Here is a 122,704-nt window from a genome sequence, read left to right on the forward strand (position 1 = left end):
CACCGGCGTTGTCCGTGAGCGGGAATTCAACTCGCTTCGTCGGGGTTTGCAGCGCAGCGCAGCGCAGCTAACAGCTCCACATCTACCGGATTGAAAGACGCATCCATAACCGCTGCTTCATATTCTTAGGTTTTTTCGGTAAAGTCACGTAGGTAAAACATCAAAATTAATGAAACTAAAATAAAATAAAAACAAAAATCACGACGTTTCGGAGGCAACCGGCTGTGACGGTCCCACCTGATGACGGAGACTTGTGTTGCCTCCGAAACGTCGTGATTTTTGTTTTTATTTTATTTTATTTTCATTAATTTTGATGTTTTACCTACGTGACTTTACCGAAAAAACCTAAGAATATGATTCCTTGCAGTCACGAAAGCTTCAAATCTAGAATCGCTGCTTCATACTTAATGAGGGACGGGAAAGTGCGTCTTGCAGTCCGGAAAACGAGGTGATTAGCAATTTAAAGCTTTCGTGACTGCAGGGATTCATCTTCTTGGTTCTTTCGGTAAAGTCATCACGTAGAAGGGAAATAATAAAATAATAAAAATAAAACATAATAAAATAATTCTCACGACGTTTCGGCCACAACGCAAGCAGCCGTCCTCAGGTGAAGAGCAGGTCCTCAGGTGAAGAACAGGTCTATCGGAAAGACAGCGTCTGAATGTCTTTCCGACAGACCTGGTCTTCACCTGAGGACGGCTGCTTGCGTTGTGGCCGAAACGTCGTGAGAATTATTTTATTATGTTTTATTTTTATTATTTTATTATTTCCCTTCTACGTGACTTTCCGAAAGAACCAAGAAGATGAATCCCTGCAGTCACGAAAGCTTTCAATCGAAAGTTACATTATAACTTATTGCGGCGGCCGCGGCAGCCTGAAACTACTGCACAAATCTACACCTCAACCTAAAAGTTTATATATCCCGCCACACACAGCCTACATGTCATGTAATTACATTTTGGTACGTGATTCAACGGGGGGGGGGGGGGGCACCAATTTTATAGTTCGTCCCTGGGCGCAAAATATCCGAACTACGCCTTTGCCCCCCCCCCCCCCCCAGTTGTCAGAGCATTTCTCCCTGGACAGAAGCTCCCTCCTTCGACTTCTTCACTCTGATGTCCCGATAATGGAAACTGCCTCCACCCGATGAACACACCGTCAGCGAAATCACCGATTCTGATTCTTCAGGACTTCAAATGCCGAGCTGCGCGAGTACACACGCGCACACACACGGGGCATCTCGTAACATCTCCCAATGATTGTGCCGAATTAGGTGTTGCTACTCATTCTAGATTTGAAGGTTTCGTGACTGCAAGGATTCATACTCTTAGTTCTTTCGGTAAAGTCACCACGTAGGTAAAAAAATGAAATTAAAATTAATAAAAAATAAAATAAAAATCACGACGTTTCGGAGGCAACACAAGTCTCTGTCATCAGGTGGGACCGTCACAGCCAGATTTGCAGCATGTCTGACACGGCCGTTGTCTGCAATTGCATCCGATAATATTAATAAAAAAACATTGTAGTTGAAGTATAATAACCGAACACAATACAGGATATCCCGACAAATTTAACGTGAAAAATCTAAAAACCTGTCCCCCCCAAAACACGAACTCAAGCACAATATATTTATTTACTTTTTGAAACCGCTCCGTCAAATCATTTCAGGTCACTGCTTCGTTGTACTTCTGTATTTCGGGGGGGAAAAGTGCTCCAACGTCAACAAAAGACTTCAACAAATCCCGAGGGACTCGATTCAATCATCAGAACATCAAGGCAAGCTTTGAATCCGGCCACGTATTTCCCAACGGTTGCGCGTGGGGGGGGGGGACTCTGCCGTCCGGGTCTTCTGCTGCGTGCGGTACCCGGTGCGTGCCTGTGCATGCATGCATCTGGCTCTCGCCGGCCGTGTGCTGCAGATTGCCGATTGTCTTTCCAAGTTCTCTTGCATCCTTGCAGCGCGGCGCAGCGAAGTGAGACGACGGCTCCAGACGCGAAACGACGTTAAAGATGCGGGCGTCTGCGCGGTTGGTTTTTTGGTTTGAGAACGAAACGCGTGGCGCAACGACGACAACCGTTGAAACGAAAAAATTATGATAAAAAAAAAATTCACGATGAACCACGAAACAAAAAACACAAGACGTGGCATAACCCCCCCCCCCCGACCCCCCCCCCGCCAAACAAACATTCCCTAAACATTCCTGAAAGAGCAGACACGTTCCAACCCGGCGGCGCCAAAAATTCGTTGACCGTCTTACGGCGAACATCGACAAAGAATGTCCGAACCGGTCGCGGGCCTCCCCCCCACTCAGCCCCCCCCAGGTCCTATCCTTCCCCCCGCACCTCCGATTATCAATGGTTGTCTATGTCTGGTGCGCAAGAAGTTCAATGTACATTGTTGATCCGTAACAGAGGTTTTTTTTTTGGGGGGGGGGGGGTTAGCCATCGAACACCTCGATTATGGATAATATTGGTCACGAAATCCCACGTGATAAACTGTACATTATGGGAACCTCATTTGCCAGTAAAAATATGATAATTGGGTTTTTACCCTTCTATCTGGCAACAAAACTGACACCTTTTTACAAGGAGTCATGTTTGCATGGACCACAATACCTGCAGTCATAATACAAACAAAAGACATAACTCTGATAATGTGCACTGTCCTTGAAGTTGATTGGGTTGGACCAGATGACGCCTTTTGGCGTCATCTGGTCCAACCCATGTGAGACTAGGCTCTAAGGAAAGCTGTCTCGGGTGTGGACCAATCAACTTCAAGGACAGTGCATATTATCAGAGTTATGTCTTTTGTTTGTATTATGACTGCAGGTATTGTGGTCTATGTAAACATGACTCCTTGTAAAAAGGTGTCAGTTTTGTTGCCAGAGAGAAGGGTAAAAAACCAATTATCAAACTGTACATTGTTCTCCGTTCCCCCTGCACCTCTCCGATTAGCGGCGGTTGGCTACTTACGTACGTACAGGTCGACTCAAACGAGTACCTGGTGCAGTGTTTTGTAGAAACAACTGCCCCGGCAGGCTATACGGGGAAAGAGGACCTTTGACACTTGGTCTTTCGCGTGGATTTTTTCTCGCCGGGTCGTCCGGTTTTTATTTTGTTCCCCCCGCATTTAGAATTGATGACGCATTTTAAGTACTTGGCTGCAACTCGAAATTCCCCGCGCGATGATAAGCAACTTCGTTGAGCTGCCAGGTCGCTTCTGAATAAAAAGAGCTACACAAAACATTTTTGTTAGGAAAAAATAGTTTAAAATAACTTTTGTAATAGTTTCTTTGGCGGACTACGACACGAACGTGCGGATGACGAGCTGGATGGGTCCCCGGCACACGGGGCACGGCCTGCGCTGCCCGTGGAGCCTCTGGGCGCAGGCGAAACACGACACCAAGTGGCCCGTTCCCCCGTGCACGATCGTCGCGTCCCGTCGGCGCACGCGGCAGATCACGCACGTCTCCGTCAGCCCGGCCACCGCTCGCTCCTCGGTGGCGGCAGTTACCGCCGACGCAGCCTCCTGCTGCTGCTGCTTTCCGCGGCGCTTTGCAGCAGCGGCGGCGGCCATTTTAGCTACCCTGGCAGCCATTTTGACCCCACCGCCGCCATGTCCAACGGCCGTCGCGTCTTCTCCGTTCCCTTCTCCGTCCCCTTCTTCGTCCTCCTCTTCATCCACCACCTCCACGTCCTCCTCCTGCGCTCCCACCTCGGCGTCGGCCAGAGACACCGCCGCCACCTCCTCCTCGTCCTCCTCGTCCGAGTCACTGCCCGGGTAGATGCCCGAGTCTCTCTGCGAGTCTCTCCGCGGGGACCAGCAGTAGAGGCAGTAGCGGTGGGACAGCAGGTTCACGATGAGGCACTCGCTGCAACGCCAGCTGCCCTGTGTGCCGAAAACCACCAAAAGATACACGTTTAGAATATTCCCTCGTTATTCGTGAGGGATACGTTCCAGAGATGTTTCGGCCTACGAATATCACGCGCTGCGTTTGCCCACTACCACCGTTCCTGTTCCCTCTTCACATTGCCATGATACGGCTACCACTCATCAACCCCCATTCATTGAATCCATTCATCATTATTTACTGTCAGAATAATTATTCTCATTAAGTGGCTATCACTCATTAAGCCCATTAATTCGATTCATTCATAATTTACTGCTATAATAATTATTATTCTCATATGGCTATCACTCATTGACCCCATTCATTCAATCCACCCATCCATCATTTACTGTCATAATAATTATTCTAATGACATGTCTATCACTCATTAACCCCATTCGTTCAATGCATTCATCCATCATTTCACCTAATTAACGCATCATCACAGATTTGCCTCCTCTCATCTATTGTATTCACCTCATCCCCACCATTACACTCACACATTGTACCGTTCTTGATTCTCTGTAAAGCGCCTTCATTAAGGCGCTTCATCAATTCTGATAAGATAAGATCTCATCACTTTATATCTCATTCCTTTATCTCTCATCGCTTTCTCTCTCGTCACTTTATCTCTCGTCACTTTATCTCTCATCGCTTTATCTCTCACATCACTTTCTCTCTCTCATCACTTTCTCTCTCTCGATGCAGCAGTCGTGTAGAGTTTCATATGCGAGATTCGCGGATAGCCAAACATCGCGGATGGCCAAGTTCGTGAATAACGAGGGAATATTTATCTTCTTGGTTCTTTCGGTAAAGTCACGTAGAAGGGAAGTAATAAAATGATAAAAATAAAACATAATAAAATAATTCTCACGACGTTTCGGCCACAACGCAAGCAGCGGTCCTTGCGTTGTGGCCGAAACGTCGTGAGAATTATTTTATTTTGTTTTATTTTTATTATTTTGTTACTTCCCTTCTACGTGACTTTACCGAAAGAACCAAGAAGATGAATCCCTGCAGTCACGAAAGCTTTAAATCGAAATTTGAGGGAATATTTGTTTTATTCCGTGGCTCTCATAGCTCTTATCCAATCCCTCATGGCCTTCCACCTTGTCTCTCCTCTCTCCTGACACCACGGATGAGGTGGGACGTTGCTCGGTTTGCTCGCTTGTGCCATGAACCAGAGCACCGCAGTGGCTAGATGTTAACTACCTCGCCTGGCATGCCGGAAGTGGTGGGTTTCATCCCGACCCTGACGCCTGCTGCTGTATATTTGGAGTTTGCGTCTCTCATCATCATCATAGTGGCTATGATATGTTAACTACCTCGCCTGGTATGCCGGAAGTGGTGGGTTTCATCCCGACCCTGACGCCTGCTGCTGTATATTTGGAGTTTGCGTCTCTCATCATCATCATAGTGGCTATGATATGTTAACTACCTCGCCTGGTATACAGGAAGTCGTGGGTTCGATCCCGACCCTGTCGCCTGCTGTATATGAGGAGTTTGTGGTCGCGTGGATTTTTCTCCGGGTCCTCCGTTGAATCCCTCCACATTGAGAATCAACGTCACGTGTTTAGAGTGTTTAGCTGCTATACATTTGCACGTGATGATGACAAGCCACTTTGTTGAGCTCTCATTTGTGGCCTGGTCGCTTCTGAAAAAGAGCTACAGAGCTCAGTGGGACCTTACCTGGTAAAATAAAAAAAAAAATTAAATGAATGTTGCACAGGTGTGTGACACGTGTGTATGTGGACAGGCGTGAGTATTGTACAAGTGTGCATGTTGTACAGATGTGTATGTTGCATAGGTGTAGCGTCGTTGTGTGTGTGTGTGTGCATAGTGTGTGTAGAATGTGTGTAGCGTGTGATCTGGACAAAGTCCCATCAGTGAGTTCCTCCGGCAAGCAAAGTATGCTTTGGCTGGGTCATGCCCAGCCTCCACATGCGTACAGCTTTTGCGAACAGCTTTTGTTCGGCCGGATCGAGGGGGCTAAACGGGCGTGGCACGGGCTGGAGAAGAGATGGAGTGATGTGGTACAGGAGGACGTGGAGCTGAGTGGACTTGCCGATGACTGGTACCAGCGGTGTCAAGATCGGCCTCTGTGGAGGAGGCCCGTGAAGGACGCTACTGGGCAGTTGGAGGCAGTCACCCTCCATGAACAACGGAGGGCGGAGGAGCGACGCTCACAACAACGAATGAATCGCCAGGCGGGTAAAGCACAGCAAGTTGGCACAATAGGGGGGCACAAGAGGGGGGCACAGGTGGTGCATCGGCCAGTGATCTCAGTCAGTCGACCCGTGGCACCTGCTGGGTCTGCCCCGTGACCTCCTGCCAGCGGGAGTTCGACACTTCACGTGGCCTCAACGTGCACCTAGCCTGGCACAAGCGCCGCGGTGACGTCACCGCCACTGAGTGGCGGTTGTTGTTGTTGTTGTGTGTAGCATGTGCGTGTGTGTGCCCACTTACGCTGGGAAAGGCCGTGTGCGCACGAAGCACGGCAGAGCCGAGGCCTCCTGCATCCGCTCCCACAAACTCCGTCTCGCAGGGGCTCTGCGACAGACCAAAGATAAAGATCACCCACCCACCGTGTAGCCTTTAACAGATTGAGGGGCAAGTGCTGTTAGCGAGCAGCAACCTATGAAGGCCGGCACGGCGCACGAGGGGGGGTGGGTGGCCAGCAACCACGCCCGACCGCCTTTGTCTCCCCAGTGGCGATGTTTACTACACACCGCACCGGGTGCTCATTTGAGGCCGAGTCGACCTAGGGGAGGCCCAGGACCGGTTCGGATAATCGTCACCGGTGTTGGCCGTGAGCTCAGTGTGAAAAATAAGAATAGATTTTACTCTTTATGGTAATACAGCAGGGGATGTGTTAATATGTTCAATACATCAAATAGAAACCTACTGATTGGCCTACACCAGGGACAGAAGCCTTCTTTGTGGCCTAGTCTCACCACCAGTGTCAGACCAGAGACTAACTTCAAAAAGCGAACAGCACAAGCACAATGCACGTACCAGAGCATTAGATCCTGGCAAAAAGGTCCCATAATACACACAGCTCACTCAGCGCACACTCACACCCTCAGGACGGTCCAGACCACGGGCCGTCGTGAGCCTCCCACCACCATGCCACGGCATCACCAGAATCCAGAGGTCGCAAACGGGTTTTGATTCCTTACCCGGATACCCGACCGCACCAGGGTCTACACTATGGGAACCTCATTTGGCAGTAAAAATATAATAATTGTTTTTTTTACCCTTCTATCTGGCAACAAAACTGACACCTTTTTTACAAGGAGTCATGTTTACATAGACCACAATACCTGCAGTCATAATGGCGTCATCTGGTCCAACCCATGTGAGACTAGGCTCTAAGGAAAGCTGTCTCGGGTGTGGACCAATCAACTTCAAGGACAGTGCATACATTATCAGAGTTATGTTTTTTGTTTGCATTATGACTGCAGGTATTGTGGTCTATGTAAACATGACTCCTTGTAAAAAAGGTGTCAGTTTTGTTGCTAGATAGAAGGGTAAAAAACCAATTATCGCACCAGGGTCGCCAACCGGCTCGCTAACTCGCTCGCTCGCCCGCTCACCTCCTCATCGTCGTCGCCGTCGTTCATCCCGTCGTGCAGGTAGTACTCGTCGCTCAGCACGGACGACACCTCGTACTCCTCGTCGAATCCTCGGCCCGCCGCGTCCGACCCGGAGTCGAACCGGGGCTCGCCGGCTCCGGGGTGAGCCGGCGGTTGCGGCGACGGCGGCCGCTGAGGCGGCGGCAGCAGCGACGACGACAATGACGACGTTGCCGCGTGCTGAGAAGCGGCCCAAGCGGCCGTGCGGGCCTGCTTGTTGGTGGGCGCTGCGGCGGCCTCCATCGCTGAGGGCGAAGCGTCGTCGCCGGGTTAAGGTGGGCCATCGTTTGGGAGAGAGCGACGAGGATAACGGGCAGAGAACCGGCGATTGTGAGATGTACGTACGTTGAACTTCTTTCGCGTCACCGTACGAAGCCAACCGTGGCTAATCGGAAGTGCCAGAGAAGGACTACAAACTAAACAATGATGAAAGGTAAAGTCACGTAGAAGGGAAATAATAAAATAATAAAAATAAAACGTAATCAAATAATTCTCACGACGTTTCGGCCACAACGCAAGCAGCCGTCCTCAGGTGAAGAAATGTTTTATTTTTATTATTTTATTACTTCCCTTCTACGTGACTTTACCGAAAGAACCAAGAAGATGAATCCCTGCAGTCACGAAAGCTTTAAATCGAAATTTAATGATAACAGGGGTTTACCCCTTTTTTCTGGCAACAAAACTGAAACCATTTTACAAGGATTTATGTCTGCATTAACCACAATACTTGCAGTCAAAATGCAAACAAAAAACACACTATGGCAATAGATGCATTGTCCTTGAAACTGATTGGTCCACACCAAGGGACGGCTTTCTTTTGAGCCTCAATTTTGTTGCCAGATAAAAGGGTAAAAAACCAATTATCATATTTTTACTGGCAAATGAGGTTCCAATGGTGTAAATGCTTACCCCGAGCTCTCATTCTCTGATGGTGCATTGTCTTTGAGTTGTGCGCCTTTTGGCGTCATCTGGTCCAACCCATGTGAGACTAGGCTCTAAGGAAAGCTGTCTCGGGTGTGAACCAATCAACTTCAAAGACAGTGCATATATTATCAGAGTTATGTTTTTTTGTTTGCATTACGGCTGCAGGTATTGTGGTCTATGCAAACATGACTCCTTGTAAAAAAGGTGTCAGTTTTGTTGTCAGATAAAAGGGTAAAAAAACAATTATTTTGCAATGATTTTGTTTGGATCAAGGGGGAGAGTTGCGGTCCGCGCTGCATGCGGTGGTACCATGTGCACCCGTGCCCCTTACCGGAATCGGATAGTTTCCTCCGAGACGACCGTGCCGGGTTCTCCTCAAGGTCACGGCAATGGTTGGGCATCGCCTGCGAAGGAGGTCAGAGGGCACGGGGGAGGTGGGTAAAAAATACAAAAATTTAAAAAAATATAAAACATCATCATGGGACCTCGTTTGGCAGGACCAAAATATGAGAATAGGTTTTTAACTTTTTTCTGGCAACAAAACGGTTGTGTTACGATGTTAAAACATCAAACTGAAACCTTTTACAAGGATTAATTTGTCTTATTGGGGAGCGGTGGCGCAGTGGTTAGCGCACTGCGCTAGGCACCCAGTGAAACAGAGTTCAATTCCTGCTCACCGCCAATAACAGTGGCAGCGAATGTTTGAACCGGTCCTGGGTCGTTCCCTAGGTCGACTCAGCCTCAAAATGAGTAACTGATGCGGTGTGTATTAAACACCGGTACTGGGGAGACAAAGGCGGCCGGGCGTGGTGTTGGCCATCCACCAGAGGTCGCAAACGGCTTTTGATTCCTTATCCGTACCCGTACCCGGCCGCACCAGGGTCGCAAATGGGTAGCCGTACGGGTACCCGTTCCCTACCCGTACCCGTACCCTACCTAAAATGAGTGACAAACGGTTACTCAGTAGTGACTCACGGCCTACCCGTACCCGTACCCGGCCGCACCAGGGTCGCAAACGGCTACCCGTACCCGTACCCGGCCGGGTGGTGCTCCTATCAGCACTTACCCCCTGCAAACTATGAAACGCTACACAGAATCAGAATAATTATTCATGCCGGAAGAATCCGATGAGCCATCAAGCTCTTTTTCGCAGGCGTCCAGTTCGGTGCACGGGGTAAGGACGTTACAACAAACAAAATAAAAACACGATAGGAGTGCCAAGTACAATAGTGGTAAACAAATCACCAAAAAACAATTAAATAACAGGACCCTGCGGGGTGGGCTGGTAGGAACGAATAACCAAAGAATATAAACATCATGTATTATTACACTTGTTAAGCCAGGAAAGCCCCACTGAGTCAAAATGTTTTTGTAGGGTCCTGCCAAGTGTTTGCAGTAGGGGTCGATGTTGATACACGGACGGACGGACGGACGATATAATCTATTGGTGGTCTGGTCCACTTCGTTCCTACCAGTATAACTAAACCATCCCCACCCATCCTTCCAGACAAGGCACCCCCGAGGTATTTAACTTTTTGTTTTTAAAGCGACCTGGCCACAAATGATAGCTCAACAAAGTGGCTAAATCACTTGGGCATTTATAACGGCAAAATAATCTAAAGAGCCTAAACGCACGTTTATAAACGTGGGAGGGGAAAACCGGATGGCCTGGAGAAAAAAATCCACGCGACCACAGAGCAAGAGAGATGCACATTCTAAATGTCATGCACTTTGAAGATATCACGAAGCGATATTTTACTTGGGTCGCAATAAAAATAATAAATAATACTAATAATGATATCGGCATCATCAACCGGAGGACCCTGAGAAAAAAGAAAATCCACACGACCACGGGGTGAGAGAGAGAGAGACACGCAAACTCCAAATATACAGCAGCAGGCGTCAGGGTCGGGATCCAACCCACGACCTCCTGTGCACCAGGCGAGGTAGTTAACATCTCCTATCCACCGTGATGATGATGAAAAACGCAAACTCCAAATATACAGCAGCAGGCGTCATGGTTGGGATCGAACCCGCAAACTCTTGTGTACCAGGCGAGGTAGTTAACATCTCCTAGCCACGCAAACTCCAAATACACAGCAGGTGTCAGGGTCGGAATCGAACCCACGACACCTGCGTACCAGGCGAGGTAGTCAACATCGCCTAGCCATCGCGGCGTGCCCATTGTCATGCAGTTTTAGGATATCACAAAGCGATATTTTATCAGCGTCGCAATGAAAATGAAACGATAATAATGAGAATAATGATGATGATATCAGCATCATCAACCGGAGGACTCTGAGAAAAAAAAACTCACACGGCCACGGGGTGAGAGAGACAGAGAGACACGCAAACTCCAAATGTACAGGTGGGGGGGGGGGACGTTTTTCTTTGTCGTGCATGATGTCGTGCATGATGTCGTGATGAAGTCACTCGACATTCCTCGCAAGGCGAGAAGCTATTTTTTTAAAGGCGCACCCTAAGACAGTGACACACACGCGCGCACACAGACACCAAGACACACAAAAGACAAAGGTCCCCCGTGTAGCCTTAACGGACTGTAGAGGTAAGTGTTGTTAGCGAAGGCCAGCACGGCACACGAAGGGGTGGGTACCCAACACCACGCCCGGCCGCCTTTGTCTCCCCAGTGGCGATGTTTTTACGCACCGCCACCCAATTACTCATTTGAGGCTGAGTCGACCTAGGGGAGGCCCACTCAGGACCGGTCCAGACAATCGTCACCGTGGTATTGGCAGTGAGCGGGAATCGAACCCGGGTCCGCCAGGTTCGTAGCGCAGTGCGCTAACCGCTGCACCACCGCTCCCCACTCCAACACACGCACCAACACACACACACACGCATACCGACACACACACGCATACCTATACATAGGCGAGTGCACACTCACACCCCCACGCATACCTATACATAGGCCAGTGCACACCCACGCAACTTACGGAACACAATGCGTGTCTTACACGCACGGATCATCATCGCCGATCGGCCATGATCAATCCACTGCTGGATGAAGCGCCGTTGTCACCCAACATCAGCATCTCAGTCTGTCTGTCTCTCTCGCTCTCTGCTAAAGCCCTCTCGCGTCCTGACCAGTAAGCAGCAGCAGCAACGCTCGGCATTGAGGCGTCGTCTTATAGCCCCTGAACCACACCGTCAATATTCTCGAGTGAGAAAAGCATACGGCCAATGTTAAGTCTATCGGCAATATTAGTGTATGGCACATGTTAAGTCTGTGGGTAATGGTAAGGCTATGGGCAATGTAAGTCTGTGGGCAATGTTAGTCTATGGGCAATGTTAGTCTATTGGCAATGTTAGTCTATGGGCAATGCTAGTCTACGGGTAATGTTAGTCTATGGGCAATGTTAGTCTATGGGCAAGGTAAGTCTATGGACAATGTTAGTCTATGGGCAATGTTAGTATACGAGTCTATGGGCAATGTTAGTCTATGGGCAATGTTAGTCTATGAGTCTATGGGCAATGTTAGTCTATGGGCAATGCTAGTCTATGGGCAATGTTAGTCTATGGGCAATGTTAGTATATGGGCAATGTTAGTCTATGGGCAATGTTGGTCTATGGGCAATGTTAGTCTATGGGCAATGCTAGTCTATGGGCAATGTTAGTCTATGGGCAATGTTAGTATATGGGCAATGTTAGTCTATGGGCAATGTTAGTCTATGGGCAATGTTAGTCTATGAGTCTATGGGTAATGTGAGTCTATGGGCAATGTTAGTCTATGAGTATATGGGCAATGTCAGTCTATGGGCCAAAAAGTGAACCCACTGTGCCGGACGAGGTGGAACAGCGACACGAACTCTCTCTCTCGTCATGGCCACCCACCCCCTCGTGTGCCACAGTTCCGGCAGCCTTCATAGGTGCTCGCTAACAGCACTTGCCCCAACAGTCTGAACCGGCTAACAGAAGCACTCGCCACAACAGTTAAGCGAATCATATTCTTAGGGTTTTTTCGGTAAAGTCCCGTAGGTAAAAAAAAAATTAAAATTAATAAAAGTAAAATAAAAAATAAAATAAAAATCACGACGTTTCGGAGGCAACACAAGCTTCCGTCTTCAGGTGGAACCGTCACAGCACGCTAGCTGTATCAAGTGCTGTCGTGATATTTATTTTATTTTTTATTTTACTTTTATTACTTTTAATTTTTTTTACCTACGTGACTTTACCGAAAAAACCTAAGAATATGAATCCTTGCAGTCACGAAAGCTTCAAATCTAGAGTTAAGGGAATCATCGTCTTTGTCACAATCAGCGGGGGCTATCTCTGTGCCTGTGCGTTGTAAAAGCCTCTGCTATAAATAGGCTCCAGGCAGGGACACGCGCACAGAACGAGGCATTAAATAAATACCGCGTTCGGCTGTGAGCCCGACGCAATCTCCACCCAACCACCGCACTGAACTCTGGCCGAGGAATCACGAAACCGGTTGTGTTTTGCCCGTAAGCCATCGAATTTCCACGTGGCGGCCGCATTCTCTCTCACGCTCGACAACAAAAGTGGGGGGGTGGGTGGGTGGCTAGAGATACTCTATCAATGCCTAACCCACCCACCCACGATTTTTTAAATCCTTTATATTAAGTTCGCTTGCTTGCTTAGGACCGTGCAAATCTTTAGGTCGTTTTTTTAACCCACTTCCCGTGATCCAATCGAGCTGACATTTTGCACACAGACTCGTTGTGCGTGACAATGCATTATCGTGAAAAAATTTTTTCCAAAATTTTACACTGTTTAGGGAATTTTTTTAAAATATTTAATTACCAATTGCTTAATGCTGCCAGACAATCATCTGACCCATAGGTGGCAGCCATCTCAAGCCAGAGGACGAGAGGACTCTAGCCGCCCCGATGCCACGCATATAAAGGATTTATAGTGAAAAACTTTGTTTTTACGGGTTTACTAGTTTCGTATTGTAGCCACGTCACTAGCACACGCACACACACACGCGCAGACACAAAGACCCCCCCAAAATAGCCTGACACATGCAGACTGTTAGCGATTAGCACCTATCAAGTCCGGCACTGTTAGCACACGAGGGTGTGGGCGGGCAGCCGGCCGCCTTAGTCTCTCCCGAGCGGCGACGTTTATGCACCGCGACAGGGTAGTGGTTTTGAGGCCGAGTCGACCTAGGGGAGGTCCAGGGACCGGTTCAGATCATCGTCGCTGGGTTGGTGGCCGTGAGCCGGAATACGAATTCGGGTCCGCCGCGTTTCGTAGCTGAGAAGCGCACTAACCACCACACTACCGCCCCCCCTCTCACACGAGTACAACAACAACAACATTCGCGACTAAGTGGCGGTGACGGCACCACGGCGCTTGTGCCAGGCTAGGTGCACGTTGAGGCCACGTGAAGTGTCGAACGCCCGCTGGCAGGAGGTCACGGGGCAGACCCAGCAGGTGCCACGGGTCGACTGACTGAGATGAGTGGCCGATGCACCACCTGTGCCCCCTACTGTGCCAACTTGCTGTGCTTTATCCACCCGGCGCTCCACTCGTTGTTGTGAGCGTCACTCCTCTGCCCTCCGTTGTTGTTGGAGGGCGACTGCCTCCAACTACCCAGTAGTAGCGTCCTTCACGAGCCTCCCCACACGAGCACAAAAACAAAGATCCCCCGTGTAGCCTGTAACGGCAAGTGCTGTTAGCGAGCACCTATGAAGGCCGGCACGGCACACGAGGGGGTCGGTGGCCAACACCACGCCCGGCCGCCTTTGTCTCCCTAGTGGCGATTTTTACACATCGCACTAGGTACTAATTTGAGGCTGAGTAGACCTAGGGGAGGCCCGGGACCGGTTCAGATAATCGTCACGGGTGTTGGCCGTGAGCGGGAATCGAACCCGGGACGCCAGGTTCATAGCGCAGCGCGCTAACCGCTACACCACCGCTCCCCAGACACATACACACGCACATACAAACACACACACAGACACAAACACATACAGACACACACATACACACACAGACACAAACACATATACACACACACATACAGACACACACACAGACACACAAACATACAGACACACATACATACACACACATACAGACACACATACAGACACACACACACACACATACGCACACATACAGACACACACATACACACACAGACACAAACACATACACACACACACATACAGACACACACACAGACACACAAACATACAGACACACATACAAACATACAGACACACACACATACACACACATACAGACACACATACAGACACACACACACATACACACACATACACATACAGACACAAACACACACATACACACACACATACACACACATACAGACACACACATACACACACACAGACACACACAGACACACACATACACACACATACAGACACACACACACAGACACACACAGACACACACACACATACAGACACACACACATACAGACAGACACACACCTGGGCGTGGTATGAAACCTGCAGTCGGGAATGTGCCCGGACAAGTCCAGGGGGGGGGGGGGGGACACCTAACCACTGTGGGAAAAGCAACATTTTTTTTTATAATATATTTTTTTATTTGTGTTAAAACAAGACCCAAATGCTGCCTTTTAAATGGGTTGCCTGTCGGGACAAGCGTTGTTAGCGAGCACCTGTTAAGTAGACCACGTGCAGCGCACGTCTGGACGTGCTTGACAATCTCATTGAGGTTGAGGGAAGTGGAGGAGGGTGGTGGTGGTGTAGTAGCTACTACATGTGTAGTAGCTGCACGTGTAGTAGCTACACGTGTAGTAGCTACTACACGTGTAGCTACGGGCCTCGCCGTACTTTCAAGGGCCCCGCGCTAAATGCTTTCAAGCAGTCAATTCCGGTTCAGTGATTCTGCACGGACTCGAATAGAGACCCACACACCTATACAGAGACCCATGGAGTGGCACAAAGAACCAGAGGTGGGACAAAGTCATTGTTATGCAAGTCCAAGTCGAGTCGCAAGTCATCAAATTCATGACTCGAGTCTGACTCGAGTCCAAGTCACATGACTCGAGTCCACACCTCTGCAAAGAACCATAGACATCTACTGAGATCTGGACAGAGATATTAACGGGGAGACAGACAGACAGAGAGACACACAGACGGACAGAAACAGCGGTAGAGAGATAGAGAGACACATCTTCTTGGTTCTTTCGGTAAAGTCACGTAGAAGGGAAATAATAAAAGAATAAAAATGAAACATAATAAAATTCTCACGACGTTTCGGTCACAACGCAAGCAGCCATCCTCAGCTTACCTTCCCCTGAGGACGGCTGCTTGCGTTGTGGCCGAAACGTCGTGAGAATTTTATTTTATTATGTTTTATTTTCATTATTTCCCTTCTACGTGACTTTACCGAAAGAACCAAGAAGATGAATCCCTGCAGTCACGAAAGCTTTACATAGAGAGGCACAAATAAAGATATAGACACGCGGAGACAGTGACATGCAGACATCTACAGACACAGATGGCCAGATCGACACACAGAGAGACGTAGACACAGAGACCTACAGAGGCAGAACCACAGTGCGAGGAAGAGCTGTCCGTCAGAGGCCGTAGGACTGCGAGAAGGGCTGCGTGCAGATGCAGCACTTTTTCTTGTTTTACAAATTTTACATAGAAAACAGGGGGGGGCATAGACATAGAGTAGGAAGAGAGGGGGTAGAGAGAGAGGGGGGTAGAGAGAGGGGGGTAGAGAGAGGGGGGTAGAGAGAGAGAGAGGGGTAGAGAGAGGGGGTATAGAGAGAGGAGGGGGGGGGGTAGAGAGAGAGGGGGGGTAGAGAGAGAGAGGGGGGGGTAGAGAGAGAGAGGGTAGAGAGAGGGGGGGGGGGTAGAGAGAGGGGGGTAGAGAGAGAGGGGGGGTAGAGAGAGGGGATAGAGAGAGAGGGGGTTTAGAGAGAGAGAGAGGGTAAGAGAGAGAGGGGGTAGAGAGAGAGAGAGAGGGGGGGGGTAGAGAGAGGGGGTAGAGAGAGGGGGTAGAGAGAGGGGGTAGAGAGAGAGAGAGAGGGGGGTAGAGAGAGAGAGAGAGGGATAGAGAGAGAGGGGATAGAGAGAGAGGGGGGGGGGGTAGAGAGAGAGAGGGTAGAGAGAGAGAGGGGGGGTAGAGAGAGAGGGGGGTAGAGAGAGAGAAAGGGTAAGAACGAGGAGGGCAAAGCGTGAAATCTTTCATTTAATAAGGGTGGGGGGGGGGGCACATAAAGCAAAGCATTGAAAACAAAAAAACGAAATGATGAACGAAGCAAAGTGCCGACTACACCGAGCATCTTCTTGTTTCCACTGATCGTAAAAAAAAGAGAGACACACACACACACACCAGCCCCAGGGCTTGAACCCATCACCCTCAGAGTTGCTGGCTAAGTTGCCTGTCACAGAGGCATCATCGACACGAAGCGACAACTCTGGGGCCTTTTAAATTCCTTCGGCACGACTGCTTCGACTGGACGAGCCGCATGTCTCCTGCATCCTGGGGTGCGGAGATCTCCGCCTAAATATAGCAACAGCATCATCAGCAACATCATCAACAGCATCATCAACAGCATCATCAGCAGCAGAAGCATCATCAGCAGCATCATCAGCAGCAGCATCATCATCAGCAGCATCATCATCATCAGCAGCATCATCATCATCAGCAGCAGCAGCATCATCAGCAGCATCATCAGCAGCAGCAGCATCATCATCAGCAGCAGCAGCAGCATCATCATCAGCAGCAGCAGCAGCATCAGCAGCAGCAGCAGCAGCGCAGAGGGACGATGTCCATCCATGGCACGTCATCATCATTGTCATCTTTGTCGTCATCACTATCGTCTTCATCATCGTCGTCGTCATCATCGTCGTCGTCGTCATCATCATCATCGTCATCATCATCATCGTCATCATCATTATCGTCATCATCATCATTATCGTTATCATCATCATTGTCATCATCGTTATCGTTGTCATAATCGTCGTCATCGTCATCGTCGTCGTCATCTAGCAGTGGAGTGACTCAATTGTGTCGCAGCAGCAATCGACGTGAGGTTATTGGAACCTTTGGACCAACATTTGGCCCAAAGTTCCACGGTTTCATCTTGATTTGAAGCTTTCGTGACTGCAGGAATCCATACTCTTAGGTTATTTTTTAAATATTGTATTTTCTACCCACGTGACTTTATCGAAAGAACCTAAGAGTATGGATTCCTGCAGTCACGAAAGTTCAAATCAAGATTGAAAACAAACTAATTTCGTGGATTCGCGGTCAGCAGTCCATCGGCCCCGGAACTCACCCACCCACTCACCGACTCACCCAGTCACCCACCTACCCACTCACTCACCTACTCACCCACCCACTCACCTACCCACTCACTCACCCACCTACCCACTCACTCACCTACTCACCCACCCACTCACCTACCCACTCACTCACCTACTCACCCACCCACCCACTCACCTACCCACTCACTCACCCACCTACCTACCCACTCACTCACCCACCTACCCACTCACTCACCCACCTACCCACTCACTCACCTACTCACCCACTCACCCACCTACCCACTCACTCACCTACTCACCCACCCACCCACTCACCGACTCACCCACTCACCCACCTACCCACTCACTCACCCACCTACCCACTCACTCACCTACTCACCCACCCACTCACCTACCCACTCACTCACCTACTCACCCACCCACCCACTCACCTACCCACTCACTCACCCACCTACCCACTCACTCACCTACTCACCCATCCACTCACTCACCTACTCACCCACACGCTCACCTACTCAGCGGTCCATTGGCCCCGGAACTCACCTACCCACTCACCTACTCACCCACCCGCTCACCTACTCAGCGGTCTATCGGCCCCAGAACTCGGCTCCCCACTCACCCACCCACTCGCCTAATCTCGCACCTACTCACCCACCCGCTCACCTACTCAGCGGTCCATCGGCCCTGGAACTCGGCTACCCACTCACTCACCTACTCACTCACCTACTCACCAGCCCACTGATCTACTCAGTGGTCCATGGGCCAGGAACTCACCTACCCACTCACTCACCTACTCACCAGCCCACTCACCTACTCAGCAGTCCATGAACTCATCTGCCCACTCGCTCACCTACTCACCCACCCACTCACCTACCCACTCACTCACCTACTCACCCACCCACTCACCTACCCACTCACTCACCTACTCACCCGCCCACTCACCTACTTAGCGGTCCATGGACCATGAACTCACCTACCCACTCACTCACCTACTCACCCACCCACTCACCTACCCACTCACTCACCTACTCACCCACCCACTCACCTACTCACCCGCCCACTCACCTACCCACTCACTCACCTACTCACCCACCCACTCACTCACCTACTCACCCACCTACTCACCCACCCACTCATCTACTCAGCGGTCCATGGGACAGGAACTCACCTACCCACTCGCTCACATACTCACCTACTCACCCGTCTACTCACCTACCCACTCACTCACCTACTCACCCACCCACTCACCTACCCACTCACTCACCTACTCACCAACCCACTCACCTACCCACTCACTCACCTACTCACCTGCCCACTCACCTACTCAGCGGTCCATGGGCCAGGAACTCACCTACCCCACTCACTCACCGGTGGTGTGAAAGTTGTAACCGATTGGCACGTTTTGTTCACGTGATACACTCATTCGCTGTGTTGAGTGGAGGAGGGTGCACGACACATAAAAACTTGTTTTATAGATTTAACTGCAAATGTATACATTTAATTTTTTAATTAAAAATAAAACATATTACGCAACCTAACTCATTGTAAAAAAAAAAAAATCACTGTTAATAAAATTGTTGGGGGCGATGAAGAGTTTAAGTCGAGGGAGGGACGCGCGGCACGGAGACGGAGCGATGGAATCGGCTCCTGCTCAGCAGCGCCGTCACCCCCGATGTTGCATTGCGAGATCGCGAGCAGGAGGGGGGGTGGTGCATGGGGGGCGATGTCCTGCAGAAAGGCCTTTATCCAGGAGTGGATCGATCGCGGCTGATGATACCGATATCATCATTATTGTATTGTCACTGCGACACGGATTAAATATCCCTTGTGATACCTTAAAACGCCACAACGAGGGGTGCCGCGGTGGCTAGGAGATGTTAACTACCTCGCCTGGTGTACAGGAAGTCGTGGGTTCGAGCTCAACCCTGACGCCTGCTGCTGTATATTTGGAGTTTGCGTGTCTCTCTGTCTCTCTGTCTCTCAGCGGTCGCGTGGATTTTTCTCCGTGTCCTCCGGTTTTTTCCCCTCCACATTTAGAATCAAGATCCACGTGAAAAGCCACTCCGTTGGCATATCATTTGTGGCCAGGTCGCTTCTGAAAAAATAGCTTATTTAGCCGAGTGGGGCCTTATCTGGTAAAAATAAATAAAAACTATCCACTTAAATTTTAGTTCAGGATATGTTTGTTTATTTTTTTAATGTCGGTGCTTAATACGAATTAACGACAACATTCAATTAGGCTTTGCAGGAGTCTGAGCAAAGGGAATTATGGTGATGATGGGTCTCGGATTTGCTAATAGCCGGGTAAATGTGGCCCTCTCCCTCGGAGGATATGGATGTCTGCTGCAAGGGGTCGTTTTGGGAAGACGTGCAGAAAGCTTGAGGTGTCACAGTCTGTGAGATGACGACGATGATGATGATGATCTCTAAAAAATGTTTTTTTATTGAGGAATTGGAATCATTTAGATCGTATGATGTGTCTCTGCACTGGCTTCCAGACAGAGGTCGCAACCGGGTACCCGATACCCGTGCCCTACCCGATACCCGGCTACCCGTACCCGGCCGGGTACGGGTACCCGTTTGCGACCCTGGTGCGGCCGGGTACGGGTACGGGTAGACCGTGAGTCACTGGTGAGTCACCGTTTGTCACTCATTTCCCAACGTCTTGCCTCTTCTCACAATTCAAGTTCCTAGAATCAACCCACCCGCGTCTGCAACATGGCTTCATCCCAGAGGTCGCAATCAGGTACCCGATACCCGTACCCTACCCGTACCCGGCCGGATACGGGTAGGGTATGGGTACGGCCGGGTACGGGTACCCGTTTGCGACCCTGGTGCGGCCGGGTACGGGTACGGGTAAGGAATCAAAACCCGTTTGCGACCTCTGCTTCCAAATAAATATCACAGCAATCTGGAGTGTGTGTGTGTGTGTTGTCGATTCCCGCTCATGGCTAACACCAGTGACGATTATCTGAACTAATTATGGGCTTTTCCCTCGGTCGACTCAGCCTCAAATGAGTATCTGGTGCAGTGTGTAAAAACATCGCCACTGGGGAGACAAAGGCGGCCGGGCGTGGTGCTAGTCACCCACACCCTCGTGTGCCGTGCCGGCCTTCATAGGTGTTCGCTAACGGCACTTGCCCCAACATTATGTTAAGGCTATATGGGGGATATTTGTCTTGGTGTGGTCTGGGACTGCAACTCCGATTAGCATGGTTGGCTGAGTATGGTGGAAAAGAAGTTCTATGTAAGGGACTCCTGTACTTACGAACATTTGACTTACGAACTTCCAGAGATACGAACAGACCTGTCCATATGTCATGTAGATACCACATGAAGAACCAGTGGCATCCACATCTGCAGAACGTGAAGAACCAGTGGCATTTACATCTGCATAACATCAAGAGCCAGTGGCATCTACATCTGCAGAACATGAAGAACCAGTGGCATCTACATCTGCAGATCATGAAGAACCAGTGGCATCTACATCTGCAGATCATGAAGAACCAGTGGCATCTACTTTTTCAGAACATCAATAATCAGTGGCATCTACATCTGCAGATCATGAAGAACCAGTGGCATCTACATCTGCAGATCATGAAGAACCTGTGGCATCTACTTTTTCAGAACATCAATAATCAGTGGCATCTACATCTGCAGATCATGAAGAACCAGTGGCATCTACATCTGCAGATCATGAAGAACCAGTGGCATCTACTTTTTCAGAACATCAATAATCAGTGGCATCTCAATCTGCAGAACATGAATAACCAGTAGCATCTACATCTGCAGAACATGAAAAACCAGTGGCATCTACATCCGCAAAACTTGAAGAACCAGTGGCATCTACATCTGCATAACATCAAGAGCCAGTGGCATCTACATCTGCAGAACATGAAAAACCAGTGGCATCTACATCCGCAGAACATGAAGAACCAGTGGCATCTACATCTCCAGAACATGAAGAACCAGTGGCATCTACATCTGCAGAACATGAAGAACCAGTGGCATCTACTTTTTCAGAACATCAATAATCAGTGGCATCTACATCAGCAGAACGTGAAGAATCAGTGGCATCTACATCTGCAGATCATGAAGAACCAGTGGCATCTACATCTGCAGAACATAAAGAATCAATGGCATATACATCTGCAGAACATGAAGAACTAGTGGCATCTACATCTGCAGAACATAAAGAATCAATGGCATATACATCTGCAGAACATGAAGAACCAGTGGCATCTACATCTGCAGATCATGAAGAATCAGTAGCATCTACATCTGCAGAACATGAAGAACCAATGGCATATACATCTGCAGAACATGAAGAATCAGTAGCATCTACATCTGCAGAACATGAAGAACCAATGGCATCTACATCTGCAGATCATGAAGAATCAGTGGCATCTACATCTGCAGAACATAAAGAACCAATGGCATCTACATCTGCAGAACATAAAGAACCAATGGCATCTGCATCTGCAGAACATGAAGAACCAGTGGCATCTACATCTGCAGAAGCTTATACAACTTTTAAAGCCACTCCCCGTGTTTAGTGTCCACACCGTACAACGTGTTTGGAATCGACGAGAGCAAAGCTGGACTTATGAACACATCGACTTACGAACAGACCTCTGGAGCCGAATTCGTGTGTAAGTAGAGGCCTCCCTGTACATACATACATACACATGCAGTCTTGCTATTTTGCTGCCTGTCCTCAGCTTGGGAATCGATATACTTATGCAATGTAAACTTATACTTGATCTATATCACGTATTTATTTTTAGTGATTTGCTTTCGTTTCCTGTACTTTGCATGACCATAGTGTGTTTGTCTTGTTTGTTGTTGTAACTTTCGACTGGACATCTGTGGGGAAAAGAGCTTCATAACTCATCGGATTTCTCCAGGATAAAAACTAAATTCTGATTCTGGTGTGAGCTAGTGTTGATTGTTATGATGGTGTCAATGTGTGGCTGGTCAGATGGGTATTTATGATAATGACGCTGATGCTGATGCTGATGATAAGTATCTTAATAAATATCATCACTGCACACAACACAAACACGACACACAACATAACCAGCATGCTAACCTAACACATCATCGCTACACACACAACACAAAGACAACGATCCCCCGCGTAGCCTTAACAGAATATAGGGGCAAGTGCTGTTAGCGAGCACCTATGAAGGCCGGCACGGCACACGAAGGGGGTGGGTGGCCAGCACCACTCATTTGAGGCTGAGTCGATCTAGGAGAAGGCCCAGAACCGGTTCGGATAATCCTCGCTGGTGTTGGCCGTGAGCGGGAATCGAACTAGAGTCGCCGAGTTCGTAGCGTAGCGCTAACCGCTGCACTACCGCTCCCCACAATGTTACCACACACAGAATATCATTACACAACCATCTCTACCCACAACAACACAAACCCGGCACAATCTCAACATATATTTGTATGTATCTCCAAAACCATATACGCAACAACCAGCGTCACTCACCCTTGTTTACTGTACACCGATAGAGGCCTGCACGCGAAATTACCTGTCCAGATGACACGGGCATCTCCGCTTTACCTGCCTTGCCCATACCTGTTCACAGCACACCTGTGTGGGCCCATACCACTTTCAACATTTACCGGCCCAGATTACAATCTGTCTCAGCTTTACCTGTATAAGTCTTCGCCTGCCTTGCCCATACCTGTTCACAGCACACCTGTATGGGCCCGCATCTACAATCGCATTCACCTATCCGTGCCATTCCTCTACCGGCACTTACATGTCCATGTCATAACTCTGTAAACACCTACCCCGTCCCCTGCCTTACCCCTACCAGCATTTACCTGTGCATATTAGATTTGTTTCGGCCTCAATAGTATTCAAATATCTTCACCTCCATTCGTCATAATCGTTCGCAGTACATCTTGCATGGGCCCGTGTCTCCGTAACAATGATTTACCAAGTAATAGGTTTTTACCCTTTCAACTGGTACAAAAAACTGACACCTTTATACAAGGCATCATGTTTGCAATAACCACAACACAAGCAGTCAAAATGCGAACAAAAAGAAACAACTCCTTGAAGTTGATTGGTCCACACCCGAGACAGCTTTTCTTGGAGCCTAGTCTCCATTGGTGTTGGACCAGATGACGCCAAAAGGCGTACAACTCAAAGACAGTGCACTATCAGAGTATTGAGAGCTCGGGGTAAGCATTTACACTATGAGACATCTCCTTTACCAGTGGCAAAATATAGTAATAGGTTTTTACCCTTTCAACTGGTACAAAAAACTGACACCTTTATACAATGCATCATGTTTGCAATAACCACAACACAGGCAGTCAAAGGACAGTGCATATCATCAGAGTTGTTTTTTTTTGTTTGCATTTTGACTGCTTGTGTTGTGGTTATTGCAAACATGATGCCTTGTATAAAGGTGTCAGTTTTTTGTACCAGTTGAAAGGGTAAAAACCTATTACTATATTTTGCCACTGGTAAAGGAGATGTCTCATAGTAGAATGATTGACCTGGACTTGCCTACGTTCAATGTTCATCTGTACACGTGGCGCATTGATGCAGCACACCTATGAATACCAGGTCAGGCCCGCGGAGTTGTGTAGCCCGACCTGGCCCGCAGATGATATCTTAACAAAGTGGATCATCATCATCATCATCACCACTATTTTGCTGTCTTTTCTTGGATTTTCTGTTCGCGCATAGTCACTTTAAGATGTTTTCTTGTTCGTGTTTTTGTTTTTTGTTTGTTGCGGTTGCACCCGATTCAAGAGCCGAATGGCTCACAGGGCTATACCTAATAAATTAGCTTTGAACGTGGAAATGTACAGCAACCGCATAATCTCAACGCGTGACGCCGATTGTAAATGTGGAGGGAGAAATCGGAGGACCCGGAGAAAAATCCACGCGACCACGGGGAGAGAGAGAGAGAGAGACCGCAAACTCCACTGATATAGCAGCAGGCGTCTGTCCCGTGACCCCCTGCCAGCAGCGAGCCTTCGACACTACGCGCGTAGGCTACAATGTGCACCTAGCCTGGCACAATCTCCATGGTGACGTCACCGCCACTTAGTGGTGAACGGGACAAACGGGAGGAAAATCCACGCCACTACGGAGAGTGACGACGATGATGAGAGACGCAAACTCCAAATACGCAGCAGCAGGCGTCAGGGTCGGGATCGAACCCACGACCTCCTGTACACCAGGCGAGGTAGTTAACATCTCCTAGCCACCGTGATGATGATGATGAGAGACGCCAACTCCAAATATACAGCAGCAGGCGTCAGGGTCGGGATCGAACCCACGACCTCCTGTACACCAGGCGAGGTAGTCAACATCTCCTAGCCACCGTGATGATGATGAGAGACGGAAACTCCAAATATACAGCAGCAGGCGTCACGGGGTCGGGATCGAACCCACGACCTCCTTTATACCAGGCGAGGTAGTTAACATCTGATAGCCACTGTGATGATGATGAGAGAGAGAGAGACACGCAAACTCCAAATATGCAGCAGGCGTCAGAGTCGGGATCGAGCCCACGACCTCCTGCGTACCAGGCGAGGTAGTTAACATCTCCTAGCCACCGTGGCGTTTCGCAATCACCGCCACCACCACCACAACCATCACCACCACCGCCGCCTACCTGTGCAGGTGAGAGCTCCAACCTTCCACTCGGTTCCCGACGCGTTCCCTTCGCCCACCTGCTGAAGACTGAAGAGAGTTGCAGCGGCTACGTCTACCCCATCACCACCCCCATCACCACCCCCCCTTCCCCCCATCACCACCCCCCCATCCCCCATCCTCCCCCGCCCCCTCGTACCCCCCCCCCCCCCGCGGGAGGGGCTCCCGAGGTGGCTGTCCCAACCCGCCCCGCTATGGCTACGAAGGTTCGCGCGCGCGTGATGATGATGATGATGCAGTAGTTGATTTACTCATTAGGGCAGGTGTTTGTATGTATTAGGGCAGGTGTGTGTGTCTGTGTGTTTGTGTTTGTCTGTGTGTGTGTCTGTGTGTGTGTCTGTGTCTGTGTGTGTGCGTGTGTGTTTGTGTGTGTGTCTGTGTGTGTATGTCTGTGTGTGTCTATGTGAGTGTCTATGTGTGTGTCTGTGCGTGTGTCTGTGCGTGTGTCTGTGCGTGTGTCTGTGCGTGTGTCTGTGTGTGTGTCTGTGTTTGTGTGCATTAGGGCAGGTGTGTGTGTGTCGGTGTGTGTCTGTGTGTGTGTGTGTCTGTGTGTGTCTGTGTCTGTGTGTGTGTCTGTGTGTGCCTGTGTGTGTCTGTGTGTGTCTGTGCGTGTGTGTGTTTGTGTGCTTGTGTGTCTGTGCGTGTCTGTGTGTGTCTGTGTGTGTGTCTGTGTGTGTCTGTGTTTGCGTCTGTGTGTGTCTGTGCGTGTGTGTGTTTGTGCGCTTGTTTGTCTGTGCGTGTGTGTTTGTCTGTGTATGTCTGTGCGTGTGTGTGTGCGTGTGTGTGTCTGTGTGTGCCTGTGTGTGTCTGTGTGTGTCTGTGCGTGTGTGTGTTTGTGTGCTTGTGTGTCTGTGCGTGTCTGTGTGTGTCTGTGTGTGTCTGTGTGTGTGTCTGTGTGTGTCTGTGTTTGCGTCTGTGTGTGTCTGTGCGTGTGTGTGTTTGTGCGCTTGTTTGTCTGTGCGTGTGTGTTTGTCTGTGTATGTCTGTGCGTGTGTGTGTGCGTGTGTGTGTCTGTGTGTGTCTGTGCGTGTGTGTGTTTGTGCGCTTGTTTGTCTGTGCGTGTGTGTTTGTCTGTGTATGTCTGTGCGTGTGTGTGTGCGTGTGTGTGTGCGTGTGTGTGTGCGTGTGTGTGTGCGTGTGTGTGTCTGTGTGTGTGTGTGCGTGTGTGTGTCTGCGTGTGTGTGTGCGTGTGTGTGTGCGTGTGTGTGTGCGTGTGTGTGTGCGTGTGTGTGTGCGTGTGTGTGTGCGTGTGTGTGTGCGTGTGTGTGTGCGTGTGTGTGTCTGTGTGTGTGTGGTACGATTGTTATGGGGGTGGTAGTGTAGCTTCGCTACGGCGACTCGGGGTTCGAATCGCGCTCACGGCCAACACCGGGTGACGATTTATCTGAACCGGTTCCTGGGCTTCCCCTAGGTCGACTCAGCCTCAAATGAATACCCGGTGTGTAAACATCGCACACCGGGGAGACAAAGGCGGCCGGGCGTGGTTGCTGGCCACCCACCCCCTCGTGTACCGTGCCGGCCTTCATAGGTGATTCTCGCTAACAGCACTTGCCCCTACAGTCTGTTAAGGCTACACGGGGGACCTTTGTCTTTATATATATATCGTAGGTGCGACAGGTGGTAGGGTCCAATTTCAGCCGAGTTTTATTTTTGTGTTTTCCCGGTCTTCATGGGCGACTCGCAACTCGTCTCCAGCACCAACCACCAGTGCCGGAATAAGGCAGCGTGATACCTGTAGAAAATGTCATAAAGAGGCCCTAAATAAATAAAAACATAAATATTAAAACACGTAATTTTTTTACTTGCACAGTAAAGTAATTGTATTGTTTTTCATTCGCTACACAGCTCGGATAATACGACAAAATCGCTAACCTTAAACACCCGGTCGTTCAGAAAAGTTGAAGGCGGTATAGTACTATAGTAATAGAGCAAGTGCAGAATCACTGAACCGGAATCGATAGCTTGAAAGCATTTAGCGCTTTGAAAGTGCGGGGCCCGTAGCTACAACATATGTAGTAGCTGCATGTGTAGTAGCTGCATGTGTAGTAGCTGCATGTGTAGTAGCTGCATGTGTAATAGCTACATGTGTAGTAGCTGCACGTGTAGCAGCTACATGTGTAGTAGCTACATGTGTAGTAGCTGCATGTGTAGTAGCTGCATGTGTAGTAGCTGCATGTGTAGTAGCTGCATGTGTAGTAGCTGCATGTGTAGTAGCTGCATGTGTAGTAGCTGCATGTGTAGTAGCTGCATGTGTAGTAGCTACACGTGTAGTAGCTGCATGTGTAATAGCTGCATGTGTAGTAGCTGCACGTGTAGCAGCTACACGTGTAGTAGCTACACGTGTAGTAGCTGCACGTGTAGTAGCTACACGTGTAGTAGCTACACGTGTAGTAGCTACACGTGTAGTAGCTACACGTGTAGTAGCTACACGTGTAGTAGCTACACGTGTAGTAGCTACACGTGTAGTAGCTACATGTGTAGTAGCTACACGTGTAGTAGCTACACGTGTAGTAGCTACACGTGTAGTAGCTGCACGTGTAGTAGCTACACGTGTAGTAGCTGCACGTGTAGTAGCTACACGTGTAGTAGCTACACGTGTAGTAGCTACACGTGTAATAGCTGCATGTGTAGTAGCTGCATGTGTAGTAGCTGCACGTGTAGCAGCTACATGTGTAGTAGCTACATATGGGCGTGTTAGACACGTCCCCCTCAGTGAGGCAGATGTGATAGCTGCCTCCCCTGGTGCTTTTTCATTGCAGTTTCATGACGAGACCAGCGAGCCTAAATATCTTTACACACATACGCGAAATAAGTTACCTGGAGTATGGAAGGCGAGGACATTCAAGTTCATGTATTAGGTGTAGCCCTGTGAGCCATTCGGCTCTTGAATCGGGTGCAACCGCAACAAACAAAAAAACAAAAACATGAACAAACATCTTAAAGTGAATATGTGACTGAGTGCAAACAGAAAAATCCAAGAAAAGACAGCAAAATATTGCAGAAAAAGCACCGTACACCAACGCTGTGTGCAAAAATCCCAGTGGGATGCAAGTCAAACAACAACAAAAACCACAAGACAACTTAGATTAAGGCCATCAGTCTAACTCTGTACTACAACAAACAAACATGGCCAAACCAATACACTTCTCGAAATCACCAAAATAAAGCCAGGAAAGCAATGAAACAGTGATCATAGGAACTGTGACGGAATTTTCACAATAAATGACATTAACAACATGTACCACCAAAACCCTGCAGCCATAGCTGGCTGCATGAGTCACTCCACAACAGCGAAATGAAGGGGTCTACAAACATAACATTGGTGACATACTGAGATAGTAACAGGCACTCGCTCCATCCAGTTTCTGAGGGGTTGCGCAATCAGAGGTGAGGCTGAGCTCGTCGCTGCCTCACCTCTCGTCACTTCCTGTATTTACAGCGGAGCTCCGCAAATTTGGCGATTTTGACTATAAAAAATTAACCCGTAAAAACAAAGTTTTTCACTATAAATCCTTTATATCTTTATATGCGTGGCGGCTAGAGTCCTCTCGTCCTCTGGCTTGAGATGGCTGCCCCCTATGGGTCAGATGATTGCCTGCCACCATTAAGCAATTGGTAATTAAATATAACAAAATTCCTAAAAAGTGTAAAATTTTGGAACAAAAAATTTTCACGAAAATAAATTGTCACGCACAACGAGTCTGTGTGCAAAATGTCAGCTCGATTGGATCACGGGAAGTGGGTTAAAAAACGACCGAAAGATTTGCACGGTCGTAAGCGCGCAAGCAAGCAAGCAAGTGAACTTAATATAAAGGAAACGGCGGTGGAAATTCCACGTTAGTATGCCGGGCGCCGGGGCGGTTTTCATCTCGCGTAAACCGACGACATTGCACGGTTTAGTTTGCATGCGGCCGACGGTCCGATGCACGTACCCCCTCTAATAGCAGTGATAATGATCCAAGATTTAATTTCTCATTTCCTGAGCAGTCCCAGACATGTTGTCAACGGTCTCATAATCATACACGTCTCACCGTGCGCGCGCGCGCGCGTGCGTGCGTGTGTGCCTCAAGGCTATCTCGGTCTCTCTAGCAGGGGCTGTGTGGCTACGTTACCGGTGGCTAGGAGATGTTAACTACCTCGCCTGGTGTGCAGGAGGTCGTGGGCTCGATCCCGACCCTGACGCCTGCTGCTGTATATGGAGTTTGCGTCTTTCATCATCACCACGGTGGCTAGGAGATGTTAACGACCTCGCCTGGTAAACAAGAGGTCGTGGGTTCGATCCCGACCCTGACGCCTGCTGCTGTATATGGAGTTTGCGTCTTTCATCATCACCACGGTGGCTAGGAGATGTTAACGACCTCGCCTGGTAAACAAGAGGTCGTGGGTTCGATCCCGACCCTGACGCCTGCTGCTGTATATGGAGTTTGCGTCTTTCATCATAACCACAGTGGCTAGGAAATGTTAATTACCTCGCCTGGTATACAGGAGGTCGTGGGTTCGATCCCGACTCTGACGCCTGCTGTATATTTGGAGTTTGCGTGTCTCTCTCTCCCCATGGTCGCGTGGATTTTTCTCCGGGTCCTCCGGTTTTTCCCCCTCCACATTTAGAATCAACGTCACCCGCTACGCATTGTACCATTTCGTCTAATGTGTAACATCGGCATATCCAAGGAGCGAGAGGCGGGTGATAACACAGAAGCCACAGTCGCAATGCCTACAGCGAATAGATCGGTGATTAGGGAGGCAGGCGAGTGATGTGGTACAGGAAGATGTGGAGCTGAGTTGACTTGCCGATGACCGGTACCAGCGGTGTCAAGATCGACCTCTGTGGAGGAGGAGGCTCGTGAAGGACGCTACTGGGCAGTTGGAGGCAGTCGCCCTCCAACAACAACGGAGGGCAGAGGAGCGACGCTCACAACAACGAGCGGAGTGCCGGGCGGATAAAGCACAGCAAGTTGGCACAGTAGGGGGCACAGGTGGTGCATCGGCCAGTCATCTCGGTCATCTCAGTCAGTCGACCCGTAGCACCTGCTGGGTCTGCCCCGTGACCTCCTGCCAGCGGGCGTTCGACACTTCACGTGGCCTCAAGGTGCACATGGCCTGGCACAAGCGTCGTGGTGACGTCACCGCCACTTAGTGGCGAATGGCGGTTGTTGTTGTTGTGTGTGTGTGTCGGATGATGTGTGTGTGTGTGATGATGTGTGTGTGTGTCGGATGATGTGTGTGTGTGATGATGTGTGTGTGTGATGATGTGTGTGTGTGTGATGTGTGTGTGTGTGATGATGTGTGTGTGTGTCGGATGATGTGTGTGTGTGTGATGATGTGTGTGTGTGATGATGATGTGTTTGTGTGTGATGATGTGTGTGTGTGTGATGATGTGTGTGTGTGATGATGTGTGTGTGTGTGATGATGTGTGTGTGTGTCGGATGATGTGTGTGTGTGATGATGTGTGTGATGATGTGTGTGTGTGTCGGATGATGTGTGTGTGTATGATGATGTGTGTGTGTGATGATGTGTGTGTGTGTGATGATGTGTGTGTCGGATGATGTGTGTGTCGGATGATGTATGTGTGTGATGGTGTGTGTGTGTGATGATGTGTGTGTGTGTGATGATGTGTGTGTGTGATGATGTGTGTGTGTAATGATGTGTGTGTGTGATGATGTGTGTGTGTGTGATGATGTGTGTGTGTGATGATGTGTGTGTGATGGTGTGTGTGTGATGATGTGTGTGTGTGATGATGTGTGTGTGTGTGATGATGTGTGTGTGTGTGATGATGTGTGTGTGATGGTGTGTGTGTGATGATGTGTGTGTCCGATGGAGTATGTGTGAGTCGGTCAAGCCCAGACAGGACTAAGCTAGCGAGAGAGTTGAGTGGAGTGTGTGAGTGAGTGAGATGGCAGGAGCATGGTCAGACAAGAGGCGAGGGAGGTTTCCGTGATGCCGGGCAGGCTAGCGCAGAATCCTTTTCCGTTCCCTGCCGCCCACAACCACCATCATCATCACCATCCTCCAGCGTCTCCACCTCCGTGTTTGAGGAGGAGGAGGAGCGGGCAGGCCAGCACATAGCCACGAGACGTGTAACTTGATGATGCACCCGCCATGGGTGACACATTCTCTTCACGCACCCCCCCCCCTCCTCCTTCTTGGCGTCTGTCTGCTGTGCCGTCTGTCTGTGTCTCCCTGTGTACATAAGTGTCTCTGTGTCTCTCTGTGTCTCCCTGTATACATCAGTGTCTCAGTGTGTTTGTGTCTCCCTGTGTGTCTCAGTGTCTATCTGTGTGTGTCTCCCTGTGTACATCAGTGTCTCTGTGTCTGTGTCTCCCTGTGTATGTCAGTTTCTCTCTGTCTGTGTCTCCCTGTGTACATCAGTGTCTCAGTGTCTCTCTGTTTGTGTCTCCCTGTGTGTCTCTCTGTGTGTGTCTCCCTCCCGGTGTCTCTGTGTTTCTCTGTCGTTGTCTCTCTGTGTGTCTCCCTGTGTACATCAGTGTCTCAGTGTGTCTGTGTCTCCCTGTATACATCAGTGTCTCAGTGTCTCTGTGTCTGTGTCTCCCTGTCTCCTCCCAGTGTCTCAGTGTCTCTCTGTGTGTCTCCCTGTATACATCAGTGTCTCAGTGTCTCTCGGTGTGTCTCTGTGTGTCTCCCTGTATACATCAGTGTCTCAGTGTCTCTTTGTCTGTGTCTCTCTGTCAGTGTCTTTCTGTCTGTGTCTCCCTCCCGGTGTCTCTGTGTTTCTCTGTCTTTGTCTCTCTGTGTGTCTCCCTGTGTACGTCAGTGTCTCAGTGTCTCTCTGTCTCTGTGTGTCTCCCTGTCTCCTCCCTAGTCTCTGTCTCTTTGCCTGTGTCTCTCTGTGTGTCTCCCTGTATACATCAGTGTCTCAGTGTGTCTGTGTCTGTCTGTGTGTCTCCCTGTCTCCCTCCCTGTGTCTCTGTGTCTCTGTCTGTTTCACCCTGTCTGTCTCTCTGTGTGTCTCCCTGTCTCCCTCCCGGTGTCTCTGTGTCTCTGTCTGTTTCACCCTGTCTGTCTCTCTGTGTGTCTCCCTGTCTCCCTCCCGGTGTCTCTGTGTCTGTCTGTTTCACCCTGTCTGTCTCTCTGTGTGTCTCCCTGTCTCCCTCCCTGTGTCTCTGTCTGTACCACCCTGCTACATGTCTCTGTGTCGATGTGTGTCCCGTTGTCTCGCTGTGCTACCAAGATATGTCTCCGTCTCGCTATCCCTGTTGTTGTTGTTGTTGTTCTTGTTGTTGTTGTTGTTGTCTTCCCAGCCCCCCACTACGTCCGAGTGCTTATCTATGTTTTTTGTTATTGTATCCCGTAGTTTTACACTATGAGATCTCTTTTACCAGTGGCAAAATATAATGGTAGGTTTTTACCCTTTTAACTGGTACAAAACTGACACCTTTATTCAAGGCATCAGCAACTCTGATAAGGATAATAATATGCATTTTTGCCCTCCCTGCCCTGTCGGTGTCTGCGTCTGCCTCCAATGGTTTTGGACGATTTTTGACCCCCCCCCACCTTCGTCACACGGCGTCACAAAAAGTTAGACCCCCCCCCCTCAAATATGACGTCACAAAGCTCTGCCCCCCCCAAAAAAATAAAACATGCTTCAAATCGCTTTAAACTATTGTCATTGTAGCGCGTATTTAATGTGGCGCTGCACTCTGATGTTGTAGGAGAGGTTTTTTTCTGCAATGTTTTGCTGTCTTTTCTTGGATTTTCTGTTTGCACTTAGTCACATATTCACTTTAAGATGTTTTTTTGTTCATGTTTTTGTTTGTTGCGGTTGCACCCGATTCAAGAGCCGAATGGCTCACAGGGCTATACCTAATAAATGAACTTGAAAATATTTATTTAAAAAGTCTATTTAACTAAGTAGAACGTGTTGTCTATATTTATTTAAAGTTGCGCATTTTGATGTGAAGTCACTTTTCTCAAACCCACCCCCTCCTTCCTCACACATCGTCACAAAGGTCTGACCCCCCCCACCCCCCAGGTGCGTGACGTCATTTATGGCCGGCCCCCAAGACGTCTGGCTCAGCGTGGAAGAATGAATACAAAAATTCACTCTCTCGAAACTCCCTTACATCTCGCGGCCTTCTAGGAGTTCATATTTAGGGCCAGAACGCTTGAACCAGGGGTGGGAGTCACCCCCCTCCACTCCACCCTCTCGTTACTACGGGGGCTGATGCATGAACGTATATATAACTTCTTTCGCACCGTACGTAGCCAACCGTGGCTAATTGGAGGTGCAGGGGAAGGAAAGCAAACTCTGGGTCTCCGTGTGAGTCTATGGGTCTCTGTGTGAGTCTATGGGTCTCTGTGTTAGTCTACGAGTCTCTGTGTGAGTCTAGGGGTCTCTGTGTGAGTCTATGGATCTCTGTGTGAGTCTATGGGTCTCTGTGTGAGTCTATGGGTCTCTGTGTGAGTCTATGGGTCTCTGTGTGAGTCTATGGGTTTCTGTGTGAGTCTATGGGTCTTTGTGTGAGTCAATAGGATCGAACCCACGGCCTCCTGTGGGTTCGATCCCATAGACTCACACAGAGACCCATAGACTCACACCTCGCCTGTACCAGGCGAGGTAGTTAACATCTCCTAGCCACCATGGATCTTAGTAGTTTCACATCTGTGAAACTACTGGGACATCTGTGAAACTACTGGGACACTTGTGAAACTACTGGGACATCTGTGAAACTACTGGGACATCTGTGAAACTACTGAGACACTTATGAAAACTACTGGAACATCTGTGAAACTACTTGGACATCTGTGAAACTACTGGGACATCTGTGAACACTACTGGACACTTGTGAAAACTACTGGAACATCTGTGAAACTACTTGCACATCTGTGAAACTACTGGGACATCTGTGAACACTACTGGACACTTGTGAAACTACTGGGACATCTGTGAAACTACTGGGACACTTGTGAAAACTACTGGGACATCTGTGAAACTACTGGGACACTTGTGAAAACTACTGGGACATCTGTGAAACTACTGGGACACTTGTGAAAACTACTGGAACATCTGTGAAACTACTGGGACATCTGTGAAATTACTGGGACACTTATGAAATTACTGGGACACTTGTGAAACGACTGGGACATCTGTGAAATTACTGGGACACTTGTGAAATTACTGGGACACTTATGAAAACTACTGGAACATCTGTGAAACTACTGGGACATCTGTGAAACTACTTGGACACTTATGAAACGACTGGGACATCTGTGAAACTAAACTACTGAGACATCTGTGAAACTACTGGGACATCTGAAACTACTGGGACACCTGTGAAACTACTGGACGACTGCGAAAAAGAGTTGTGTGGCTCATCGGAGTCATTCAGTATAAATAAACATTCTGATTACATTCAGTTCCACCAAGGCCACCCACTCACTTCACTCACTGACTCACCTACCGCTCTCTCGCTCTCTCTCTCTCTCTTGCTTCATTTCAGCCGCGGGCTCAGATCCGGAAAACGTTCCTCGAGAAACGACCCCCCACCCCGTCCACCGGGTTAAACGGATGACCGTGCCACGCATCTTACAAAGGTGTGGTCTGAACCCTCGCCCCGAGGTGTCGTGTTTTGTCCGGGAGGGTGGTGGGGGTGGTGAATCGTCGGCACCACTACCGGCTTGTACTAGTAGCGAACGTAGCTACGAGATGCAATCTATAAACGGGTAAAGTTTTTTTTCTGTATATATTATGTATACAATATCTTCAACTCACATACACTATGTGCAGCGTCGGATTAAGGCAGTGCGGGGCCTATAGCATATGTTATCAAGGAGCCCTAAATAAATAAATAAAACACGTACATTTTACAACACATATAATGTTTAACTTGCATAGTAAAGTAATTGTATTTTTTCATTTGCGATACAGCCAGATAATACGACACATCGCTAACCTTAAACACCCGGTCGTTCGTTAAAGTCGAAGGCGGTATAGTACTATAGTAATAGAGCAAGTGCAGAATCACTGAACACGGAATTGTTGAGCGCGGGGCCCTTGAAAGTGCGGGGCCCGTAGCATCTGTAGCTACTTTTGCTACTACGATAATCGGGCACTGCATTATATACAAAAAATCTTCAACTGAAATGCACTATGAGCGTCTAACCTCAATTCTCAGGTGGCTCTGTAACATGCATTCCACTGAAATTCAGCCGATAGCTGGCCATTGCTTACGAATGTAGCTACTACACATGTAGCTACTACACATGTAGCTACTACACATGCAGCTACTACACATGCAGCTACTACACATGCAGCTACTACACATGCAGCTACTACACATGTAGCTACTACACATGTAGCTACTACACATGTACCATCGGGCACTCCACCCCCACAACTCCCAATCGGTGATGGGGCAGTTGTGGAGAGAGTGGAGAGTTTCCCATACCTGGGCAGTGTGCTCATGACCGGCTCCAGTTTAATAGCAGAGGTCTCACTCCGAATCAGTCGAGCGGAATTATCTTTTCATTGGTTGCGTAACGCTGTGTGGAAGCTACCTGGTCTGTCGCTCCGCACGAAGCTTCGGGTCTTCTCGGCCACAGTCATTCCCTCCCTTCTCTACGCTTGCGAAACATGGACCCCCCTAATGGAACATCTTCGCCGGTTAGAAACATTTAGGCTGGCCTGCCTACGATCCATCCTGGGTTTAACCAGGCTGGATTGTGTGAGGAGCTCACAAATCCTCGAAAGATCTGGATAAAGTCCCATTGGTGAACTCCTCCGGCAGGCAAGGCTGCGTTGGCTGGGCCATGTAGCCCGCATGCCCAGCCACCGCATGCCCAAGCAGCTTCTGTTCGGCCGGATCGAGGGGGCTAAACGGGGGCGGCACGGGCTAGAGAAGAGATGGAGTGACGTGGTATAGGAGGACGTGGAGCTGAGTGGACTTGCCGATGACTGGTGCCAGCGGTGTCAAGATCGGCCTCTGTAGAGGAGGCTCGTGAAGGACGCTACTGGGCAGTTGGAGGCAGTCGCCCTCCAACAACAACGGAGGGCGGAGGAGCGACGCTCACAACAACGAGCGGAGCGCCGGGTGACTAAAGCACAGCAAGTTGGCACAGTAGGGGGCACAGGTGGTACATCAGCGAGTCATCTCGGTCATCTCGGTCAGTCGACCCGTGGCACCTGCTGGGTCTGCCCCGTGACCTCCTGCCAGCGGGCGTTCGACACTTCACGTGGCCTCAAGGTGCACATGGCCTGGCACAAGCGTCGTGGTGACGTCACCGCCACTTAGTGGCGAATGGCAGTTGTTGTTGTTGTGTGTATGTGTGTGGGTGTGTGTGTGGGGTGTGTATGTGTGTGTGGGGTGTGTGTGTGTTGGGTGTGTGTGTGTGGGGTGTGTGTGTGTGGGGTGTGTATGTATGTATGTGTGTGGTGTGTATGTGTGTCTGTGCCTGTGTGTGTGTGTGGGGTGTGTGTGTATGTATGTGTGTGTATGTGTATGTATGTGTATGTGTGTGGGGTGTGTATGTGTGTGGGGTGTGTGTGTGTGTGGGGTGTGTATGTGTGTGTGGGGCGTGTGTGTGTAGGGTGTTTATGTATGTGTGTGTGTGGGGTGTGTGTGTATGTATGTGTGTGTATGTATGTGTATGTGTGTGGGGTGTGTATGTGTGTGGGGTGTGTGTGTGTGTGGGGTGTGTATGTGTGTGTGGGGCGTGTGTGTGTAGGGTGTGTATGTATGTGTGTGTGTGGGGTGTGTGTATGTATGTGTATGTGTATGTATGTGTATGTGTGTGAGGTGTGTATGTGTGTATGTGTGTGGGGTGTGTGTGTGTGTGGGGTGTGTATGTGTGTGTGGGGCGTGTGTGTGTAGGGTGTGTATGTATGTGTGTGTGTGGGGTGTGTGTGTGTGTATGTATGTGTGTGTGGGGTGTGTGTGTGTGGGGTGTGTGTATGTGTGTGTGTGTGGGGGTGTGTGTGGTGTGTGTGTATGTGTGTGGGGGTGTGTATGTGTGTGGGGTGTGTGTGTGTGTGTGTGGGGTGTGTGTGGTGTGTGTGTATGTGTGTGTATGTGTGTGTGGGGTGTGTGTGTGTGGGGTGTGTGTGTATGTATGTGTGTGTGTGTATGTGTGTGTGGGGTGTGTGTGTGTGGGGTGTGTGTGTGTGGTGTGTGTGTGTATGTGTGTATGTGTGTGTATGTGTGTGTGTGGGTGTGTGTGTGTGTGGGGTGTGTATGTGTGTGTGTGGGGTGTGTGTGTGGGGTGTGTGTGTGTGGGGTGTGTGTATGTGTGTGTGTGTGGGGGTGTGTATGTGTGTGGGGTGTGTGTGTGTGGGGTGTGTGTGGGGTGTGTGTGTGTGTGTGTGTGGGGTGTGTATGTGTGTATGTGTGTGTGGGGTGTGTGTGTGTGGGGTGTGTGTGTGTGGGGTGTGTGTGTATGTATGTGTGTGTGTGTGGGGGTGTGTATGTGTGTGGGGTGTGTGTGTGTGGGGTGTGTGTGGTGTGTGTGTATGTGTGTGTGTGTGGGGTGTGTATGTGTGTATGTGTGTGTGGGGCGTGTGTGTGTGGGGTGTGTGTGTGTAGGGTGTGTATGTATGTGTGTGTGTGGGGTGTGTATGTGTGTGTGTGTGTGTGGGGGGTGTGTGTGTGTGCGGTGTGTGTGTGTAGGGTGTGTATGTATGTGTGTGTGTGGGGTGTGTATGTGTGTGGGGTGTGTGTGGGGTGTGTGTGGGGTGTGTATGTGTGTGTGGGGCGTGTGTGTGTGGGGTGTGTATGTGTGTGTGGGGCGTGTGTGTGTGGGGTGTGTATGTGTGTGTGGGGCGTGTGTGTGTGGGGCGTGTGTGTGTGTGTGGGGTGTGTGTGGTGTGTGTGTATGTGTGTGTATGTGTGTGTGGGGTGTGTGTGTGTGGGGTGTGTGTGTGTGGGGTGTGTGTGTATGTATGTGTGTGTGGACAAGTTGTCACTTGCTCCGTGGGCAGAGGCGAGGGCATGCCCCGACGAGCTGGGGCATGCCCCTTGTGGTCCGGCAGGTACACGACACACCACACGTACACACACACATACACACACACATACACTACACATACACACATACACACACCACACACACACGTACACACACACATACACACACACATACACTACACATACACACATACACACCACACACACCACACATACACACACACATACACACACACTACACGTACACCATACATACACACACCATAGACACACACCACACATACACACCCCACGTACACACATACACACACACATACACACACATACACCCACCACACGTACACACACCACACGTACACACATACACACACACCACACGTACACACACACACCACAACAACAACCGCCATTCGCCACTAAGTGGCGGTGACGTCACCACGACGCTTGTGCCAGGCCAAGTGCACCTTGAGGCCACGTGAAGTGTCGAACGCCCGCTGGCAGGAGGTCACGGGGCAGACCCAGCGGGTGCCACGGGTCGACTGACCGAGATGACCGAGACACACACCACACGTACACACACCACACATACACACCACATACACACATACATACACACATACACACACACACTACACACACCATACATACACACACTACACACACACATACACCACATACACACACTACACACACCATACATACACACACACATACACACACCACATACACACACACACACCACACGTACACACGTTCATACATACACATACACACACACATACACACACACACACCACACATACATACACACATACACACATACATACACTGCACACACCACACACACACATACACACACACACATGTACACACACACACCACACACACACACCACACGTACACAATACATACTCACACACACACCATAGACACACACAACACACACACACCACAAACACACATACACCATAGACACACCACACGTACACCACACACACACACCACCCCCCCCCCTACACACCATACACCACACCACACACCACACACACACCACACACACACCACCCCCCCTACACACCATACACCACACACACACACACACCACACCCCCCCCTACACACCACACACACACCACACACCACACACACACCACGACACACACACACCACACACACACCACACCCCCCCCCCCTACACACCACACACCACACACACACCACACACACCACGACACACACACCACACACCACACACACCACAGGCTGTCGTTGGGGCAGCAGGGTGGTGTTGGCTTCTCGGGCAGGGCAGGGCAGGGCATGCCCTGCTCGCTCTCTGCGTGTGTCTCAGCTCGCGGTTTTACTGCGGAGGTCAGCGGCAATCGACACGGCCAACACGTGCCGATTCACACCAGAGGTCGCAACCGGGTACCCGATACCCGTACCCTACCCGGTACCCGTACCCTACCCGGTACCCGTACCCTACCCGATACCCGTACCCTACCCGGTACCCGTACCCTACCCGGTACCCTACCCGATACCCGTACCCTACCCGATACCCGTACCCTACCCGATACCCGTACCCTACCCGATACCCGTACCCTACCCGATACCCGTACCCTACCCGGCACCCGTACCCTACCCGATACCCGTACCCTACCCGATACCCGTACCCTACCCGATACCCGTACCCTACCCGATACCCGTACCCTACCCGGCACCCGTACCCTACCCGATACCCGTACCCTACCCGGTACCCGTACCCTACCCTACCCGGTACCCTACCCGGTACCCGTACCCTACCCGATACCCGTACCCTACCCGGTACCCTACCCGATACCCGTACCCTACCCGGTACCCGTACCCTACCCGATACCCGAACCCTACCCGATACCTGTACCCTACCCGGCACCCGTACCCTACCCGATACCCGTACCCTACCCGATACCCGTACCCTACCCGGCACCCGTACCCTACCCGATACCCGTACCCTACCCGGTACCCGTACCCTACCCGGTACCCGTACCCTACCCGATACCCATACCCTACCCGGTACCCGTACCCTACCCGATACCCATACCCTACCCGGTACCCTACCCGATACCCGTACCCTACCCGGTACCCGTACCCTACCCGATACCCGTACCCTACCCGGTACCCGTACCCTACCCGGTACCCGTACCCTACCCGATACCCGAACCCTACCCGATACCCGGCTATCCGTATAGCCGGGTAGCCGTTTGCGACCCTGGTGCGGCCGGGTACGGGTACGGATAGACCGTGAGTCACTGGTGAGTCACCGTTTGTCACTCATTTCGGGTAGGGTACGGGTACGGGTAGGGAACGGGTACCCGTACCCTACCCGATACCCGTACCCTACCCGGTACCCGTACCCTACCCTACCCGGTACCCTACCCGGTACCCGTACCCTACCCGATACCCGTACCCTACCCGGTACCCTACCCGATACCCGTACCCTACCCGGTACCCGTACCCTACCCGATACCCGAACCCTACCCGATACCTGTACCCTACCCGGCACCCGTACCCTACCCGATACCCGTACCCTACCCGATACCCGTACCCTACCCGGCACCCGTACCCTACCCGATACCCGTACCCTACCCGGTACCCGTACCCTACCCGGTACCCGTACCCTACCCGATACCCATACCCTACCCGGTACCCGTACCCTACCCGATACCCATACCCTACCCGGTACCCTACCCGATACCCGTACCCTACCCGGTACCCGTACCCTACCCGATACCCGTACCCTACCCGGTACCCGTACCCTACCCGGTACCCGTACCCTACCCGATACCCGAACCCTACCCGATACCCGGCTATCCGTATAGCCGGGTAGCCGTTTGCGACCCTGGTGCGGCCGGGTACGGGTACGGATAGACCGTGAGTCACTGGTGAGTCACCGTTTGTCACTCATTTCGGGTAGGGTACGGGTACGGGTAGGGAACGGGTACCCGTACCCTGGCACAGTAGGGGGGCACAGGTGGTGCATCAGCCAGTCATCTCAATCATCTCGGTCAGTCGACCCGTGGCACCTGCTGGGTCTGCCCCGTGACCTCCTGCCAGCGGGCGTTCGACACTTCACGTGGTAGCCTCAAGGTGCACTTGGCCTGGCACAAGCGTCGTGGTGACGTCACCGCCACTTAGTGGCGAATGGCGGTTGTTGTTGTTGTTGATGTGTTACGTGAAGCGGTAGTGTCGCGGTCAGCGCATTGCGCTACGATTATCTGAGCCGGTCCTGGGCCTCCCCTAGGTCGACTCAGCCTCAAATTAGTACCTGGTGCGATGAGTAAAAATCGCCACTAGGGAGACAAAGGCAGCCGGGCGTGGTGCTGGCCACCCACCCCCTCGTGTGCCGTGCCGGCCTTCATAGGTGCTCGCTAACAACACTTGCCCCTACAGTCTGTTACAGGCTACACGGGGGATCTTTTTATAAATCCTTTATATTAAGTTCGCTTGCTTGCTTACGACCGTGCAAATCTTTCGGTCGTTTTTTAACCCACTTCCCGTGATCCAATCGAGCTGACATTTTCCACACAGACTCGTTGTGCGTGACAATTAATGTTCGTGAAAATTTGTTTCCAAAATTTTACACTTTTTAGGACAAAAATATTATATTTAATTACCAATTGCTTAATGGTGCAATGCAATCATCTGACCCATAGGTGGCAGCCATCTCAAGCCAGAGGACGAGAGGACTCTAGCCGCCACGCATATAAAGGATTTATAGTGGAAAACTTTGTTTTTACTGGTTATACTTCTTTGTGTTACGGTACCGTGCGTATGTTGGAGTTCTTTCGTACCACCGTACGTAGCCAGCTGTGGATACATTTCGACGTTCACCCTACAAAATCCCATCACTCACCACTAGTACACTGACCAGTAGTACACTCACCACTACACTCACCACTACACTCACCACTAGTACACTCACCACTATTACACTCACCACTATTACACTCACCACTAGTACACTCACCACTAGTACACTCACCACTAGTACACTCACCACTAGTACACTCATCACTAGTACACTCACCACCACTACACTCACCACTAGTACACTCACCACTACTACACTCACCACCACTACACTCACCACTAGTACACTCACCACTAGTCCACTCACTACTAGTAAACTCACCACTACACACCTGTCAACCCCTTATCAGTGCCCTACCTTATTACAGACCACTTCAGACCTTATTGGTCACCCCGTGCCCCGTATAAATCTCAACGTTCATCCTACAAAGTTCCATCACAAGGGAGAAACACACAACAAGTATAACCTGTAAAAACAAAGTTTTTCACTATAAATCCTTTTATATGCGTGGCGGCTAGAGTCCTCTCGTCCTCTGGCTTGAGATGGCTGCCACCTATGGGTCAGATGATTGCATTGCACCATTAAGCAATTGGTAATTAAATAAAAATTGGTCCTAAAAAGTGTAAAATTGTGGACATTTTTTTTCACGAACATTAATTGTCACGCACAACGAGTCTGTGTGGAAAATGTCAGCTCGATTGGATCACGGGAAGTGGGTTAAACAACGACCGAAAGATTTGCACGGTCATAAGCGCGCAAGCACGCAAGCAAGCGAACTTAATATAAAGGATTTACAAATAGCCGCACGGACCTGAAAACTCAATTTCTCTGCACGAGAATACGGGGGGGGGGAGGGGAGGGGCTTATAAACCACGTGGGTTGACACGATTATGACGACGTCCACAAGGCACGCGGTTGCCCGTCATCCAGGAAGCTGATTGGACGCGACACTCGATCAATGTTGTCACGTGCTGCGGTTTGCTGCCACCTGCTGCCACGCGGCCGAAGCGAAGGCCATCGGCTAGCGCTCGTACCGGTTGGGTGACGGCGAAACTAAAAATTAACTTCCGTTGCATCACGTGACCTCCCTTGCCAGTATCAAAGTGTAATAATACCAGGCCTCCTAAAACTGTGCATATCTACAAACTATACAGACTAGCTTAGTTTGTAGACACCGCCAGGATTAGTTTGTAGAATAAATGTAGATCATCTATAGAGCCCCATTGTTTCATTGATTTACGCTCGCTAACGAAGCAACGGCACCAGGAGGCGACGCTGCTTTGTCTGGAAGATGCCCTCAAGGGACAGATGCATCATAGAACTGCGGAACTCGTCGAGTTCCCACTTGAGTATCGAGTAGTCCAACTCGACCGCCGTCGTGTTGGCGAGCACCGATGCCAACCCGCCGCTGAAAGCGCGGAGGTTGTCGAAACCACTCGGCAGCACATCCCACGCGTCGTTGAATGTCGTCGTGTTGGTGTGCTTGTTGATGGCGTCGTGAATGATCGTGTCCTCCTTGTAGAGCTTGACCAGTTGGCGATGCTCCTCCTCGACCATGTCGACCTTCACAGCTGACCAGAATTTCGTAACATGCACGCGACGCACTGCCAGCACGTCCTTCACGAACACACCAGGACGCATCTTCACGAGCTGAGCGGGCATCACGGGCGCCGTATCCTGGTCGAGAGCTCGATTGGCGTCGTTACGCTCTGCTTTGGCGTCGTTGAGACCCGCGATCAGCGTCATCGCATCTATCGAGATCTCCTTGACGATCCTCGTCTTGTCGACCTCATTGAGACCCTCGTAGCTCTCCTGCGCAAACGATCCCTGCTCCTCAATGTGGGCAATGGTCGCGGCAGACGCGATGCGCATCGACTGATCATGATACGACACGTACGCCTCATCATGATTGTTGACGCCATCAACAATCTCAACACTGAACAAAACGGTGAGCGACCCGATGAGCGACTGAATCTGCTCCTCCTGCTGCGCCATGAGCAGCCACTGGCTCTGGAGCTGGACGAGAGTGACGTTGATGGCGTCGACGGCGGGCGCGAGCGCGTAGGTAAGAACCCACCAATCGGCGGTGGGCAGCTTCGCGGGGTTGTTCTCAGTAGTGTACTCGATCAATGCTCGGCGGTACTGCTTGTAGAACTTGAGCACGTTCCCGAGATTGGCCCATCGGTTAGCCTTCCTGGGGCACTTGACCTTCATCTTGATGATCAGGTTGTTTTGGGCGCGGAGGTACACCGAAAAGTCGTACACGATCTTCACCCAGCTGCCATCGAAGACGCACTCGGCGGATTTCTTGACCACAATATCGATCTGATGAGGCGGACACCAGATTCGAATGACATCGTTCTCGGCCTCCTTCACAATGAGCGTCACCAGCCCCCCATGACGCCCAGTCATCGTATTCTCGCCGTCCGATGAAAAGCCGATCAGCTTGGCGCGCCAGTTGGGGCACAGCGCGTCGAGGAACTTGACGAGCATGCGGAAGATGTTCTGAGCAGTGTGACGCTCGAACATAGGGATCGCGACCAGGTGCAGATTGACGAGGAAGCCGCGGTAACAAACGCGGGTGCGCAGGTCGAAGAACGACTGGCCGCAGTGAGTACTGCCGTCGCCAGCCAGAGAGAAGGCCCACACCGATGGATCGTCGATTATCCTGGCGATCATCTGCAGCCCGACGGCCACCAGAACACGGACTGACTGTGCGACGATGAGGTCGTTCATGCCCTGCAGCTTCGGCGTGTTGGTGCGGATCCTGGCATGATCGATGGCAGCAGCCGTTTGACGGAACGACATGCCGACACCGACGTGGTCCATGGCGAGCTCGAAGCGCATCTCGTTCTTGATTGTTGCCGTGTACGTATACGTCCCCGTCTCGATGTTCACTTTCTTGACGAACAGCTTCATCGCGTTGACCTTCTCCTTGGCCTTCTTGGCGGCCTTCTTGGCGATGGCTGCGGCCGCGTCCTCGTCGTCGTTGTCGTCGCCGCTGTCCTCGTCGTCATCGCGAAAGAACAAGTCCCCGATAATTGTCTCAATGATGCTGTTCTGGATCACGTAGTCGATCGACGCGGTCGACAGGTCCATGTAGTTGTGGAGCGTGTTGGTGCGCTTGGCCATGCCGTTGAAGTAGCTCTTCTTCTCATCGGGCGACAGCGTCTGGTAGAGCATCCACGATTCCTTGTGCTGCCCTTCAAGATGGTGGCGGTACTGATGCGGCAGGAACGGCTTCGTGAAGTACTTGATGTCGGTGCGGTTCTTGCGCTTGCGGCCCGAGTCGCCCGTCACCTCGACCACACCACGGCCTTGGTGAACACAGAACAAGCAACGACAGGACTGCGCGCCATTGGCCTCCGTTGTGATGAGCTCCATCCCATACTGAAGGGTGAGGATTGGAACGGCGTCGCCACTTTCTTCCCTCCCATGTTGCTGCAGCTGCAATGCTCGGTATAACGATGCAGTACGTCTTGCCGCGGATTACGCAACTGCGCACTTCGCGCACTCACTAGTTTGTAGACGCAGCCAGGCTTAGTTTGTAGATATGTGGCGCTATTTATAGCGAATCTACAGTTTTAGGAGGCCTGAATAATACGTTTTACAACTTTCTGGCAATAAAATAGCAGATAACACTGGTCAACAACAAAAAAAAAAAATTTCTGGCCTGGACTTTTGCAGCTGTTTTAGACAAATTTCAGGGTGCCGATTCCAAATCTGATCTCAGATTTGCTCCATCACTTCGGTGATGGCCAGCTGAGTGGGCCTTAACCTGGTAACATAAAAAAAATGCAGATCCTCGATTATTATAATCGATTACACTGGTCAACACACTTTTTCTGGTATAAGGTATTCCAACGGTTGTAAGGTAATTTTGTGGTGCTGATTCCAAATCTGGCATCAGTTTTTGTCTATCACATCAGGTTTTTGAGATATCAAATATTGCATTTTCAATAAAAACTGCAGAAGAAAAATATTAAATAAATGTGGATATCTACATAAAAGGATATAAACACACTATCCTAAAAATACAGCACCATATTTGAACAATAAAGCAGTCACTGACTCGCAACAACTTGCAATCATAAGTGACAGAGTGAATTTCGGGTAAAATCAATGAAAATGGGGTATGCCGATAGAATAAAAATGAGATGTGATAGAGCAAATCTGAGATCAGATTTGGAATCGGCACCCTGAAATTAGTCTGAAACAGCTGCAAAAGTCCAGGCCAGAATTTTTTTTTTTTGTTGACCAGTCTCAGTCACAGTGTTGGTAAGCCCACAAAAGCTGCTAACACCGAGCCAAAATGAGTCTTTGAAAAGTGAGAAAGACCCAATGATGATCTCGCCCGCCCCTCCCCCCGGTCCGTGAAAAAATTGGTCATCCACGAAACCAGTTCCTGGTACCAAAAAGGTCGGGGACCGCTGATCTAGATTGCAAACTCATTTCTTCAGAGCTGCTTTTTGTGAGTTCGGTTTGACGTCCTTCCACCGCATACCTCCGATTAGCGCCGTACGTAGCTAACCGTGCTAATCGGAGGTGCGCGGTGGAAGGACAAACAACTTAAACAATGCGTGGACGTACATTGAACTTCTTTCGCACCGTACGTAACCAACCACAGCAAGGATACCCGAATAAATATTGAGCAGATAGACGTTTGAAATTCATTCCGGAACGAGTTTATTTTCGTTTTTTCTCCAAATGCACGACACTTAAATTTGTAAAACAGACCTGGAGTGGCTCAGCGGGTCCCCATTACATTGCCTCAAAATAAATAAAATATATTCCCGGCAAATAAAACATCGCCGTGCCGTACCCTGGGGCCCTCCTAGGTTTCTCAGCCGGTTCAGCGAAATCAACTTTGCTTGGCTACAGGATATCACCTCGATACGAGAAGTTTGGATTTGTGTTCCTTTCGCGACCTCAACGGCTCCTCCCGGGGTTTTTCCTCCATCTGCCCGCGCCGCCGCCACATATCACAAACGACGTCGCGCATTCGCGGCAGAGGTCGCAATCGGGTACCCGATACCCGTACCCTACCCGATACCCGGCTACCCGTACCCGGGTACCCATTTGCGACCCTGGTGCGGCCGGGTACGGGTACGGGTAGACCGTGAGTCACTGGTGAGTAACCGTTTGTCACTCATTTCCCAACGTCTTGTCTCTTCTCACAATTCAAGTTCCTAGAATCAACCCACCCGCGCCTGCAACATGGCTTCATCCCAGAGGTCGCAATCGGGTACCCGATACCCGTACCCTACCCGTACCCAGCCGGGTACGGGTAAGGAATCAAAACCCGTTTGCGACCTCTGATTCACGGACCACTTCGCTGCTGCTGCTGCCGCTTCCGCGCTGATGCCGCCACCGCCGCTAGAACATTTCCCACGCGGCGGTGGCGACGGGCAGCTTCTCTTGTGATCATGGCCAGTGTCTCTTCTTAAAAAGAACAAAAAGCAGCTACATTGGCGGCTCAGTTAGGGCCTTGCCTGGTAAGGTCAAATAAAATGAACAAATGTGAATAGGAATTTTGCGGTGAGCTGCTTAGGGGTGGGGGTGGGGGGGCAGTAACGGCGTCTCTCCCTCTCACTGCGAGCTATCGGACGCTATAACGGATCAAAGAAAATAGATTACCGGGGGAGGCGCAGTAACGGCGTCTGACCCTCCCGCCGCTGCGAGCCGTCGAATGTTATAACGAATCAAACAAAGCAGGCTCCTGGGGGAGGAGTGGTAACAACATCTGCCCCTCCCGCCGCTGCGAGCCGTCGAATGTTATAACGAATCAAACAAAGCAGGCTCCTGGGGGAGGAGTGGTAACAGCATCTGCCCCTCTCCCGCTGTGAGCTGTCGAATGTTATAACGAATCAAACAAAACCGGCTCCTGGGGGAGGAATGGTAACAGCATCTGCCCCTCTCCCGCTGTGAGCTGTCGAATGTTATAACGAATCAAACAAAACCGGCTCCTGGGGGAGGAATGGTAACAGCATCTGCCCCTCTCCCGCTGTGAGCTGTCGAATGTTATAACGAATCAAACAAAACCGGCTCCTGGGGGAGGAGTGGTAACAGCATCTGCCCCTCTCCCGCTGTGAGCTGTCGAATGTTATAACGAATCAAACAAAGCCGGCTCCTGGGGGAGGAGTGGTAACAGCATCTGCCCCTCTCCCGCTGTGAGCTGTCGAATGTTATAACGAATCAAACAAAGCAGGCTCCTGGGGGAGGCGCGGTAACAGCATCTGCCCCTCTCCCGCTGTGAGCTGTCGAATGTTATAACGAATCAAAGGAAACGTAGAATTTGTGTTTTCGCCGAACGCGATAACGAATCGCCGTGAATCGGATGGAGGCGAATCGGCCGACACCCGCAGTGAACAACGAAGTTCGTTATTCTCCAGCGGTTCAACCCGGGCCCCGTCGACGGCAACTCCACATTCCCATGGCGGAGTTCAGTCTATCCACGTGACGCCCAGTGTTCAACTTCCCAGAGCGGGGGCAATATTATTTTTTAATCGAACGATGGAGCAGTGAAGATGATCCTCTGTGTGCCTATGTTTGTTCTCTCTCTATGTATCTCTGTGATGTCTGTCTCTGCTTATATGTCTGTCAGTGTGTCTATGTTGTGTATCTCTCTCTGTGTGTCTCTGTATTGTTCTCTATGTATCTCTGTGATATCTGTCTCTGCTTATATGTCTGTCTATATGTCTCTGGTTCTGTGTTTCATCTCTCTCTCAAATTTAGCATTCTCAGGAAGAACACAATCAACCAGATAGGGTGTTGACCGTTACGTTATCCGACTCTCTGTTGTATTACATTACATTTCTAAGTATACTAGATTTGTGTTTCTATTTCATTTATACCTGATGATGATTGCTTGTGTTGCAATCGAAACGTCGTATGCTAGTATTTAATTTATTATTTTATCTTTACACGTCACTTTACCGAAAGAACCAAAGAGTAGCGACGACGACGACGACGACGACGACGACGACGACGACGACGACGATGATGACGATGACGACGATGACGACGATTTATGTTGTTACGGATGGGATCGCGACCCACTTTGGCTGTACTGCCACCCCAGTGCAGCAAGGGGCGCGCATAGGTGAGGGGTTCAGGCACTTGAGGGGCGAGAACAGGTAAGGTAGGCGAGGGCAGGTGAGTGGTGAGGACAGGTAAGGTAGGCGAGGGCAGGTGAGTGGTGAGGACAGGTAAGGTAGGCGAGGGCAGGTGAGTGGTGAGGACAGGTAAGGTTGGCGAGGGCAGGTGAGTGGTGAGGGTCAGAGGGGTTCAGGCAGGTGAGTGGTGAGGGCAGGTGAGTGGCGAGGGTCAGATGGGTTCAGGCAAGTGAGTGGTGAGGGCAGGTGAGTGGCGAGGGTCAGATGGGTTCAGGCAAGTGAGTGGTGAGGGCAGGTGAGTGGTGAGGGTCAGAGGGGTTCAGGCAGGTGAGTGGTGAGGGCAGGTGAGTGGTGAGGGTCAGATGGGTTCAGGCAAGTGAGTGGTGAGGGCAGGTGAGTGGCGAGGGTCAGATGGGTTCAGGCAAGTGAGTGGTGAGGGCAGGTGAGGTAGGCGAGGGCAGGTGAGTGGTGAGGGCAGGTGAGTGGTGAGGGTCAGATGGGTTCAGGCAGGAGAGTGGTGAGGACAGGGAAGGTAGGCGAGGGCAGGTGAGTGGTGAGGGCAGGTGAGTGGTGAGGGTCAGATGGGTTCAGGCAGGTGAGTGGTGAGGGCAAGTGAGCACAGCGCCAGACTGGTTGCACCACCGGGCCGCCGTGGCATGGACTCGGACACACGGAGAGGGCGGGGGTCGGGAGAGGGTGGGGGTTGGGGGTCACGGTGGAGAGGGCGGGGGTCGGGAGAGGCCGAGGGTCGGGAGAGGGCGGGGGTTGGGGGTCACAGTGGAGAGGGCGGGGGTCGGGAGAGGGCGGGGGTCGGGAGAGGGTGGGGGTCGAGGGTCACAGTGGAGAGGGCGGGGGTCGGGAGAGGGCGGGGGTCGGGAGAGGGTGGGGGTCGAGGGTCACGGCAGAGAGGGTGGGGGTCGGGAGAGGGCGGGGGTCAGGAGAGGGCGGGGGTCGGGAGAGGGTGGGGGTCGAGGGTCACGGCGGAGAGGGTGGGGGTCGGGAGAGGGCGGGGGTCGGGAGAGGCCGGGGGTCGGGAGAGGCCGGGGGTCGGGAGAGGGCGGGGGTCGGGAGAGGCCGGGGGTCGGGAGAGGCCGGGGGTCGGGAGAGGGCGGGGGTCGGGGGTCACAGTTCGCTGTGGGGCTGCGCGGTGGCGGCGGCTCGGTGCGTCCCGTCGAGTTGCTCCGCCTCTCTCTGGACGAAGGCGTCCCAGCTCGCGTGGAATCGCCGCGTCGCCTCGGCCTTGGCGCCCGTCGCCATGGCGCTGTACCTGCGGCAGAGCGTTCGTTGCCGCGGGAGGCGGGAGGGAGGGTTTTACGTCACCGCCTCCCTGCCACTTGCTGCCAACCGGGGGGGGGGGGGGTCGCCGGAGGGACGTCGAAGGCCCGTACCGTACCACGCGTCGTCTTCCTAATTTTCAAGCTTGCGTACCGTACCACGCGTCGTCGTACTCATTGACATGCAAATGTTTTCTTTGCCCCCTCCCTCTCTCCGCCCCGGCCCACCCTCTCTCTATTTAAGGCCTCGTCACAGAAACGACCTCTCTCTTTGTGCCGATACGTGTTCTCTCTCTCTCTGTGTCTTTGTCATGTCAGTCTGCTTGTGTGTCTGTCTATAGTTTTATGGTTAGATTTTTGTTGCTATTTCTTTTATACCTGATGACGATTGCTTGTGTTGCAATCGAAACGTCGTAGTGTGCTATTATTTAATTTATTATTTTATCTTTATACGTGACTTTACCGAAAGAACAAAGGAGTGAGGGGGGTGGGGGCAGGTGAGGACGCTGGAGAGACTCAGAGCGACCCGGGTGGGGGGGGGGGGCTGGTGTGACGAGTGTCCCCCCAGTGCGGTAACCTCGGAGCTGACAAACTCTGCAGCGGTTTTGAGACGCCAATCGGTAATTTGATTTTTAAAAATCGCCCTCCCATTTACATTTCAGTCCCACGGGAACATTCCGTCTACTTAAACACGGTTAAAGACATAACGCAGACGGGCTCCGGTTTTACGACGGTTCGATTATGACGGTCCACACATTACGACGTTTTTACACGGTGCCGCCACGGATCGATTTACGCCGCAGAAACTCGATTCACGACGACGCGAACAGGGGCCTGGTTCGGTTCCCGACGTGACTCTGGAGCGGAGCTTTTAGTTTTAATTCTCCAGCGTTTTTGTGGATTTATCACCGATAAAACCACCGCCCCGCCCATTAAATACGGCCGATTAGAAGGAGGAGGGGGTTGGGGGATAAACCACGCACACCGGGGGGGGGATAAGGGATGTCCCAACCGTTTCCACTGTCTACGGGGAAAAAATCGAGGAGTCCAGGAGCCAACCGGACGCACTTGCGGCGGCGACGGTGACGTTCGCTCGCAAAAAAAACCGTCGACGGAGATCGACTTCCGCTCGCCGTTGCCAGTCGTCCTCTCACCGCACGGAGTTGAGCGCCAGCTGCTTGAGCGTGGCGAGGTCGGCACCAAGTCCGCCCGCCACGCCCATGACGGCGCCGTAGAGGTCGTAGGAGAGGCCGCGCGAGCCGAACGCGGCGGGGTCGTCGGACGACACGACGATGGGGTGTCCGCGCGAGAAGAGCACGCTCGCCGGGTGCGAGCGCAGGTCGGCTACCAGGCCCAGGACCTGGAGGTCGTCGTCGTTGTCCACGAGAGGGTTGGGGGGGTGGGGTAGTGGGTGGGTGGCGTGGTGTGGGTGGAGGGTGTGGGTGGTGTGGGTGGTGTGGGTGGAGGGTGTGGTGGGTGTGGAGGGTGTGGGTTGAGTGGGTGGTGGGGTGGAGGGTGTGGTGGTGTGGGTGGTGTGGATGTAGGGCGTGGGTGGCGGGGGTGGTGTGGGTGGTGTGTGGAGGGTGTGGGTGGTGGGTGTGTGTGCAAGGTGTGGGTGGAGTGGGTGGAGTGGGTGGTGTCGGTGGTGTGGATGTAGGGCGTGGGTGGCGGGGGTGGTGTGGGTGGTGTGGGTGGTGGGTGGAGGGTGTGGGTGGTGGGTGTGTGTGCAAGGTGTGGGTGGAGTGGGTGGAGTGGGTGGTGTGGGTGGTGTGGGTGGTGTGGGGTGGAGGGTGTGGGTGGTGGGTGGTGTGGGTGGAGGGTGTGGGTGGAGGGTGTGGGTGGTGTGGGTGGTGTGGGGTGGAGGGTGTGGGTGGGTGGTGTGGGTGGTGTGGGTTGTGTGGGTGGAGGGCGTGGGTGGAGGGTGTGGGTGGGTGGTGTGGGTGGTGTGGGTTTTTGTGGGTGGAGGGCGTGGTGGGGTGGAGGGTGTGGGTGGAGTGGGTGGAGTGGGTGGTGTGGGTGGTGTGGGTGGAGGGTGTGGGTGGAGGGTGTGGGTGGTGGGTGTGGGTGGTGGGGTGGAGGGCGTGGGTGGTGTGGGTGGAGGGTGTGGGTGGTGTGGGTGGGTGGTGTGGGTGGTGGGGTGGAGGGTGTGGGTGGGTGGTGTGGGTGGGTGGTGTGGGTGGGTGGCGTGTGTGAAGTGGGTGGAGGAGGTGGGTTGTGATGACGGAGGGGGAGGGGGAGGAGCACGTGGAGGGGGTCGACGTCAATTACGATGGTGGAACACGTCGTTGAGACTTGTGAAGGTAAATTACCTCGCGCCAAGGACTACGACTGCTAACCACCTACGCACCTACCGCAGCCCAACCGGCGACCACCAAGACAATACAACAATTGCCCAAGCTCCACGCTCCTCTATACGTTGAGCTGCTCTCGGCCAAATCAGCGGGCGGTTGATCCCAACGACGAACCCCGGACAAGACCTGCGCACGAACCCGGTCGCGCCGGTTACCCCGCCTAAAACCCGCGGCGTGTGCCCACCGCCAGCGTGTGTCCACCGCCTGCGTGTGCCCACCAGCGTGTGCCCACTGCCAGCGTGTGCCCACCAGCGTGTGCCCGCCGCCAGCGTGTGCCCACCAGCGTGTGCCCGCCGCCAGCGTGTGCCCACCAGCGTGTGCCCGCCGCTAGCGTGTGCCCGCACCTGGTTGGAGATGGGGCATAGCTCGACGGGTACGTCCCGCGAGCGGGCAAGGCGCAAGGCGAGCGGGTGGCGCACCAGCGCCAGGCCGTGCCCGATGCGCGTCGTGTTGAACAGCAGCGCGTCCAGCACGTTCACGTCCACGCCGGCGCCCTCCCAGCCTCCCCCACGGCAACGGGGCGAGGTGGGTGGGTGAGTGGGGTGGGTGGGTGGGTGGGTGGGGGGGTGGTGGGTCATGGAGTGAGGGTAGGAGAGGGGAGGGGAAGAGACAGGAAACGTAAATCACCAGAACGTGGATCACCACCACCACTATCACCTAAACCACCACCACCAACCACTACTACCACCTAAACCAGCACCACTACTACTACCACCTAAACCACCACCACCACTACTACCACCTAAACCACCACCACCACCACTACTACCACCTAAACCACCACCACCACCACTACTACCACCTAAACCACCACCACCACCACTACTACCACCTAAACCACCACCACCACCACTACTACCACCTAAACCACCACCACCACCACCACTACTACCACCTAAACCACCACCACCACCACTACTACCACCTAAACCACCACCACTACAACTTCCACCTAAACCACAACCACTACAACCACCTAAACCACCACCACCACTACTACCACTTGAACCACCACCACTACTACCACCTAAACCACCACCACTACCTCCACCTCCAACACTACTGCTACCTAGTCCACCACCACCATACTACCTAACCACCACCACCTACACCACCTCCACCACCACTACCACCACCTAAACCACCACCACTACTACCACCTAAACCACCACTACTACCTGCACCACCAACACTACTGCTACCTAGTCCACCACCACCATACTACCTAACCACCCCCACCACCTCCACCAACACTACTACCACCTAGTCCACCACCACCACCACCACCCCCACCACCACGTCCACCACCAACACTACTGCTACCTAGTCCACCACCACCACCACTACTGCTACCTAGTCCACCACCACCACCACCTCCTCCACCACCACCGCGTCCCCTCACTTGTCTCGCCGGCGTGCAGGAAGTAGGGGAGGTTGATCCCGGACTTGGCCGGCCTCTCCAGCTCATCGCGAAGGCTCCACAGGTCGCTCCCAGAGTCCTCCTGCCCCACCTGAGACCCAGGCGACACCTTCGTCATTCACCGAGGCCAGCGACCCACTTTGGCTGCTCAGCTCACAAAGTGACTTTGACATCTTACCGCGAAAAATAAAATAAAAAAATACTAAAATGTAGTATCGCCAACACGGCGGACGCATCACCGCGTGGAAGGTTTGGCACCGGATCGAGCGGGGGACACACGGGGAAGACGCACGGAGACACACGGGACAACAACAACCGCCATTCACCACTAAGTGGTGGTGACATCACCACGGCGCTTGTGCCAGGCTAGGTGCACGTTGAGGCCACGTGAAGTGTCGAACGCCCGCTGGCAGGAGGTCACAGGACGGACCCAGGTGCCATGGATAGACTGACTGAGATGACTGGCCGATGTACCACCTGTGCCCCCTACTGTGCCAACTTGCTGTGCTTTATCCGCCCAGCGCTCCGCTCGTTGTTGTGAGCGTCGCTCCTCCGCCCTCCGTTATTGCTGGAGGGCGACTGCCTCCAACTGCCCAGTAGCGTCCTTCACGAGCCTCCTCCACAGAGGCCGATCTTGACACCGCTGGTACCAGTCATCGGCAAGTCCACTCAGCTCCACGTCCTCCTGTACCACGTCACTCCATCTCTTCTCTAGCCCGTTCCGCGCCCGTTTTAGCCCCCTCTATCCGGCCGAACAAAATCTGTGTAGGCATGCGGTGGCTGGGCATGCGGGCTACATGACCACGGGGGGACGACACATGGGAGACGCACGATGGGACGACACATGGGAGACACACGGGAGACACACGGGAGACACACGGGAGGAGACACATGGGCGCGCGTTCCGGCTACCAGATCGAAGCCCACGAGGAAGTCGGGGTAAGCCTTGCGCAGTAGCACGGTCTGCTCGATGGCCATCCTGATAGCGGAGCTGTTCTGTTTCCTGAGAGACCAGAGACACAGAGAGAGTGAGACAGAGAGAGACAGACAGACAGAGAGACAGACAGAGAGAGATGACAAAGAGCTGACCGGATGTGCCCGACGCGGCTCGGTGGTGGGTCAGGTGAGATGGTCTCAACTGTGATTTAATTTTACCTGTGTTGACGTCTCACCTGTGATGGTGTATCACCTGTGACAGGTCAGGTGAGATCGTCTCAACCGTGATGTCTCACCTGCGATGATGTCTCACCTGTGATGGGTCAGGTGTGATGGTATCTCACCTGTGACAGGTCAGGTGAGATGGCCTCAACCGTGATGTCTCACCTGTGATGGGTCAGGTGTGATGGTATCTCACCTGTGACAGGTCAGGTGAGATGGTCTCAACCGTGATGTCTCACCTGCGATGATGTCTCACCTGTGATGGGTCAGGTGTGATGGTATCTCACCTGTGACAGGTCAGGTGAGATGGCCTCAACCGTGATGTCTCACCTGTGATGGGTCAGGTGTGATGGTATCTCACCTGTGACAGGTCAGGTGAGATGGTCTCAACCGTGATGTCTCACCTGTGACGATGTCCCGCCCGTGACGGCGTCTCACCGGCCGACAGTGTCTCACCTGTGCCGAGTCATGTGACCTGGCCTCACCTGCGACGATCGTCTCACCTGTTGATGGAGCTGATGATCTTGACCCCGAGGAAGCCCGGATTCTGGTGAGAGAACTCGCGAGACACATCTTGGTACGCGCGCACCACCCACTCCGGTCCGTGCAGTCGCCCGTCCAGGTCATACACCTGCAACGGGAACACGCGGGGAGGCGCGATGACACTCGGTGGACGCACTGCGACCCGTCAGGAGACACGCAGAGACAACACGGAGACACGTATGAAACATGCGGACACGGGAAGACCTCTTCGCAGTTGCGGCAAAATCGCCCGGTGAAGCTGGTTGTTGTGATCACCAGCGAAACATCACACTACTCAAATTGTAAATGCTGTGCGTTCACTCTCCACGTGACAAACCTTAATAATTGGCTGTGTCGGTTGGTGGTGGGCTAACGACACAACGTTCATATTTACGCGATCTAACCCCAAAAAAAAACCTTTATTACGGGAGATAACAGGAGGTGAGGCCCGGACAAGGCCTGGTCGAGGCCTTTCAAGGGCTAGCGAAGCCTAGGCAAGGCATAGCGAGGCAGAACAAGGTTCCTTGCGAGACCTGAAGGGCCTGATGAGGCTTGGCCAAGGTCTAGTTAGGCCTAGCGAGGCCTAGCGAGAAGCCTAGAGAAACCTGGGCGAGGCCTAGCGAGACACAGCGAGGCCTAGATGAGGTCTAACGAGGCTTAGATAAGCCTGGCAGAGTCCTAGCGACGCTGGGCCGAGGCCTAGTGGCAAAGAGAGACCTAGTAGAGCCTAGCGAGGCCCAGGCAAAGTTTTAGCGAGTCCCGTGCTGCTCACGTTGGGCAGCAGCGTCCTCAGCTCGATGTAGGAGACTCCGTCTTCGTAGAATTCCTGCAGCTAAGGCCCACGAACAGCAATAACTGCTGAGGCTTGGCCAAGGTCTAGTTAGGCCGAGTGAGGCCTAGCGAGAAGCCAAGAGCAGGCTGGGCGAGGCCTAGCGAGACACAGCGAGGCCTAGATGAGGTCTAGCGAGGCTTAGAGAAGCCTGGCAGAGTCCTAGCGACGCTGGGCCGAGGCCTAGTGGCAAAGAAAGCCCTAGTAAAGCCTAGCGAGGCCCAGGCAAAGTTTTAGCGAGTCCCGTGCCGCTCACGTTGGGCAGCAGCGTCCTCAGCTCGATGTAGGAGACTCCGTCTTCGTAGAATTCCTGCAGAGCGCGAGCGAAGTAGTCTCGGAAGACGGGGGCGTGCAGCACGAGGCCGCAGGCGCCGCTCAGGACGTCCTCGAAGCGGCGCCACGCCGCGTTCTGGTTCGGGTACGCGGCGGCGGGGTCCTCCGTCACCATCGTGAGGCCCCGCATCAGCCTGGGAGACGCACGCCGGGAGAGGCGTTTGGCCGCAAGCGACGTCGGCCCGGCGTTAACGGCGTTAACAAGCGTCGGCGCGCACACCCCCCCCGCCCCGCCCCGCCCGACCGACGTCGGTTTCTACCGAACTTTACTCCCCGTCACCTCGAGTCCAAGTCCTCCCCGAGGGGCGTCCGGCGTCGCAGGTCCGCGAGCAGCTCCCAACCGTCGGGGGCCAAGCGGCACGAGTCCGGACTGGGGGCTCCCCGCACGGAGAATTTGAACCGCGGCGAGGCAGGCTCCGGCCGGAGGCACACGTAGCAGTGGGGCCGGTAGGTCACGTTCTTCACCAGCCACTCCACGCTCGCCAGCGCCACGTCGTGCAGGTGCAGCGCCGCTCCTGGTGGGTCGCGGGGTCATGGGGTCGCGGGGTCAGGTTCGGGTTCGAGGGCAGGGCGTTACGGTGGCAGGTCTGCGAGCATTCCAAAAGAAAATAACTACGAACTGTTTTTTGTTATTTTTAAATCCTTCATATTAAGTTCACTTGCTTGCTTGCTTGCGTGCTTACGACCGTGCAAATCTTTCGGTCGTTTTTTAACCCACTTCCCGTGATCCAATCGAGCTGACATTTTCCACACAGACTCGTTGTGCGTGACAATTAATGTTCGTGAAAAATTTTTTTCTACATTTTTACACTGTTTAGGAGAAAAATATTATATTTAATTACCAATTGCTTAATGGTGCAATGCAATCGTCTGACCCATAGGTGGCAGCCATCTCAAGCCAGAGGACGAGAGGACTCTAGCCGCCACGCATATAAAAGGATTTATAGTGAAAAACTTTGTTTTTACGGGTTATACTTGTTACCAGGTAAGCTGTGTACCTCTTTTTTCCCCGAAGCGACCTGGCTACAAATGATAGCTCAAGGACGTGGCTTATCATCGTGTGGAAATTTATAGCAGCCAAATACTCTAAAAACGCTTGTCGATTCTAAATGTGGAGGGAGAAACTGGTACTCGTTTGAGGCTCAGTCGACCTTGGGGAGGCCCAGTCCGGATAATCGTCAACTGGTTTTGGCCGCGAGCGGGAATCGAACTCGGGTAGCCGGCTTCGTAGCGCAGTGCGCAAACACCACTGCCACTACAGCTCCACACTACCACCAATGCACTACCACCATCCCCACCACCATAGCCACCATGACCATCACAACCGTCAAAACACCACCACCATCATCAAGGCCACCATGACCGCCACTACTGCCACCACCCCCCATCGCTGTCACTACGACCACCACTACCCACCACCACCACCACCACATCCGCCACAACTATCCACCACCACCACATCGGCCACCTCCACCACCACTACCCATCACCACCACCACATCTGCCACCACTACCAGCACCACCATCGCTGCCACTACGACCACGACTACCCACTACCACCACCACATCTGCCACCACCACCACTAACACCGCCACCACTACGACCACCACCACCACTACCATCACCGCCACTACGACCACCACTACCCACTACCACCATCGCCACCACTATGACGACCACTACCCACCACCACCACCACCACTACCATCGCCGCCACTACGACCACCACTACCCACTACCACCACCACTAACGCCACCACTACCATCGCCGCCACTACGACCACCATTACCCACTACCACCACCACATCCGCCATCACCACCACGACTACCCACAACCACCACCATCACCACCACATCGGCCACCACCGCCCCGCTCGCCATCGCGCACCTTTGGGCATCCTCCTGATGAACTGGAACACGGCGCTGTGCTCAATCAGGGGCTTGGCCTTGAAGAAGTGAATGGCCGGTGGGTAGACGCCCGTCCTGACCGCCGTCTCCACCTCGTCCAGGATGGCCCTCGCCAAACTCGCGTTCACCTGCTCGCACGGCCGGGCGGCCGGGGGCCACGGCGCCACCGGTCATCGTCACCACCACCGCCGCCACGACTACGTCTAAACTATTTTGCATTCACACCATTGGAACCTCATTTGCCAGTAGCAAAATATGCTGATTGGTTTTAGAAGCGACGTGGCTATCACAAACGAGAGGCTTATCGTCGTCGTCGTCGTCGTGTGGAGATTTCCAGCAGCAGTCAAATGCTCTGAGCGCGCGACGTTGAAAACCCAGAGGGCCCCCCGGAGAAAAAATCCACGCGACCACGGGGAGAGAGTGGGACGCGCAGACTCCAAATATACAGCAGGATCGAGCCCACGACCTCCTGTATACCAGGCGAGGTAGTGGTAGTGGTGGTGGTGGCGCGATGCCGGTGGTGGCGGCGGTGATGGCGGCGGCGGTGGTGATGGCGGTGGCGGTGGTTGTGGCGGTGGTGGTGATGGCGGTGGTGATGGCGGCGGTGGTTTTCGTGGTGATGGCGGTGGCGGCGGTGATGGTGATGGCGGTGGCATCAACGTCTATCAGCTGCGAGGACATCGCGACCTCGACCGCTTCTCACCTGGACTTCCAGCGGGGACAGGACCAGCGCCCCGCCCACACGGCCGGCGCGCTCCTCGCTCAGGAGTTCCTCACGTCTCTCCACGGGCACGGCCGTGGCCACGGGGGGCAGCGGCAGCAGCACCATGACCAGCACCGTCGCGCACACCAAGGCCCACATGACGCCCCAGCCGCGAGAGGCTGGGGAAGTGAAGAGGGGGGTGGGGGGGCGATGACGCACAGAGCAGAGGTCACAACCGGGTACCCGATACTCGTACCCTACCCGATACCCGGCTACCCGGCCGGGTACGGGTACGGGTACCCGTTTGCGACCCTGGTGTGGCCAGGTACGGGTAGGCCGTGAGTCACTGGTGAGTCACCGTTTGTCACTCATTTCGGGTAGGGTACGGGTAGGGAACGGGTACCCGTACCCGGCCGGGTACGGGTACCCGTTTGCGACCCTGGTGCGGCCGGGTACGGGTAGGCCGTGAGACCTGACATCACCGATGCAGACTGTTGTTGTTGTTGGTCCCAAATGAGCGGCGAGCGGTGGTGCAGCGGTTAGCGATGCTGGCCACGAACTCGGTCACTTCTGGGTTCGATTCCCGCTCGTGACCAATAAAAGAGTTGGCGAGTTTTTAAACCGGTCCTGGGCCTCCCCTAGGTCGACTCGGCCTCAAATGAGTACCTGGTGTGGTGTGTAAACATCGCCCAATGGGGAGACAAAGGCGGCCGGGCGTGGTGCTGGCCACCCACCCCCTCGTGCGCCGTGCCGGGCTTCATAGGTGCTGCTCGCTAACAGCACTTGCTCCAACAGTCTGTTAAGGCTACACAGGGGACCTTTGTCTTTGTCTGGGGAATGCTGTTGACACGTGAAGTCTTTGTTGCTGTTGTTGCTGCTGCTGCTCACGAATCAGCACGGATCTAGCGTGGTAAAAAATAAAGCCGGGGAAAACTGGCTCAACGGGACCATCCGTGTAACAAGAAAGTTAACAACAACACCGTGGCTTTAGAAGGAAATGTATGTTTATTATATATACGTGCGACGTTTTGGCTAACAGCCGTTCAAATAAATGCGAATAATCAAGAACCAAGACTGATGTTGTTATTGTTTTTTTTTAAATCTTAACACCTCCTGTTTAATTGTCAGAAAGGGGTATAAAACCTATCGTTGTTTTTTTTATCCTTTGATACCAGCAAAACATGTCGCACGCGGGTGCCGGTTCGAGGCCGAGTCGACCTAGAGGGGAGCGCCGGTCAACGTTTCAGATAATCGACATCGCTGTTTGGTGGCCGTGAGCGGGAATCGAACTCGGGTCGCCGGGTTCGCAGCGTAGCGTAGCGCTACCCGCTACTACACTACCGCTCCCCCGTACACTGACTGCCAACAAGTTTTTCCTTTGCTGAATTCATTGCTGGTTTCACATCCATTGGGTCTACAAAAAATATTACGGTTTTTGAGAATTAAATGGGGGGGGGGGGGGGGTCACAAGACATCTAGACCAGCCCGTACACTAAAAACTAAACGAAGTTTTGTTCATGTTACCGGGTGCAAGGTCCCACACTGAGCTATACACAAACGATAGCTCAACGAAACGGGCTCGTCTATCATCACGTGGGAATTGTAGCGGAGCAGCCAAATAAATACGCGTGATGTTCATTCTATAAGTGTGGAGGGGGGGAAGCCGGAGCACCCTGAGAAAAAAAAAATCCATGCGACCACAAGGAGAGAGAGACACCGCAAACTCCAAATATACAGCAGCAGGCGTCAGGGTTGGGATCGAACCCACGACCTCCTGTATACCAAGCGAGGTAGTTAACATCTCATAGCCACCGTGATGATGAGAGACACCGCAAATTTGAAATATACAGCAGCAGCAGGCGTCAGGGTCTGGATCGAACCCACGACCTCCTGTGTACCAGGCGAGGTAGTTAACATCTCCTAGCCACCGTGATGATGATGATGATGACGAGAAAAATACATGCAAACTCCAAATATACAGCAGACGTCAGTTGGGATTACAGAGACTCACACAGAGAAACACAGAAACCCACAGATTCGCACAGAGACGCATAGACTCAATAAGACTCACAGACTCAGAGAGACCCAAATACTCACACAGAGACTCATATACACAGAAACTCACACAGACTCGTCGACTCACACAGAGACCCACAGACTCACACAGAGACCCACAGACTCACACAGAGACTCATAGACTCACACAGAGACCCACGGACTCACACAGAGACTCATAGACTCACACAGAGACCCACGGACTCACACAGAGACCCACAGACTCAGACTCACACAGAGACCCACGGACTCACACAGATACCCACAGACTCAGACTCACACAGAGACCCACTGACTCACACAGAGACCCACAGACTCATAGACTCACACAGAGACCCACAGACTCACACAGAGACCCACAGAGACCCACAGACTCACACAGAGACCCACAGACTCACAACAGAGACCCACAGACTCACACAGAGACCCACAGACCCACACAGAGACCCACAGACTCACACAGAGACCCACAGACTCACACAGAGACCCACAGACTCACACAGAGACCCACAGACCCACACAGAGACCCACAGACACCACCACGCTGCTCACTCGCAAGGCCGCGGACACCGCAGCAGATCGAGTGGTCGGGCCTCGTTCGTTTCAGCTGACCGCTGTCCAGTGCCGGATTATATCGTAGTAGCGAAAGTAGCTGCTGCTGCTACATATGTAGTAGCTACTACATGTGTAGTAGCTACTACATATGTAGTAGACTCACACAGAGACCCACACTCATACAGAGACCCACAGAGACCCACAGAGACCCACAGAGACTCATGTGTAGCAGTTGCTGCTACATGTGTAGTAATAGCAACTACATATGTAGCTGCTACTACATATGTAGTAGACTCACACAGAGACCCACACACACAGAGACCCACAGAGACTCATGTTTAGCAGCTGCTGCTACACGTGTAGCAGCTACTGCTACACGTGTAGCAGCTACTGCTACACGTGTAGCAGCTACTGCTACACGTGTAGCAGCTACTGCTACACGTGTAGCAGCTACTGCTACACGTGTAGCAGCTACTGCTACACGTGTAGCAGCTACTGCTACACGTGTAGCAGCTACTGCTACACGTGTAGCAGCTACTACTACACGTGTAGCAGCTACTACTACACGTGTAGCAGCTACTACTACACGTTTAGTAGTAGCTACTACATGTGTAGCAGCTACTACATGTGTAGCAGTACATGTGTACATGTGTAGCAGTACATGTGTAGCAGCTACTACTACATGTGTAGAATCAGCTGCTATTACACATGTAGTATTAGCTTACTACATGTGTATTAGCTACTACATATGTAGTAGCTGCTGCTACATGTGTAGCAGCTACTACATATGTAGTAGTAGCTTACGGGAGCCCCGCGCTAAACGCTTTCAAGATATCAATTCCGGTTCACGATTCTGCACTCGCTCCATTACGAAAGCACGAGACTTGCCCTTCCTACCTTTACCAACGAACGGGTGTTTAAGGTTATCGATTTTGTCGTATCATTCGAGCTGTATAACGAATACAATTTGTTTAAAAATTAATTTACTGTACAAGCCAAAAAAAAATTATGCGTTTTTAAAAAAAAAAATTCTTTAAAAACAAAACACGTAGGGGGGCCACGTTCACGACGAATTTCCACACATTTACCTTGATCCTGCACCGTCGTATCGAAGCGATCAAATCGGAGAAGTCTTCGCGTGGATCCTTCGGCCTGCGACGAACGCGGCGAGCGGGACATCTCCACGGAGCTTCGCGACGCACGTGGAACTGCGGGCAGCGGGCGAAACCATTCGCCTCTTTAAACGATGGGGGGGGGGGGTGGTGGGATGGGGGGGGGTGTGGACCAATTGGTTTCTCCCATTTTATTCGTTGGCTCTTTCGGTAAAGAAAATTAATGAATCTACACTATGGGAACCTCATTTGCCAGTAAAAATATGATAATTGTTTTTTTACCCTTCTATCTGGCAACAAAACTGACACCTTTTTTTTACAAGGAGTCATGTTTGCATAGACCGCAATACCTGCAGTCGTAATACAAACAAAAGAACATAACTCTGATAATGTGCACTGTCCTTGAAGTTGATTGGTCCACACCCGAGACAGAAAAGGCGTCATCTGGTCCAACCCATGTGAGACTAGGCTCTAAGGAAAGCTGTCTCGGGTGTGGACCAATCAACTTCAAGGACAGTGCACATTATCAGAGTTATGTTCTTTTGTTTGCATTATGACTGCAGGTATTGCGGTCTATGCAAAAATGACTCCTCGTAAAAAGGTGTCAGTTTTGTTGCCAGATAGAAGGGTAAAAAACCAATTATCAAAATTAATGAATTTCGATTTAAAGCTTTCGTGACTGCAGGGATTCATCTTCTTGGTTCTTTCGGTAAAGTCACGTAGAGTGGAAATAATAAAATAATAAAAATAAAACATTGTAAAATAATTCTCACGTTTCGGCCACATTCATTCAGACTCTGTCCTCTCGACAGACATGTTCTTCACCTGAGGACGGCTGCTTGCGTTGTGGCCGAAACGTCGTGAGAATTATTTTATTATGTTTTATTATTATTATTTTATTATTTCCATTCTACGTGACTTTAGCGAAAGAACCAAGAATAAAAATTAATGAAGTAATGGAGTACGACGTTTCGATTGCGACACAAGCAGTCGTTATCAGGTAGAACTAAATTTGAGAGAGAGACAAAACACAGACACGGAGACACAGACACAAGCAGAGACACACAACATAAACACACAGAGACACAACATAGACACACAGACATACACACGAGCAGAGAGAGACAACACAGAGACACACAGAGACACAGAGAGATACACAACATAGACACACAGAGAGAAAAACACACAGAAGCACACAACATAGACACACAGAGACACAGAGAGATACACAACATAGACACACAGAGACACACACACAGAGACACACAACATAGACACAGACATACACACAAGCAGAGAGAGACACACAACATAGACACACAGAGACACACACACACAGAGACACACAACATAGACACACAGAGAGAGATACACAGAGACACACAACATAGACACACAGACACACAAGTAGAGAGACAACACAGACACACAGAGACACACAGACAGACACACACAGACAGAGACAACACAGAGACACACAGAGAGACACACACAACACAGACACACAGACAGACACAAGCCGAGAGAGACAACACAGAGACACACAGAGAGAGACACACAACATAGACACACAGAGAAAAAAAAAAACTACGATCAGTTTTGGGCCCCTGCCCTGACTGTTTTCAGTTTCAGTTTAATTGATTAGGTATAGCCCTGTGAGCCATTCGGCTCTTGAATGGGGTGCAACCGCAACAAACAAAAAACAAAAACATGAACAAGAAAACATCTTAAAGTGACTATGTGCAAAACAGAAAAATCCAGGAAAAAACTGCAAAGTCTTCCAGAAAAAAAGCACCGTACACCAACACTATGTGTAAAAATCCCAGTGGGATGCAAGTCAAACAACAACAACAACCACAAGACAACTTAGATTAAAGCCATCAGTCTAACTCCGTACTACCACAAATAAACATGGCCAAACCAAAAAACTTTTCGAAATGACCAAAATAAAGCCACAAAAGCATCCTCTTGTTTTTTTCCGGTAAAGTCACGTAGGAAAAAAAACCAAAAATAAATTAAATCACGACGTTTCGGGCGCAACACAAGCGTCCTTATTCAGGTGCGGACAACTTAGCGAAAGCACAACCGCTTAAGTGTGTCTCAAGAGGTGGCTGTGACGGAGGAATTATATAGTCGTGGGGGGATGGTGAGTGTGGGGGGGGGGGGGCTGGGAGCGTTGCGTATCCCGAGCAAAGATTGGAGTCACGTAGAATGGAAATAATAAAATAATAAAAAATTAAACATAATAAAATAATGTTTTTATTTTATTATTTCCATTCTACGTGATTTTACCGAAAGAACCAAGAAGATGAATCTCTGCAGTCACGAAAGCTTTAAATCGAAACAAAGATTGAAGTTCAAACTGAGGCTTTGTAATGCAGTGATGTAGATGGTGGAATTAAATAAGTCGCCAAAGAGTATGGATCCTTGCAGTCAAGTTCAAGTTAATTATTGGGTATAGCCCTCTTCTTGGTTCTTTCGGTAAAGTCACGTAGAATGGAAATAATAAAATAATACAAATAAAACATAATAAAATAATTCTCACGACGTTTCGGCCACAACGCAAGTAGCCGTCCTCAGGTGGAGAACAGGTCTGTCGAGGAGACAGAGTCAGACTCTGGCCGAAACGTCGTGAAAATTATTTTAGTATGTTTATTTTTTATTATTTTATTATTTCCATTCTACATGACTTTACCGAAAGAACCAAGAAGATGAATCCCTGCAGTCACGAAAGCTTTAAATCGAAAAAAGGTGTAGCCCTGTGAGCCATTCGGCTCTTGAATCGGGTGCAACAGCAACAAACAAAAAACGAAAACATGAACAAAAAACATTTTAAAGTGAATATGTGACTGAGTGCAAACAGAAAATCACGAAAACGTCAAAGCCATGAAAGCGATGTAACAGCGGCTGTCAATGGATCGTGGCGCCCTCCACTGTATCAATACGGTACTGCACACGCAGATAAAGACAAAGGTCCCCCGTGTAGCCTCCAGCGTACTTTTGGGTCAAGGGGCCATCCATAAATGACGTCACGCACATAGGGGGGCGGGGGGGGGTCAGACATTTGTGACGATGTGTGACGAGGGGAGGAGGGGTGGTGAGAAATGTGACGTCACGTCAAAATGCGCAACTTTGAATAAATATAGATAACACGTTCTACTTAATTAAATAGACGTTTTGATAAATTTCGATTTAAAGCTTTCGTGACTGCAGGGATTCATCTTCTTGGTTCTTTCGGTAAAGTCACGTAGAAGGGAAAAAATTAAATTATAAAAATAAAATACAATTCTCACGACGTTTCGGCCACAACGCAAGCAGCCGTCCTCAGTTGAAGAACAGGTCTGTCGGGAAGACAGCGTCTGAATGAACACCACCAGGCTTGTGCGGGGCCTGTAGCATATGGTGTTATAAAGGGGCCCTAAATGAAAAAAAAACGTAAATATTAAAACACAAATTTTTAACTTACATAATAAACTAATTATATATTATTGGTTCTTTCGGTAAAGTCAAGTAGATAGAAAACAAAAATAATAAAATAAAATGTTTAATAATAAATAAGCAAAGTAATACATTCCTTTAACTTTAATTTGATTATTCTTAAAAAAAATTGTGGTGTTTTTGCTTTTACTATTTCCAATTTATTACAGTATTTTACATTTTTATTATTTACAATTTAAGCCATTTCTTTACAACTGCCTTCATGCGTTTAGTCTGCGTGTGTCCTTCCTCCCCCCGTACCTCTGATCAGCCGCGGTTGCCTACGTGCGGTACGAAAGAAGTTCAACAGACGGAAACTCGGAAAACCTTTCACCCGTGGCACGGAGCGATGGAGAAAACGATGCGTGTTGAACTTCTTTCGCACCGCACGTAGCCAACGGCGGCTGATCGGAGGAAGAACACGCGCGTGCTAAACACGTGAAGGCAGTTCTGAAGAAATGGCTTAACGTGTGATGCATGGGGAGGAGGGGTGGTGATGCAGCTAAGGAGGGAAGCTATCGGTGATGGCTGTGGCAATGAAAATGTTTTACATAGAAAACAGGGGGAACATAGACGTCGAGTAGGGAGGGAGGGGGTATAGAGAGAGGGGGGGTAGAGAGAGAGGGATTAAAGAGAGGGGGGGGTAGAGAGAGAGGGGGGTAGATAGAGGGGGTAGAGAGAAAGACAGTGGGGTAGAGAGAGAGGGGGTAGAAAGAGAGGGGGTAGAGAGAGAGGGGGTAGAGAGAAAGGGGGTAGAGAGAGAGGGGGGTAGAGAGAGAGGGGGTAGAGAGAGGGGGGGGGGGTAGAGTGAGAGAGGGTAGAGAGAGGGGGGTAGAGAGAGAGGGGGGTAGAGAGAGAAGGGGGTAGAGAGAGGGGGGTAGAGAGAGAGAAGGTAGAGAGAGGGGGGTAGAGAGAGGGGGTAGAGAGAGAGGGGGGGGGGGTAGAGAGAGAGGGGGGGTAGAGAGAGAGGGGGTAGAGAGAGAGGGGGTAGAGAGAGAGGGGGTAGAGAGAGAGGGGGTAGAGAGAAAGAGAGGGGGTAGAGAGAGAGGGGGGGTAGAGAGGGGGGTAGAGAAAGGGGGTACAGAGAGAGAGGGGGGTAGAGACAGGGGGGGTAGAGAGAGAGGGGGTAGAGAGAGAGGGGGGTAGAGAGAGGGGGTAGAGAGAGAGGGGGTAGAGAGAGAGAGGGGGGTAGAGAGAGGGGGTAGAGAGGGGGGGGGGCACATAAAGCAAAGCATTGAAAAAACAAAAAAACGAAATGATGAACGAAGCAAAGTGCCGACAACACCGAGCATCTTCTTGTTTCCACTGATCGTAAAAAAAAAAGTGAGGGACGGAGGGAATGATCAAGGTGTGGAGGGAGGGAATGATCAAGGTGTGGAGGGAGGGGTGGATGAAGGAGAGGATATGTAGAGGGAGGAGCAGCCTCCACCGGTCTTCGTTAAATCTCAAACTCCAGCTCGAGTCACCTCCACCCACCCACCCACCCCCCCCGATCTGCACGTCTCTGCTCAAGAAGTTGAGCCATGCGCACCCAGAATCACGTTATGCTGCTGCTGCTGCTGCAGATGCTGCTGCTGAGTGCCACACCGATGATGGCAATCCCTGCTGCTCCTGCTGCTGCTGAAACAGGTAGAACAAGAAAGACGATTCGTGGTAATGTGAGTTTATTTTTGTTGGCTGTCGCCTGATGAAGCTGGTTGTCATTACTGGCGAAACGTCGTACTCGGATTGTGAATGTTTGTGGCTTGGCTCTCCAACACACCGGTGTTGCTGTACTAGTATACTACACTATACACTACACTATACATTACACTATACACTACACTCTACACTACACTATACACTACTGTCATTACTGGCGAAATGTCGTATTCGGATTGTGAATGTTTGTGGCATGGCTCTCCAACACCGGTGTTGCTGTACTAGTACACTACACTATACACTACACTTATACACTGCATTGTACACTACACAATACACTACACTATACACTACACTTATACACTGCATTATACACTACACTATACACTACACTACACACTACACTACGCACTCCACTACACACTACATTATACACTACACTATACACTACACACTACACTACACTATACACTACACTATACACTACACTACACACTACACTACACACTACTATACACTACTATACACTACACTACACAATACACTACACTATACACTACACTACACACTACACTACACATTACACTATACACTACTATACACTACACTACACACTACACTACACACTACACTATACACTACACTACACACTACACTACACACTGATGCTGTACTAGTGACGAATTGGCCACGTTCTGTTTACGTGACAACCCCTTACTAGTTGGCTGTGTCGGGTGGTGGCGGGTTTTAACGACACAACATTGATACATTTACGCGAACTAACCCATAAAAAAACCTCTACAATAGGGTTTAGATCGCGTAAATATAAATGTGTCGTGAAGCTACCACCACCACCCGACACAGCCGATTAGTAAGTGATTGTGAATGTTGTAGTGGCTTTACTCTCTAACACACAGGCGGTGGTTGTGAATGTTGTAGTGGGTTTACTCTCTAACACACAGGCGGTGATTGTGAATGTTGTAGTGGGTTTACTCTCTAACACACACGCGGTGATTGTGAATGTTGTAGTGGGTTTACTCTCTAACACACAGGCGGTGATTGTGAGTGTTGTAGTGGGTTTACTCTCTAACACACAGGCGGTGATTGTGAATGTTGTAGTGGGTTTACTCTCTAACACACAGGCGGTGATTGTGAATGTTGTAGTGGGTTTACTCTCTAACACACACGCGGTGATTGTGAATGTTGTAGTGGGTTTACTCTCTAACACACAGGCGGTGATTGTGAATGTTGTAGTGGGTTTACTCTCTAACACACAGGCGGTGATTGTGAATGTTGTAGTGGGTTTACTCTCTAACACACACGCGGTGATTGTGAATGTTGTAGTGGGTTTACTCTCTAACACACAGGCGGTGATTGTGAATGTTGTAGTGGGTTTACTCTCTAACACACAGGCGGTGATTGTGAATGTTGTAGTGGGTTTACTCTCTAACACACAAGCGGTGATTGTGAATGTTGTAGTGGGTTCTACTCTCTAACACACAGGCGGTGGTTGTGAATGTTGTAGTGGGTTTACTCTCTAACACACAGGCGGTGATTGTGAATGTTGTAGTGGGTTTACTCTCTAACACACACGCGGTGGTTGTGAATGTTGTAGTGGGTTTACTCTCTAACACACAGGCGGTGATTGTGAATGTTGTAGTGGGTTTACTCTCTAACACACAGGCGGTGATTGTGAATGTTGTAGTGGGTTTACTCTCTAACACACAGGCGGTGATTGTGAATGTTGTAGTGGGTTTACTCTCTAACACACACGCGGTGATTGTGAGTGTTGTAGTGGGTTTACTCTCTAACACACAGGCGGTGATTGTGAATGTTGTAGTGGGTTTACTCTCTAACACACAAGCGGTGATTGTGAGTGTTGTAGTGGGTTTACTCTCTAACACACACGCGGTGATTGTGAATGTTGTAGTGGGTTTACTCTCTAACACACAGGCGGTGATTGTGAATGTTGTAGTGGGTTTACTCTCTAACACACAAGCGGTGATTGTGAATGTTGTAGTGGGTTTACTCTCTAACACACAGGCGGTGATTGTGAATGTTGTAGTGGGTTTACTCTCTAACACGCAACCGGTGTGCTGAAACTTGATTTGAAGCTTTCGTGACTGCAGGAATTACTCTTTGGTTCTTTCGGTAAAAGTCAAGTAGAAATATTTTTTTTAAATGTAAATGATTTTATTTTGGTGTGTTAAAGTAGAAACTACGTGGCCACGTTCTGTTTACGACTAATTGGCTCTGTCGGGTGGTGGCGGGTTTAACGACACAACATTTATATGCATGCGATGTAACCCCCCCCCCACTCCGAAAAAAACCCTGCATTGTGAATATTATTGTTCGCGAAAGCCTACCACGTGTTCAATTGACAGGGATGCAAAAGGTTTACAGCCACTTTTGTCAATCCACTGCTGGATGAGGGTCTTCCCACGCCGTGTGGATCGTGGGGGAGGGGGGGGGTTATTTTGACCATACTTCACCACGCTGGTCAGCGCGGGCCGGCGGCGTCAAGTTCGATTCCCGCTCGCGGCCAAGACCAATGTGCGACGTGTGTGTGTAGTGTGACGTATGTGTCACGTGGTTGTGACGTGTGTGTAGTGTGACGTGTGTGTTACGTGGTTGTGACGTGTGTGTAGTGTGACGTGTGTGTCACGTGGTTGTGACGTGTGTGTAGTGTGACGTGTGTGTCACGTGGTTGTGACGTGTGTGTAGTGTGACGTGTGTGTCACGTGGTTGTGACGTGTGTGTAGTGTGACGTGTGTGTCACGTGGTTGTGACGTGTGTGTGTAGTGTGACGTGTGTGTGTAGTGTGACGTATGTGTCACGTGTGTGTGACGTGTGTGTGCGTACTGTCACGTGTGTGTAGTGTGACGTGTGTGTGTAGTGTGGCGTATGTGTCACGTGTGTGGGACGTGTGTGTACGTACTGTCACGTGTGTGTAGTGTGACGTGTGTGTGTGTAGTGTGACGTGTGTGTAGTGTGACGTGTAGTGTGACGTGTGTGTGACGTGTGTGTGTGTGTGTGTAGTGTGACGTGTGTGTGTAGTGTGACGTGTGACTTGTGTGTGTGTGTGCGTATGTGTGACGTGTGTGTGCGTACTGTCACGTGTGTGTGTAGTGTAATGTATGTGTCACGTGTGTGTGACGTGTGTGTGTAGTGTGTAGTGTGGCGTGTGTGTGTAGTGTGACGTATGTGTCACGTGTGTGTGACGTGTGTGTAGTGTGACATGTGTGTAGTGTGACGTATGTGTCACGTGTGTGTAGTGTGACGTGTGTGTGTAGTGTGACGTGTGTGTAGTGTGACGTGTAGTGTGACGTGTGTGTGTAGTGTGACGTATGTGTCACGTGTGTGTGACGTGTGTGTGCGTACTGTCACGTGTGTATAGTGTGACGTGTGTGTGTAGTGTGACGTGTAGTGTGACGTATGTGTCACGTGTGTGTGACGTGTGTGTGACGTGTGTGTGTGTAGTGTGTAGTGTGACGTGTGTGTGTAGTGTGGCGTGTGACTTGTGTGTGTGTGCGTATGTGTGACGTGTTTGTGCGTAGTGTCACGTGTGTGTAGTGTGACGTGTGTGTGTAGTGTGACGTGTAGTGTGACGTGTGTGTGTAGTGTGACGTATGTGTCACGTGTGTGTGACGTGTGTGTGCGTAGTGTCACGTGTATGTAGTGTGACGTGTGTGTGCGTAGTGTCACGTGTGTGTAGTGTGTCACGTTTGTGTGTAGTGTCACGTGTGTATGTACGTATTTTGAACTTCTTTCGCACCGTACGTGGCCAACCGTGGCCAACCGGAGGTCCGGGGGGAAAGGCAACAAACTAAATGTCGATACGACGGCGATGTGGGGTGACGTTGAGCGGTGGGACAGCGGTTAGTGGCGCAGCGCCACGAATCCGGCGACCCGAGTTCGATTCCCACTCACGAGCCAACACCGATTATATAAACCGGTCCTGGGCCTCCCCTAGCTCGACTCAGCCTCAAAATGACTACCTGATGCGGTTGTGTAAACATCGCCACTAGGGAGACCCCCTCTCTCTCTACCCCCCTCTCTCTCTACCCGCCTCTCTCTCTACCCCCTCTTTCTCTACCCACCCCCCTCTCTCTGTACCCCCTCTCTCTATCTCATCTCTCTACCCACCCCCTCTCTCTCTACCCCCTCTCTCTCTACCCCCTCTCTCTGTACCCCCTCTCTCTACCCCCTCTCTCTCTACCCCCTCTCTCTCTACCCCCTCTCTCTCTCTACCCCCTCTCTCTCTACCCCCTCTCTCTCTACCCCATCTCTCTCTACCCCATCTCTCTACCCACCCCCTCTCTCGCTACCCCATCTCTCTACCCCCTCTCTCTCTACCCCCCTCTTTCTACCCCCCCTCTCTCTGTACCCCCCCTCTCTCTACCCCCCCTCTCTCTCTACCCACCTCCTCTCTCTCTACCCCCCCTCTCTCTCTACCCCCCTCTCTCTCTACCCCCTCGTGCGCTAACAGCACTTGCCACAACAGTCTGTTAAGGCGACACGGGGGGTCTTTTGCCTTTGTCTTTGATGCCTACAGCAGCTGGAGACCTGGACGAGTGCGCTCTAGGCACGGATGAGTGCCACCCTGACGCCATCTGCCGGAACACGCCGGGCTCGTACACGTGCAGCTGTACGCCGGGACACCACGGGGACGGCAGGCACTGCCAAGGTGGACCATGTTGGCTTGCGGCAAACGTCGCACCGCTTTCACGAATGGTGCTGCTGCTGCTGCTTCTTCTTCGTAATGTAATGTGAGGATATATCCGGCTCACTGACGTATCACAACTCGTCACGATGATTGGCTCTGCCGGTCCTGGTCCATAGCCAATGGGGGGAAGCCTAGGGGCGTGGCCCTGACGTGATGGAAAGGTGGCAGCTGTAAGTAGAGGATTGGTTCTGCTGGCTTTGGCCACAGCCAATGGGGAGATGAGTCAGGGGCGTGGTCCCGGGAGCCTACGAGGGAGCCTGGAAGATTCCATGGAGGCTAACGAGGATTGGCGGAAACGTACCACGTGACCCGGGTATTAAATAGGGGTGGAGACGAACGACACGTGGTCAGAACGGGAACGAACGGAGGAGGAGGCCAGCGTGAGCGGGGCTCTGGGTTGCCACGTGGCTGCGCGTCTCTCTCAATCTGTCCCTCTCACGCTGCCTGTCAGCAGCGTGAAGGAAAGCTGTAATGCAAGTTGAATAAAAGACGGATTCCAGAAGTCGCCTCAACGACCTTTATTACAGTAACCTGGGGTGCTCGCGAATGTCGTCTATCTACAGCGGTGTACATCCGTGACAGGGCCTGTGTCGATCTTCGCGTCGTTTAGAACAGCGGCCCTCCCAACCTTTTTGGCACCAGGAACCGGTTTTGCGGAAGACAATTTTTTCACGGATCGGGGTGGAGGGGGGGGTCATAATTGGGTCTTTTGCCCCTTTTCAAAGAAGCTCTCCGGCGACGTTTGTTTTTGTTACTCATTTTGGCTACTAGGGGTTAGCAGCTCGTGGGCTTACCAACACTGTGGCTGAGACACGTGCGCAGTGCGGGAAAGAGGCGCCGATGGAAGTGGTCAATAATAAAACAATGGGGGGGGGGGGGGGGGGGCACGCGCGGACTCACCGCTTACTTCCTGCTGTGCGGCGCGGTTCCTAAACACAAACGGTCGTCCTCAGGCGGAAAAAATATCATCCAGCAGTGGAACTGCTGAACCAGCGTCTCCGCGTTTTCAATCTGCGTCTGCACACTCAAGGCACGTGTCGTCGTCGTCGTCCCCCCCCCCCCCACGTGTCCATCGTGCAGAGTCGGACACGTGCTCGTTGTCCGCTGGCGGGGGCTGCGTCCACGCGTGCACTCGGACGCGCGCGTCCTTCCGCTGCTCCTGCCTCGACGGGTTCCGCCTCGCGGACACCGGCTTCGACTGCCTGGGTCAGTCGCGCGGGGCAGTCAGTCACGCGGGGCAGTCACGGGGCGGTCACGTGACCGGTAACGAGCACACACACGGAGTTATGGGGCAATCACAAGACAGTCAGTCACGCGGCCAGCCAGTGGCGAGGTCGTCACGGGCAGACGGAGTCACGGGCACAGTCAGTCACGTGGCCGGCCAGTGGCGAGGTCGTCATGGGTACACGAAGTCACGGGGACAGTCACGGGCACACTGAGTCACGGGGCAGTCAGTCACGTGACAGTCACGGGGTAGTCACGTGACCGGTCACGAGCACACACACGGGCCACGGGAGAGTCACGAGCACAGTCAGTCACGCGGCCGGCCAGTGGCGAGGTCGTCACGGGTTCACGGAGTCACGGGCACACAGAGTCACGGGGGCAGTCACGGGGCGGTCACGTGACCAGTCACGGACACACGGAGTCACGGGCACAGTCAGTCACGGGGCAATCACGGCGACGGGAGAGGTATCGTCACTCGACGGCTGTAGGCTGGGACAGAGGAAGTCGTGGGAGGTCACGGGACAATCACACTCACGGACAGTCACAGCCACAATCAGTCAAGGGGCAGTCACAGTGACGGGCAGTCACGGGATCGGTGTGCGCGTGTGCCGTGTAGATGTAGATGAGTGTCTCAGTGATAACGGCGGCTGCGACCAGCTGTGCCTCAACTCCATGGGCAGCTACGAGTGCTCCTGCTGGGACGGCTTCCACCTGAGCGCCAACCTGCACACCTGCACGCCCGCCCAGCCCGGTGCGTCTCACACCTGCACGCCCGCCCAGCCCGGTGCGTCTCACACTTGCGTTGTCTCGGCTGGGTTGTCTCGGCTGGGTTGTCTCGGCTGGGTTGTCTCGGCTGGGTTGTCTCGGCTGGGTTGTCTCGGCTGGGTTGTCTCGGCTGGGTTGTCTCGGCTGGGTTGTCTCGGCTGCGTTGTCTCGGCTGGGTTGTCTCGGCTGGGTTGTCTCGGCTGGGTTGTCTCGGCTGGGTTGTCTCGGCTGGGTTGTCTCGGCTGCGTTGTCTCGGCTGGGTTGTCTCAGCTGCGTTGTCTCGGCTGGGTTGTCTCGGCTGGGTTGTCTCGGCTGGGTTGTCTCGGCTGGGTTGTCTCGGCTGGGTTGTCTCGGCTGGGTTGTCTCAGCTGGGTTGTCTCGGCTGGGTTGTCTCGGCTGCGTTGTCTCAGCTGGGTTGTCTCGGCTGGGTTGTCTCGGCTGGGTTGTCTCAGCTGGGTTGTCTCGGCTGCGTTGTCTCAGCTGGGTTGTCTCGGCTGCGTTGTCTCGGCTGGGTTGTCTCGGCTGGGTTGTCTCGGCTGGGTTGTCTCGGCTGGGTTGTCTCAGCTGGGTTGTCTCGGCTGGGTTGTCTCAGCTGGGTTGTCTCGGCTGCGTTGTCTCAGCTGGGTTGTCTCGGCTGGGTTGTCTCAGCTGGGTTGTCTCGGCTGGGTTGTCTCAGCTGGGTTGTCTCGGCTGGGTTGTCTCGGCTGGGTTGTCTCGGCTGCGTTGTCTCAGCTGGGTTGTCTCAGCTGGGTTGTCTCAGCTGGGTTGTCTCGGCTGCGTTGTCTCGGCTGCGTTGTCTCAGCTGGGTTGTCTCGGCTGCGTTGTCTCAGCTGGGTTGTCTCGGCTGGGTTGTCTCGGCTGGGTTATCTCGGCTGGGTTGTCTCGGCTGCGTTGTCTCAGCTGGGTTGTCTCGGCTGGGTTGTCTCGGCTGGGTTATCTCGGCTGGGTTGTCTCGGCTGCGTTGTCTCAGCTGGGTTGTCTCAGCTGCGGTGTCTCGGCTGGGTTGTCTCGGCTGGGTTGTCTCTCGACTGGGTTGTCTCGGCTGGGTTGTCTCGGCTGGGTTGTCTCGGCTGCGTTGTCTCACACCTGTGTAACACCTGCAACACCTGTGGTGTCACGTGTGTCACACCTGTGTTGTCACGTGTCTCACACCTGGGGTGTCACGTGTCTCACACCTGTGGTGTCACGTGTCACACACCTGTGGTGTCACGTGTCTCACACCTGTGGTGTCACGTGTCTCACACCTGTGGTGTCACGTGTGTCACACCTGTGGTGTCACGTGTGTCACACCTGTGGTGTCACGTGTCTCACACCTGTGGTGTCACGTGTCTCTCACCTGTGGTGTCACGTGTCTCTCACCTGTGGTGTCACGTGTCTCACCTGTGTCTCACACCTGTGTGTCACCTGTGTTGTTATCCCTTGACTCACGATGTAGATAATCTGATGATATTGATCTGACGTTGACGACGACGACGATGACGACGACGATGATTGGTGTTACAGGTGTCCCGGGCTGCGTGAGCGGTTCTCACACCTGTGCGCACCTGTGCGTCAATGAGATGGAGCCCAACGTGCCGTGCGTGTGCCGGCCCGGGCACACGCTGGGGCCTGACTTCGACAGCTGCATCAGTGAGACACCCACCAACCCCGTAGACACACACACACACTACACAGACAAAGCTCTCCCCCGCCGTGTAGCCTTGTAACAGACTGTTGGGGCAAGTGCTGTTTGGCCACGACCACTCCCGGCCGCCTTTGTCTCCCCCCTCCACCGGATGCGGATGTTTACGCACCGCACCAGGTGCTAAGCTTACGAAAAATGTTAAGGCTGAGTCGACCTCCAGGAAGACCACGACTGGTTCAGATAAACCCGCACTAAAGGCCACCAGGGGCCACACTAAAGGCCACCAGGGGCCACACTAAAGGCCACCAGGGGCCGCACTAAAGGTCACCAGGGGCCACACTAAAGGTCACCAGGGACCACACTAAAGGTCACCAGGGACCACACTAAAGGTCACCAGGGGCTACACTAAAGGTCACCAGGGACCACACTAAAGGCCACCAGGGGCCGCACTAAAGACCGCCAGGGGCCACACTAAAGGCCACCAGGGGCCGCACTAAAGACCGCCAGGGGCCACACTAAAGGCCACCAGGGGTCACACTTAAGGCCACCAGGGGCCACACTTAAGGCCACCAGGGGCCGCACTAAAGGCCACCAGGGGCCACACTAAAGGCCACCAGGGGTCGCATTAGAAGCCGCCAGAGGCCGTCGGTGGCCCACGGGCCTTGCGATAAAGAACACTGAGATATCTTCTTGGTTCTTTCGGTAAAGTCACGTAGAAGGGAAATAATAAAATGATACAATTTTAACATAATAACTAATTTATTATGCTTTATTTTTATTATTTTAGTCACGTAGAAGGGAAATAAAAAAATAATAAAAATGTAACATAATAAAAAAAAAATTATGCTTTATTTTTATTCTTTTATTATTTTCCTTCTACGTGACTTTACCGAAAGAACCAAGAAGATTAATCTCTGCAGTCACGAAAGCTTTAAATCGAAACACTGAGATAAATCGTCAGCTGGTGTTGGTGGCCGTGAGCGGGAATCCCGGAACTGCCGCTTCCCATCCCCACCCACCCAATCGGCGCGTATGGTGCGAAAGAAGTTCAACATATGTACATACAAACACCCGCCCGTGCCACCCACCACAGAGACGTGTGCCCACGGCAACGGAGGCTGCCAGCACGGGTGCTCCGACTCGGAGCGCGGGCCCGTGTGCTCGTGCCAGGCGCGGTACACCCTGCACGCCGACGGCCACAGCTGCGTGGGTGAGCGACTACACTGGGTGATGGCGGTGGCGACGGTGGTGGCAGTGGTTGTGGCGACGGTGGTGGTTGTGGTGGCGACAGTGGTGGCGATGGCGGTGGTGGTTGTGTCGATGGCGGTGGTGGTTGTGTCGATGGCGGTGGTGGTTGTGTCGATGGCGGTGGTGGATGTGGCAACAGTGGTGGCTGTGGTGGTGGTCGCGGTGGCGGTCGTCTTGTTGGTGGTCATGGTGGCGGCGGTGGTGGTGGTGGCGGTGACGATTGGCGACAGTGGTAGTGGCGGTGGCGGCGGTGGTGGTGGTGGTGGCGGTGGTTGTGGCCACAGTAATGGTGGCGGTGGTTGTGGCGACGGTGGAGATGCCTTCATCCAGTAGTGGATAGACCATCACTGATGATGACAATGCGGATGATGGTGTGTAAATGCACTGTTGTTCCACGCATTAACAGCAGACAGTTGCACGGACGGTGATGGTGGAGATGGCGGCTGCGTCCACCAGTGTGGCGGTGGTGGAGCATGCAACTGCCCACAGGGTTTCCACCAGCCTCCCGGAGCCAACGAGTGCCAAGGTACCCGTTGGATACCCGTTTAGCTACGCGATTGCATACGCAGTACGCACACAACCTGCTATGCAGTACACACACACGCGCGCGCGCGCACGCGTAGAAACGACTTCGACGCACTTGTTCGGGAAAGGATTCTCTATTTAAGGAGCCACGTGCTCACCCTCGAACCGGCCAAAACCCCACCACGACAGCCCCGAATCTCCCGCTCATTCCTTTTATATTACCGTGCGTGGACACGCCCCTGTCACGTGGCCACGCCCCTGTCACGTGGTCACGCCCCTGTCACGTGGCCACGCCCCTGTCACGTGGCCACGCCCCCTGTCACGTGGCCACGCCCCTATTCTCGATCATTCTCGTGGCCACTAGTCCACTCGCAATGCAGGTTGACTCTAAATTTCGATGTAAAGCTTTCGTGACTGCAGGGATTCATCTTCTTGGTTCTTTCGGTAAAGTCACGTAGAAGGGAAGTAATAAAATGATAAAAATAAAACGTAATAAAATAATTCTCATTCAGACGCTGTCTCCCCGACAGACCTGGTTTTCACCTGAGGACGGCTGCTTGCGTTGTGGCCGAAACGTCGTGAGAATTATTTTATTATGTTTTATTTTTATTATTTTATTACTTCCCTTCTACGTGACTTTACCGACAGACCTGTTCTTCACCTGATGATGGCTGCTTGCGTTGTGGCCGAAACGTCGTGAGAATTATTTTATTATGTTTTATTTTTATTATTTTATTACTTCCCTTCTACGTGACTTTACCGAAAGAACCAAGAAGAAGTTGACTCTACTGCCATTACATCACCAGACCACGCCTTTTTTCTTGATCATTCTTGTGGCCACTAGTCCACTCGCACTGCAGGTTGACTCTACTGCCATTACTCACATACAGATGCATATGGACACGTCCACATGTACACACACAGAGGAAGACACGCATGTGTAGTATAGTAAACTACGGCGGGAGACCGCTTGACGGGTAGCACACTTTATTAACACTTGGGTTTCCTCAATAACACGTGTGGTCACTACAGCTCACGCTACACGTTCCACCCGACACGTGTGGTTACTACAGCTCACGCTACACGTTCCACCCGACACGTGTGGTTACTACAGCTCACGCTACACGTTCCACCCGACACGTGTGGTTACTACAGCTCACGCTACACGTTCCACCCGACACGTGTGGTCACTACAGCTCACGCTACACGTTCCACCCGACACGTGTGGTCACTACAGCTCACGCTACACGTTCCACCCGACACATGTGGTTACTACAGCTCACGCTACACGTTCCACCCGACACATGTGGTTACTACAGCTCACGCTACACGTTCCACCCGACACGTGTGGTTACTACAGCTCACGCTACACGTTCCACCCGACACGTGTGGTCACTACAGCTCACGCTACACGTTCCACCCGACACGTGTGGTCACTACAGCTCACGCTACACGTTCCACCCGACACGTGTGGTCACTACAGCTCACGCTACACGTTCCACCCGACACATGTGGTTACTACAGCTCACGCTACACGTTCCACCCGACACGTGTGGTTACTACAGCTCACGCTACACGTTCCACCCGACACATGTGGTCACTACAGCTCACGCTACACGTTCCACCCGACACGTGTGGTCACTACAGCTCACGCTACACGTTCCACCCGACACATGTGGTCACTACAGCTCACGCTACACGTTCCACCCGACACGTGTGGTCACTACAGCTCACGCTACATGTTCCACCCGACACGTGTGGTCACTACAGCTCACGCTACACGTTCCACCCGACACATGTGGTCACTACAGCTCACGCTACATGTTCCACCCGACACGTGTGGTCACTACAGCTCACGCTACATGTTCCACCCGACACGTGTGGTCACTACAGCTCACGCTACACGTTCCACCCGACACGTGTGGTCACTACAGCTCACGCTACATGTTCCACCCGACACATGTGGTTACTACAGCTCACGCTACACGTTCCACCCGACACATGTGGTCACTACAGCTCACGCTACACGTTCCACCCGACACGTGTGGTCACTACAGCTCACGCTACATGTTCCACCCGACACATGTGGTTACTACAGCTCACGCTACACGTTCCACCCGACACGTGTGGTTACTACAGCTCACGCTACACGTTCCACCCGACACGTGTGGTCACTACAGCTCACGCTACACGTTCCACCCGACACATGTGGTCACTACAGCTCACGCTACACGTTCCACCCGACACGTGTGGTCACTACAGCTCACGCTACATGTTCCACCCGACACATGTGGTCACTACAGCTCACGCTACACGTTCCACCCGACACGTGTGGTCACTACAGCTCACGCTACATGTTCCACCCGACACATGTGGTCACTACAGCTCACGCTACACGTTCCACCCGACACGTGTGGTCACTACAGCTCACGCTACACGTTCCACCCGACACGTGTGGTTACTACAGCTCACGCTACACGTTCCACCCGACACGTGTGGTTACTACAGCTCACGCTACACGTTCCACCCGACACGTGTGGTTACTACAGCTCACGCTACACGTTCCACCCGGCTACACACACACGGGCATTCCAGCCCCGTAGCATCCGGGGGAACCTCTAGACTCACCCCAGCTTGGGTATGGATCACGACCACTGGGTCCCGCGGCCCGGTCCTCACACGGACGTCCGGCCCCCGGGTCCCAAGGTCCCGCCTCTGAGCCACACAGGGCCCCGGTCCTTACAAGGACAGCGGGACTAGGGGTCTCAGGGCCCTATCTCTTCCTCCTCCGTCTTCCGTCTTCACTGGTCACCAACAACTCCCCGAGCGCCCGCGCGCACCGCCTTATATAGCCCTCCGCTCCAAGGAGACGGAGCCTATGCGGACCGCGATGTGAGCACCCACCCTAGCCGACCAATCATCATGCGCTGCCACACGATCCCTTCTTGTGTCAGCGCACATAACCAATCCCCACGCGCTGCCACACGATCCATCACTGTCAGCGCGCGTCACCAACACACAGCCAATCACCATCACATAACCCATGACCCCGCGCTGACCTACGATCCATCACCGTCAGCGCGCGTCACCAACACACAGCCAATCACCACGCGCTACCCCACGATCCCTACTGCCAGCGCGTATCACCACTACACATGCACAGGCCAAAACAAAGACAAAGATCCCCCATATAGTCTACAGAGGCTGTTGGGGCAAGTGCTGTTAGCGAGCACCTATGAAGGCCGGTACAGCACACGAGGGGGTGGGTGGCCAACACCACGCCCGGCCGCCTTTGTCTCCCTAACGGCGATGTTTACACATAGCATCAGGTACTAATTTGAGGCTGAGTCGACCTAGGGGAGGCCTAGGACCGGTTCAAATAATCGTCACCGGTTTAGGCCGTGAGCGGGAATCGAACTCGGGTGGCCGGGTTCGTAGCGCAGCGTAGCACTAACCGCTTCACCACCGCTCCCCACACACTCATCTGAACATACACACACATACTCTTACACACATATACACACACACGGTGTTGAGAGAGAGGCACGGGGACGAGAGCTACGTGACCCCAACGAGTCTCGCGCACGCAACACTCACACAACAACAACAACCGCCATTCGCCAAGTAGTGGCGATGACGTCACCACGACGCTTGTGCCAGGCCATGTGCACCTTGAGGCCACGTGAAGTGTCGACAGACACACACACAGACACACACACAGAGACACACACAAACAGACAGACACACACAGACAGACAACACACAGACAGACAACAACGACAACCGCCATTCGCCACTAAGTGGCGGTGACGTCACCACGACGCTTGTGCCAGGCCAGACAGACAACACATAGACAGACACACACAGACACACAGACAGACACACACAGACACACACACAGACACACACACACAGACACACACAAACAGACACACACAGACAGACAACACACAGACAGACAACACACAGACAGACAGACAGATACACACACAGACACACAGACACACAGACAGACACACACACAGACACACACACAGACACACACAGACACACACACAGACACACACAGACAGACACACAGACAGACACACAGACAACACACAGACAGACAGACAGACACACACAGACAGACAACTCACGTACACACACACACAGACAGACACACAGACACACACACACAGACACACAGACAGACAACACACAGACACACACAGACAGATAAGACAGCGGGACGCAGGGAATGCGTAAACAGGCGTCACCCCCCCCCACCCCCCGCGCGAATTGCGAGCGAGCGGGCGAGCACATTTAGCCGATTCCAGAAGCCGATTAAAATTCTTGGTTCTTTCTGTAAAGTCACGTAGATAGAAAATAAAATATATATTTTAAAATGTAAATTTTTAAAAAAATATTATTTATGATAATGGGTTTTCCCCTTTTATCTGGCAACAAAAAAGGTGTTAAGATGTTAAACCACCAAACTGAAACCTTTGAGACGTTGTCTAACAACACCGTTTGAGACTAGGCTCAAAAGAAAGCTGTCTCTGGTGTGGACCAATCAGTTTCAAGGACAATGCCAATATTTTATCAGTGTGTTTTTTTACATTTCGACCACAAGCATTGTGGCTAACGCAGACATAATTCCTTGTATAAAGGTTTCAGTTTGGTGTTTTAACATCTTAACACAGCTGTTTTGTTGCCAGAAAAAAGGGGAAAAACCTATTCTCATCACATTTTGGTACTGGCAAAAAAGGTCCCATGAAATAGAATAAATGTTTTATTTTATTTTAATTTTATTTTCTATCTACGCGACTTTATCGATAGAACCAAGAATATGAATTCCAGCAGTCGCGAAAGTTGAAAGTCAAAATCTCAGCCGATCAAAGTTGTTTGCGTCTTTGTTTTCGGCGGGGGAGCAGGGGGAGGGGTGCGGGGTAAGCTGCATGTTTCACATTTTGGCCGTCTTCTCAGAATAATAAAAAAAAATACAAAAAATTCTAATATATCCTTAAAAAATTCAATTTTAGAAAAAAAGACATCACGTAAAAAAAAAATTATTCGTTCAGAAAAATAAAAAAAAAATCCACCCACACTCACCGCTCGCTACCCCCACCCATCAATATCTGTCGCTTCCTACGGAAAACAGAAACTTGTTTTAAGATTTTGAGAAAATGTGGCCTCGCTTAGGCACAGGTGTTAGCCGGCAATCGAAGTATTCCGGATCCACCTCGCCCTCCCCCTCCCCTCCTCCCACGCTGTCTCCCCCCTCTCTGCAGCTGGGTTCGCCTTGGCTACACGCACCTCAATGTCTTAGATAGAGTGGCAATGTCTTACACAGAGTGGCAATGACTTACACAGAGTGGCAATGTCTTACACAGAGTGGCAATGACCTACACAGAGTGGCAATGTCTTACACAGAGTGGCAATGACTTACACAGAGTGGCAATGTCTTACACAGAGTGGCAATGACCTACACAGAGTGGCAATGTCTTACACAGAGTGGCAATGTCTTACACAGAGTGGCAATGACTTACACAGAGTGGCAATGACCTACACAGAGTGGCAATGACTTACACAGAGTGGCAATGTCTTACACAGAGTGGCAATGACTTACACAGAGTGGCAATGACCTACACAGAGTGGCAATGACTTACACAGAGTGGCAATGACTTACACAGAGTGGCAATGTCTTACACAGAGTGGCAATGACTTACACAGAGTGGCAATGACCTACACAGAGTGGCAATGACTTACACAGAGTGGCAATGACTTACACAGAGTGGCAATGTCTTACACAGAGTGGCAATGACTTACACAGAGTGGCAATGACCTACACAGAGTGGCAATGACTTACACAGAGTGGCAATGACTTACACAGAGTGGCAATGTCTTACACAGAGTGGCAATGTCTTACACAGAGTGGCAATGACACAGAGTGGCAATGACACAGAGTGGCAATGACTTACACAGAGTGGCAATGTCTTACACAGAGTGGCAATGACCTACACAGAGTGGCAATGACTTACACAGAGTGGCAATGACTTACACAGAGTGGCAATGTCTTACACAGAGTGGCAATGACTTACACAGAGTGGCAATGACCTACACAGAGTGGCAATGACTTACACAGAGTGGCAATGACTTACACAGAGTGGCAATGACTTACACAGAGTGGCAATGACCTACACAGAGTGGCAATGACTTACACAGAGTGGCAATGACCTACACAGAGTGGCAATGACTTACACAGAGTGGCAATGACTTACACAGAGTGGCAATGACTTACACAGAGTGGCAATGACCTACACAGAGTGGCAATGACTTACACAGAGTGGCAATGACTTACACAGAGTGGCAATGACCTACACAGAGTGGCAATGACTTACACAGAGTGGCAATGACTTACACAGAGTGGCAATGACTTACACAGAGTGGCAATGTCTTACACAGAGTGGCAATGACTTACACAGAGTGGCAATGACTTACACAGAGTGGCAATGACCTACACAGAGTGGCAATGACTTACACAGAGTGGCAATGACTTACACAGAGTGGCAATGACTTACACAGAGTGGCAATGTCTTACACAGAGTGGCAATGACTTACACAGAGTGGCAATGACCTACACAGAGTGGCAATGACTTACACAGAGTGGCAATGACTTACACAGAGTGGCAATGTCTTACACAGAGTGGCAATGACTTACACAGAGTGGCAATGTCTTACACAGAGTGGCAATGACTTACAATGTCTTACATAGAGTGGCAATGACTTACACAGAGTGGCAATGACTTACACAGAGTGGCAATGACCTACACAGAGTGGCAATGACTTACACAGAGTGGCAATGACTTACACAGAGTGGCAATGACTTACACAGAGTGGCAATGACTTACACAGAGTGGCAATGTCTTACACAGAGTGGCAATGTCTTACACAGAGTGGCAATGACACAGAGTGGCAATGACTTACACAGAGTGGCAATGACCTACACAGAGTGGCAATGACTTACACAGAGTGGCAATGACTTACACAGAGTGGCAATGACCTACACAGAGTGGCAATGACTTACACAGAGTGGCAATGACTTACACAGAGTGGCAATGACTTACACAGAGTGGCAATGACTTACACAGAGTGGCAATGACTTACACAGAGTGGCAATGACTTACACAGAGTGGCAATGACCTACACAGAGTGGCAATGACTTACACAGAGTGGCAATGACCTACACAGAGTGGCAATGACTTACACAGAGTGGCAATGACTTACACAGAGTGGCAATGACCTACACAGAGTGGCAATGACCTACACAGAGTGGCAATGACTTACACAGAGTGGCAATGACTTACACAGAGTGGCAATGACTTACACAGAGTGGCAATGACTTACACAGAGTGGCAATGACTTACACAGAGTGGCAATGACTTACACAGAGTGGCAATGACTTACACAGAGTGGCAATGTCCTACACAGAGTGGCAATGTCTTACACAGAGTGGCAATGTCTTACACAGAGTGGCAATGTCTTACACAGAGTGGCAATGTCTTACACAGAGTGGCAATGTCTTACACAGAGTGGCAATGACTTACACAGAGTGGCAATGTCCTACACAGAGTGGCAATGACTTACACAGAGTGGCAATGACACAGAGTGGCAATGACACAGAGTGGCAATGACTTACACAGAGTGGCAATGTCTTACACAGAGTGGCAATGTCTTACACAGAGTGGCAATGACTTACACAGAGTGGCAATGACTTACACAGAGTGGCAATGTCTTACACAGAGTGGCAATGTCTCACACAGAGTGGCAATGACCTACACAGAGTGGCAATGACTTACACAGAGTGGCAATGTCTTACACAGAGTGGCAATGTCTTACACAGAGTGGCAATGACTTACACAGAGTGGCAATGACTTACACAGAGTGGCAATGACTTACACAGAGTGGCAATGACTTACACAGAGTGGCAATGTCTTACACAGAGTGGCAATGACTTACACAGAGTGGCAATGACTTACACAGAGTGGCAATGACCTACACAGAGTGGCAATGACTTACACAGAGTGGCAATGTCTTACACAGAGTGGCAATGACTTACACAGAGTGGCAATGACTTACACAGAGTGGCAATGTCTTACACAGAGTGGCAATGTCTTACACAGAGTGGCAATGACTTACACAGAGTGGCAATGACCTACACAGAGTGGCAATGACTTACACAGAGTGGCAATGTCTTACACAGAGTGGCAATGACTTACACAGAGTGGCAATGACTTACACAGAGTGGCAATGTCTTACACAGAGTGGCAATGACTTACACAGAGTGGCAATGACTTACACAGAGTGGCAATGACCTACACAGAGTGGCAATGTCTTACACAGAGTGGCAATGACTTACACAGAGTGGCAATGACTTACACAGAGTGGCAATGACTTACACAGAGTGGCAATGTCTTACACAGAGTGGCAATGACTTACACAGAGTGGCAATGACTTACACAGAGTGGCAATGACTTACACAGAGTGACAATGTCTTACACAGAGTGGCAATGACTTACACAGAGTGGCAATGACTTACACAGAGTGGCAATGACTTACACAGAGTGGCAATGACTTACACAGAGTGGCAATGTCTTACACAGAGTGGCAATGACTTACACAGAGTGGCAATGTCTTACACAGAGTGGCAATGACTTACACAGAGTGGCAATGACTTACACAGAGTGGCAATGTCTTACACAGAGTGGCAATGACTTACACAGAGTGGCAATGACTTACACAGAGTGGCAATGACTTACACAGAGTGGCAATGACTTACACAGAGTGGCAATGACTTACACAGAGTGGCAATGACTTACACAGAGTGGCAATGACTTACACAGAGTGGCAATGACTTACACAGAGTGGCAATGACTTACACAGAGTGGCAATGTCTTACACAGAGTGGCAATGACTTACACAGAGTGGCAATGACTTACACAGAGTGGCAATGACTTACACAGAGTGGCAATGTCTTACACAGAGTGGCAATGACTTACACAGAGTGGCAATGACTTACACAGAGTGGCAATGTCTTACACAGAGTGGCAATGTCTTACACATAGTGGCAATGTCTTACACAGAGTGGCAATGTCTTACACAGAGTGGCAATGACTTACACAGAGTGGCAATGACTTACACAGAGTGGCAATGACTTACACATAGTGGCAATGACTTACACAGAGTGGCAATGTCTTACACAGAGTGGCAATGTCTTACACAGAGTGGCAATGACTTACACAGAGTGGCAATGACTTACACAGAGTGGCAATGACTTACACAGAGTGGCAATGTCTTACACAGAGTGGCAATGTCTTACACAGAGTGGCAATGACTTACACAGAGTGGCAATGACTTACACAGAGTGGCAATGACCTACACAGAGTGGCAATGACTTACACAGAGTGGCAATGACTTACACAGAGTGGCAATGTCTTACACAGAGTGGCAATGTCTTACACAGAGTGGCAATGTCTTACACAGAGTGGCAATGACCTACACAGAGTGGCAATGACTTACACAGAGTGGCAATGACTTACACAGAGTGGCAATGACCTACACAGAGTGGCAATGACCTACACAGAGTGGCAATGACCTACACAGAGTGGCAATGTCTTACACAGAGTGGCAATGACCTACACAGAGTGGCAATGACTTACACAGAGTGGCAATGACTTACACAGAGTGGCAATGACCTACACAGAGTGGCAATGACCTACACAGAGTGGCAATGACCTACACAGAGTGGCAATGACCTACACAGAGTGGCAATGACCTACACAGAGTGGCAATGTCTTACACAGAGTGGCAATGACCTACACAGAGTGGCAATGACTTACACAGAGTGGCAATGACTTACACAGAGTGGCAATGACTTACACAGAGTGGCAATGACCTACACAGAGTGGCAATGACTTACACAGAGTGGCAATGACCTACACAGAGTGGCAATGTCTTACACAGAGTGGCAATGACCTACACAGAGTGGCAATGACTTACACAGAGTGGCAATGACTTACACAGAGTGGCAATGACTTACACAGAGTGGCAATGACCTACACAGAGTGGCAATGACCTACACAGAGTGGCAATGACCTACACAGAGTGGCAATGACTTACACAGAGTGGCAATGTCTTACACAGAGTGGCAATGACTTACACAGAGTGGCAATGACTTACACAGAGTGGCAATGACTTACACAGAGTGGCAATGTCTTACACAGAGTGGCAATGACCTACACAGAGTGGCAATGACTTACACAGAGTGGCAATGACTTACACAGAGTGGCAATGACTTACACAGAGTGGCAATGACTTACACAGAGTGGCAATGACCTACACAGAGTGGCAATGACTTACACAGAGTGGCAATGTCTTACACAGAGTGGCAATGACCTACACAGAGTGGCAATGACTTACACAGAGTGGCAATGTCTTACACAGAGTGGCAATGACTTACACAGAGTGGCAATGTCTTACACAGAGTGGCAATGACTTACACAGAGTGGCAATGACCTACACAGAGTGGCAATGACTTACACAGAGTGGCAATGACTTACACAGAGTGGCAATGACTTACACAGAGTGGCAATGTCTTACACAGAGTGGCAATGACTTACACAGAGTGGCAATGACTTACACAGAGTGGCAATGACCTACACAGAGTGGCAATGACTTACACAGAGTGGCAATGTCTTACACAGAGTGGCAATGACTTACACAGAGTGGCAATGACTTACACAGAGTGGCAATGACCTACACAGAGTGGCAATGACTTACACAGAGTGGCAATGACTTACACAGAGTGGCAATGACTTACACAGAGTGGCAATGACCTACACAGAGTGGCAATGACTTACACAGAGTGGCAATGTCTTACACAGAGTGGCAATGACTTACACAGAGTGGCAATGTCTTACACAGAGTGGCAATGTCTTACACAGAGTGGCAATGTCTTACACAGAGTGGCAATGACTTACACAGAGTGGCAATGACTTACACAGAGTGGCAATGACTTACACAGAGTGGCAATGACGTACACAGAGTGGCAATGACTTACACAGAGTGGCAATGACCTACACAGAGTGGCAATGACTTACACAGAGTGGCAATGACCTACACAGAGTGGCAATGACTTACACAGAGTGGCAATGTCTTACACAGAGTGGCAATGACTTACACAGAGTGGCAATGTCTTACACAGAGTGGCAATGTCTTACACAGAGTGGCAATGTCTTACACAGAGTGGCAATGACTTACACAGAGTGGCAATGACTTACACAGAGTGGCAATGACTTACACAGAGTGGCAATGACGTACACAGAGTGGCAATGACTTACACAGAGTGGCAATGTCTTACACAGAGTGGCAATGACTTACACAGAGTGGCAATGTCTTACACAGAGTGGCAATGTCTTACACAGAGTGGCAATGACTTACACAGAGTGGCAATGACTTACACAGAGTGGCAATGACTTACACAGAGTAGCAATGACTTACACAGAGTGGCAATGACTTACACAGAGTGGCAATGACACAGAGTGGCAATGACTTACACAGAGTAGCAATGACTTACACAGAGTGGCAATGACTTACACAGAGTGGCAATGTCTTACACAGAGTGGCAATGTCTTACACAGAGTGGCAATGTCTTACACAGAGTGGCAATGACTTACACAGAGTGACAATGACTTACACAGAGTGGCAATGACTTACACAGAGTGGCAATGTCACAGAGTGGCAATGTCTTACACAGAGTGGCAATGTCTTACACAGAGTGGCAATGTCTTACACAGAGTGGCAATGACTTACACAGAGTGGCAATGTCTTACACAGAGTGGCAATGACTTACACAGAGTGGCAATGACTTACACAGAGTGGCAATGTCACAGAGTGGCAATGTCTTACACAGAGTGGCAATGTCTTACACAGAGTGGCAATGACCTACACAGAGTGGCAATGTCTTACACAGAGTGGCAATGACTTACACAGAGTGGCAATGACTTACACAGAGTGGCAATGACTTACACAGAGTGGCAATGACTTACACAGAGTGGCAATGACTTACACAGAGTGGCAATGTCTTACACAGAGTGGCAATGTCACAGAGTGGCAATGACTTACACAGAGTGGCAATGACTTACACAGAGTGGCAATGACTTACACAGAGTGGCAATGACTTACACAGAGTGGCAATGTCTTACACAGAGTGGCAATGTCTTACACAGAGTGGCAATGTCACAGAGTGGCAATGTCTTACACAGAGTGGCAATGTCTTACACAGGGTGGCAATGACTTACACAGAGTGGCAATGTCACAGAGTGGCAATGTCTTACACAGAGTGGCAATGTCTTACACAGAGTGGCAATGTCACAGAGTGGCAATGACTTACACAGAGTGGCAATGACTTACACAGAGTGGCAATGACTTACACAGAGTGGCAATGACCTACACAGAGTGGCAATGACTTACACAGAGTGGCAATGTCTTACACAGAGTGGCAATGACTTACACAGAGTGGCAATGTCTTACACAGAGTGGCAATGACTTACACAGAGTGGCAATGACTTACACAGAGTGGCAATGACTTACACAGAGTGGCAATGTCTTACACAGAGTGGCAATGACTTACACAGAGTGGCAATGACTTACACAGAGTGGCAATGACTTACACAGAGTGGCAATGACTTACACAGAGTGGCAATGACTTACACAGAGTGGCAATGACTTACACAGAGTGGCAATGACCTACACAGAGTGGCAATGACCTACACAGAGTGGCAATGTCTTACACAGAGTGGCAATGTCTTACACAGAGTGGCAATGACTTACACAGAGTGGCAATGACCTACACAGAGTGGCAATGTCTTACACAGAGTGGCAATGACCTACACAGAGTGGCAATGACCTACACAGAGTGGCAATGTCTTACACAGAGTGGCAATGTCTTACACAGAGTGGCAATGACTTACACAGAGTGGCAATGTCTTACACAGAGTGGCAATGACTTACACAGAGTGGCAATGACTTACACAGAGTGGCAATGACTTACACAGAGTGGCAATGACACAGAGTGGCAATGACTTACACAGAGTGGCAATGACTTACACAGAGTGGCAATGACTTACACAGAGTGGCAATGACACAGAGTGGCAATGACTTACACAGAGTGGCAATGACTTACACAGAGTGGCAATGACTTACACAGAGTGGCAATGACTTACACAGAGTGGCAATGACTTACACAGAGTGGCAATGACTTACACAGAGTGGCAATGACACAGAGTGGCAATGACTTACACAGAGTGGCAATGACTTACACAGAGTGGCAATGACCTACACAGAGTGGCAATGACCTACACAGAGTGGCAATGACTTACACAGAGTGGCAATGACCTACACAGAGTGGCAATGACCTACACAGAGTGGCAATGACTTACACAGAGTGGCAATGACCTACACAGAGTGGCAATGACACAGAGTGGCAATGACTTACACAGAGTGGCAATGACACAGAGTGGCAATGACTTACACAGAGTGGCAATGACACAGAGTGGCAATGACTTACACAGAGTGGCAATGACTTACACAGAGTGGCAATGACACAGAGTGGCAATGACTTACACAGAGTGGCAATGACACAGAGTGGCAATGACACAGAGTGGCAATGACACAGAGTGGCAATGACTTACACAGAGTGGCAATGTCTTACACAGTGGCAATGTTTACTTGGTTGTGTTTAGTTTTTTTTCCTTCCCCCGCACTCTCCGATCATCCACGGCTGGGCCAAGTAAAGATGTTCACCGCACGCACACACGCACAAACACGCGCGCGCACGCACGCAAGCACGCACACACGCACGCACACGTGCGCACAGAGAATTCCGGCACTCAAAAAATGTGTAGCAGGTGTGTGTCGCGGGGTAGCGATGGGGTAGGAAGTTTCGACCGTCTCGTGGAGGCTGGCGCGCACGGAATGAGGAGTCCGCGTTTGATCGGGAGCCGAATTCGGGGCACGCCACGCATGGGGCATAACTTGCTCCCCACACGCACACGGCGCGATCGCGCGCTCATCACGATCCACGCAACGCTGGCTCGCAGCTCATCGCGGGGCATACCTCTGGTGCGCGCACGGCACGCACGCGACGGTGCATTACTCATTCGATTGCACGCACGCACATCCACGCACGCACATCCACGCACGCACATCAACGCACGCACATCCACACACGCACATCAACGCACGCACATCCACGCACGCACGCACATCCACGCACGCACATCCACACACGCACATCAACGCACGCACAGCCACGCTCGCACATCAACGCACGCACATCCACGCACGCACGCACATCCACGCACGCACACCCACGCACGCACATGCACGCACACACATCCACACACGCACATCCACACACGCACATCCACGCACGCACATCCACACACGCACATCCACGCACGCACATCAACGCACGCACATCCACACACGCACATCCACGCAAACACATCCACACACGCACATCAACGCACGTACATCCACACACGCACATCCACGCACGCACATCCACACACCCACACACATCCACATCCACGCACACACATCCACACACACACATCCACGCACGCACATCCACTCCGATGCACAGTTACACAAAGATCACCCCTATAGGCTCTGGTCAGCGCGGTTGGCTCTCCGTACGATGCGAAAGAAGTTCAACTTCATCTTCTTGGTTCTTTCGGTAAAGTCACGTAGAAGGGAAGAAATAAAATAATAAAAATAAAACATAATAAAATAATTCTCCCGACGTGAGAATTATTTTATTATGTTTGTCTGAAAGACGCTTGTTTGTCTGAAAGACACTGTCGCCTCGACAGACCTGGTTTCACCTGAGGACGGCTGCTTGCGTTGTGGCCGAAACGTCGTGAGAATTATTTTATTATGTTTTATTTTTATTATTTTATTACTTCCCTTCTACGTGACTTTACCGAAAGAACCAAGAAGATGAATCCCTGCAGTCACGAAAGCTTTAAATCGAAATTTAAGTTCAACTTCGGTAGTTGAACCTCGTGGTTGTCGCGTGAACTACGGTTGCGACGTCGTCGTCTGTTGAAGGCGAGCGGCGTTGGGATCGATCCCTCTACACGAGCTCGACGCGATGTCGCTCATCGAAGTCGCGAAGTTTTGATGATCGCGTTTTCCCCCTTTTTTTTCTGGCAACAAAAACAGTTGTCTTTTTGGGGTTCTTTCGGTAAAGTCGCGTAGAATGGAAATAATAAAATAATAAAAATAAAACATTCTAAAATAATTCTCACGCCAAGCCTCCAGCGCATTTCACAAGCAGTGCTAATCGCATATCTGCATTTCCCATAAATATGCTAAATTCATCTTGATATGCAAATTATTTTGTCAAGGCGCTCTTCCCCCCCCTCCATCTCAGCTTAAATAGTCGCTCCAATCTATTGTCATTATAGTGCGTAGTTAATGTGGCGCTGCACTCTGACACTCTGATGTTGTAGGAGAAAACATTTATTAAAACGTCTATTTAATTAAGTAGAACGTGTTTGTCTATATTTATTTAAAGTTGCGCATTTTGATGTGACGTCACATTTCTCAAACCCCCCCCCCCCTTCGTCACACATCCTTCCCTCCCTCCCCTCCCTCCCTTCCATCCCACCTCTCCCTCCCCTCCCTTCCATCCCTCCCCTCGCTCCCTCCCTTCCATCCCTCCCTCTCCTCCCTCTCTCCCACCCCCTCCCACCCCTCCCTCCCTTCTCACTCCCCACCCCTCCCTCCCCTTCCTTCCTTTTTTTTTTGAACGATCAGACGAGAAAGATGCTCAGTCTTTCGGCACTTTACTTCGTTCATCATGTCGTTTGTTTGTATTTTTCTTTTAATCAAAGATTTAACGCGAGTTTCCCGTGTAACATTAGTCCCATTGTGTGTTACTGTGTTCATAGACACAAATAAGAAAACAAATCACCCTCAAAATACCCATCACAAGATCCCCTGCTGATGCTGCGCTACCAGCACCATAGCGGCGAAGGCACCTGCCTGACCTCCCTCTCCTCCCCCCCTCCCTCCCCTTCCTTCCATCCCTCCCCTCCCTCCCCTCCCTCCCATCCCTCTCTCTCACCCCCTCCCCCACTCCTCCCTCCCTCCCACCCCTCCCCTCGCTCCCTCCCTTCCATCCCTCCCTCTCCTCCCTCTCTCTCACTCCCTCCCCCACTCCTCCCTCCCTCCCACCCCTCCCTCCCCTCCCTCCCCTCCCTCCCATCCCTCTCTCTCACCCCCTCCCCCACTCCTCCCTCCCTCCCACCCCTCCCTCCCCTCTCTCCCCTCCCTCCCCCTCCCATCCCTCCCCTCCCCCCCTCCCCTCCCTCCCCCCCCTCTCCCTCCCACCCCTCTCTTTTTTTTTCTTACGATCAGTAGAAACAAGAAGATGCTCGGTGTAGTCGGCAATTTGCTTCGTTCATCATTTCGTAAAATGTTTTTTTTAACTTTGCTTTATGTAAACCCCCACCCCTCTCCCCTCCCTTCCTCCCCTCCCTCCCCCTCTCTCCCTCCCACCCCTCCCCCCCCCAACCCACAGATGTGGACGAGTGCGCTGTGGCTAACGGGGGCTGTTTGGGCCTCTGCGTGAACGCCCCCGGCAGCTTCGCGTGCCGCTGTGGGACGGGGTTCACCCTCCAGCCCGACCAGCGCTCGTGCCACGGTGACAGGCTCTCTCCAATTATACCTGCACTGCTCTCTCCACTGCTACCTCCACTGCTCTAGACTCACAGACTCACACAGAGACCTACAGACTCACACAGAGACCCATAGACCCACACAGAGACCCATAGACTCACACAGAGACCCATAGACTCACACAGAGACCCACAGACTCACACAGAGACCCATAGACTCACATAGAGACCCATAGACTCACACAGAGACCCATAGACTCACACAGAGACCCATAGACTCAGAGAGACCCATAGACTCACACAGAGACCCACAGACTCACACAGAGACCCACAGACTCACACAGAGACCCATACACTCACACATAGACCAATAGACTCACACAGAGACCCACAGACTCACACAGACACCCACTGACTCACACAGAGACTCACAGACTCACACAGAGACCCATAGACTCACACAGAGACCCACAGACTTACACAGAAACCCGTAGACTCACACAGAGACCCACAGACTCACACAGAGACCCACAGATTCACACGGAGATCCATAGACTCACACAGAGACGCACAGACTCACACAGAGACTCATAGACTCACACAGAGACCCATAGACTCACACAGACACCCACTGACTCACACAGAGACTCACAGACTCACACAGAGACCCACAGACTCACACAGAGACCAACAGACTCACACAGAGAACGACAGACTCACACAAAGAGCCACAGACTCACACAGAGACCCACAGACTCACACAGAGACCCATAGACTCACACAGAGACTCACAGACTCACACAGAGACCCACAGACCCACACAGAGACCTACAGACTCACACAGACACCCACAGACTCACACAGACACCCACTGACTCACACAGAGACCCACAGACTCACACAGAGACCCACAGACTCACACAGAGACCATAGACTCACACAGAGACTCACAGACTCGCGCAGAGACCCACAGACTCGCGCAGAGACCCACAGACTCGCGCAGAAACCCACAGACTCACACAGACACCCACAGACTCACACAGAGATGTACAGACTCACACAGAGACCCACAGACTCACACAGAGACCCATATAGACTCACACAGAGACCCACAGACTCACACAGAGACCCACAGACGCACACAGAGACCCACAGACTCACACAGAGACCCACAGACTCACACAGAGACCCACAGACTCACAGAGACCCACAGACTCACACAGAGACCCACATACTCACACAGAGACCCACAGACTCACACAGAGACCCACAGACTCACAGAGACCCACAGACTCACACAGAGACCCACAGACTCACACAGAGACCCACAGACTCACACAGAGACCCACAGACGCACACAGAGACCCACAGACTCACACAGAGACCCATAGACTCACACAGAGACCGACAGACTCACACAGAGACCCATAGACTCACACAGAGACCCACAGACTCACACAGAGACCCACAGACTCACACAGAGACCGACAGACTCACACAGAGACCCATAGACTCACACAGAGACCCACAGACTCACACAGAGACCCACAGACTCACACAGAGACCCATAGACTCACACAGAGACCCACAGACTCACACAGAGACCCATATAGACTCACACAGAGACCCACAGACTCACACAGAGACCCACATACTCACACAGAGACCCACAGACTCACACAGAGACCCACAGACTCACACAGAGACCCACAGACTCACACAGAGACCCACAGACTCACACAGAGACCATAGACTCACACAGAGACCCACAGACTCACAGAGACCCACAGACTCACACAGAGACTCACAGACTCACAGAGACCCACAGACGCACATCTTGGTGTGGTCAGAGGACCTCTTCCTTTGGGGCCGTCCATAAATGACGTCACGCACCTAGGGGGGGGGGGGGTCAGACATTTGTGACGATGTGTGACGAGGGGGGCGGGGTTTGAGAAATGTGTCGTCACATCAAAATGCGCAACTTTAAATAAATATAGACAACACGTTCTACTTAATTAAATAGACTTTTTAATAAATGTTTTCTCCTACAACATCAGAGTGCAGCGCCACATTAAATACGCACTACAATGACAATAGTTTAAAGCGATTTGAAGCATGTTTTATTTTGGGGGGGCGGGGGGCAGATCTTTGTGACGTCATATTTGAGGGGGGGGGGTCTGACTTTTTGTGACGCCGTGTGACGAGGGGGGGGGTAAGAAATCGTCCAAAATCGCGTGACGTCATTTATGGACGGCCCCTTGGCCAATCTTCATGAATCGGACTTATAGAATTGATGTTTGTATCAGTGACACTGTTCAGAACCGTTACTGGGCCTCCGCTAAGTCTTAGCCTCAAACATCGCCACTGGGGAGACAAAGGCGGCCGGGCGAGGGGTGCTGGCCACCCACCCCCTCGTGCGCGGTTTCGGCGCTGCTCGCTAACGGCACTTGCCCCAGCAGTGGGTGAAGGCTACACGGGTGACCTTTGCCTGTGTGTGTGTGTCTGTGTGTGTGTGTGTCTGTGTGTCTGTGTGTGTGTATTTGTGTGTGTGTGTCTGTGTGTGTGTATATGTGTGTGTCTGTGTGTGTGTCTGTTTGTGTCTGTGTGCCTGTGTGTGTGTGTGCCTGTGTGTGTGTCTGTGTGTGTCTGTGTGCCTGTGTGTGTAGATGTGTATCTGAACCGGTCCTGGGCCTCCCCTAGGTCGACTCAGCCTTAAATGAATACCTGGTGCGGTGTGTGGTAAACATCGCCACTGGGGGAGACAAAGGCGGCCGGGCGTGGTGTGCTGGCCACCCACCCCCTCGTGTGCCGGCCACCCACCCCCTCGTGTGCCGTTCCGGCCTTCATAGGTGCTCGCTAACAGCACTTGCCCCTACACTCTGTTAAGGCTACACGGGGGATCTTTGTCTGTGTAGATGTGGACGAGTGCTCGCTGCAGCTGGCCACGTGTGAGCACTCGTGCTCCAACCTGCCGGGCGGGTTCCTCTGCTCCTGCCGCACGGGGTTCGCGCTCTACGGACTCACGCACTGCGGAGGTACAGCCCCCAAGCATAGCATCCATCATAACATAGCATCTATCACAACATAGCATCTATCACATCGTAGCATCCATCACAACGTAGCATCCATCGTAGCATCCATCACAACATAGCATCTATCACAACATAGCATCCATCATAGCATCCATCACAACATAGCATCCATCACAACATAGCATCCATCATAGCATAGCATCCATCACAACATAGCATCCATCATAGCATAGCATCCATCACAACATAACATCCATCACAACATAGCATCCATCATAGCATCCATCACAACATAGCATCCATCACAACATAGCATCCATCACAACATAGCATCCATCATAGCATAGCATCCATCACAACATAGCATCCATCATAGCATAGCATATATCACAACATAGCATCCATCATAGCATCCATCACAACATAGCATCCATCACAACATAGCATCCATCACAACATAGCATCCATCATAGCATAGCATCCATCACAACATAGCATCCATCATAGCATCCATCACAACATAGCATCCATCACAACATAGCATCCATCATAGTATCCATCACAACATAGCATCCATCACAACATAGCATCTATCACAACATAGCATCCATCACAACATAGCATCCATCACAACATAGCATCCATCACAACACAGCATCCATCACAACGTAGCATCCATCACAACATAGCATCCATCATAGCATCCATCACAACATAGCATCCATCACAACGTAGCATCCATCACAACATAGCATCCATCACAACATAGCATCCATCATAGCATCCATCACAACATAGCATCCATCACAACGTAGCATCCATCACAACATAGCATCCATCACATCGTAGCATCCATCACAACGTAGCATCCATCATAGCATCACAACGTAGCATCCATCATAGCATCCATCACAACGTAGCATCCATCGTAGCATCCATCACAACATAGCATCCATCACATCGTAGCATCCATCACAACGTAGCATCCATCATAGCATCCATCACAACATAGCATCCATCACATCGTAGCATCCATCGTAGCATCCATCACAACATAGCATCCATCACATCGTAGCATCCATCACAACGTAGCATCCATCATAGCATCACAACGTAGCATCCATCATAGCATCCATCACAACGTAGCATCCATCGTAGCATCCATCACAACATAGCATCCATCACATCGTAGCATCCATCACAACGTAGCATCCATCATAGCATCCATCACAACATAGCATCCATCACATCGTAGCATCCATCGTAGCATCCATCACAACATAGCATCCATCACATCGTAGCATCCATCACAACGTAGCATCCATCATAGCATCACAACGTAGCATCCATCATAGCATCCATCACAACGTAGCATCCATCGTAGCATCCATCACAACATAGCATCCATCACATCGTAGCATCCATCACAACGTAGCATCCATCATAGCATCCATCACAACATAGCATCCATCACATCGTAGCATCCATCGTAGCATCCATCACAACATAGCATCCATCACATCGTAGCATCCATCACAACGTAGCATCCATCATAGCATCACAACGTAGCATCCATCATAGCATCCATCACAACGTAGCATCCATCGTAGCATCCATCACAACATAGCATCCATCACATCGTAGCATCCATCACAACGTAGCATCCATCATAGCATCCATCACAACATAGCATCCATCACATCGTAGCATCCATCGTAGCATCCATCACAACATAGCATCCATCACATCGTAGCATCCATCACAACGTAGCATCCATCATAGCATCACAACGTAGCATCCATCATAGCATCCATCACAACGTAGCATCCATCGTAGCATCCATCACAACATAGCATCCATCACATCGTAGCATCCATCACAACGTAGCATCCATCATAGCATCCATCACAACATAGCATCCATCACATCGTAGCATCCATCGTAGCATCCATCACAACATAGCATCCATCACATCGTAGCATCCATCACAACGTAGCATCCATCACAGCATCCACCACATGAAATACGCACTACAATGACAATAGCTTAAAGCGATTTGAAGCATGTTTTTTTGGGAGGGGGGCAGAGCTTTGTGACGTCATTTAAGGGGGGGTCTGACTTTTTGTGACGCCGTGTGACGAGGGGGGGGGGGGTCAAAAATCGTCCAAAATTTGCGTGACGTCATTTATGGACGGCCCCACAGCATGCCATAGTATAAGTCATAGCATTACACCGCACAGCATAAAACATAGCAGCACGTAGCATCGCATGGCATTCTGTAAACATAGCATCACATAGTCAAGCAGGGCCTCGTATCAAGCATACTGCCACGTGGCATAGCATCACACAGCATAGAATCACGTAAACCACCACGACTTCACAAAGCACAGCACCATGGAACAGCGTAGCGTGACACAGGTGCTGTATGTGGTGTGTGTGCTGTGTGTCTGTGTGCTGTGTGGTGTGCTGTGTGGTGTGCTGTGTGGTGTGCTGTGTGGTGTGCTGTGTGGTGTGCTGTGTGCTGTGTGCTGCGTGTAGACGTGGATGAGTGTGCTGTCGAGAAGGGCGGCTGTGCCCACTCGTGCGTGAACAGCCAGGGCAGCTATGCGTGCGTCTGTCCTCCGGGGATGAGCTTGCACTGGAACCTCAAGGACTGCGTGGGTGAGTCACGGCACAGACCACAGACACACACACACACACCAACAACCACACAGGCACACACACCAACAACCACACAAACACACACACACCACACAGACACACCACACAGACACACACACCAACAACCACACAGACACACACACCAACAACCACACAGGCACACACACACCACACAGACACACCACACAGACACACACACCAACAACCACACAAACACACACACCAACAACCACACAGACACACACACAGACAACCACACAGACACACACACAGACACACAGACACACACACCAACAACCACACAGACACACACACACCACACAGACACACCACACAGACACACACACCAACAACCACACAAACACACACACCAACAACCACACAGACACACACACAGACAACCACACAGACACACACACAGACACACAGACACACACACCAACAACCACACAGACACACACACACACAACAACAACCGCCATTCGCCACTAAGTGGCGGTGACGTCACCACGACGCTTGTGCCAGGCCATGTGCACCTTGAGGCCACGTGAAGTGTCGAACGCCCGCTGGCAGGAGGTCACGGGGCAGACCCAGCAGGTGCTACGGGTCGACTGACTGAGATGACCGAGATGACTGGCCGATGCACCACCTGTGCCCCCTACTGTGCCAACTTGCTGTGCTTTATCCGCCCGGCGCTCCGCTCGTTGTTGTGAGCGTCGCTCCTCCGCCCTCCGTTGTTGTTGGAGGGCGACTGCCTCCAACTGCCCAGTAGCGTCCTTCACGAGCCTCCTCCACAGAGGCCGATCTTGACACCGCTGGTAGCAGTCATCGGCAAGTCCACTCAGCTCCACGTCCTCCTGTACCACATCACTCCATCTCTTCTCTAGCCCGTGCCGCGCCCGTTTAGCCCCCTCGATCCGGCCGAACAAAAGCTGTTTAGGCATGCGGTGGCTGGGCATGCGGGCTACATGACCCAGCCAACGCAGCCTTGCCTGCCGGAGGAGCTCACCGATGGGACTTTGCCCAGATCTGTGAGCTCCTCACACAATCCAGCCTGCAGGTTAAACCCAGGATGGATCGTAGGCAGGCCAGCCTAAATGTTTCCAACCGGCGAAGATGCTCCATTAGGGGGGTCCACGTTTCGCAAGCGTAGAGAAGGGACACACACAAACAGACACACAGACACACACACCAACAATCACACTGACACACACACACACCAACAACCACACTGACACACACACACCAACAATCACACTGACACACACACACACCAACAACCACACTGACACACACACACCAACAACCACACTGACACACACACACCGCGCAGACACACACACCAACAACCACACTGACACACACACACCAACAATCACACTGACACACACACACCGCGCAGACACACACACCAACAACCACACTGACACACACACACCAACAATCACACTGACACACACACACACCAACAATCACACTGACACACACACACCAACAACCACACTGACACACACACACCAACAATCACACTGACACACACACACCAACAACCACACTGACACACACACACCAACAATCACACTGACACACACACACCAACAACCACACTGACACACACACACCAACAATCACACTGACACACACACACCAACAACCACACTGACACACACACACCAACAATCACACTGACACACACACACCAACAACCACACTGACACACACACACCAACAATCACACTGACACACACACACCAACAACCACACTGACACACACACACCAACAATCACACTGACACACACACACCAACAACCACACTGACACACACACACCAACAATCACACTGACACACACACACCAACAACCACACTGACACACACACACCAACAATCACACTGACACACACACACCAACAACCACACTGACACACACACACCAACAATCACACTGACACACACACACCAACAACCACACTGACACACACACACCAACAATCACACTGACACACACACACCAACAACCACACTGACACACACACACCAACAATCACACTGACACACACACACCAACAACCACACTGACACACACACACCAACAATCACACTGACACACACACACCAACAACCACACTGACACACACACACCAACAATCACACTGACACACACACACCAACAACCACACTGACACACACACACCAACAATCACACTGACACACACACACCAACAACCACACTGACACACACACACCAACAATCACACTGACACACACACACCAACAACCACACTGACACACACACACCAACAATCACACTGACACACACACACCAACAACCACACTGACACACACACACCAACAATCACACTGACACACACACACCAACAACCACACTGACACACACACACCAACAATCACACTGACACACACACACCAACAACCACACTGACACACACACACCAACAATCACACTGACACACACACACCAACAACCACACTGACACACACACACCAACAATCACACTGACACACACACACCAACAATCACACTGACACACACACACCAACAACCACACTGACACACACACACCAACAACCACACTGACACACACACACCAACAATCACACTGACACACACACACCAACAACCACACTGACACACACACACCAACAACCACACTGACACACACACACCAACAATCACACTGACACACACACACCAACAATCACACTGACACACACACACCAACAACCACACTGACACACACACACCAACAACCACACTGACACACACACACCAACAATCACACTGACACACACACACCAACAACCACACTGACACACACACACCAACAACCACACTGACACACACACACCAACAATCACACTGACACACACACACCAACAACCACACTGACACACACACACCAACAATCACACTGACACACACACACCAACAACCACACTGACACACACACACCAACAATCACACTGACACACACACACCAACAATCACACTGACACACACACACCAACAACCACACTGACACACACACACCAACAACCACACTGACACACACACACCAACAATCACACTGACACACACACACCAACAACCACACTGACACACACACACCAACAACCACACTGACACACACACACCAACAATCACACTGACACACACACACCAACAACCACACTGACACACACACACCAACAACCACACTGACACACACACACCAACAACCACACTGACACACACACACCAACAACCACACTGACACACACACACCAACAACCACACTGACACACACACACCAACAACCACACTGACACACACACACCAACAACCACACTGACACACACACACCAACAACCACATAGACGATACTGTCTCTGTGGTCTGCCACTTAGTAGTGAACGGCGATTGTTATTGTTGTTGTTATTGTTGTTGTTGCTGTTGTTGTTGTTATTGTTGTTGTTACTGTTGTTAGTTGTTGTTACTGTTGTTATTGTTGTTGTTTCTATTGTTGTTGTTATTGTTGTTACTATTGTTGTTGTTATTGTTGTTGTTGTTGTTGTTATTGTTGTTGTTATTGTTGTTGTTGTTGTTATTGTTGTTACTGTTGTTATTGTTGTTTCTATTGTTGTTGTTGTTATTGTTGTTACTATTGTTGTTGTTATTGTTGTTGTTGTTATTGTTGTTGTTATTGTTGTTGTTACTATTGTTGTTGTTATTGTTGTTGTTGTTATTGTTGTTATTGTTGTTGTTATTGTTGTTGTTACTATTGTTGTTGTTATTGTTGTTATTGTTGTTATTGTTGTTGTCTCGATTCACAGACTCGTGCGCACGGAGAGCCGTGCGCGCGTCTGTGACGTCAAACCCTCGTCCCCTCCTCCACTCGTCGCCTGGTCAGCACCTCCACCCAGCGTGCTCCACTGCAGGTGATGATGGAGGTGGTGGTGATGATGATGATGGTGGTGATGATGATGGTGGTGATGATGATGGTGGTGATTGTGGTCATGGTGATGATGGAGGTGGTGGTGATGATGATGATGGTGGTGATGATGATGGTGGTGATGATGATGGTGGTGATGATGATGGTGGTGATTGTGGTCATGGTGATGATGATGGTGGTGGTGGTGATGGTGGTGATGATGATGATGGTGGTGATTGTGGTCATGGTGATGATGATGGTGGTGGTGATGGTGGTGATGGTGATGATGGTGATGATGATGGTGGTGATGGTGATGATGATGATGATGATGGTGGTGATTGTGGTCATGGTGATGATGATGGTGGTGGTGATGATGATGGTGGTGATGATGATGGTGGTGATGATGATGGTGGTGATTGTGGTCATGGTGATGATGATGGTGGTGGTGGTGATGGTGGTGATGATGATGATGGTGGTGATTGTGGTCATGGTGATGATGATGGTGGTGGTGGTGATGGTGGTGATGATGATGATGGTGGTGATTGTGGTCATGGTGATGATGATGGTGGTGGTGATGGTGGTGATGGTGATGATGGTGATGATGATGGTGGTGATGGTGATGATGATGATGATGATGGTGGTGATTGTGGTCATGGTGATGATGATGGTGGTGGTGATGATGATGGTGGTGATGATGATGGTGGTGATGATGATGGTGGTGATTGTGGTCATGGTGATGATGATGGTGGTGGTGGTGATGGTGGTGATGATGATGATGGTGGTGATTGTGGTCATGGTGATGATGATGGTGGTGGTGATGGTGGTGATGGTGATGATGGTGATGATGATGGTGGTGATGGTGATGATGATGATGATGATGGTGGTGATTGTGGTCATGGTGATGATGATGGTGGTGGTGATGATGATGGTGGTGATGATGATGGTGGTGATTGTGGTCATGGTGATGATGATGGTGGTGGTGATGATGATGGTGGTGATGGTGATGATGATGATGATGGTGGTGATTGTGGTCATGGTGATGATGATGGTGGTGGTGATGATGATGGTGGTGATGGTGGTGGTGATGGTGATGAGGATGGTGGTGATTGTGGTCATGGTGATGATGATGGTGGTGGTGATGATGATGGTGGTGATGGTGGTGGTGATGGTGATGAGGATGGTGGTGATTGTGGTCATGGTGATGATGATGGTGGTGGTGATGATGATGGTGGTGATGGTGGTGGTGATGAGGATGGTGGTGATTGTGGTCATGGTGATGATGATGGTGGTGGTGATGAGAATGGTGGCGATTGTGGTCATGGTGATGATGATGATGGTGGTGATGATGACGCTGGTGACCACGACGACGATCTCTGACAGCCAGCTGCGTTGTGGTGATTGTGATCATGGTGATGATGGTGTTGGTGATGATGATGGTGGTGATGATGATGATGGTGTTGGTGGTGATGATGATGGTGTTGTTGGTGATGATGACGCTGGTGACCACGACGACGATCTCTGACAGCCAGCTGCGTCGTGGTGATTGTGATCATGGTGATGATGGTGGTGGTGATGATGATGGTGGTGGTGATGATGATGGTGTTGGTGATGATGATGATGGTGATGGTGGTGATGATGACGCTGGTGACCACGACGACGATCTCTGACAGCCAGCTGCGTCGTGGTGATTGTGATCATGGTGATGATGGTGGTGGTGATGATGATGGTGGTGGTGATGATGATGGTGTTGGTGATGATGATGACGGTGTTGGTGATGATGATGACGCTGGTGACCACGACGACGATCTCTGACAGCCAGCTGCGTCGTGGTGATTGTGATCATGGTGATGATGGTGGTGGTGATGATGATGGTGGTGGTGATGATGATGGTGTTGGTGATGATGATGACGGTGTTGGTGATGATGATGACGCTGGTGACCACGACGACGATCTCTGACAGCCAGCTGCGTCGTGGTGATTGTGATCATGGTGATGATGGTGGTGGTGATGATGATGGTGGTGGTGATGATGATGGTGTTGGTGATGATGATGACGGTGTTGGTGATGATGATGACGCTGGTGACCACGACGACGATCTCTGACAGCCAGCTGCGTCGTGGTGTCGCATCGCGAGGCACACCACGGAGAGGCCTGCGTGCTGTGCCCAGCCGTCGCGAGCCACCCCGACCAGCCGCTCGACAACTCTGACTGCGGCGGTGAGCAGCGACCAAGCAAACTCACAAAGCGGTCAACTGCGGCGAACACAATCGCAACAATCAATGACAGTGTTCGTGGATTTCGATTTAAAGCTTTCGTGACTGCAGGGATTCATCTTCTTGGTTCTTTCGGTGAAGTCACGTAGAAGGGAAATAATAAAATGAGAAAAAAATTAAACATTGTAAAATTCTCACGACGTTTCGGCCACAACGCAAGCAGTGAGAGAGTGAGTGAGAGAGTGAGTGAGAGAGTGGGTGGGTGAGTGGGTGAGAGAGTGAGTGAGTGAGAGAGTGAGTGAGAGAGTGGGTGGGTGAGTGGGTGAGAGAGTGAGTGGGTGAGAGAGTGAGTGAGTGAGAGAGTGGGTGGGTGAGTGGGTGAGAGAGTGAGTGAGTGAGAGAGTGAGTGAGTGAGAGAGTGGGTGGGTGAGTGGGTGAGAGAGTGAGTGGGTGAGAGAGTGAGTGAGTGAGAGAGTGAGTAAGAGTGTGTGAGAGAGTGAGTGAGAGCGTGAGTGCGAGCGTGTGCTTTTCCCGCAGTGCCGTGCCCCGCGGGCTCCGTGTCGCCTGACGGGTTCGAGCCCTGCACCGCGTGCCCCCGGGGCTCCCACCAGAGGGAGGCGGGGCGCGTGACGTGCGCGCCGTGCGGGGGGCGAGCTCGGAGGGCGAGAGGCGCACGACTCGGGGATTGCGACGCACGCGGTGAGTTGGGGGAGGGGGGTGGGGGGGCGAGGGAGGGGGGGTGAGGGATGGGGGTGAGGGATGGGGGTGAGGGAGGGGGGGGCAAGGGGGGAGGGGGGGCGAGGGGGAAGAGGTGGGGGGGAGGGGGGAGAGGTGGGGGGTGAGGGGGGGGCGAGGGAGGGGGGGCGAGGGAGGGGGGGCGAGGGAGGGGGGGGGGGCAAGGGGGGAGGGGGGGCGAGGGGGGAGAGGTGGGGGGGAGGGGGGAGAGGTGGGGGGGAGGGGGGGAGGGAAGTGGGGTGAGGGGGGGCGAGGGGGCAGAGGGAGGGGGTGATGGGGGGTGAGGGAGGGGGGAGGGGGTGATGGGGGGTGAGGGAGGGGGAGGGGGGCAGGGAAGATGGGTGAGGGGGGGCGAGGGAGAGGGGGCAGAGGGAGGGGGGGAGGGGGGAGGGGGTGATGGGGGGTGAGGGAGGGGGGGCCGAGGGAGGGGGGGGGCAGAGGGAGGGGGACGCTAACCCACGTGACTAGGAGATTGTTCAATTGCCTGGGCAGGTAGCTTACTAACTATAGTCGCCACGTGTCTGTAATGCGCCTGCCACTGATGTGTCAGGGCGCCTTGTAAGATTGAGGTGAACGAGAAGGCCGAGAGTTAAGGGGGAGCTGCATAGAATATACGAACTTAAGAAAATGCGTTTTTTTTAAATCCTTTATATTAAGTTCATTTGCTTGCTTGCTTGCGCGCTTACGACCGTGCAAATCTTTCGGTCGTTTTTTAACCCACTTCCCGTGATCCAATCGAGCTGACATTTTGCACACAGACTCGTTGTGCGTGACAATTAATTTTCGTGAACAATTTTTTCCAACATTTTACACTTTATAGGAAAAAATACATTATATTTAATTACCAATTGCTTAATGGTGTCAGGCAATCATCTGACCCATAGGTGGCAGCCATCTCAAGCCAGAGGACGAGAGGACTCTAGCCGCCACGCATATAAAGGATTTATCGTGAAAAACTTTGTTTTTACGGGTTAATTTTTATTGTTTAGACGCCGCTGAAAAGATTCCACAGTGTCTCATGAAACGAAGTTCCAGCGGTAGGGTAATTTCACGACGCAGGCACAGACAATGAAATGCCCGCTCGCCCCCAGGAACGCAGCCAAGAGGTTAATCGTCACCGCACGTGGTGGTGGCCGGACACAATAAGAACACATGGGGGGGGGGGTCGTTGCCCGAAACGTCGCCTATTATGTTTTGTTTTATTCAGGGGACACACACACACACGCACGTTTGTTGCGGCGGTGTTGGCGGTGTTGTTATTGACGAACGTGGCATCTTCGGGACGCCACGGTGGCTATGAGATGTTAACTACCTCGCCTGGTGTATTAATTTTAATTTTTTACCTACGTGACTTTACCGAAAAAACCCTAAGAATATGAATCATTGCAGTCACGAAAGCTTCAAATCTAGAATATAAGGGGGATCTTTGCCTTTATTTTTGCAGTTCTCTGCCCACCCGGCCACTACTATGAGCAGTCAACAACATCATCATCAACATCATCATCGTCGTCAACATCATCATCATCATCGTCGTCCATGCACTGCCACCGCTGCCCTCGGGGCTCCTACCAGGCGAGGCCGGGGCAGCAGTGGTGCTTCCCATGCCCCCAGGGCAGCACCACGGACAGCGATGGGGCCACCAGCCTCACGCAGTGCAAAGGTACAGACAGATGTTCGACACCCAGCGCCCAGCTGAGGTCAATGATGCCGGTAACTGATGATGATGGTGGTCATGTTATTGCTGCTGCTGATGGTGGTGATGTTGTTGTTATTGCTGCTGCTGATGGTGGTGATGTTGTTGTTGCTGCTGATGATGGTGGTGATGTTGTTATTGCTGCTGATGATGGTGGTGATGTTGTTATTGCTGCTGATGATGATGGTGATGATATTGTTATTGCTGCTGCTGATGGTGGTGATGTTGTTGTTGCTGCTGATGATGGTGGTGATGTTGTTGTTGCTGCTGATGATGGTGGTGATGTTGTTATTGATGATGGTGATGACGCTGCTGCTACTGACGATATAAATGACTGCTACTGATGATGTTATTATTGCTGCTGATGATGATGGTGATGATGCTGCTGCTACTGACGATGTAAACGACTGCTACTGATGATGATGATGTTGCTATTGCTGCTGATGATGGTGATGACGCTGCTGCTACTGACGATATAAATGACTGCTACTGATGATGTTGTTGTTATTGCTGCTGATGATGACGCTGCTGCAACTGACGATATAAATGACTGCTACAGATGATGGTTGTTATTGGTGCTGAAAATGGTGATGACGCTGTTGCTACTGATGATGATGATGCTAGTACCGCTGCTGCTGATGAAGGCGGTGCTAACTAACGATGATAAACATGACGATGATGACGATGGTGACGATGACCAACGCTCTGGGTGCCGATGCGACTGTTGATGACAAAGCTGCTGCTGATGCTGATGATGCTGCTGATGATGATGATGCTGCTGATGCTGATGATACCGATTCGATTTTGATAGAGCCACTCTCCTCATCATCTCACATCAACACATTTGAAATGGCCACCTCCCCCACCTCCCCCACCTCCCCCCCCCCAGTGGCAGCTGTCTCTGTGCAGCCAAATGTGACTCAGCACCTGGCCCTGCTGGGGAGGGGGGGGGGGGCAATTGTCACTGCTGTGTAATCTAGCCGAGATTTTAACTTCGTCGCCCGGCATGCAGGAGGTCGTGGGTTCGATCCCGACCCTGACGCCTGCTGCTGTATATTTGGACTTTGCGTTTCTCATCATCATCATCACGGTGGCTAGGAGATGTTAACTACCTCGCCTGGTACACAGGAGGTCGTGGGTTCGATCCCGACCTTGACGCCTGCTGTTGTATATTTGAAGTTTGCGTCTCTCATCATCATCACGGTGCCTAGGAGATGTTAACTACCTTGCCTGGTGTACAGGAGGTCGTGGGTTCGATCCCGACCCTGATGCCTGCTGTTGTATATTTGGAGTTTGCGTCTCTCATCATCATCACGGTGGCTATGAGATGTTAACTACCTTGTTCCGCGTTATCACGGAGCACTCGTTCCGCGATCTGCGAACAATGTTCCCTAATGGAAGATGCGCGTTGAAGCGAGCGTTATATACAGCAGATTATTTATAAATGTGTCGTAACCCTCCACCACCGACACGGCCAAACAGTAAAAAAATGTGCCACGTTTTTCAAAAGACAAAATAATTCACTTCTTTAGCCCACCGATGTGTTGAAGAGAGAATCAACAGCATTTGAAAATTTGAGTAGTACGACGTTTCACTGATAATTACAATCACCTTCATCGGGCAAGAATGGCGAAGCTCTCCTGTTGCTACATTACGAATAATATTGGTCGCGAAAGCCAACGTGTTAAATTACATACAGTAGTGTGTTCAAGTTCAAGTTTCATGTATTAGGTATAGCCCTGTGAGCCATTCGGCTCTTGAATCGGGTGCAACCGCAACAAACAAAAAACACGAACAAAAAATCTTAATTTGGATCTTTCGTGATTGCAGGAATTACTCTTTGGTTCTTTCGGTAAAGTCACGTAGAAAGATAAAATAATAAATTAAATACTAGCATACGACGTTTCGATTGCAACACAAGCAATCATCGTCAGGTATAAATGAAATAGCAACAAAAATCTAACCAGAAAACTATAGACAGACATATACGCAGACAGATACCACCAACAAAAAACATCTTAAAGTGAATATGTGACTAAGTCCAAACAGAAATCCAAGAAAAGACAGCAAAACACTGCAGAAAAAAATCACCGTACACAAACGCGTTAAGCGAGGACTTGCCCCGTACCGTGAACGGAGTGATCTTAATCCTCGGTGGGGGTGGTGGCGTGGGGTGGTGGTCAAGGTGCCCGCTGTGGCGGGGATCTAGGGGACTTGGTGGGCGAGCTGGAGAGCCCCAACTACCCCGGGAACTTAAAGTGAATATGTGACTAAGTCCAAACAGAAATCCAAGAAAAGACAGCAAAACACTGCAGAAAAAAATCACCGTACACAAACGCGTTAAGCGAGGACTTGCCCCGTACCGTGAACGGAGTGATCTTAATCCTCGGTGGGGGTGGTGGCGTGGGGTGGTGGTCAAGGTGCCCGCTGTGGCGGGGATCTGGGGGACTTGGTGGGCGAGCTGGAGAGCCCCAACTACCCCGGGAACTACCCAGTGCCGACCACGTGTCAGTGGCTCGTCACCGCTCCACCGCGTCACCGCCTCCTGCTGCTGCTGCCGGAGGCGGAGCTACGACCCGGTGACGTCGCTTGCACCGACCGCCTGTCAATCAAGTCCAGCCGTGAGTTCGTGCACCGTGCAATGGGCAGTGCGCCGTGCAATGTACAGTGATGCGTGCAATGCACAGTGATGCGTGCAATGCACAGTGATGTGTGCAATGTACAGTGCTGTGTGCAATGTACAGTGATGTGTGCAATGTACAGTGCTGTGTGCAATGTACAGTGATGCGTGCAATGCACAGTGATGTGTGCAATGTACAGTGATGTGTGCAATGTACAGTGATGCGTGCAATGGACAGTTCGCAGTGCAATGTACAGTGTGATGTGCAATGTACAGTGTGGCGTGCAATGTACAGTGCGGTGTGCAATGTACAGTGCGCAGTGCAATGGACAGTGCGCCATGCAATGGACAGTGTGGTGTGCAATGTACAGTTCGCAGTGCAATGTACAGTGTGGCGTGCAATGTACAGTTCGCAGTGCAATGGACAGTGCGCAGTGCGATGTACAGTGCACCGTGCAATGGACAGTCTGGCGTGCAATGTACAGTGCGCAGTGCGATGAACAGTTCGAAGTGCAATGTACAGTGCGGCATACAATGCACAGTGTGGCGTGCAATTTACAGTGTGCAGTGCAATGTACAGTGCACAGTGTGATGTACAGTGTGGCGTGTTGTGCGTCACGCCGCAAAATGTACAGTGCGGTTCCCCATGTACAGTGTGATTTGCTGTACAACGCACGATGTGCTGTGCGGTGCACAGTGTGCTGTGCAACACACTGCACAATCTAGAGTCGAGGTTTCCCCTCGCTTTGTGCGGTGGTCGTAGTAGTAGAAGTAGTAGACAACACACACACAGTGCGTACAACACAAACTCAGTACACACAGTGCACACACCTTGAGTGAATTCAAAACACACATGCATCGCTCACTTTCTGTTGAAAAAAGTTTGCCGCCATATATACAGCGCGGAAATCGTACGAGCGTATTGATTTCAGGTCATTGATTCATTATCCGCGAAATCTGGTATTCACGCGCATCACCGAAACGTATCCTTCGCGAGTATCGAGGGAATCCTGCAATTTACACGCTCATGAAATTAGCTTTTCACGTTCATCACCGGAACGTATCCTTCGCGAGTAACGAGGGAACGCTGCAATTTACACGCTCATGAAATTAGCTTTTCACGCGCATCATCGGAACGTATCCCTCGCGAATAACGAGGGAACGCTGCAATTTACACGCTCATGAAATTCGCTTTTCACGCGCATCACCGGAACGTATCCCTCGCGAATAACGAGGGAACGCTGCAATTTACACGCTCATGAAATTCGCTTTTCACGCGCATCACCGGAACGTATCCCTCGCGAGTAACGAGGGGGACGCTGCAATTTACACGCTCATGAAATTAGCTTTTCACGCGCATCACCGGCATGTATCCCTCGCGAATAACGAGGGAACGCTGCAATTTACACGCTCATGAAATTAGCTTTTCACGCGCATCACCGGCACGTATCCCTCGCGAATAACGAGGGAACGCTGCAATTTACACGCTCATGAAATTTGAGCATCACCGGCACGTATCCCTCGCGAGTAACGAGGGGGACGCTGTAGTGTCACCGCAGAGCCGCGTGTGGCTGGAGCTGTGCTCGTCGCGCGCGCGACCCCTGGTGCTCAACGTCCCGGCGCGGCGAGTCTGGGTCGACTTCACCTCCGGCTCAACGGGCACCGAGGCAGCTGAGGCGGAGGGCGCGACAGCGGCGGGCTTCCACGTGGACTACGTGGCCTACCACGGTACGCAAAGACAAACATCGCCCGTGTAGAGACTGCACAGCGCATCGAGACTTTTAGCGAGTTGCAGCACCGATGAAGGCCGGCACGGCACGCGAGGGGGTGGGTGGCCGGCACCACGGCCCAGCCACCTTTTGCTCCCTAGTGGCGATGTTTACTACACATTCTAGATTTGAAGCTTTCGTGACTGCAAGGATTCATATTCTTAGGTTTTTTCGGTAAAGTCACGGAGGTAAAAAAGTTTTACGCACCAAGCAACATAGCAGGAGGCTGTTTCTTCCTGACCTGCTTTTTTGCTTTTACCATCTACATGGCAGAGGCTCGGTCCCATTAGCAGCAGTTGCACTTTAACAACTCTGGCACCCCCCCCCCCTTCTCAGCCAGTCTACATAACAAAGGCTCAGTCCTTTGTTATGTAGACTAGCCGTAGTCTCAAGCCGCACCAACCTTACCATAATAATAAAAAGGGGGCCTGTCCTGGCTCCTCCCCCCTCAACCAGTATATATACGGGGTAGGATCTCTTGGAATTTCTCATTTACTTGATACAGCAAGCGTGTGTTGCCTCCGAAACGCTGTGATTTTTATGTTTTATTTTATTTTGCTTTTATTAATTTTAATTTTTTACCTACGTGACTTTACCGAAAAAACCTAAGAATATGTTTACTACACACCGCACCGGGTACTCACTTAAGGCCGAGTCGACCTAGGGGAGGCCAAGGACCGCTTCAGATAACCGTCACCGGTGTTGGCCGTGAGCAGGAATTGAACTCGAGTTGTGGGGTTGGTGGCGCGATGCTCTAACCACTCGAAAGACGAACCCCAGGGTTCGTAGCGCAGCACGCTAACCACTGCGCTACCTACAGTGGTACATACATAGCACGGTACACGCACAGTGGTAACTCATGGTAAATGTCATGGTGAACGCTCTGGCCCTCCAGAGGAGTATGAAGACCTCATCCAGGACATCATCAGCGATGGTCATCTCTACTCCTTCGAGTCTCATCAACAGGTGCTCAAGGTCAGTCCATCTCCTTGTCTACGAGATGTCTACGTTTTTACAAATCGTCTACGTTTTGCCTTGAGACGGAGACTGCATTCGAAATTCTATAGCGATAATGAAATAATGATTTAAAGCTTTCATGTTCTTGGATCTTTCGGTAAAGTCACGTAGAAGGGAAACAATACAATAATACAAATATAAAACAATAAAATGCTCACGACGTTTCGATTGCAACACAAGCAATCGTCATCAGGTGTGAAAACCACAGCGAGAAAATTTGAAAAAAGTGGCGTTTTTTCTGAACGTCAGCACCACGGACAGCGACTTGGGTTTGTTGTGTGGGCTTGTGTTTTTCAAGGTGTGTGTGGCCACTGTGTTCCGCGGTGAGACTCGGCCAGAGCCGAGGTGATTTGGAGTGAGGGATTGCGTGATCAGTGGGTCGTGGTGGGGGCTGTAGATTAGGGGGGAGGGTGGTTGGGGCAGCGATTTTCCGATATTGTGGCCAAGCTTAGATCATCGGCCTCATCATTTGTCTGCGAAAGACCCCAATCGGAAACCTGGGCGTGACGGCGTTCATCAGATGCGTCTCTTTAAGCCATCGACGCGTGTCATCGTGGTTGATTATCATTGATTTTCACGAAAACAAATCTCTCTCTCTCTTTCTTTTGTCCTTCCTCCCCATCTCTGTCATTTCGTTCTCAGAACAAGAAGCTGGTTAAGACCCTCTTCGAAGTCCTGGCGAATCCTCACAGCTACTTCAAGTCCACGTCTCAGCACGCCAAGAATCTATTTCCAAAGTCCTTCCTGCGCTTTCTAAAATCAAAGATCTCGCGATACCTCCACCCCTTATAAGTAAGGCGCGGCAGCTGAGCGGCCGCCCGGAGCGCGACGTCCATTTTTTTATTTTTCCACTGGCACAACCGATCCTTGCCGGTGCCGGTGCCGGACCACGGCTGGCGAGTCGTGTTTTTATTTTTCCACTGGCACAACCAAGTCGTGCCGATGCCGGCCTCCCGGCTGGCGAGTCGTTTTTTTATTTTTCCACTGGCACAACCGATCCTTTGCCGGTGCCGGACCATGGCTGGCGAGTCGTTTTTTTTTTTTCCACTGCCACAACCGATCCGTGCCGGTGCCGGACCACGGCTGGCGAGTCGTTTTTTTATTTTTCCACTGGCACAACCGATCCGTGCCGGTGCCGGCCCCACGGTTGGCGAGTCGTTTTTTTATTTTTTTCCACTGGCACAACCGATCCGTGCGGGTGCCGTCCCCACGGTGGGCGAGTCGTTTTTTTTATTTTTCCACTGGCACAACCGATCCTTTGCCGGTGCCGGACCATGGCTGGCGAGTCGTTTTTTTTTTTTCCACTGCCACAACCAAGTCGTGCCGATGCCGGCCCACGGTTGGCGAGTCGTTTTTTTATTTTTCCACTGGCACAACCGATCCGTGCCGATGCCGGCCCACGGTTGGCGGGTCGTTTTTTTATTTTTCCACTGGCACAACCGATCCGTGCCAATGCCGGCCCCACGGCTGGAGAGTCGTGTTTTTATTTTTCCACTGGCACAACCAAACCGTGCTGATGCCGGCCCACGGTTGGCGGGTCGTTTTTTTTATTTTTCCACTGGCACAACCGATCCGTGCCGATGCCGGCCTCACGGTTGACGAGTCGTTTTTTTTTTTTTCCACTAGCACAACCAAGCCGTGCCGATGCCGGCCCACGGCTGGCGGGTCTGGTTTTTTTTCTTTTCCTTCCACCGCAGAAGCCGAGCCACCGCCGTCGCGCGCCGCCGCCGACGTCCCACGGCCGAGTCGTCGACACCCGCCCACCGGACGTCGCGTTGGTTCGCGGCGGCGGCGTCGGCGGCCTCTGGCGCCGCAGAACTGTCGCTGTGAAAAACAGCGCCCGGAAAAACCAGCGAAGGGCCAAATGACGCCGGCCCCGGCTCTCGGGTGTGGCAATGGGGAAAACGGTGGCGGGGGGTGGGGGGTAGATGATATTAATTTTTTACGAACAATCCTTGGGCCAAATTTGCACGCTCGCTAAACGGCGGCGTCTGCGGATATTTGTTCAGGGCAACGCCGAGTTCTCGACGTTTTTTATTCTGAAGATAAAAATTAGAAATGTGGCTGTCGCCGCCCAGATATTCACAAATGTACGCCGAACGAAGTGGCTTTTCGTCATCGTGTGGAAATGTATAGCGGCCGAATACTCTGAACGCACGTTGATTCTGAATGTGGAGGGAAAAACCGGAGGATCCGGAGAAAAATCCACACGACCACAGAGAGAGACGCAAACTCCAAATATACAGCAGCAGAAGGCGTCAGGGTTGGGATCAAACCCACGACCTCCTGTATACCAGGCGAGGTAGTTAACATCTCCGAGCCACCGTGATGATGATGATGATGATGAGAGAGACGCCGCAAACTCCAAATATACAGCAGCAGGCGTCAGGGTCGGGATCGAACCCACGAACTCCTGTATACCAGGCGAGGTAGTTAACATCTCCTAGCCATTGTAGTGATGATGAGAGAGACGCGCAGACTCCAAATATACAGCAGCAGGCGTCAAGGTCGGGATCGAACCCACGACCTCCTGTGTACCAGGCGAGGTAGTTAACATCTCCTAGCCACCGTGATGATGATGAGAGACAGAGAGAGACGCAAACTCCAAATATACAGCAGCAGGCGTCAGGGTCGGGATCGAACCCACGACCTTCTGTGTACCAGGCGAGGTAGTTAACATCTCCTGGCCACCGTGATGATGATGAGAGAGACGCCGCAAACTCCAAATATACAGCAGCAGGCGTCAGGATCGGGATCGAACCCACAACCTGCTGTATACCAGGCGAGGTAGTTAACATCTCGCCAAAGGCGAAACATTTTCTTGGCGTGATTTCCGCCAGCACATGCCCGAAGCGTCCGCGATAAAAAAAAAAGTTTAAATTATTCTGCCGCGTTGACAGTTATTTTAGTGTCTCCCTTTGATTATTTTGTTTATGTACCTCGGTGTTGTTCGAAAGGCCAGTGGGCGAGATTGTTGTTCGCACGCAGCCGCGCTCCCCCATTCCGGTTACGGTCGAGAGGGCAGAGGTCGCAACCGGGTACCCGATACCCGTACCCTACCCGATACCCGATTGCGACCCTGGTGCGGCCGGGTACGGGTAGACCGTGAGTCACTGGTGAGTCACCGTTTGTCACTCATTTCCCAACGTCTTGTCTCTTCTCACAATTCAAGTTCCTAGAATCAACCCACCCGCGCCTGCAACATGGCTTCATCCCAGAGGTCGCAATCGGGTACCCGATACCCGTACCCGTTTGCGACCCTGGTGCGGCCAGGTACGGGTAAGGGTAAGGAATCAAAACCCGTTTGCGACCTCTGCGAGAGGGTGGGAATTGTGGTTGGTGGTGGTTGGTGGTGGTGGTTGGTGGTGGTACGAGAGTTATCCTGGACGAAACTCAATGATCCACGCGGTTGACATACAGGCATTTCCGCGCCTCCGATTAACACGGTTAGGCTACGTACGGTGCGAAAGTTGTTCAGCATACGTTTCAGTTTCCAGTTTCATTTGAGGTATAGACCTGTGAGCCACGTGGCTCTTGACTCGGGTGCAACCGCAACAAACAAAAACATGGAACATCTTAAAGTGACTACACGCAACAGAAAAATCCAGGAAACAAGTAAACCCGTAAAAACAAAGTTTTTCACTATAAATCCTTTATATGCGTGGCATCGGGGCCTAATGGAACATCTTCGCCGGTTTCACCAGGTTGAATTGCGTGAGGTGCTCACAAATCCTTGAAAGATCTGGGACAAAGTCCCATTGGGTGAGCTCCTCCGGCAGGCGAGGCTGCGTTGGCTGGGTCATGCAAGGGATGGCACAGTCGGGTTTTTTACAATCGGGTTTAATTGTCTTACATATTAAACACGATCATCTGAGATGGGGAGAAATCCGGTTAAATTGGTAATAAGTATAACCCGTAAAAACAAAGTTTTTCACTATAAATCCTTTATATGAGTGGCGGCTAGAGTCCTCTCGTCCTCTGGCTTGAGATGGCTGCCACCTATGGGTCAGATGATTGTCTGGCAGCATTAAACAATTGGTAATTCATTTTTTTTCCCCCTAAACAGTGTAAAATTTTGAAAAACATTTTTCACGAAAATGCATTGTCACGCACGAGTCTGTGTGCAAAATGTCAGCTCGATTGGAAAGTGGGTTAAAAAACGACCGAAAGATTTGCACGGTCCTAAGCAAGCAAGCGAACTTAATATAAAGGATTTAAAACAGCAAAGTCTTCCAGAAAGAGCATTGTGTTTCAACGCTGTGTGCAAAAATCCCAGTGGGATGCAAGTCAAACAACAGCAACAACAACCATCATAAGATAATTTAGATTAAAGTTATCAGGCTAACTCTGTACCACAACAAACAAACATGGCTAAACCAAAACGTTTTCAAAATCACCAAAATAACGCTACAAAAACAATGTAACAGTGATCATAGGAACTTGATGCGTGCATGCATCAGCAGCAGCAGCAGCAGGATCATCTTCGGCTGCAGCGTTATCGTCGCAGGTTGTAATCGTAATTTGTGACGTGACAGAGACTCGTCAGAGTAATGTGGAATTGTACAGAAACCGCTGGCTCCTAAATCCGGCTAATCGTGGCTCGCCTGTGACGGCTGATAACCGAAAGCCCCCTGGAATTGTCGACTCGTCGTACGCTTTAAGTTAATGCATTCCATCTTTTATTAAAGAAACATAATGAAACTATACGCGTGTGTGAGTTGTATTTGAAATATATATATACACGTACATTGTCTGATATTTGTAAAAAATCAACGTGCACCTACCATCATGTTATCAGGTCACTACTTTTTTTTTATTCACCAGATAAAGGCCCCTCTGAGCGATGTAGTTTTTTTTTTCGAAGCGACCCTGGCCACAAATGATAGCCCGTCGAAGTAGTTCATCATCTTCGCGTGGAAAGCTACAGCCGTAGCCAAATATTCCAAATGCATGTCGAGAGAAAATACGGAAGAGCCGGAAAAAAAATCCACGTGGCCACGGGGAGAGAGAGAGAGACGCAAACTCCAAATATACAACAGGTGTCAAGGGGTCGGGATTGAACCCGCTACCTCCCGTATACCAAGCGAGGTAGTTAACATCTCCTAGCCACCGTGATGATGATGATGATGAGAGACGCAAACTCCAAATATACAGCAGCAGGCGCTAGGGTCAGAATCGAACCCACGACCTCCTGTACACCAGGCGAGGTAGTTAACATCTCCTAGCCACCGTGATGATGATAGAGACGCAAACTCAAAATATACAGCAGCAGGCGTCAGGGGTCTGGATCGAACCCACGACCTCCTGTATACCAGGCGAGGTCGTTAACATCTCTCCAAAAAGTGGCGCCCTACGTTCCCATGAAAAACAAACATTCCTTAAGAACACCACCACCACCACTACCACCACCGTGTGTGTATATGTGGCCTTAATAGAACACCGAATGTGTATGTAAAACAGTCGACGTTTCGGCCAATGACCCTCCTTCAAGCGGGCCTCAGCGGAAGCGAGGTGTGCATTGCTCAACGGTCCCCAGGGTCTCTCGGCTTCACGCTCGGTGGGGGAGGGGGCAGTGCCGGATTATCCTCGTAGCAAAAGTAGCTACATATGCGTCTTATCAGCAGAGGTGGCAAACGGGTTTTGATTCCTTACCCGTACCCGGCCGCACCAGTGTCGCAAATGGGTACCCGTTCCCTACCCGAAATGAGTGACAAACGGTGACTCACCAGTGACTCACGGCCTACCCGTGCCCGTACCCGGCCGCACTAGGGTCGCAAACGGCTACCCGTACACGTACCCGGCCGGGTACGGGTAGCCGGGTATCGGGTAGGGTACGGGTATCGGGTACCCGGTTGCGACCTCTGCTTATCAGTGTCTTATTATCCGAGTGGCAAAAATAGCTACATATGTAGTAGCTACTACATTTGTAACTACTACACGTGTAGTAGCTACAAATGTAGTAGCTACTACACATGCAGCTACTACTACATGTGTAGTAGCTACGGGCCCCGCACTTTCAAGGGCCCCGCGCTAAACGTTTTCAAGCCATCAATTTCGTGCTCTTTGGTTCTTTACCAGTCATCGGCAAGTCCACTCAGCTCCACGTCCTCTTGTACCACGTCACTCTATCTCTTTTCTAGCCCGTTCCACGCCCGTTTAGCCCTCTCGATCCGGCCGAACAAAATCTGTTTAGGAATGCGGTGGCTGAGCATGCGGGCTACATAACCACATGGGTGGAAAAACCCGAATTTTTCCAGCGGCAGGCATCGTGTTTTTTTTTAAACCAATTAAACCGGATTTCTCCCAATCTCAGATGATCGTGTTTAATATGTAAGACAATTAAACCCGATTGTAAAAAAAACCCGACTGTGCCACCCTTGCATGACCCAGCCAACGCAGCCTCGCCTGCCGGAGGAGCTCACCCAATGGGACTTTGTCCTAGATCTTTCAAGGATGTGTGAGCACTTCACGCAATCCAGCCTGGTGAAACCGGCGAAGATGTTTCACTAGGGGTGTCCACGTTTGGAAAGCGTAGAGAAGGGGGGCGGGGGGGCATTACCATGGCCGAGAAAACCCTGAAGCTTTGTGTGGAGATGGAGTGATGCGGTACAAGATAATGTGGAGCTGAGTGGACTTGCCGATGAGCGGTACCAGCGGTGTCAAGATCGGAGGAGGCTCGTGAAGGACGCTACTGGGAAGTTGGAGGCAGTCGCCCTCCAGCAACAACGGAGGGCGGAGGAGCGACGCTCACAACAACGAGCGGAGCGCCGTGCAGCTAAAACGCAGCGAGTTGGCACAGTAGGGGGCACAGGTGGTGCATGTGGTCCCGTCGTCTCAGGGATGGAGACTGTGTGAGTGTGCGTGGGGTCAATGGCCGCTAGGTGGCAGGGTTCCTCCGCATGAGTTGAACCACGGGAAGTTGGAGTCGGAGGAAAGACGTGGCCGGGCTTTCGCCAGTGACGGATTATCTTCGGAGCAAAAGTAGCTGTGTAGCTACTACACATGTAGCTACTACACATGTAGCTACTACACATGTAGCTACTACTACACGTGTAGTAGCTACTACACGTGTAGTAGCTACTACACGTGTAGTAGCTACTACACATGCGGTAGTAGCTACATGTGTAGTAGCTACATGTGTAGTAGCTACTACACGTGTAGTAGCTACTACACGTGTAGTAGCTACTACACATGTAGCTACTACACATGTAGCTACTACCGCATATGTAGCTACTACACGTGCAGCTACAACACGTGTAGCTACAACACATGTAGCTACTACACATGTAGCTACTACCGCATATGTAGCTACTACACGTGCAGCTACTACACGTGTAGCTACAACACGTGTAGTAGCTGCATATGTGTAGTAGCTACACATGTAGCTACCACACATGTGCAACTACAACACGTGTAGTAGCTGCATATGTGTAGTAGATACACGTGCAGCTGCTACACGTGCAGCTGCTACACGTGCAGCTACTGCACGTGTACTACACATGTACTACACATGTAGCTACTACACATGAAGTTATTACTACGGGTCCCGCACTTTCAAGGG

At 51.1% G+C, this 122,704-nt stretch overlaps 2 protein-coding genes across 2 annotated transcripts; one reads left to right on the plus strand and one right to left on the minus strand.

Moving 5' to 3' along the window:
• Positions 1-50,302: 50,302 nt before the first annotated feature.
• On the minus strand, positions 50,303-63,605 carry ADA2 (adenosine deaminase 2). The gene is made up of 11 exons (XM_078882303.1): positions 63,485-63,605; positions 59,787-59,965; positions 59,064-59,211; positions 57,454-57,688; positions 57,097-57,307; positions 55,993-56,120; positions 55,244-55,334; positions 54,314-54,422; positions 53,256-53,413; positions 51,715-51,920; positions 50,303-50,553 (listed from the first exon to the last, which is right to left on the minus strand). Exons 1-11 carry the CDS (start codon positions 63,573-63,575, stop codon positions 50,409-50,411), a joined length of 1,701 nt encoding a protein of 566 aa, XP_078738429.1. The 5' UTR covers positions 63,576-63,605; the 3' UTR covers positions 50,303-50,408.
• An 8,871-nt stretch (positions 63,606-72,476) lies between these two features.
• LOC144951902 (signal peptide, CUB and EGF-like domain-containing protein 2) lies at positions 72,477-116,973 on the plus strand. The gene is made up of 18 exons (XM_078882247.1): positions 72,477-72,483; positions 73,185-73,316; positions 74,436-74,561; positions 75,196-75,363; positions 76,848-76,973; positions 78,062-78,178; positions 78,623-78,742; positions 95,375-95,497; positions 98,387-98,506; positions 101,042-101,164; positions 107,202-107,312; positions 107,847-107,971; positions 109,617-109,704; positions 112,158-112,399; positions 113,917-114,085; positions 115,022-115,101; positions 115,786-115,850; positions 116,841-116,973. The coding sequence occupies exons 1-18, from the start codon at positions 72,477-72,479 to the stop codon at positions 116,971-116,973; spliced, it is 2,175 nt and encodes a 724-aa protein (XP_078738373.1).
• The last annotated feature ends 5,731 nt before the right edge of the window (positions 116,974-122,704 follow it).

The sequence above is a fragment of the Lampetra fluviatilis genome, chromosome 64 (assembly GCF_964198595.1).
Source record: "Lampetra fluviatilis chromosome 64, kcLamFluv1.1, whole genome shotgun sequence".
Taxonomy (NCBI): domain Eukaryota; kingdom Metazoa; phylum Chordata; class Hyperoartia; order Petromyzontiformes; family Petromyzontidae; genus Lampetra; species Lampetra fluviatilis.

Excerpts from the sequence above, each read along its gene's own strand:
- LOC144951902 (XM_078882247.1), top strand. Across the intron at positions 76,974-78,061 it reads TGACTTCGACAGCTGCATCA|AGACGTGTGCCCACGGCAAC; the intron begins GTGAGACACCCA and ends CACCCACCACAG. Across the intron at positions 115,851-116,840 it reads CACAGCTACTTCAAGTCCAC|AAGCCGAGCCACCGCCGTCG; the intron begins GTCTCAGCACGC and ends CTTCCACCGCAG.
- ADA2 (XM_078882303.1), bottom strand. The coding sequence starts at position 63,575 with ATGTCCCGCTCGCCGCGTTCGTCGCAGGCCGAAGGATCCACGCGAAGA. Across the intron at positions 53,414-54,313 it reads CCTGCACGCCGGCGAGACAA|GCTGGGAGGGCGCCGGCGTG; the intron begins GTGAGGGGACGC and ends GCCGTGGGGGAG. Across the intron at positions 50,554-51,714 it reads CTGGCGCTCAACTCCGTGCG|GTACAGCGCCATGGCGACGG; the intron begins GTGAGAGGACGA and ends GCTCTGCCGCAG.